At 39.1% G+C, this 109,681-nt stretch overlaps 9 protein-coding genes and 4 long non-coding RNA genes across 19 annotated transcripts in view; 8 read left to right on the top strand and 5 right to left on the bottom strand.

Moving 5' to 3' along the window:
- Positions 1-8,905: 8,905 nt before the first annotated feature.
- Positions 8,906-13,226, bottom strand: LOC112169257 (tubulin-folding cofactor B). Its single transcript, XM_024306270.2, has 7 exons — positions 12,457-13,226; positions 12,242-12,360; positions 11,961-12,022; positions 11,752-11,793; positions 11,206-11,339; positions 10,013-10,082; positions 8,906-9,298 (listed from the first exon to the last, which is right to left on the bottom strand). The coding sequence occupies exons 1-7, from the start codon at positions 12,711-12,713 to the stop codon at positions 9,251-9,253; spliced, it is 732 nt and encodes a 243-aa protein (XP_024162038.1). The 5' UTR covers positions 12,714-13,226; the 3' UTR covers positions 8,906-9,250.
- A 306-nt stretch (positions 13,227-13,532) lies between these two features.
- Positions 13,533-14,340, bottom strand: LOC112171393 (the record flags this gene model as incomplete). Its single annotated transcript, XM_024308585.2, has 1 exon — positions 13,533-14,340. A coding segment is annotated over one exon (447 nt), but the record flags the coding sequence as incomplete, so codon positions are not given.
- Positions 14,341-19,618: 5,278 nt separating this feature from the next.
- LOC112173457 lies at positions 19,619-22,156 on the bottom strand. Of its 3 annotated transcripts, none has more exons than XM_024311090.2 (7): positions 22,025-22,156; positions 21,850-21,930; positions 21,462-21,590; positions 21,225-21,287; positions 20,952-21,076; positions 20,297-20,522; positions 19,619-19,983 (listed from the first exon to the last, which is right to left on the bottom strand). In XM_024311090.2, exons 1-6 carry the CDS (start codon positions 22,118-22,120, stop codon positions 20,330-20,332), a joined length of 687 nt encoding a protein of 228 aa, XP_024166858.1. In that variant the 5' UTR covers positions 22,121-22,156; the 3' UTR covers positions 19,619-19,983; positions 20,297-20,329. The 3 variants fall into 3 exon arrangements, with proteins under 3 accessions (XP_024166858.1, XP_024166859.1, XP_024166857.1); XM_024311091.2 differs by lacking the exon at positions 19,619-19,983 and adding an exon at positions 20,009-20,167; XM_024311089.2 differs by lacking the exon at positions 19,619-19,983 and having other exon boundaries at positions 20,191-20,522.
- A 65-nt stretch (positions 22,157-22,221) lies between these two features.
- LOC112171392 (SEC1 family transport protein SLY1) lies at positions 22,222-23,305 on the top strand. Its single transcript, XM_024308584.1, is given in 8 exon segments — positions 22,222-22,248; positions 22,339-22,488; positions 22,650-22,727; positions 22,804-22,863; positions 22,866-22,886; positions 22,889-22,948; positions 22,950-23,228; positions 23,231-23,305. Coding segments are annotated over 8 exon segments (750 nt in total).
- A 1,327-nt stretch (positions 23,306-24,632) lies between these two features.
- LOC112172665 (isocitrate dehydrogenase [NAD] regulatory subunit 1, mitochondrial) lies at positions 24,633-27,623 on the top strand. Its single transcript, XM_024310100.2, has 4 exons — positions 24,633-25,266; positions 25,395-25,634; positions 26,817-26,895; positions 27,070-27,623. Exons 1-4 carry the CDS (start codon positions 24,739-24,741, stop codon positions 27,342-27,344), a joined length of 1,122 nt encoding a protein of 373 aa, XP_024165868.1. The 5' UTR covers positions 24,633-24,738; the 3' UTR covers positions 27,345-27,623.
- A 13,412-nt stretch (positions 27,624-41,035) lies between these two features.
- Positions 41,036-43,539, top strand: LOC112173768 (cucurbitadienol 11-hydroxylase). The gene is made up of 9 exons (XM_024311451.2): positions 41,036-41,320; positions 41,465-41,789; positions 41,887-42,036; positions 42,135-42,383; positions 42,477-42,566; positions 42,653-42,731; positions 42,825-42,931; positions 43,051-43,178; positions 43,269-43,539. Exons 1-9 carry the CDS (start codon positions 41,118-41,120, stop codon positions 43,360-43,362), a joined length of 1,425 nt encoding a protein of 474 aa, XP_024167219.1. The 5' UTR covers positions 41,036-41,117; the 3' UTR covers positions 43,363-43,539.
- A 9,298-nt stretch (positions 43,540-52,837) lies between these two features.
- LOC112168953 lies at positions 52,838-54,287 on the bottom strand. The gene is made up of 2 exons (XR_002924468.2): positions 53,846-54,287; positions 52,838-53,381 (listed from the first exon to the last, which is right to left on the bottom strand). It is a non-coding gene; the product is annotated as an uncharacterized LOC112168953 (long non-coding RNA).
- Positions 54,288-55,862: 1,575 nt separating this feature from the next.
- Positions 55,863-57,227, bottom strand: LOC121050166. The gene is made up of 3 exons (XR_005802217.1): positions 57,202-57,227; positions 56,642-56,696; positions 55,863-56,555 (listed from the first exon to the last, which is right to left on the bottom strand). It is a non-coding gene; the product is annotated as an uncharacterized LOC121050166 (long non-coding RNA).
- A 1,374-nt stretch (positions 57,228-58,601) lies between these two features.
- Positions 58,602-60,272, top strand: LOC112174313 (isocitrate dehydrogenase [NAD] regulatory subunit 3, mitochondrial). Its single transcript, XM_024312054.2, has 3 exons — positions 58,602-58,640; positions 59,604-59,682; positions 59,867-60,272. The coding sequence occupies exons 1-3, from the start codon at positions 58,602-58,604 to the stop codon at positions 60,139-60,141; spliced, it is 393 nt and encodes a 130-aa protein (XP_024167822.2). The 3' UTR covers positions 60,142-60,272.
- A 16,934-nt stretch (positions 60,273-77,206) lies between these two features.
- LOC112173771 (cucurbitadienol 11-hydroxylase) lies at positions 77,207-90,752 on the top strand. The gene is made up of 9 exons (XM_024311454.2): positions 77,207-77,409; positions 77,556-77,880; positions 77,978-78,127; positions 89,475-89,723; positions 89,818-89,907; positions 89,991-90,069; positions 90,163-90,269; positions 90,395-90,522; positions 90,617-90,752. The coding sequence occupies exons 1-9, from the start codon at positions 77,207-77,209 to the stop codon at positions 90,708-90,710; spliced, it is 1,425 nt and encodes a 474-aa protein (XP_024167222.2). The 3' UTR covers positions 90,711-90,752.
- Positions 90,753-93,375: 2,623 nt separating this feature from the next.
- LOC112173773 lies at positions 93,376-97,473 on the top strand. 3 transcript variants are annotated; one of them, XR_005801931.1, is made up of 5 exons: positions 93,376-93,816; positions 93,928-94,016; positions 95,242-95,481; positions 95,773-96,167; positions 97,024-97,473. It is a non-coding gene; the product is annotated as an uncharacterized LOC112173773 (long non-coding RNA). The 3 variants fall into 3 exon arrangements; XR_005801930.1 differs by lacking the exon at positions 97,024-97,473 and adding an exon at positions 96,742-96,964 and having other exon boundaries at positions 93,377-93,816; positions 95,250-95,481; XR_005801929.1 differs by lacking the exon at positions 97,024-97,473 and adding an exon at positions 96,742-96,964 and having other exon boundaries at positions 93,377-93,816.
- Positions 97,474-102,713: 5,240 nt separating this feature from the next.
- Positions 102,714-105,984, top strand: LOC112173772. Of its 3 annotated transcripts, XR_002925699.2 has the most exons (5): positions 102,714-102,903; positions 103,361-103,448; positions 104,083-104,172; positions 104,276-104,323; positions 104,396-105,984. It is a non-coding gene; the product is annotated as an uncharacterized LOC112173772 (long non-coding RNA). The 3 variants fall into 3 exon arrangements; XR_002925697.2 differs by having other exon boundaries at positions 102,716-102,903; positions 104,276-105,984; XR_002925696.2 differs by having other exon boundaries at positions 102,718-102,903; positions 104,083-105,984.
- A 1,082-nt stretch (positions 105,985-107,066) lies between these two features.
- Positions 107,067-109,681, top strand: part of LOC112173770 (cucurbitadienol 11-hydroxylase) — a 2,710-nt gene continuing 95 nt past the window's right edge. Inside the window, exons 1-9 of the mRNA XM_024311453.2 lie at positions 107,067-107,470; positions 107,650-107,980; positions 108,072-108,221; positions 108,324-108,572; positions 108,657-108,746; positions 108,834-108,912; positions 109,004-109,110; positions 109,210-109,337; positions 109,461-109,681. The exon at positions 109,461-109,681 is cut by the window's right edge and continues 95 nt beyond it. Of these exons, the coding sequence (XP_024167221.1) occupies positions 107,268-107,470; positions 107,650-107,980; positions 108,072-108,221; positions 108,324-108,572; positions 108,657-108,746; positions 108,834-108,912; positions 109,004-109,110; positions 109,210-109,337; positions 109,461-109,554 (1,431 nt within the window). The 5' untranslated portion in view covers positions 107,067-107,267 and the 3' untranslated portion in view covers positions 109,555-109,681. The remainder of the gene's footprint in view (positions 107,471-107,649; positions 107,981-108,071; positions 108,222-108,323; positions 108,573-108,656; positions 108,747-108,833; positions 108,913-109,003; positions 109,111-109,209; positions 109,338-109,460) is intronic.

The raw sequence follows: 109,681 nt of genomic DNA, 5'->3' as shown, positions 1-109,681 counted from the left end.
TTTGATAAGACTGATTTTAGTAAACCTCAGAGCAAAAATTGACAGTCCCATAGTGATTGCCCTCCTCGTCTTCGGTAGTATCTGCTTTCTGTGCGTTGTGATTAAGTCCTTCCAGTACTTTGAGGAGAAGCTGATCGTCATCAATGGCCGCTTGAAGGAAATGAGTGCAGTTGCAGCACTCCGTGAAAACAGAGACGTGACTTGGTGGGAAATAGCGGGAGCATCAAGTTTTTGAGTTTTGCAACTGGACCGAACCGACCTGGCCCAATCAAGCATAAGCGGCATGTTAGGACGAATCGGCCCACTTCCAAAATTGGGGGGGGGGGGGGGGGGAGGGGAACAAACCTTATTAGTGTCATTCTTTTTTTATCCCTTACCATACTCATCCGCCTACCTAGATAATTTATAGCTGTAGTACGTACGCTTATTAATAATACATAGATACAACAATTTTGGACATATAATCAAAGTATTATCTGTGATTGAGTTTGGAGCAGATTGCTTTCAAGTTTTGCAAGTGGGCTGGGCTGACCTGGACCAATCTGGCATAAACGGCCTGTTAGAACAAGTCAGTTAAATCGGCCCACTATTAAATTCCATGGCCCATGTTGTTGTTGCATATTGCATGAGGAGGTCACGTGCTACGATTGTGATCTTGTCTGTAGTCTTATTGCGGGCGGTCACACAGATGGTATAGGACCTTCCGACCTAGTGATCATAGATAGAAATAATAGAAATAGAAGGGGAGAAAGGCAACCAACTGTTAATCAGTTACTTAGTTGATAGTAGTAGAGTTTTGGTAGTGACTATTAAAGTATCAGCCTAGCCAGCCTCGACTTCATGAAAATCGGCTTAGGCTTTGCCCTCAATGAGGCATATATGAGAATCTCAAGTAGGTATGACAGTCTGGTAGTTGAGGGTGTACTAACCATGGGAGTTGTCTAGGAGCACGGATATCTCTTCGCATAGAAACCAAAATCCAAAACTTGCACAAACTGCTTAAACGAACTCGACCACTGAAACTCATCTGCTAAGCAATCATCTCTTTGATTTCTTCAGGTGTGTTGGGAATCGGTCAATATGTGAAGTCGAAAACCACAAATAAGCACAGGACACCAAGAGAAACAACCACAAAGATACGAGCACAAGAACACAGATTTAAGGTGGTTCAGCAAAAACTTTTGCCTACGTCCACCGGGCAGAAAAACGATATTCCACTATATTTATAATGGATATAACCAGAAAGAATAAGAAAACAAGGACTCTCTCTTCTCTTCCTATCTCTCCCTTCTTTGCCCTCTCTCACTCTCTAACTCCGAGAATGGAATACACTTTGCTCTCTGTCTTTGTGATCCAAAACTAAGAGCAGAACCCCTCCTTATATAACCATAAGGATATCAGCTTTCTTCACCGATTAGGAAACCTATTCCTCTTGGTGGTAGGCAATTATGCCTTTTCCTTCTCTGTAATCAACAAGGATTACAGGTAATCCTACATCAATAAGGATTTTCCTTCCTTATTGGAACTCCATTCATCAGTAGGAATCCAAAACCTACTGGGTAAACAATTCTCATACTCTAAGACAATTGTCTTAGGAAAGACTCATGGGCTGGAAACCCAACAATCTCCCCCTCCAGACCATGAGGGAGGAATACCAGCGTGACTCCATTACTGGGAGTCCGCCCGAGCTGACTTGATGCAGAACTTCATGTTTGGAGCATGTAGCTCCCCCTGATCGAATAACCCATCACCATGTCCCTCCTGGTGGAACAACTCTTGACCATCTTCTTCCTGGTCAGAAAACTCGTCATTGGAAAAGGAAATTAGGGACTTCTTTTCCAAATCACTTTTCTTCCTTATATGGCCTTCGTTGTGGCGCCATATGTGTGAAAAAGTATCACCCATTGCACTCAAGTCATCTCAGCATACCAAGCTATGTGTCTTGTACATGCTAGGACAAAGCTCTCCTTTAGCAACATCCAACGACCCGTTTGTAAGCATCCACTTTCCATCACGAATATATTTCTGCTGGTCTTTAATGTCGAAGAACTCGTTCTGGCGCTGAAGCTCCTTAAGGCGGCTGTAGAGATTAAAGTTCGGGTCGGTGAAGGCTGGGTCCGATCTGAGAGACAAAAATGATACCAGTGGCTCCATTGACACCGAATTGAGATTTGAATTTGAGAGAGAGAGAGAGAGAGAGAGAGAGAGAGAGAGAGAGAGAGAATATGCGTCAAAGATCGGGTCGGTGAGGGCTGGGTCCGATCTGAGAGACGATGGCGAGGCCAGTGGTCGCCGGAATCGGAATAGGAGACAAAGACGTGAAGATCTGTGATCGATTGGGGAGAGAGAGAGAGAGAGAGAGAGAGAGAGAGAGAGAGAGAGAGAGAGAGAGAGAGAGAGAGAGAGAGAGAGAGAGAGAGAGAGAGAGAGAGAGAGAGAGAGAGAGAGAGAGAGTGATCATAGATCGATGCAAGGCTGATGGATTTTGGGTTTATTAGGTAGAAGGGTAAAACTGGCAAGGATGAAATAATTTGTGAATGCAGGTGGCCTTATTTGTACAAGAAAATTTAGATGGCCTTATGACTAATATAATTATCAAAATGACACTTATATGTAATTTTCTATTAAAGTTACTGTCACAAACCGTCAAATTAAGGGCAATTTTGTCTAATCACTGTTTTTTATAAGAGAAAACAAAAAATTCTAAAATATCTGTCATCTTTGAATTTTTTTTTTCCCTAAGAAGAAAAATTCATATATGAATCATATGATTGATTTTCCTCTCTCCCATTGAATCTCGTAATCTCAATTTGCTTATCAATGAAACGTTTTTTTCTTTTCTTTTCTCTTTTCTTTGTGGCCTATCAATGAAATAAGATGGGTATTTTCAGATCTTTTTGATTGCTTTAATCTAGGAATGAATTTTGGTATTTTACTCGAGTTTCATCATGAGAGTTTCTATTGGGACCTCCAAATCTGCTCACTTGATTTCACTCTATTATGAATTATTAAATGACATATATAACCTATTATAAAATGACTATTAAAGACAATAATTATACCCAAAAAAATATTATATTTATTTTATGTAGACTTTCCAATTCAATAATATTATATTGTATTCCTTATTATTTTCCTTATCTATTTTTATTTTCCAATTTCACTACATACTCATTAAAGCATTCATATATATTTAATAAGAATTAAAAATTTGATTAAGATCATGTGACATAAAAATATATGATATATATGTTGAACACATATTGGTGAGGGAAAACAAAATAAATTCTCTTATGATTTATGACCTAAATCTAAAACAATCCATTATATTTGCCAAAAAAAAAGTATTTAAATAATTAATCATGTGGTACAAAAAATACAGAAAAAAAATAAACATTAAAAAACGAATGAATTTTTTTGTTTGAGAATAAAAAAATGATTTTTTTTTTTGCACAGCTAAAATAGAAAAAAAAAAAAAAACTAATAGTTCATGGCATTTTCTTATTGATTAGACATTAATTTTTGAAACTCAAGTTTGATTAAGAAATGTATATTTAGTTAAGATTTATAGAATGATTAAATCATTAAAATGACAAATTTTTTTATTTTAAAGATAATAATTTGTTTACAAATTATATGAATAAGGTTATTTGAGGAAGTTTAGTGAGGTTTAGTGAGTAAATTTAGTATTTGAAACCTCTAAATTTGCTCATTTAACCTCTATGCTTTCTACACCTCCTATCAAATTTTCAAATACTAAATTTACTCATTAAACCTCACTAAAGTTCCTCAAATAACCTCACTTATATAATTAATTTACAAACAAATTAAGATCTTTATAATAAAAAATTTAGTCATTTCAATGATTTAATTACTCTATAAATCTTAATTACATTTCCATTTCTTAATCAGACAACATAAATCTCTTATCCAATAAAAAAAAAATCAAACACAAGGTATTGAGTTTTAAAAATTAATAAAAATAAAATAACATGAACTATTATGTGATTTTTTTTATTTACTTTTTCTTTTTTGGATGTTCAAAAAAAAAAAAGATTAATCATTTTTTCTTAATGTTTGTCTATTTTCTGTACCTCATGATTAATTATTTAAATATTATTTATTTATTTTTATTTGCAAGTTCTTTTTTTTTTTCCTTCTTCTTTTTACAAATATAATGGATAGATTTAGATTTAGGGCATAATACAATTTATTTTGTTCTCCCTAACCAATATGCGTTTAATATACATATCATACATTTTTATCTTAATCATAGTTTTATTTCTTAATATATATATATATATATATATACAGATCCTATCCAGAGCGGAGCTCCGCTTTGAAATTAACTTGTGAAGTTCCAGTTTTCGGTCACTTTTCAGTCACATATCCACATCTTGACCGTTCAGTTTTTAGGTACTAATGTATAGATCATCTCTGCAAAGTTTCAGCCAAATTGATGATCGTTAAGATATCTAACTCGCTTAAACCAATGGAAGGACTGAATCTGTCAACCTGAACCGTACTAGCTTTAAATCAGTTATCAATGCCTTAACGATCATCATTTTGGCTGAAAATTTGCAGAGACGATCTATACACTAGTACCTAAAAACTGAACGGTCGAGATGTGGATATGCGACCGAAAAGTGACCCAAAACTCGAACTTCACAAGTTAATTTTCAAAGCGGAGCTCCGCTCTGGATAGGATCTGTATATATATATATATATATATATATATATATATATATATATATGAATGCTTTAATGAGTATGTAGTGAAATTAGAAAATGAAAATAAATAGGGAAAATAATAAAGAATGCAATCTAATATTATTGAATTGGAAAGTCTAGAGAAAATAAATATAACCATTTTTTTTTTGTATAATTATTGTCCTTAATAGTCATTTTATAGTAGGTTATATATGTCATTTAATAATTCATAATAGAGTGAGGTCAAGTGAGCAGATTTGGAGGTCCCAATAGAAACTCTCTTGTTGGAAATTTTGTTATAGCTATTACCATGGCAAATATATATATAAGGTTTTCATCCCTTCTCTCCACAAGCCCACCTCTTTCCAGACCTCTTCCTGTCTCTCCCAAGAAAAAGATAACGCAGATGAACAATTACAACCAAAATTCGAAATAACCCCAATCACCATCTCAGACATGCTCACTGAGACCAAGTCCCTCTTCAACCCGGCCTTCCAATTCTCACCGATTTTCTGCGCTGTTAGCGGATTTACAATATTGACAGTATGATTCGCTTACCAGATAACCATATTTATCAGATTGGCAGTATGATTCTTTTACCAGATTGGTTGAGTTTTGGATTATTGGGTGTATACTCCAGTGAATATTTAGATTCTTCTTCTTGATGCTATTTATCAGGATCTGATAATTTGATCTAATAATGATCATGCAAGGATTTCTGAAAATTTGGTCAATGGCTTGATGAACAGATCAGAGATGGACGGGGAGAGAAAGAAACATATCTGAAGCAGAAAAAGAAAAGAGAAAGAAAAAACAGGGAAAGTTTTATGTTTTAGTAATTTGACCAAAATATGCTTGAGATAACACATATTTATGAGATTTTAACAGATTAAATGGGTTTTTTTCACCGTGTTTCTTGTTTCCCCGCTATGCACTATGCAGTGATTAATGGCCGGTTACCCTCATCACTTCCGCCCCTCCAGTGGGGACTGGAACTGGGCACACCCACCTCCTCAGCTCTCCCACCCTAATTTTCCTCCCCAAAACCCCACCAATTTAAACATCTATCCCCCTCAACCTCCCGCCTTTCCACCTCCGCAACCTTAACCGCTGCAACCGTCAAACCCTAATTTCCCCCCTCCAACACCCTATAGATGTCAATATCTTTCCCGCCAACCACTATGGACACTCCTCATTTTCCAATTACAACCCAACCCCAAGCTCTAATTTCTCTCTGCAAAACCCTAACGGCACTCCCCACTCCACCCCACCCTTTTCCCCCTCAGAGCTTCTCCCGCAACCCGAACGAGGCGCCCGACCCGCCGAACCTCTCGAATTCGGCTAGGCATTTGCCTGAGGACCCGAGAGAGGTGCTCGAGCGGTGGAGAAGCTTCGCGACGAGCTTGTCGCCGCCGGAAAGAACGTCTCGGCCTGGAAGGTCTTACAGTCTGCTCTTCTGATGCTCAATGTTGATGCCGAGACTTGTTTGGGCCTCAAAATTGAGCAAGTGCCGTCCCTTCACCGCCTCATGGTCACTGAAGGAAGTTACCATTACGCTGCATCAATTTACTGCCTTTTTGTGTTTTTAATTACTCTAGGGTAATTCTTTGTTTGGTTGCTGAGAAACTCCTTGGTAATACTCTGAAAACAACTTTGGTTAAGAACATGATTATTGTTTATAACGGTAGCGGAAGCTTTAGATGAAAAAGGGGATTACAGTGATTGTTAGAGAAGTAAGTGACATAGGGGGCAATCAGTCTTGTTTTCAATAACTCGAATGCAATAGCTTTTTGGGGGTATTCAACTAAGGATTGAATTTTTTTAGATTGGACAGGAAGTTTTATGTCTGTAATCGTGAGCTCTTAGTTGTCTATGTCCACTGATTTGGTTAAAAAACTTGAAGCGGGCATGGGGAACATTCAATTTCATTTTTGTGGTTTTCTCAGCAACCAAATGAAGAGTGATATGTCTGTTGAAAACTCGTGTTTTTATGTATTAAATCCTGCCAATTTTTACTCATCTTTTGTTGGTACTTAGATAAATGCATTTATCCATTGCTTTGTCGGGGTTCGAACAATTACATCTTTGTATGATTTGGAAGTTGCAATCTGCAAGAATGAGGATATTGAGCAGTTTGACGAGCTTGAATTGGGTCCTTTGTTGCGACACCCACTAGTTTTGCAATATTTCTCAGTGGATTCTGAAACAACTGAAGTTACGGTTCCAAATCCCAGCCCTAGCATAAATCTTCTCAATGTTCTCTAAAGTTTGGCTAAAGGCAATTTTAAAAAAGAAACCAAAAAAAAAAAGAGAAAAACAGTGAAGAGATATATTGGATAACTATATCTAACAGCTCTCCATCCCAAATTGATAGTTGAGACCGCAAGTAATTATAGTCTCAATTTGATTCTTTAAGTCACAAGGAGGTAATCACAAAAAAGTCAAAATCTTGAAACTTGTATATTATGATTCCTAAGTCCTACATTTTATTTCTTATGGGGAAGCAACACTAGTATGAATTAGTTAACGACCATTTGTCATGGATAGATAACTCATTGCGGATTGGAAGATACTGTGTTGAAGTAGTTTGATGAATATTCCACAGTAAATATGCTAGAGCTCAAAATAGGGACTGCAAACCGGAATAGTTGTTGTACATCACTATCAGTTTGGGTTCTGAATTCAACATAAGCAAGCGGGACTATTGTGGAATCAACAAAAATTTCTCATGGGGAAGCTTCATGCCAACTCATAACACCAAATTCATGTCGAGAATCGAAAGGTTCACACTATAAATATCTTAAAGCGTGATGAAGAATCAACGGTAAATCTCACTCACATGCATTAACGATCACATATTAACTTGTCATCAGAACTTTTCTCACAAATTGAGGCCAAACCTTGATTGCCCGACGTACATCCATTGATTTCCAAGTCTTTACGACTTCACCTGCACAGAAATTTAGATTTTTAATTTGTGCCAATTTTCCACAATAGAAACGAAGACATCAACTTCTATATTTATTCGTGCCTACTATACACGTCAGGTGTCTCCTATATAAACACAAGATAGTATTTGCTTCTTTGATTTGTGTTTATTATTGCCCCATTCATCTTTTTGGGGACTTTGGCTGATCTCAAGCCACATCCCGACCATTATACGAAGCTTCCATTGCTGAAAAAAAGAGAGTAATGAATGGCAAAGCACAGCCGCCTTTAACCCGATAGTGCAGAGAAAGAACAGTGTTGCTACATCTGTTAGCAGAGGGAAGGAGCTCAGTGAGGAAGAAGAAGAAGATGAGGCTATTATTCTAAATGCTATCTTCTTCTTCTTCTTCCACACTGAGCTCTGATCCTTCCCTCTGCTAACAGATGTAGCAATGCTTTTCCTTCTCTGTACTATGGGGATGAAGGTGTCCATGCTTTGCGATCCATTAATGCTCATGAGTTCTTCCAGACTGAGCCATTAGTCTATGAGAGTCATCTTTCTTCATCATTTTCTCTCTAACTTCTTCATTTTCGTTTAGATTCATCAGCGTTAGACATAATTGTGGTTCAATCTTACTATCTCAAGATGGTATCAGAGCCGCAGATCTAAACCAGTGGCCTCTGTTCATCGTCCTCCTGCTGCGCTAGAAGTCGGTTTTGCTCGTGATTGATCATAGAACAATTTTGATGATTCTTGCCAATTTCGGTCATTAAACTCTTACGGTAGACGTCCAGGTCAATGCTCAGCGACAGATCAACGGCAGATTGCACCTCAGGAGGATAGCAGAAGTTCCAAAATTAGAAGGATAGCAATCAGGCATGCATTCTTGCGTCAGGTGAACATGCCATGCTTGACGTTGACATTTTTTAAGCACAAATGAAAAGCGCACACTGCCAAAAACAAATATAGTAGGAAGTACAGGATTGGATTTTCTGGTTTGATAGGCCACTAACGAACACGAATTAGATTTCGAGTGTAACGAGTAATTTTTTGAGTTTAATCATCACCAGTGGTTTACTTGATCGAATCAATCTACTGGTTTCTGTTTAGAAATTTACACCAGTGGTTTACTTGATCGAATCAATCTACTGGTTTCTGTTTAGAAATTTACTTTAGCCTAAACAATAACAAGTGTATGCATCAGATCTCATCTCTCATGGGAGAATGACAATTTACTGCAACTTAATAAGAAACGAGTTGAACATGTAAACCCAATAAGCACAAATTAAATTCAGTGTGATGCAAGCAAGAACGTTGTTTTTTAATTCACTTCATTTCCCCCTGACAAACTACAAAGCATGTAATGTACCAATAGGGGTAGCAAAGCTTCAAACTTAAAGTTCCACTTCGACCCCTGAAGCACCTTAAACAATTTTCAGTTCTTTGAACACTTTGGAAGGTTTCACTTGCTCGAACGTTACAACCTGAAGAAATGTAATAAAGAAAGAGAATTCGAGGTGATTGCCTAATAACAGTCCGCCAAGTAGAAACAGGAGGTAAATAAGTAATCTCCTTGTTTTTGGTCTAACAAGTACTCTCCTCAAGGTCTGCTTAAATTTCATCCTCCTCAAAGGGATATCGTTCTGGGTAGTCACCGACCTGAAATTTGATAACATTGCAGCATCGTTCAAATCCATATTGAAATCATGCAGTAAGTACAGACTACAGAGGCTGCTAACAATAAAGAAACAATACATCTGCTATGGTAAAAAGTTATTGTTTCAAACTAACATGTGAAGAAATGACATATCACGTGTTTAACCACTCCACCACTCCAGAGACCAACTACAGAATTTCATTGATTTATGTGGCCTTGTTGGCCTTGCTGCTTACACCTCCGCATTAGTTGTAAGATAGTAAAAGTGTAATATTCTGGTACCCCTCAGAAGCACAAATTTTCAACTTGATCAAGACATCATTGATGGAATAATTCCTAAGCTGACTCCACTTCTTTAACTGCTTCTTCTTCTTTTTCTACAGATCCCGTTGCCATTCATATGGAATTCAACATGAACAACGGGACATATCAAGAAGGGAAACACTAATTGCTAGCCTACCCAGGTTAACCCCAAACTAATCATTTTTTCATGAATGATTGGATGTCATAGAATATAGCACGTTTAGAGGCAGACCTAACAGGTCATATGAAAGTGAAAACTGACACATTCATGTTCCTTGTCAAACAACCAATCAAAATAAACTATAATATGCTTTATATAAAGGAAAATCTTTCCTTTGATAACCACCAAAAAAAAAAAGAACACAGAAAAACCGTATTACATTTCTTTTCTAGGTTTAAAGTTGTTTACATACCTTGACTTTGTCGGGTCGAACCACTGCGCCGTGAAGAGGGGGGCAATTGAAGTATCGAGTTCCTTTCACCCTGGGATATGAAAAGGAGGAATCTCAAGATTCTCAACCAATATGCAATACCAATTTAGAAGACGCAAATTCAAAATCTCTACTCATACTAGAGCAAAATGCAAACATTTCACCATGATTATTTGATAGCATACCAAAGATCTCCTACTAGTAACAGACACCGATTTCAAGAATATGAGGTGGTGAGGTGCAAGATCTGGAGTGAAGAATACTCCAGATTGATCAATGCCAGGAACACATTCAGTGACCTGAATGGCTACTGCCTGGCTATATCTTTCCTTCTGGCAAGTAACAGAGAGCCCTCAACACTCCAGCACATTTACAGAAGATTTAATATGAGAAAATTTTCCATTATCTAAACAAAACATGACAGTTTATCTCATTCTGCTAGTAGTAGACCAATTTCCCGTACTACTTTCGCCAGTAAACCAAGAGTCTATGAGTTATTTACCATTGCAGATAGGAACTTATCCTCTAGATAAATTCATGAGAATAAAACAGCCCTACACACACACTATCAAAATAGCGGGTACTTATATATTTATTTCATATTCTAGCTTATAGCTAAAAATTTCTCCGCTAATGCCAATCACAAGATAAGCAGTTGTAATTAACATCTGTTGTTATAATGTCTTCACTTCAGAGCACACAATATAAAAAATTCAAGCAGCTCATTTTTCACTAAAAACTAGTGGTGGCCACTAACTCCTCTATATTGAAAAAGATCAGTGGGAACAGTATTCAACTCCAGACCCAGAAATCTAGTCTTTGAGGATAGGAATAGACATGATTCATTTCAGATCCGGTACGAATCAAGAGCTAAATCTTTCTCATTCTTTTCTAATCAATGTCATTTTATGAATGTCATGTACATCACAGCATATAGGGTTCTTCAACTCATAAACGTAGAGGAAAAAAACTAACCATCAGTAATTTACATTCTCATTCTACCTAGTAGACTATCATTAGATACACTTAAGATGGTAAACAATATAAACTTTGTAATGACTTCTTTAATTGTAAGGAAATAAGACATTGGTGGGAGCTAGGGGGATGAAGAATAGAAAGTTGATACTGTTGGCCAATGAGAAGCCAAAATCATCTTATGAATCATGCTCACTTACATGCCATCGTGCTTTCCCAATGGTTCATCATACTGAACTCCAATCCAGAAACCAGGAGCCAAAGATTCTGCTCGGCCGACAAATTTAACAACACCTCTTTTGTCCCCTGGTTCAACTTGACATCTATCTCCTACCTACAATGTATTAAAAATTAACCAAAAAAAAAACTGTGTTAATAACAATAGGCAAGCTAAACACCTTTTTCAAATGAGAAAGATAACACTATTTGATGTATTCATACGCTGAAGAAAATGGCAACTAGATCTGGAAAATGACCCCACTAAACCACAATAATGCGTGAAAATAAAAAGGTTGAAAAGTAAACAATGTTTTCCATTCACCATCACTGAATAGTACAGCTTAAGGAAGTATTTATTCACAGAATTCCTGATTCTTTACATCCCTTTTTGTTTAGTCTTTCTCAAGTATCTCTATTCCTTTTAAAAAGTCACAGGTGTTCCAAGAACTTAATTTCTGTTGTGATATTTCAAAAACTACCCAGACCTACAAATGAAAAAAAAAAAAGCAAAAGAGAAGTTAACTGACCTTAATATTTACACAGAGGTCTTCCAAGTAGTTGTCTGGTATCTACAGAAAAGTTAAAAACAAATCAATAAACTTCACACGCAAGGCTGACTAAAAAGGAACTTCTATTGATATGATCCATGGTTAACAAAGGCAGATACCAGCAGTAGGGATTAAACTCATTGTACAGCTAATATGCATATTAAACAGATAAGACGGAAGAAGCTTACTTTATTATCAACAGCTGATGTATTCTGAGATGCCAATTTGTCCTTAAACTTTTTAAAAGTGCCTGAAAAACAGCATGAAGATGGAATTTCAAAACAATACACTCATAGTAACAGTCTCTTCGAAACAAAAGTTCATGATCTAGAGTGAACTAAGCACACACTTGTACACCATTTTGTTTTGCTCCTAAAATAACACATTATCTAAATATGAGGAGCAGGCAAAATTTATTCACAGAAGAAAGTAACAAAAATAAATGTAGTTTCTAATTTGAGAAGGTCACCATCGCGTTTCTCATAAGCTTCCTGGGAAATCGTGTACTTCTCCACCAATGACGTGTCCTCCAGCCACCCGCCGGAGGTCACCGACGACGGGTCCAGGTCTATAATATGTAGCCGGAACCTTTCAAAACACAGTTATCCACACAAATCAGAAATTCAATCACATCAAAATCAAATCAGAACTACACAGACAGAGCAAACAGAGTGAGTGACGGACCCGTCGAGAGGGGAATAGAAGCCGAGGGGTCTGGAATTGTCAGCGAGATCGGCGACTTTGGTGTTGGCATCGTCGTAGAGATGAAGAGACATGGAATTTACAGAAGTGCCGCATTTGCGCCATAGCTTGTCTTTCACGGCCTCCACGGTGCTCTGCAGGGAGAACCGGATTTCTGCGGAGAAGGTCTTGAGGTTGGAATGCGTCACTCGCAGTAGTAACGTTTCGTCCGTTTCGATCTTCTGCAGCCGAGACGCCATTTCTCTCTTTATCACTGTGAGACTGTGGCTGCGAGTGGCTCTCAGAATTGGCTTAGCTTGGCAATGCGACGGTGGCGGTTACTAGATCTGGATTAGGTACTCACCTAAGCACCGGAGCCTTCTGTCTCTGTCTCTCTTTTTCTTCTTCCTCTTCTTCTTCTTCCCTAGGCAACAGTGACAGTGATCAATAGCAGCTTGTGAGTCGCAGCTGGTCAGTTAGATTTCGGGTTTGGGTCCAAAAAAGGGTCGGGAATGCAGAGCTAGTTTTGGGTTAAATTTATTTTGGGGTTGAGGCTCAATTTAAGTAAAAGTACATGTGTCAATACATAATTGGCCAAATGAGGAGGGGAGCATATTTTACTATTTTAGAGTCATTCAAAAAGAAATAAATAGTTTTAGCTTTTAGCTTAATGAAGCAGTTTTTTTTCAACATCTATGAGCAAAAGCTTAGTTAAGGGTGTAAATGAGCCGAGCCAGAGTGAATACCAGGGTGATCATGTTCGGCTCATTTGTTTTTTATCAAGGTCGAGCCGGGCTAAAGCTTGAATTTTTTTTGGGCTAAATATTGTTTAGTACCTTGTGGTTTGGGTCCAAAATCAATTCAGTCTCTAGACTTTCAATTTCTACAAAAACACCCTCACACTATCATTTCTCATTCAATAGATCCCTCCGTTAGGATTCCGTCAAATGAAGCCGTTAAGTAGCTGATGTGGCATGCCAACTTGACACTGGTGGGGCCCACATGGCAGGCAAAATTTCAAAATTCTTAATTAAAATTTCAGAAAATTGAAATAACAAAATTGATTCTCTCTCTCTCTCTCTCTCTCCTCGGTTTCTCAGCAATCTCAGCAAATCTCATCGGCTCATCCTTAGAAAACCGACTATTGGATCCCTTTCAGGGGTTCCAGAAACCCATTCTAAGGCACCATCTTCACCATTTGTTGCGAAAAGACAGCATGATGCTAGTTGGAAATTGGAATGATATCACACCTATTTCGAAGTCTTCCCCTGCCTTTATCATCAGACCACCAGCTATAGGCCTTGGACCATTTGTTTAAAGTAAAACCTGGACTTCCAAATTCTCATGTTAATCTTGATGGTTTTGATGCGGCACTTAATATCAATGATTCTATCAATTCTTTTCTAAATTCCTCTGTGAATGTGGATCCCAACAATCCAGCTATGGACTCTTGCGGCGGCCCTCACAAGCAGGACTATCATTGAAGTTCTTAGAAGGGTACCTCGCCATCACCATCCCAACCTTAAACACCAAATTCTCGCCGCTGGACCTGATTCCGGTGACTGACCACCACTGGCAGAAGGCCTGGACATTGATGTCGTTGATTTCGGCGATCCGGCCTTGGTTGATTTTGCCGGAGACTTTCTTGGAATACGTGGCCAAGTAGTTGTCCGGCGGGAGCGTGATCTTGCACGCGTCGCCAAGGTCGATGACGAAGTCGGCGATAAGGGGGTTGACGGTGTAGTTTTTGACCGGAGAAGGAAGGAGCCCGATTGGGAAGCCGTAGCGGGTCAGCTCGGTGTGGGCCGGCGATGGGGTTCGGGTCGGCAGTTTGGGAGGAGAGAGAAACGTGGAGGATGAGAGCGAAGAAGAAGAGGAGATATTTCGTCATTTCACACACTGTGCAACAAGGTCGCGGAGAAGGTGGCCGACACTACTAGCAAAACAACAATTACCCACGGATTTTAATCTGTGGGTAATAAGACTATCTCACACTGATTTCAGTGTGTGATAGCTTTTACACACAGTGCACGCACAGATTGGTATTACCGTGCGGTTTGGAGGGGGGGTAATGCTCATCTGCCACGGATTATGTTGTCCGTGTGAAATACTTACGTGGGCCCCACTATAATTCCATAAATATAAATTACCGGAATTAGCTGCAATCCGTGTGAATAACTCTATTTCACACGGATTTCTGTGCCAAATACGTACCTATCTCACACGGATTTCTGTGTCAAATACATACCTATCTCACACGGATTATTTTGTCCGTGTAAATATTAGAAGTGGGCCCCACTATCTTTCCGTAAATATAGATCACCGTAATGGAATGCATCCGTGTGAACAACTCTATTTCACACGGATTTCTGTACCAAATACGTACCAATCTCACACGGATTTCTGTGTCAAATACATACCTATCTCACACGGATTATTTTGTCCGTGTGAATATTAGAAGTGGGCCCCACTATCTTTCCGTAAATATAGATCACCGTAATGGAATGTATCCGTGTGAACAACTCTATTTCACACGGATTTCTGTACCAAATACGTACCAATCTCACACGGATTTCTGTGTCAAATACACACCTATCTCACACGGATTTCTGTGTCAAATCCTTTTACCCTAACTCTCACTGATTTCTGTGTGTAAAAGTAACAGCATGTTAAAAAAAAATTTCTGCTAATTAATTTGCAACCTAAACATAATAATACTTTTATTTTTTATTCAAAAAAAAAATACTTTTATTTTTCTACAATTTAAATATATTACAAATATTTACAATAAAATGAACAAATCCACAACTCAATCGAAAATATTCAAACTTTACATTCATAGCAAGATATTTTTTTACATTTCATACCAATGCTAATTAGAATAAAAATTAGTACATGATCATCAACAATGCAAGTACTACTAATTTCATTGTCTGCCCAAGCTGCAACATTCCAAGTGAAATGTGAAAAGTTTGGATGAGAGCTTGACATAACCGAACTTTGTCTTCGATTACCGGTATTCGATTGATGGCAACCAAGACAATGTCATAGAGTAACACGTCTCAAGCAAATTGAAAATCAATATAGGTAGGTAGTTTCTGCAAGACCCACATTTGTGACAGTCCTACGATCATCATATCAAAATTACAAGTCTAACGGATGGTCCGATCTTCACATATCACAAATCGAACTATCAAAATCGATCGAAATTGTAAAATTCACAACTAAATCATACGATATCCAAAATTCACATGCTATATATCAAAATGATCGTATCGACATGTAGAATCTAAAAATGAGCAGAAACTGCTCTTGGGACCCCCGGAACTGGCCGAAAAAGGTCGCCGGAGTTAGGGGCAGAGCTGCCGCCGACCACCTCCAATGGTGTTGGGGCCGGGCTGCTCCGCTTCGTTTCATCATTTTGAGAAACATTTATAACTAGCACGAAGTCAGAAAAGGTGATGGCTGATATGAGAAGACCTCTTGATGGAATCTTGGCCGACTTTGAGAATTTAAGTTTGAAAGATACCAGCTCCAGGTGCATCTTAGCTATGTAAAAACAGAACAAAGTTCAGTTCTAAAGTTAAGGTTACTGGACTTGAAATTGTCTAGTGCAAAAGGTCCGATATGTGGACTTCGAAATTTTGAAGTGTAATTAAGCTATGGAATGTATATACTGAATATATGTGATTTAGAGTTGTGAGTACATTTCAGCCATTGTCCATTGTTTCATTTTGATTTTGTGGTTCATATAAAAGCACTGCGGTATATACTTCCACAGTTTCCATTCAAAATTTTTGAACACTTGGATTTTAAAATAAATGAATAAATTACATCACAAAATTTCCTACTGATAACTTGATTTTAAGAGCTATCAAATCCCCAGTGTTATAAAAAATAAAAAATAAAAAATTATAAAAACTATATGTACTATGTAACTTACATGTACTATCTAATTGAAAAGAAAGAACTACAAATACTTGCATAATTAAGGCCATTCCACCTCCCCTCCACCTCCAAAACGGCCAAAACTTGCATCTATCCACATTTAATACTAGCATATTGGGATAAATCACAAATATCCTAACTATGGATGATTCTACATTTTAGTCCCTGTTGACAATGAAAAAAAGAAGGTGAAAATTATATGCACATATCTATATATGTTTGTATATGTGAATCCTCCTAATGAAATGATGATAAGACCCAGCTATTGTGGTAAGAAGAAGAATTATGAGTGCACTTCAAGTGGTCTTCTTTCGATCATAATACTTCTAGTGGGTCTCATTTCAAAAATAAAGGACTCCAGCTTTGAGATTAACAAGGAGAAGTCAAACCCCGTTGAAAATTTAAGGTGCGTCAGTTACAAATCTTGCATTTGAAAGTAAGCCTGATCATCCAAATATTTAAGGTACATTCGGAGCAGAGGCGCTGTGGAGCTGCAGGGATGAAGAGCTGAAGAGCGATGAAAAGCTGCGGTCTATTTTGGCCTTTCGGGAATCGACATCTTGGCCTTCTGCCTCGACCGCCCAGCTCGCCCAACCCGCCCAGGCGCCCTCCTAAATCCTGACCGCCCAATACCTCCGATTACCCATTACTCGAGTCGGCTTGCTGCCGCCCAGCACCTAGGCGGCCGTTTTTTAGAACAGTGATCATAGGTATATGATTATAATTATCACTTGAAATTACTGAGCTTTCTCTTTCATGATGCAGACGTTACTAAGTGTCATCTTTAACGTCACCACATAATCTCATGCTGATGACTAAGGCAATTACCACATCAGCGACAACAGAGTCATCAAGCTAGCTGCTGCCCACAGTAGTCTCTCTGACACAAATCAAAGCCACAATGTGGTGGTGTCTTTCTTTCTTTCTTTCGGTGTCTATATGGCGGTGCATCCTGCGTATAGGCGGCGAAGGAAAAGTGAGCTAGACTAAATATGCTGGTGTCTTTCTTTCTTTCTTTCGGTGGCGCCGAAGGCAAAGTGAGCTAGACAAAGCATGGTGATTCATTTCTTTCGATGTCTATACGGCGATGCGTCCTGCATATAGGCGGCGAAAGCAAAGTGAATTAAACCTAATATGGTGGGTGGTGCCTCCCGCTCAAAGCACATGAAGCCCACGAGCAGCATGATCACCAACGAAGGCCAAGCATATGTAGCAATCAATAAAGCCGCAGCAACACATCGATCAATAAAGCCATAACTTGAATGTCTGCTAGAATGATGCCAAGTGTCGTATGTCGTCACAAAAAAATGGAGACTCAGTTGAACAAGATATCCATCAAATAGAAAGGTACATGGGTATTGGAACAACATTTGTTTTGAGCTCAATGACGAGATTGCATGCAAAAACATGTGTATAACACAAAATATAAAGTCAGGCATTGTCTAGCTTTTAATATGTTGGAAGAGTTGAAACTTTGAATGCTATACTGGCATGGGCACCGCAAGCAGAGAAAAAAAAATGATAAAAGCATTTTCTTGCCAACACCTAGAAGCCATTATGTCTAGCATGCATCAAGGATTGAACAAGTATAATCAATCCTAAATCCTAAGAAAGATATGCGAGACTACCTCCTAAAGCTACATGGGTCGACACTTCTCAAAATTGTACCAAATTTGTCCTTCTTGCTAGAGTGAACAAACCTTAAAATGCAAGCAGGATGCAGAAAATAATCAAAGGCAGATAATGGTGTTGAGCTCTCTCATAGTCCCATATGTACAGAGAGTTTAGAAGGTGTCCAAGTCAACTCTACACCTACTTCAAAGTTCCGGACTTAATCAAATTACATGTCGCAACTACAATCAAGCATATGCAAGGCCGACTTCACGTCTCAGAGCCAATTGCAAAGCTCGGTACGAGGAGTGCCTAAATCAAATAAGTGGACACTTTACCAAATTAAGTGTCCACCTAAAGAAAAAGTTTATTTGACGGATTCAAATTATATACATCTGTCGAACACAAAAGTCTGTACAAAACTGAAAACTCAATTCCTATGAACTACGGTCGGTTTGATCCCACAATGGGTACGTAGGCAATCTAACGACCCACTAGATGCAACCACAAGTCCAAATAAAATTTTTGACTCTACCAGTCAAATTCAGCCAATCCTAAATTGAATCACTGACTCCCATCAAATTTTCCCAACACTGGAAATACCAATTCCAATGAACTACAATGGTTTGATCCCTTCACAGAGTATGTAGACAGTCTAGCGACCCACTAGATGCAACAGCAACTCCAAACAGAATCCTTGACTCCACCAGTCAAATTCGGCCAGTCCCAAATGAATCACTGACTCCAGTCAAATTCTCCCAGCACCACAAAAATCAAATCCATTCCCAATCACACAAATAAAGTCCAAACCAAATTCAAGGGCTTTAAACCCTATCCCAAACACAAAATTCAAAATAAATGGGTCCTAACTACAAATGCCGGCACTACATGTGGTTTGATCCTGCAAAGGATATGTAGGCAATTTAGAACCAAATCTATCTAGATGCAACCGCGTCCTAAATACAAAATCAAATCCCTGGTCCTCTTCAACCAAATTCGTCCCAAACACTATTCTTATTCCAAAATCAAAACCCTCCAATGAGTCATCCACTCATTAAAATTCTTGAACTACGAGTGGCTTGATCCCTCTTCAAGGGTACGTAGGCAACCCATTCAAATATCTGGGTGCAGCCGCAAAAACAAACAAACGCACATCCACAATTGGTTTCTTCATAAATGGAATGAAATTGTGTTTCCCTGTAACAAGGGATTGTAATTAAGAGACGCATTCTGTCTTGAATGGGTTGAACCCAAAATAATTAAAACTTTATTCTTTTAATGAATACGAATGAAATTATGTTGGGTGCCATTTTCGCTCACTGTATGCAATTTTTACTTAACAGTACCTCAACTTTCATAACTAGTAAATTGGTATGTTAACTTTATATCTCGTCTATCATTTTGGTACCTCCCTCAAAACCTCTGTTAAAATCAAGAATATATCGGTCAAATCACATTTTTTCTGAAGTATATTTTCGTCAGAGCATGCATATTTACCCATTAGATTTCTCAATTGTAGTATTAGTTAGATTTCTCAATTGTAGTCTTAATATTCCAAAACTAAGCAATAAAGGACAAGAGCTACATACATCAACAAAGGAAATATTATAATTCCCCAAATTGTAGTATTAGTACAGTCGGGTACTATATTTTAATATAGTACTCTCTTGTCGATTTTGGCATGTAATGTCAACAAAGATTTAGAGGGGAATTGCATTTATATCTTGGGAGATGGAGTTCTGGACGTCTCCTATTTAGATGATGGAAAGGTGCTAACATATCTGGTACACCCTGAATTTGGAAAGGCTTGGTTCCTTCCAAGCTTATGGTGGAGATAGAGATGGAGACTTGCTTAAGAATTTTGCTCTTCAATTGAAAAGTTTCAAGAGGCACCGGTGCCTTTAGATTTGGGAGTGTCTATTTTGGATGCTCCAATGCTCCTCCTATTGCGACATACTCATGTTTGATGCCCTGGAATTATTGTTAATTCTGTGCAACATATTTTTTTGGTTTATCTAAATAACAGTACCATCTGTTTCTTTGCCAAAAAACTAGAATAGGTAGAGCACTCAAACAGAACCTAGAAATCCCGAGAGTAATGAAGGATACAAAATATAATTGAAGTCCAGAGCAGAATGGTAGAGGATGGAAGAGCCTAGCCAAGTGCAAGATATTTGATATTAAGATATTTGGATTGCATTATGACTCGTAATATAACAGTAATAACTAATAAGCGAACAAATAATAGCACCTATAAATTATAGGCGCTATTGTCATTACGAACCTTGATATGTATTTAGACCTGGACGTGTAACATTCATATAACTGCCCGAAGCTCTGCAGTAAGCAAGGAAAATTTCCGGTGCTCTGACAAGATGGAAGGGGTTCTTACTGTTTGCATTCTTGAAGTCAAGTCATCATAGGTGGATGCTGCATCAGGCTTAGCAGAATTCAATATTGTCTGCAAGATTTGTAGGGTATCGCCATGACTAACAACTAAGATTGTGCACCTACGTAATGAACATGAACATAACACATTAACATGCATTATTGTATCTATCAAGAATTACGATGGCTTTTTCATCTTTGGTTTTAAATTCAATGGAAAGTGAAAATAACTATAATGATTTTACCCAAGTACAGAGTTCATGTTTCAATGGAAAGTTTTTGGTAAGTAACATTTCGTGATCACTTAAAGAACTTTGTACATTTGATTTCATGTCTGCCAACGCCATTGTGACAAGATTAAATGCAATGTGAAACATTATTTAACTAATGAGGTTTTCTAACAGAACATGCAAATGTGCAATTTCATTACCAAAGATGCTCAGTTTTGTGACCAAAAAAAAAAGAAAAAGAGAAGAAAAACAAAAAGAGATGCTTGTACAGTTATTGCGAAAATGAATACCATGTAGGAATGCAATACAGATAAAAATTACCCTTGAAATAGTGATTCTATGTTTGCAATAGCCTCTACAAGTCTAGATGCAACATCATCGACACTTTCTCCTCCTTCTGGCTTCATGAGTGGATCTTTCTCATCAATAGCCCATACTTCGTGATACTGCCAGCAAAAATAAGAGAGAATTAAGATAGCCTCAGCAGAAGAAGATAATAAGTTAGCAGCTCCAGTTGATAATCAAGTGGAAGCTCTTCATCTACCACTTTAATCATTTGGAAAACTACACAAATACCTGTTAAAGGTAACTTACTTTATCATGTGACATGAGCTCATATGAAGGACCAAAGAAGCGTTCGCGGAGGTTTTCCATCACCTGCCAAGAAATATGCACTTCCTAATCAGTGGTTTGACAGCTAATTCCTGGAGTTTGTAATTACATTCATTATAGACTCAAACACGCTTACGTGAACAAGAAATTAATCCAGCTCTTTTCCAGTAGCCTTTCTAGCACATATACAAATTATACATTGGCACAGGACCATCTCACCTTACATTGAGCACCCTCAAACTGAATATTCAAGACAGATGCAACAACTTCAGCAGTCTGTCTTGTTCTCGAAAAGGGAGAATAGCAAATGCGAACATTTTCAATTGGCATGCTATTTTCCTCAAGTACCTGCACATGCTACCCAATTATTCACTAAACTTACTCATCAAATGCTTAAACTCAGTACATCAATGTAACTCTTACTAATCGTACCGATCACATGCTTAAATAACAACCAATATTAGCATCGTTTATCCTTTTCAGGCACTCAGTGGTCACTACATTCAAGCCAAGTTTATAGCTACATACTGACATTGGTGGTCTTTGTTTAAATCTAAGAGCTCAAAAACCCAGCTCAAAAAGTGAAATTTGATCCACAAAATCGCACCTTTCGGAACAACTCTCCAGCCCGTTTTGCTTGATCAACACCTTCCGGCGCCAATTGATACTCTGGGCGCGTCCCATTTTCCTGCGAGAGATTTCAGTATGTCAAAATAAAAAATAGTCGAAAAACAAAGGACCAAACAGCAAAATAGAAGCAAAAAGGATAAAGGAAGAAGTACCATGGAGGAGACGATTAGGCCTTTCTCATTCGGAATGCTCTTGCCGTGCCTCAGTACCCAGTATCTGTTCCTCGCAAACGACGTCGTCTCCGCCATTTGCAAAATTCCAACGACACCTCCGCCTTTCGCTCCCTTTTGTTTACGACTCGTAGAAGCTAGAGGTCGTCAACGAATGAAAAATTACAACTTTATTTAATATGACGTGGCACGTTTTAATTGGTCTTGTGAATAGTGTTTACTGAGGAATCTGCCGCAGAGGAGTAAAGTTCATAATTAATTTCCCAGACTCGACCCAAACAAAAATAAAATTGCAGAGCTCTTGTGAGCCAATCAAGTATAAGAAGGATGTTGATGAGGTAAATAGAAGGACCAGCGGGACTGATGGAACTGAGTTTGATGGGACAGATGTGATTGGAAACACAAAACATTTGATGAGTGCAGTGAACTCCTTACCTGAGTTGACTGCAAGCAGGTGATTGATCATAAGCACGGACACAAATATTGCAACTGTGTTATTGGGTGAGATCAAGGAGAGGTCGCTTGATGCTTTTGCCAACAAGGAGTATGACATGATGGCTAGAGGGGGCATTGATAAAAAAAGAACTTCTGGGTGCACTTACTGCAGGAAAAGGAACTAAGATGGATAAACTACGTACGATTTGCTATCATGTATCTCATTTCATCAGAAAGCATTAACCATGCAGCTGGGAGAAGTCGAATTAGTGGAAGCAGCGCTCAGGGAGTCTAAGGTTGATACCCGTGCATTTCAGTATGCGAAGAAGATCAAATCGCTGAATGTCTCATTGGCATCAGCAAATTCTGCTAGCAGATCGAAGCAATTAATGTAGTTGATTGGGGGCATAAGAGAAGCTCTATGGGCAGTCATTTAGTGCTGTGACAGCAGGTTTCAAAAATCTGTTATATATCTAGTGATAGGCAGCTGGCACTAACTAGGGCAGTGGAGGCTTTGATGGAGGGAAAGCCAAATCCAGAAGTTGATTCTTACCTTATGTTTGATCCTCGTGCTCCGGAGTCAAGCTCGGGAAGCAACCATTTAAAAGGACCTTTTAAGGAGGCTATAGTGCTCATGGTTGGTGGTGGTAATTATGTGGAGTACGGGAGCCTGCAAGAGCTTGTACAGCGTCAACAGCCTACGAGGCATGTTATCTATGGAACAACAGAAATACTCACAGGAGAGGAGTGTACTTTGTGGAGCAGCTTGCTATTTTGGGCCAGAAAATGGGATTGGGTGGTGCTCCTGTTGCTGCTCCAACTCTGTGATATTGGTCCTGCAATTTAGTGCTTATTTACACATGAAAGAAAATGATTATGAAGCTAAGAAACCGTGGGAGTGAAAATGTATCATTTTCTGCATAGTTTGGAAAAGTTAATTAGCAGGGAATGTGATGCTCTGTGGTGCTTTTTCTTAATTTTTTTTATGTTCTAAGTCGCCTGCATCGAGGTTTCATCTGAGACTTTGATCAACATTATCTTGGATCACGATGAAGAGATGATTGGAGTTAATATTTTGTTATAGCAAGTAGAAGTTTTTGTCAATCAGATAACTTTTATGGTTAGAGTTCCATTTTTATCGTGTTGATTTACTCGAAAGCTGAACATTCAAGCATATAACCTGTTAGTTTCTTCCAGAGTGATTTGATAATTACCAAAGATATGAAGGTATATTGGATTCATTTTCTAAGTCTTTTAGCTTGGTGGTGCGGTGAACTTATTGGCACTCATTTGTGGATCTTGTAGTTTATCCGTCAAGAAAATGGTTCACGATCTTCTTTCACTTGAGTCGATTTTGCTATAGGTCATGAGCATGGATATCGACATTAATGTAGACAAGTTGTCGTGCTTGATTGAGTCATGTGTTGGTCGTCAATTTATTGGTACTCAATTACACACAATTGTTGTTGGATTTAAATTCAATGTTGGAAAATAATGAGCATTCAAACTGCTTTATTATTTTTCATTCTTAAATTTAAAACCAATGACAGTTGAGCACGACTCACCACAAGATCAACTAACTACATTGTTATTTTGTAAATGAATTTTTGAGTCTTGTTAAATGAACCGAGCAATAATTTAAGTACCTAAAGCCAGTACAGAATAGTCATCTAAATGGCTAAATACCTTTTTTTATGACAATCATCATAATGGCTAAATTAGTCAAAGCTATCGAATGATTATCACTTTCTCTTCGACTTAATTTTTGCTATAAGAAAAGAGCATTCTTTTACTCCATCTCACTATCTCTCATACCAGTGAGTACTGTATCAGTTAGGCTAGCATTGGGAACTTACTTTTTTGCCATTTCTCAGCATTTACGGATTATGTTCAAGGCAACGAGTCAATGACTAATCTATGAAGTCAACGCAGTAAATTATTACTAACCATCGATGTTTGAGCACGAGAGAAGTTAGGAATACAATTTCACTGAAAAGAAGGAACGCGCGCATGTGGCTGACACAGAGAGGCGCAAAAGAAGAAATTAGGCCTTTGGAATTTTTGCAAACAAGTCCTCCAATTTCCCTACTTTTCCGATTCCCTCCCCAACTTCCATCACCCGCCGACCAATCAAGTCCAACTCTTTCTTCGTCTCCGCAAAGTTTTAGTTGGCAAAAAAAAAAAAAAAAGACCGACGACCCTTACTCTAAAACCCAGAGACGCCTCCCCGTCGGACTCGGAAAAATCAAAACCCTAGCCCGATGGCCCGTCGAGCCCTCCCCATCCTCAAGCAGCTCTCTCACCGCCCCACACTCGGATCCTTCCTCCCCAAACCCGACCCGAACACCCGATCGGTCACTTACATGCCGCGACCCGGCGACGGAACCCCGCGCTGCGTCACTCTCATCCCCGGCGACGGGATCGGGCCGCTCGTCACCAACGCCGTCGAGCAAGTCATGGAGGCGATGCACGCGCCGGTGTTCTTCGAGCGCTACGACGTCCACGGCGACATGAGCCGCGTGCCGCCGGAGGTGATGGACTCGATCCGGAAGAACAAGGTCTGCATAAAGGGCGGGCTTAAGACGCCGGTCGGCGGCGGTGTGAGCTCGCTCAATATGCAGCTGAGGAAGGAGCTTGATTTGTACGCGTCGCTGGTCAATTGCTTCAACCTTCCTGGACTCCCCACGCGCCACGAGAACGTGGACATTGTGGTGATCAGAGAGAACACCGAGGGTGAGTACGCCGGCCTCGAGCACGAAGTCGTTCCCGGAGTCGTGGAGAGCCTCAAGGTATGCTGATCAAGCTCCTTTGATTTTGTATATTTTTTACTGTCAAGTTGTTACTGAGCAAGGTTTTGATGGTGGTTTTTGTGGTGGAAGAGTGTGTTTGTATGGCTCTGATTGAGTGTTTTTGCTAGGTGATCACAAAGTTCTGCTCAGAACGCATAGCCAAGTATGCGTTTGAGTATGCATACTTGAATAACAGAAAGAAAGTGACTGCCGTGCACAAAGCCAACATCATGAAGCTTGCGGATGGTTTGTTCTTGGAGTCTTGCCGGGAGGTTGCGACAAAGTATCCCAGTATCAAGTATAATGAGATTATCGTGGACAATTGCTGTATGCAACTTGTTTCAAAGCCTGAACAGTTTGATGTGATGGTATGCGAGCGCAATTAGTTTTTGAATAATAGCGGTTGCATTTCTCCTTGTTTTCATGGTTTGTTTAAATGATTTGGCATGAGACATACCAATAATTTAAACTATCAAAACTGTTTCTAAGAATTTTTGTATATCTATTCGATGATTTCTAATATCCTTCTAATATGCTTGTACCCAAACTATGATATAGGACTGAAGTTTGATTGTACTAGGCAACATCTGAGCTCTAGCTGTTGAGAATCCTGCATACACTTGGGCCAACTGATGAATCTACATTTAGAGAATCTATATTTGTTCGTCTTGGTTTGAAGATTCTTTATGTTGAGTAGGCTGTTACTTATAGTTAAGGCTTGTCAAGATTCGTAGTGCGTAATAGATCGAGAATTTCTATCACTTGGCCACACGTTTAGCTTCTGAGCAGTTCTTCCAAGTGTTTTGCTGTTTTCAACTAGGTGATGACCTGTGAAAACTTAGGAGCATACTTAGAGAAATGTTTCAGAGTCTAATTCCATTGCCCAAGCATTGAATGAGATTTTAGAGTATGCTGCATATGATTAGTCTCTTCTTTGGGATAAAAGTAAACATAAAAAAAGGAAAGGTCAACTAAGGTCAATTGGGATGCAAAAAGCCAAGTGTCCATCTTTGCATGACTTCATATAAGAGGAACCAAGCTTGAGTTTACTAAAACTCTGTTCAGCTACCTTGTTTTCTAATATGCGATTCCATTTCAATTTTTGTTGTTTTAACTAGGATCAAAAGCTTCTGCTTCGTGCTCTTAAGTTGTCATTGGCTCTGAAGCTAGTTAGTTTTGTTTCATTTTAGATTGTGTATGTGCTTTGACTTAGGGAGGGGAGGTTAGAAACTTAGAATTGGATCTGGACTGTGTTGGGTATGACCCCTGCTTTATAGGTTTGAAACAGGAAACTGCCCCTACCTTGTAGTGTCAAGAGAGTATCATGCTTGGTTTGTCTTATCATCGGGCTTCCCTCTGTTTGATGTCTTATGCTTGTCCTTCATTTTACCAAGACTATTTGCCACACGTTTTGTTGAGTTGCTAATATAAACATGATACTTCATCAAAATAGAGATATATTTTTTTGCTGTTCAGTGAATTCAATGGTTGTTTAATACTTTGCTATTATCTGTCCCATCTCTTGATGCAGATTCTTTGATGTCTTGTAGGTCACTCCTAATCTTTATGGAAATCTAATAGCAAATACAGCAGCTGGTATTGCTGGAGGCACTGGTGTCATGCCAGGAGGTACAAATTACTATTAATAAAGTTATATTTTCCATTCCTTGTAACTTATATAAGTGCCATTCTAATTTTGATTTGTGATCAATTGCTTCAGGTGCTGATCACCGCTTAAAATCTAGTTCGTTCTTCTAGTCAGTCTCTTTTAGTGGTGTCTGATTAGATGTTTGGTGATTGCAGGAAATGTGGGTGCTGATCATGCTGTTTTTGAGCAAGGTGCTTCAGCAGGAAATGTAGGGAGTGAAAAGCTATGGGGGCAAAAGACTGCCAATCCAGTTGCATTGCTCCTGTCATCAGCCATGATGTTGAGGCATCTCCAGTTTCCCTCATTTGCTGATCGACTTGAAACCTCCGTGAAACGTGTAATTTCAGATGGCAAGTACCGTACCAAAGATCTTGGTGGAGTGAGCACTACTCAAGAGGTTGTTGATGCCGTTATTTCTAATCTGGACTGATTGACTGCTAACATGTCCTTTGTGTTTATCTTGGCTATATACTTCATGCAATTGTTTACCCAGTGTCACACATGGTTTCATTTATAATGGTTCTTTTACATCATCAGTAGGTTATCCTACATCTGTCAAAATGCAGTGTTATTATTTTTCCCTTTTTTGGGAATAATTGGAACGGATCCTTGTAGTCATGCAGTAATAAAGATTCAACCTTGCTTGCTTTCCTATCCCACGAGACGAATGTAACCCATTTCTGCTCTAATTTGCCTCTGTTTCCGTGTAGCCTGATTTTCAGATTGTTTGAGATTGAACTGGATGAAGTTCAGATTGGACCATATATGTTGTCTGAATTATTTGAGATTGGATTGTGTCTATTTTCTCTTAGTTAGGCCATCAATTTGTATTGTTTTATTTTTTTATTTTTAAGATTTTAGACTAATGGTAAGAGACAAAAGACAGGACAAGGATGTTAAACAAAATATCCCAACTGTCCATTTTTCTTCATTATCTATTCCATCATTTGCTGATTTGCATGTATTGTACTCAGATTTACTCCTTTTTTTTTTTTTTTTTAAATCAATATTTTCATCGGAGGTGTTTAAACCATCATAAATGTATATAATTTTGGGTTTTTGTCCATTTACTCCATTAAGTTTTTTAATTTCCTCTTATCTAAAACACTGTATACCCCATTAAGATTATTATTATTATTTTTTAAATTTTTTAATACTATTTTACCCTCACTCTTTTGTTACTCTGAGAGAGAGAGAGAGAGAGAGAGAGAGAGAGAGAGAGAGAGAATGGAAGAGAGAGAAACCATAAAGACTTCACCGGAGCTCGGTCACCGACCGCTGGAATCTTGTCACCGGTTGCTGGATTTTGACCAACTTCGCCGGATTCCCGTCACCAGTAGCTGCCCACTGGATTTTTAAGAAAACCTCACCGGAAAGGTTTATTGCCCCAATTGACATCTATTGCCTCCCTAATAGACGTCTATTGTCCCCTAATAGAACTTTCGGTTGTCAGAATATGAACAATCTCTCAAAATTTAGACAAATAAAACTTTAATTAAAGAAAAAAAACGAAGAGATTACATTAATTCAATAGACGTCTATTGGGGGGCAATAGACGACAATAGAACTTTTTATTTTTCCATTTTCCTTTCCCTTTGGGCCTTCTACCCCAATTTTACCACAAAAAAAAAAAAAACACGAACCAAAGAAATTGATCTGGGCACCTAATCGGATTTCAAGACCGTGAACTGAACGACGCCGCTATCGATCTTCTCACCACCTCAGAGCCTCCATCGTGAAGCTGATCGAAATTAGAGGCGTTGGGTTGCTGGGCCTTGTCGATCGGAATCAGACTCAGATCGGAATCGGAATCGGGGTTGGACCTTGTCAATCTATGTCGGAATCGGAATCGCAGTTGGGCCTTACAGTCGAGTGTCTTCGCTGCAATTGGAGAAAGCTCCGATCTCTTCCTCCAAGCCAGAGAGAGAGAGAGAGAGAGAGAGAGAGAGAGTGGCAATGTTATAGTTTAATAATTAGGCTTAGGGCAAAATGGTCATTTGATGTGAAATTGTGTAAGTGGGAATAAAAATTTGTAACGAGGGCAAGTAAGATATTTTTTGCTCATTTTGGTGCTTTGAGTCAACGACCCCATAATTTCAGTCATCCCAATTAGATTGGACTATTGGAGAAGTAATAGGGACAGGGAAATCTAGAATCAGACAATAAAACTAGGATTTGCATCATTATATGCAACATTTAACAAAAAAATCCCAAGTAACCCTTCTGAAATAGCTATTGTAAACTGTAATAATAAGTAACCATTTGAATCTAAATTGCATATTATTGACCTAGCTCTGCTAGGGTTTACTCGATGGCGACGGTCTTCGACAAAATTTCCAAATCTGACCTACAGCAGTGATCCTTCAACTCTGATGGCGGGGATGTCTTCCCTTCTTTTGTCTAGTTGGTTCATGGGCGGTGGTGGCGGGGGTATTCTCCGGCGTGCCCATCAGTTTTTTCCTTGCGGTTTATTCTTGGTCCATTGGCCATACTGGATACTGGTCATGGGCTGCTTTTGATGTCGTCTCGTAGGGGAGGCAATCTGGTGGTGGATGGTTTTGATTGCGGAACCGACGAGGTGGAACCGACGGGGGTCGTCGAGGCTAGAATGTTGGTAAGACCTGATCTCGGGTGTCGGAGGTGGCTCCGGAGCAAGGAGCGGTGATGACCAATTGTGCTGAGCCTCCGTCTTTAGTGCTTGCAGAGTTCTGGCGCTGGGCATGGGCTGCACTTGATAGAGGCACTGATGCCCGTGCTGGCTTTGGTGGTTAGAGATCTGAGATGAAAGAGATCGGCGATGGCGTCTTGGGCTGACTGGCCTGCCTTGTCCTCCTACTGGGCTGACTGTTGTTGGGCTTCTTGCTTTGGGCTCCCCGAGTTTGGACTTCATAGGGGTGGAGGTGAATGTGGGCCGGCATTTGACAGTCTGACAGGTTGGGCTATCTAGGATTCCAACTGGGCTGTGGGTTGCTCTTGGCTGGAATAGGGCTTTACTATTTAAATTTTGTTCGGGTTGCAAAAACCAGAGCCTTATGGCACGTTTACTTACTTGGAATGGAAAATAATCATGAATCGGAGACAAGTGGAATGGGAGAAGAAATGAATCGGTATTGATTCAGGAGGAATGATTCCTAAACCCATCTCCCCCATTCGTAATAGAATTCCTGAGTATTCAGGAATCAATTTCTGATAAATAGGTGGGACCTACACCAATTCCGATTCCTTCATGTGTTAGTAAACACATGAATTTTTTTACTTGGAATCATTCCGATTCCTTTATGTGTTAGTAAACACAGGAGTGTTTTTACTCCGTAATCATTCCATTACATTCCATTCCATTCCAAGTAAGTAAACGTGCCCTTAGTTTGTTCCATTTTACGTCTGCTTCGAGATTTCTTGATTTTTGTTGGAATAAAAGTGCATGGATTTTCTAAAAGGTGGTGTATTGGGGAGTTTTTGAGTTTTTATTCTTCTAGAATAAAGATTTCAGGAGGTTCTAAGGAACGATTCTTTCTGTTGATCCCATAGGGGTGTTTCATTTTTGTACTGCTTGTTGAACTTAATGAAAGGGCTGACCTATTTTGATAAAAAAAAGTAACCACTTGAATCTCAAGCTTTAATCGATTGTGATCACAAACCTCATGTACATACTCTATTGACCAAAACCATTTTCTTCATATAATACTTTCCTGGTCATTGCATGTGCGTATATGCTGGACCAAGTAAGAATAGTAATCCAAATATCTAGTGCAAGTTATGAACGAAATTGAACGATTAAGCTGCGAGGATGGCATTGAACAACTTGCAATTGTCAAATTGTTTTGAATCCTTCAACCAGAGTTCTTCACAATACAGAAGTAGGTCCCCGAAGACTGCCATCAAGGGCTCAGGAAGTTGTCTTCCCACAAATCTTGAGCAATATTCTAAAGTGGCGGCCATGTTTCTTTGCGAAGTTTTAATGCCGGCCATTAGTAGTTTAGTGCAATTCAAGTACTTTTCTTCACATTACAGCAGATAGCTGATGTAGTGACAGTGCAGTTTGAATATTTTGTAGATTCTAATATTTCTATATCCCAGTATTCTTGAATTTTGTCTACACTAACTATTCTATATTTGGTCACCTGTCTTGATCATTGCTGCTGTAGTACGTACTCGTACTTGAGAGTTGAAAGGGTATGCATTATTTTCGAGTTGTATAAATAGAATGGAACCCTTTATGTGTTTTGAAACAATTTCACGTACACTAGCTAACACACTTGCAGAAAGTGAAGTAGTTAGAATGTGGAATGTTGTGGGATTGAGTTTAGTAGCTCTGCTACTTGTTTTAGAATAAGAGATTTGAGAGAAGATTGTGGAGAGAAATTGTTGTGTTCATTCATTGATAATAGGAGTCCTATATATAGAGATTACAAAGTTCATAATATCTTCTAGTACAAGGACTCCTATTAAAACTTGAATTGGGAATTCTCTCCTATTATAACTATAAAACTAATTCTAGTTTGGCAAGGCACACTAAAGTCAACATTCTTCAACACTCCCCCTTGTGCCGCTCAAACTTGGAGATGACGCTTGGATCGTTGCCTCGTTAAAACCTTGCTCGAGTAATAAAAACCCTGTGGGACAAAAACAACCTCGAGGAGGAGAAAAAGAGTATAACATGTCCTTCACTCTTCGAGATCAAACATGTAGACATCGTGCCTCCCCCTGATGTCGACATCTCTTCCTAATTGCTAAATCATGGGAGTTCAGATAACTTTCTCAATCTGATGCTCTTCACATGTTTCTCGAAGGTCAATTTAGGTAACGACTTAGTGAATAAGTCATCTGATTGGATTTGATTCACTTCAATCTTTAGAAGTGATTGTTGTTGCTGATTATAAAAGAATTTAGGTGATATATGCTTGGTATTGTCGCCCTTGATGAAACCTAGCTTCATTTGTTCAATACAGGCTGCATTATACTCATAAATGCATGTAGGTTCATCTATGGTAGACTTCAGACCACAAGTTCCTCGAATATGTCTAACTATAGACCTTAGCCATATGCATTCACGCAAGGCTTCATGTAGAGCAACAATCTGCATGATTTGAGGAAGTAGCAACAAGAGGCTATTTTGTAGACCTCCAAGATATCGCAGTGTTTCCTATGGTAAAGACCCATCAAAACATTACTGTCGTTTTGATGGAGCGAAGGAGGAGGACGCCGGCCACCTTTGTGAGGGTTAGAGAGATACCATGTATCAACAAAACCCATCAAAACATTACTGTCGTTTTGATGGAGCGAAGGAGGAGGACGCCGGCCACCATGGACAACGGCGGCGGCGGCGGCGGCGGCGCTGGCTACTTGGCCGGTTATGTCTTTATGGAAGGCAGCCTCTTGCCTTCTGGGGTCTGATCCCAAACTTCCGTTATTCCTTTTCTCTCTGTAGGGATAAAACAAGCCCATAGCAATCGTACCTTTTAAGTAACGAAAGATTGTCTTTACACCAATTCAATGGCGGTGTGTTGGTGCAAAACTATGTCTAGCTAACAAGTTCACTACGAAAGAGATGTCCGATCTTGTGTATTGAGCTAAGTACAATAATGCACCTATTGCACTTAAATAGGGCACTTCGGCCTCTAATAACTCTTCGTCCTCATTCTTTGGACGAAATGGATTTTTTCCAAGCTTAAGACTATGGCCAATCATGAGAGTACTCACAGGCTTTGCTTTATCTTCATTAAAGTGCCTTAGAGTTTTCTAAGTATATGCAGACTGATGGATCAAAATCCCACCACTACAGTGCTCGAGTTCTAAACAGAGACAAAACCGTATTTTCCCAAGATCTTTCATCTCAAATTCGGATTTCAAATATTTAGCAGTTTCTTTTAACTCATCTAGAGTTCCAATTAGGTTCATGTCATCGACATAAACTACTACAATTGCAAATCCAGAACTTGTTCTTTTAATGAACACGCATGGGAATATTTCATTGTTAATATATCCCTACCCAATTAAGTAGTCACTTAGACGGTTATACCACATCTGTCCAGATTGTTTCAATCCATATAGTAAACATTTTAATCTAATAGAAAATGAGCTCCGTGGTTTAGAGTCACTTGATTTGGGTAATTGAAGTCCATCTGGAACCTTCCTGTATATCTATGAATCTAGATCCCAATAGAGATATGCAATAACCACATCCATAAGTTGCATGTCAAGTTTTTTGGAAACTACCAAACTGACAAGGTAGCGGAACGTTATGACGTCCATTACAGGATAATATGTCTCATCGTAATCGATTCCAGGGTGTTGTGAGAAACCTTGCGCCACAAGGCAGACTTTATATCTAACAACCTCATTTTTCTCATTACGCTTTCTAACAAAGACCCATTTATAGCCAACAAGCTTTGCATTTGGCGTTGTCTGCATTATAGGCCCAAATACCTGTCTCTTTGCAAGTGAATCTAATTCAGCCTGGATCGCATCTTTCCATTTAAGCCAATCTGCTCTTTGTTGACACTCTTCAATAGAGCGAGGGTCAATATCATTATACTCTATAATTCCTTTTGCAACATGATATGCAAAGGCATCATCAATAGAAATAGAGTTTTTATTCATCATCTGATCATATACACTAGTGTAATTCATGGAGATCTCCCTATTTGCTAGAATTGATTCTGACATTGGAGCGTCCCCCAATGATGTCTCCTGGACATAATCATAATCCGGAATATTCTCATGTGACGGATTATTTACATTGATGATTAATGGATTATTTTGTGCAAACTCGCTTTCTTTCTTGGGCGAGCATCCATCGAACCTTTAGGCCTCTCGCGCTTCCTGGTAGGAGCCGTGGGCCTAGCCACAATGTCACCATTAGAAGGGACGTTGGCGTCATGCTCAGGTTCTCTTGGGATGGCATCATGTCCTCTAATTTTAGGGACATCAATCCTTGCAGGCACGTTTGCAGGAGGTATGTGTTATCTCGTCACTTTAGCGATATCAGAAAACGCATCAGACATCGAATCTGCTACGTTATGAAGATCGAGAATTCTCTGCACTTTAATTTCTAACTGTGCGGTTTGGGGATCAAGATGACACAAAGTGGGGACAGACCATGACAATTCCTGTCATTCCTGTTGAACATTTATGTTCTTATCTCCCCCTAACGACAGGAAGATTGTCTCATCAAAGAGACAATCTGCAAATCTAGCGGTAAAGAGATCGTCTGTCAAGGGTTCTAAGTATCGGATAGTAGTTGGAGAGTTATATCCAATATAAATGCCTAATCGTCTTTGAAGACCCATTTTGGTGCGCTGTGGCAGCTCAATTGACACATAAATTGCACACCCAAATATGTGTAAGTGTGAGACATCAGGCTCATATCCAGTCACCATCTGGGGCGCAGAAAAGGGTTGAGTGGCAGTGGGCCTCAAACGAATTAGCACAACTGCATGCAATATTGCATATAGCCCCAAGTAGAAATAGGGAGATTGGTGCTCATAACCAATGCTCTAGCAACCATTTGCAGTCGTTTAATGGCAGCTTCTGCAAGACCATTTTGGGTGTGAACATGAGGAACTTGATGTTCAACTTCAATCCCAATTTACATGCAATAATCATCAAAAGTTTTTTATGTAAACTCCCCAGCATTGTCAAGTCATATGGACTTAATAGGATGATCAGGGTAGTGAGCCCTTAACTTAATAATTTGGGCTAGGAGTTTAGCAAATGTAGTGTTCCTTGTGGACAAAGGCATGACATGTGACCATCGTGTCGATGCATCAACCAACACTATTAAATATCTAAATGGTTCACAAGGTGGTTGAATAGGTTCACAAATATCACCTTGAATTATTTGCACAAATGGTATGTTTTGTTTAGTGTCGTAGGCATTGCAGAATGACTAATGGGCCTTAGAAGCAACCAATGAGGATTTTGGTTGAGCCATGAAGTCACAATTGACGTTAGAAGTAGAAATTGGAGTCGAATGAGCACAAGTGGCGTCAATGCCACTTTTGGGCCACAGGGGGATGGTGGTGTTGGCCTTTGATGGCTGGACTTGCAGGGGGATGGCGCCGTGAGGCGCAGGTGCTCTTCCTTGATCCAAATTTCTAGTTTTACTTCTTTTTGTTCTAAAGAATGGATGTCCGTGTGAAGTCTTTAATATACGGATCATCATATCACGACCTGGGTGTCCCAAATGGTCATGCCAAACCCTGTATGTGTCAGGATCCCATAAGACATCTCTCATGACATGGTTGGTGGTTGGATTCAATAATTCGAATAGTGGTTGCATACAACCCACTAGAACGACATATAAGTTTCTCTAAGACTCGTTTATGTCCGTGGTCATTAGAAGCCATGCAAAGGAACTCTTGTCAATTCTCACAATGTGTTTCCACATGAAAACCATTGGCTCTTATATCTTTGAAACTCAATAGGGTTTCAGCCCTAAGAGCATAAAGAGCTTAGGTGACATTAATATTCGAGCCAATTGGCAATATAAATTGGGCTGATCCTCTACCATGAATCAATTTAGATAATCCAGCCATTATAGTCATAGAAGATCGAGTAGGTGTCATCCATAGAAAGAGTTGCCTATTTTGAAGAATAGTATGTGTGGTTGCATTATTCACGAGGTATTCTTGTTCTCTGGGAAACATACTGAAAAATAATAAAGTTCAAAATTAAAATATGTCTAAGACATTCAATCAAAATAAATCGAGACTTTATTAATAATAGCCAATGATTACATCAAAGTTTCTTGACCAAAATCTAATCCAAAATAAAAATCAAACTTAGACAAATTATAGTCACTCAATTCGTTTGATAACTCCAATTTTATTGTGACTAGGTAAGGTAAGGCGAGATTTTGGTGGAGCTGTGCTCACTTTTAAAATCGTTCTCTCAGTTCAAACCTTTCCTAGACATCACAATTAATATTGGGTGAGCCTAGTGAGAAAGAGTTAATACAAAATGTCATTTTATTGATAGGCATATTTGCCATTACATAATTCTTAGAAAATAAAAGACTATACTAAATAAAATCCACGGCATTTTCATCGCTAGATTTCAGGTCTTCTTGAAATCAATGTCTTGATAAGGGGCTACCTTCTTAGGTACATTGCAAATTCAGGCCCATTGATTAGACGTTCCATATCAGAAATAGACACCATGAAGAGGATTCTCCCTTAATTAAGGCGCACTGGCGCAATGTGCATGGTCCCTAGGACCGGTGTGATGCGGCTGAAATAGCCTCACAATTTAAACCTGCAAAATGTAATTGTCAGTATAGGATAAGCAGAGATCGTTCAGTCTGGGGATTGTAGGGTACACCTACACAAAAAGGTCAATTAACAAATAAAAGAATAAAATAGGAGGTTTTGAAATTTGGTTCCTAATCTACTTAAAATAAAAACAAAACAAATAAAAGTATCTACAATGATCGACTTCCATAACCTAGACCACTACCACTCGGAAATTATTAAGTGTAAAAATAGAAAATTCATTTCAACATGCTACAAAAACGTGCCAATCTTAAATGCTCGATAAGAGCCCAAATGAAAAGCTGTCACGGTCCAATCCATTTATCTGATCCGTTCTTCAAATCAACTCACACGTGCAAATTAACCATTACACATAGCAATTAACACGTAATTTCCAGAATCGTTTAATCATTAAAGCATGATTTTTACCACTCTTTAAAAGTAATTACTACTTGTTTAACTCAGCATCTTAACAAATAATAATTACTCTTGGCAAATTAAGCAAACACACAAGAATACTCAGCGTGATTCTCTAGCATGCAAACTTATTAACCTAACTCTGAAAATTACCTAAACACGTAAAAGGGCACAAGATTGTGACATGCATCATCAAAGAATTCTCGAAATTAACTCAACAATAAACTGAAAATCTCAAAAATATTAATAAAAATATTTTGAAAATTTCATGTCTCCAATTACACAGCTCGCAAATCCAAACATACAAAACTGAAACAAAAATTATAAGTAGAGTCATAGTTACACTTTGAAGCTTTCCTTAGCGGCTTAGCAACAAGGTGATGAACTCATCTCTGCTATGGTGATGGAGCATCCTTGACTCAGCGCCAAAGAACTTCATAGATTGATGGAAGGATGATGGTCACGGTCTTGTAGGTGATGGAGGTTTAAGGAGTGAATTGGGCAGAGTTTCAAATTAGTTTTTGACTAGGAAGTGATACTCTTGGTGTTGAGAATGACTTCTATTTATAGAGGAATCCTCATCTCTTGTGATGCAATCATGGCCATTCATCTAGATGTGATTTCTCCTCCAAATTTCCTTGTTTTTCTCTTGATAGAGTCTTGAATTTTTTGATCTCTTTTCCCCTTAATGACTGATGGTATATTTCTTGGATATCTCTAGAGTTAATCATGCAATGCTCCTTCTCTTTCTCTTGAATAGTGACTAGATACATCACTTATTCCTCTCCTTTGAATTGCACTAATTTCTTCTTCCAAGAGTTGTGCACACAATGCACTCCTATAATCAAGAAAATCATAAATTAATTAGAGTCTATAATCAATATGAAATAAGATAATTAGGTTAAATATTGAATAAAAACTCCCCTATTTATCTCCACGAAACAAGAAGAATTTATGTGAATGATAACTCCTTGAATTCCTCCTGATTTATGCAAGTCTTCTTATCCTTTATGTTTCCTTGGTTTCATCACTCAAGAGTTTTCAATGGGATGGACTCTTTTTAAAACAAGAAAATCAGAAATAGGAAAGTTCAAAGAAAAAAAGTTCCCTAAAACAAAATAGGAAATATTTCTTAAAATGAAAATGAAAAGTTTCTAAAATGCTTTATCCTTCATTTACGCTTGTTTATGCTCTTTTTCACCTCTTTTCTCTATTTCCGACCTAAAAACAGAAACTATGTTATAGTTTGTAATTTTAAGAGAATAACTTAGCCAAAAGAGGGAAAATACATATTAAAAACATCATACTTTTCGGCGAGATTCCAAATAAAATTGCATGACTGTATCAAAGTCAGAGAAGCGGAGATCATTCCATTCTGCTTTTAAATTTGGAAGGATGGAGTCACGAACATTGCCATAACGTTCACGAAGCGCTTGCCATAGCTTTATAGCACTATCCTCATTCATGAACTCAAATTGGAGGTCCCTATCCATGTACACATCATCAGGGCAAGTGCCCTAGAATTGTTGATCTCAGACTGAGGGTCTGGAGCAGTTCCTTTAGAATAAAGATCTTGGATTATGTGCAATAAATTATGGGCAATAAGGTGGAGCTCAACGTCCTGAGGCCATATTAGGTATCTTTTGCCTGCATAATCCAATGGAACAAAATCGAGTTTGTTCGAGTTTTACGTCCTGAAAAGTTGAAACAAGAATGAATTAGGTTGGGAGTCAATGCTTCCACGAAAACTAAAAATAAGATTTCCGAGCTATACTACCAAGAAATCAATTTCCAAGAATATTTGGATGAGATCGAAACAATGATGTATATATGGTCATAAATCGATGCTTACGGATGCTCTTTATCCGAAGATCACGAATGCTCTTAGTTCGTATATAGCGTGAATCCCTATGATTCCGCTGTTCAAAGAATCGAATCCACGTTATAAGAAAAGTGGGATGTAGAAGAAGGGAGATTGCAAGTCCCTGAGAAAAAGAAGAAGAAAGTAAATTGCGGAAAGTGGGAACTTTAATCTTAAATACTTATTTGGTTAATCAGAGCTTGAAACCTTGAAAGCATGAAAGCTTGAACTTTGGAGACGATGTGGGTCGATGAGGTGCCTTGGTAGGCTTGGTGACACATGGTATGAAAGTGAGGAGGTGCGTGCGGCGTGAGGGCAGCGCAGAGAGGTGTGCGGCGCAGAGGAGGCCGAGGACAGCTCTAGGTAGGACAGAGGAGGCATATGACAGAAAACTAGCAAGGGCTGGCTGCTTTACAGAGATGTTGCAAGAGCAGCAGGCCCACGGGCACGGGAGGGTTGCGAAGGCAGCAGGTGCACGGGCGCGCAGGGGCTGCGGTGAGCGGTGTGGCTAGCTTGGGCTAGGGGCTTGCGGCAGCTCTTGGTGGGGGATTTTGTTTTTAGCGTTTTTGGTTTTTAGGGATAGGGTTAAGGCTCGTGCTGATAACGTGTTTTAGAATAAGAGATTTTAGAGAAGATTGTAGAGAGAAATTGTAGTGTTCATTCATTGATAATAGGAGCCCTATATATAGGGATTACAGAGTTCATAATTTTGTAGTACAAGGATTCTTATTCTAACTTGAATCGGGAGAGCTCTCCTATTACAACTATAGAACTAATTCTAATTTGACAAGGCACACTAAAGTCGACATTAATTCTTCAACACTACTGATATATATCACTCACTGGATAGTCAAATGGAGGAACCCAAAATGCAATAGGGTTCTGCCTCCTGGATCCATGGGCTTGCCTCTCATTGGAGAGATCTTAAGTTTAATCATTCCAAGCTACTCCCTAGATATTCATCCATCCATTAAGAAGAGACTTGAAAACTAAAATTCAATTTTTTGACTATCAATTTACAATGTTATCTTTTCCATTTGGTCATCTGTTTTATTTTAGAGTGCTTCTATTCATACCTCCTCATTTGACATTTGGACCTCCTCAGACTTTTGTATAACTTGAAACTCCATTTTACCCTTATGCATATATTAAAAAAATATAATTAAAATAAAAAACCCACCATCTGTGATCAGACCAGCAGCAGTGACCACAACTTCATATTGCTATCCCCTCCATAGCAAAGCAACATATTAAAAAAAAAAACTACTTTTTATTATACCCAATCGGAATCAACTCCCTTCTCAGTAAAGAGAGAGAACTACAGGGGGAGAGGAAGAGGTGGTAGTCTCATTTTAAAAATCTGAATTTGGGTACTTTAATAGTTTAATTGATAATCCATACAATCGGGGAAGAAACAAAACCAAAAGAAAAAATTCTTTAAATTCAAAGAATAATCTACCAGTAAAGGAAGAATATTCAATATGATATTCATCAGTTCATGATTAGACTGCAAAAGGAATCGTAACTTATTAACACGGTAGGAAACAAAGGTTTGAGGAGAAGATGAAACTCCATGTAAATCATCAAACCCAAAAGGAGAGTTGGAGGCCAAAAAATAAACATGGTACAGGACTCCAACTTTACTTGGCATTTATCTGAGCCCAAAACCATGAAGATTCATCGAACACCCAGTTGGGCAATTATCATTATGATGTTATCAGAATCCCTTTTTATTAACTATTCCAACATCAGTAGTCACCTTAGAAAGAATGGGAACATGGAAGTCCAACTTCAACTATACCCAGTAATTTCAAACTACTTGAAGAAGAACAAAATAATTAGTGTAGCCGATCAGGTAAGACTAAAAACCCACTCTCCGACCACACCAGCCTATGGGTTGTTGTTTTTATTTTTGTTAATAATAGTGGATGATAATTTGGAAAACAAAGAACATGTAATAGAGGGGGAAAAAGGGTAAAATAGGAAGTTTGCGGCAAAAACAGCCGTTGGAGGTCAAAATGTCGAATTAGGAGGTTTGAATAGAACCACTCTTATTTTATATTTGACCAAAACCATTTCTTCATATAATACTTTCCTGGTCATCGCATGTGCGTATATGCTGAACTAAGTAAGATTGGTAATCCAAATATCTAGTGCAAGTTAATTATGAACGAGATTGAATGATTGAGCTGCGAGGATGGCGCTGAACAACTTGCAATTGTCAACTTGTTTTGAATCCTTCAACCAGAGTTCTTCACAATAAAGAAGTAGGTCCCGGAAGACTGCCATCAAGGCCTCAGAAAGTTGTCTTCCCACGAATATTGAGCAGTATTCAACAGTGGCTGCCATGTTTCTCTGCGAAGTTTTAATGCCGGCCATTAGTAGTTTAGTGCAATTCAAGTACTTTTCTTCACATTACAGCAGATAGCTGATGTAGTAGCTGACGTAGTGTACGGTGCAGTTTGAATATTTTGCAGATTCTAATCTTTCTATATCCTAGTCTTCTTGAATTTTGTCGACACTAATTGATCATTGCTGCTACGGTACGTACTCGCACTTGAGAGTTGAAAGGGTATGCATTATTTTCGACTTGTATAAATAGAATGGAACCCTTTCTGTGTTCTGAAACAATTTCACATACACTAACACACTTGCAGAAAGTGAAGTAGTTAGAATGTGGAATGTTATGGGATTGAGTTTAGTAGCTCTGCTACTGATATATATCACTCACTGGATAGCCAAATGGAGGAACCCAAAATGCAATGGGGTTCTGCCTCCTGGTTCCATGGGCTTGCCTCTCATTGGAGAGACCTTAAGTTTGATCATTCCAAGCTACTCCCTAGATGTTCATCCGTTCATTAAGAAGAGACTTCAAAAGTAAAATTCAATTTTTTGACTATCAATTTACAATGTTATCTTTTCCATTGCGTCATCTGTTTTATTTTTTATCCTTAATTCTGATGATACTATGTTGCATGCCGAATCTAGTTTAACAGAGGTGTTGTTCTCTTTGCCTTGCAGATATGGGCCTATATTCCGGACTAGTTTGGCGGGTAGACCTGTCGTAATATCAGCTGATCCTGAGTTCAATAACTACATATTTCAGCAAGAAGGCAAGTCTGTTGAACTATGGTACATGGATACAATATCAAAAGTCTTTGTAGGCGATACCAAGGCAAATGCAACTGGCGTCATCCACAAGTACATAAGGAGCACATTCATGAAACACTTCGGTGCTGAGAACCTCAAGGAAAAGTTGCTCCCTCAAATGGAGGATTGCGTCAACAAAACTCTTCATTCGTGGTCTAGTAGGGCATCTGTTGAAGTGAAGTATGCTGCCTCAGTTGTAAGTTACAAGCCCACATAATCATTTCATTACAGTGTTTATCATGAATTCTTTTTACTGTCATAAGTAACGTACGTATCTTTCCTTGCCGGTGCAGATGGTTTTGAATTTTAGTGCAAAGCAGATGATCAGTTATGATGCTGAAAAATCAACTGAGAACCTGAGTGAGAAATTTGCTGAAGTCATTCAAGGTCTTATGTCCTTTCCTTTGAATATTCCTGGTACTGGATACTACAAGTGTTTGAAGGTAATATTTAACATCAACAATCATACAAGCTGCAGAACTTTCTCCTTTCAATTATTGAGATCAAATAGATTTAGAATATTATGTATTCATTCATTCAGGGCCAAAAGAAGGTAACAACCATGCTAAGGGATATGCTAAACGAGAGATGCAATTCACCCGAGACACACCGAGGAGATTTCATCGATCAATTATGCAATGACATGGAGAAAGAGAAGTTCTTGACAGAGGATTTTGGTGTCCTGTTGATATTTGGGGGCTTATTTGCTACCTTTGAGTCCATTTCAGCTGTGTTGACTTTAGCTTTTAGTCTGCTGGAACAACATCCCTCAGTCTTACAAGAGTTGACTGTAAGTAAAAAAAAAAAGGTTGATTTGAAACTCAATTTAGTGTTCTAACTCCTGTGATTAAGACATTAATAATTGATTATCTTTCATCATAAGGCTGAGCATGATGCAATTCTCAAAAATAGAGAGAATCCGAATTCTCCACTCACATGGGACGAATATAAATCCATGACTTTCACTCTTCAGGTAAGCTCTGCTATTAAAGCATGTTTTCGTTCACTTTGAAGAATAGTATTTCAGTCGTATGACTCACTGGTCTTTGGTAAACATAGGTTATCAACGAAACTCTCAGGCTGGGAAATGTTGCACCTGGCTTGTTACGCAGGGCTTTGAAAGATGTCACAATAAAAGGTATGCTCTTATCACTTTGCTTACACCCTTTGCTATCGACTTGAAGAAGTTTAGTTTGTCAATAAATTGTTTAATTAAGCAAATCCTTTGCAGGGTATACAATTCCGGAAGATTGGGCCATTATGGTTGTCCCCTCTGCTCTTTACTTGAGTCCCAAGTCATTCAAGGATCCCCTCGAGTTCAATCCATGGCGTTGGAAGGTGCGTGTTTTTGGTTGAGTCTCATTGCCTTCTCTCCAAATAACTTCACTTAATTTTCTTAGAGCGATAATGACAATTACAAAATTCAGTAGCAGATAATTTGATTTTGTATGTATTAGGACCTTGATTCACTTGCTACATCAAAGATCTTCATGCCTTTTGGTGGAGGATTGAGGCAATGTGCTGGAGCAGAGTATAGTAGAGTGTTCTTGGCCACATTTCTGCATGTATTTGTCACCAAGTTTAGGTAAATTTCATATGTCTCATCTTCAAGATAAAAGTTACAGCAAGGTTTTTGAATTCAGCTTAATCATCGAATTTATGTCAACTTTCACAGCTCGACAACAATCAAAGAAGCACGTGTTGCTCGGAATCCTATTTTAGCATTTGGCGATGGTATGCACATCAAGTTTTCAGGGAAGACAGTTTAAGATTAAGTATTTATGTTAAGTGATCGTTGTATGATTGAACCCAATAATAGAAAATAAAAGGCTGTAATCATGTTGTTGAAAATTACACAAACATGAAACATATAAGCATAATATCTAGCCAAAGAGAGAAGCAAAACACACATTTCTGGATCATGAATGATATTCCACATTTATATATGTTTGGTGCAAACACCACAGACTTCTTGTAAATAATATTGCACTTTTCTTCTTGTTCGATCGTCTTTTATTTATTTATTTTTATAATTCTAGAAGATGAAAAGCGATATCAAATCTAATACTCATGGGTGAGATATTACTAAGTATTGACGAGGGTGGACTTTTAAGAACCAAAAGCAGACAAACCGCATGAAACCAAATAAACTGGGCCTTGTTATAAAATGAAAGCAAAAGTGTTTCAGAAAAAGAGAGAGTTTGGACGCATGGAGATATGGTGTGTCGATTCATCTCACCATGAGGGGGTTTATATAGGAGTACATGATGTATACAAATGGGCAACGTTTAATAGCAACGTCAATTACTCCTATTCACAATTCTATCAATCACTAATCTATAGTGAAAGGCATAATGACTCTCCATCTATTTACATGATATTAGCCATAACTATTTACAACACTCCCCCTTGGATATTTCATGTCAATAGTGTTGCCTAGGCTGAGCGCTTCTAAGTTGCCTCGTCAAAAACCTTGCCAAGTAATAAAAACCCTGTGGGAGAAAAACAACCTTGGTCGAAGGAGAAAAAGAGCACAACGCACGTGAATGTGGAGTAGTCGTATCACAACAGAGATAGGTGAAGTCTTCTTATCAGCATCATAAGTAGATAGTATGTCTACGAGAGGTATGCATTAGAGTTGCTACACCAAAACCTTGCCTGGTAAACCCAGTGGGAGAAACCCGTGGTCGAAGGGAAAAGATGAGCAAATGCATGTATGTCAAATCAAAGCATCTTCAGGATGCAGTAAGTGGGGTGACCATGCCAGAGATGTGCCTCGTCAAAACCTTGCCAGGTAACAAAACCCAGTGGGACAAAAATAACCCTGGACGAAGGACGAAAAGAGTACACGATGGTCAAGTGGGTATGCTTCAAGATACTCCCCCTGATTTCGACTCCCCCTGAAAATTACATGCTAGGTAATTCAGATAGTTTACGTAGTCCAATACCTTGAACATGCTTCTGGAATGTAGACTTTGGTAGTGACTTGGTAAAGAGGTCTGCACGATTGCCTTCAGATCGAATCTGTTTGACTTCAATCTTCTGATGCTCTTGTTGCTGCTAATTGAAGAAGAACTTCGGTGCAATATGTTTGGTGTTGTCTCCTTTGATGAAACCCGTCTTCATTTGTTCAATACAAGCAGCATTATCTTCGTGGATAGTGGTTGGTTCATCAGTAGTGGAATACAGTCCACACGTGCTTCGAACATGCTTTGTGATGGCTCTCAACCATATACATTCACGTATTGCTTCGTGAAGAGCTAGAATCTCAGCATGATTCGAAGAGGTAGCAACAAGAGTCTGTTTTGTAGACCTCCAAGAAATTGCAGTATTCCCAATAGTAAAGACATAACCAGTTTGGGAACGCGCCTTGTGCGGGTCTGATAGATAGCCTGCATCAGCATATCCAACAAGGCGAGCATCATTCTGAGGATCAAGGGGGTTTGGTCCATTTCTTGATGCATAGGGATAGAATAAACCCATATCGGTCGTACCTCTAAGGTAGCGAAAAATGTCTTTTATGCCATTCCAGTGGCGGCGTGTTGGCGCAGAGCTATATCTAGCTAACAAGTTCACAGAGAATGAAATGTCTGGTCTAGTGCATTGAGCCAAGTACAATAATGCGCCTATTGCACTTAGATATGGGACTTCTGGTGCCAATATCTCTTCGTTATCATCTGCAGGACGAAACGGATCTCTCTTAGCATCTAGACTTCGAGCAACCATGGGAGTGCTTGAGGGCTTTACTTTATCCTCATTAAAACGTCTTAACATCTTCTGGATGTAGTTTGATTGATGAAGCAGAATGCCATCAGCACGGTGCTCGAGCTCCAGGCCAAGGCAGTAATTCGTTCTCCTAAGATCTTTCATCTCAAATTCAGACTTCAGGTGCTTTGCGGTTTCTTTGATCTCTTCAGGAGTACCAATCAGATTCATGTCATCGACATAGACCGCCACAATTACAAATCCAGAACTTGTTTTCTTAATAAACACGCATGGGCATAGTTCATTGTTTACATATCCCATCCCGATCAAATATTCACTTAGACGGTTATACCACATCCGTCCGGATTGTTTTAATCCATAAAGTGAACGCCTCAAACGAATGGAGAGCGTGTTCCGTGGTCTAGAACTATTTGCACCGGGTATCTTAAGTCCTTCAGGAACTTTCATATATATCTCTGTATCAAGATCCCCATAGAGATAAGCTGTGACCACATCCATTAGCTGCATACTCAGTTTTTCGGAAACTACCAAACTGATAAGGTAGCGGAACGTTATGACGTCCATTACGGGAGAATATGTCTCCTCGTAATCAATCCCAGAGCGTTGAGAAAATCCTTGCGCCACTAGACGAGCCTTGTATCTCACAATCTCGTTTTTCTCATTACGCTTCCTTACAAATACTCATTTAAATCCTACAGGTTTAACATGGGGAGGTGTGGGAACTACAGGCCCAAACACCTTTCTCTTTGTCAAGGAATCTAATTCGACCTGGATTGCTTCTTCCCATTTTGGCCAGTCATCTCTACGTTGACATTCATCAACGGAGCGAGGTTCGATGTCATCGCTATTTATAATTTCTGTAGCTACTGCGAATACAAATATATCATCGATGATAATCTCATTCTGATTCCAGATCTCACTTAAGCATGCATAATTTACCGAGATTTCTCTATTCTCGGGAGTGGGTTCAGACATTAGAGCGTCCCCCAACGTCATCTCTTCTAGGACGGACCCATAATCCGGAATTGTCTCATGAGATGGATCAGTTGAGATCGCGATGTCTAGTGGATTGGTTTGTGCCAGTTTTACCCTCTTTCGGGGATAAGAATCCTTCGAACCTAGTGGTCTACCTCGCTTCTGGGCAGGGACATATGACTGGTTAGCCACCATGGTCGTACCTCATCCATCTGGGGCGACGTGTCCTACAGGGACATCTATCCTTGCAGGCATATTTGCAGCAGGTATATGTGATCTCGTCACTTTAGCTAGATCAGAGAAAGCGTCTGGCATATTTTGGGCTACCCTTTGTAGATCTAGAATTCTCCACACTTCATTATCACATTGTACGGTTCAGGAATCAAGATGAGACATAGTGGGGACATTCCACGTCAATTCACGTCGTTCATCAGGAACGGTAACGTTCTTGTCTCCCCCTAACGGAGGGAAGACTGTCTCATCAAAATGACAATCCGCAAATCTAGCGGTAAAGAGATCGCCTGTCAAGGGCTCTAAAAAGCGTATAATGGATGGGGATTCATAACCAACATATATGCCCATCCTTCGTTGAGGACCCATTTTTGTACGTTGTGGTGGCACAATTGGCACGAAAACTGCACACCCAAATACGCGTAAGTGCGAAACATCAGGTTCGTACCCAGTAACCAATTGTAACGCGGAATAAGGTTGGGTGGCAATGGGCCTCAGTCGGACCAACATAGCTGCATGAAAAATTGCATAGCCCCACGCAGATACTGGAAGCTTGGTGCGCATTACCAAGGTCCGTGCGATCATTTGTAATCTTTTAATGAACGCTTCTGCGAGACCATTCTGGGTATGAACATAGGGAACTGGATGCTCAACATTAATCCCAAGGGACATGCAATAATCATCAAATGATTTTGATGTAAACTCTCCAGCATTATCAAGTCTTATAGACTTTATTGGATAATCCGGGTGGTGAGCCCTTAATTTAATAATCTGGGCAAGGAGTTTAGCAAACGCAGCATTTCTTGTGGACAATAACATAACATGTGACCACCTTGTCGATGCATCAACCAAAACCATGAAATATTTAAATGGTCCGCATGGTGGTTGGATAGGTCCACATATATCCCCTTGTATCCTTTGGAGGAAAAGGTTGGAGTCTTTTTCAGTCTTTGCATATGATGGTCTTACATTTAATTTTCCCAATGAGCATGCTTGGCATAATGTGTTACCATACACAAGATCCTTATTGGTAAGCGGATGCCCATGGGATGAATTTAGGATACGGCGCATCATACTTTGACCTGGGTGTCCCAAACGGTCATGCCAAAGTACGTAGTTGCTCGAATTGGTTAGCTTCTGGCTAGTTATGTGATTTGCCTCAATTGATCTTATGGTAGTCATGTAGAGACCACTCGAAAGGCATTTTAGCTTCTCCAATGTACGCTTCCGGCCGTACAAATAGGAGGTTATGCAAAGATATTCCACTCCTTTTTCCTCAGTGGTTTCAACATGATAACCGTTGGCTCGAATATCCTTAAAACTCAATAACGTTCTTCTGGAACGTGGAGAATATAAGGCCTCATTAATGGTAAATTCAGTACCATTGGACAACATAAAATGGGCTTTGCCATGGCCCTCTATTAGGTTGGATTGACCTGATATAGTTGTCACAGAGGTATGAGTAGGCAATAAGTTTGCAAAATACTTCATATCTCGGAGTATGGTGTGCGTAGTAGCACTATCAGCCAGACAACAAACTTCCCCACAAGACATGCCTATTCATAAATTTAATTCAATGGATCACATGTATGAAAATAAATAACTTTATTGAATTAAACATCCAAGCATAACCAACTTATAAAACCAATATCCCAAAAATCACCAAAGATAATCCAAAGGAAATATAAACTATTATTCATAACAATAATATAGATATGGCACAAGTGCCTATTATGTCCATGTTCTCTAGTTTTCAATCCTCGATGTACCCATTGGCTGCTTGGAAATCAGTAATCTCCAAGGTGGTATCCATAGGAACTGACCCTTCCACAAGGTTGGCCTCTCGAGTTCCGCATCTGGCGTGATACTCTCCTATCTCTTCATTTGTTGCACGGCAGGTGCGAGACCAATGGTCAATGCCTCCACATCTATAACATAGATTATGCTGATTCTGAGGGTGACGGGCCGGGCCAACATTCTCTCTAATTTGAGCTTGTTGGACCTAGGCATTTCTGTTTCCACCACGTAGGCCTTGTCCACGTCCTCCTCGACCCCTTGGGCGATTACCTTGGTGATCATGGTCATATGGGGCATTTTTGGGCCCATTTCTCCTTCCATGTCTCGGACGTTCAGGCCTCCTTCCCCTTCCACGACCCCGGTTTCTCCTTGCGCGATTATTTTCGCGATGGGCAATAGCATTTGCTTCAGCAAAGGAACTGCTCTGGTACCGGTAGGCCTTGCTTGATCATTCCTCAAAAGTAGGTCGTTGTTCTTTTCAGCGAGCAACAGGACGGTGACCAATTCTGAGAATCTAGCAAAGTTTCTCTCCCTGTATTGTTGCTGCAGGACCATACAGGAAGGAGGGAAGGTGGAGAAAGTTTTCTCCAATAGATCAGCTTCTGTGAGCTCTTCTCCACAGAATTTTAGGAGTGACCGAATCCTACAGATTTCAGAGTTATACTCATTGACAGTCTTGAAATCCTGGAAACGTATGTTCTGCCAGTCGTGCCTTGCTTCTGGCAAGTAGATAGTCCTCTGATGGTTGAATCGCTCTTCTAGAGTGACCCACAGGGACCGTGGTTCCTCTTCAGCTAAATATTCCACCTTGAGTGCTTCCTCCATATGTTTCTTGATGAAAATCATAGCCCTTGCCTTCATATCTTCAGGGGCGATGTTGTCAGCATTAATCGTTGATCTCATCTTATTTGCAGTCAAATGGAGCTTGACATCCTGGGTCTATTTGAGGTAGTTCCTTCCGGAAACTTCTAGAGCAACAAAGTCAAGCTTGTTGAGATTTGACATTCTCTACAAGGATTCAAAGGATAATTGTTAGTGCTATGGGTAATAATTTCCACAAGCAATCAATAAGAACTTCAGGTTCTATAACATGGTATGAAAATTAGGATTAAACATGTATGGTGAATTAATGAATGAAACTTTAAGTTCCTTATATGACATTATAGAAATTACAGATTCGATATTCATGAAATGTTATTTCTCAACCCTTTTGGTAACTCTAATTAAATACGATCAGGTAAGAGTATGAGGTTTGGGTGGAGCGAGGCTCTCTTAAGTACACAGTCTCATTGTATCTTGCCTAGACATCGCATCGAATTGGGTGCGCCTACTTGGAAAGATTCATAACCTTTCAATGTTATCGAAACTACGGGTTCAATACGTGTGAACTTCTGGTTCAATATTTATGTATGATCTTTTGGTTCAATATTTATGTGTGAACTTCTGGTTCATTAAGTACCTGCATTCTATTCATATATATTCTAGTGCAAGGAATTTTTTTTTAAGCCACTAAAATATTCATATAATTAATATGAGCAAATAGATAAGCAAGTAACACCACAAAATCATTATAGTAATAAACGCAATATACGTTATTAAAATGAATAATGAAATAAGAAAGAATAAATTATGAAGTGATTGTGGTAATGAGCATAAATTACTATAGTAATTGCTTTGGATAGAAATCAATCAAAATCAACGCACGGATTAATCAATCACCAATTAATTGGCCTCAAATCTGCTTCTGGCAGAATTAATACTAAATAATGTTAATACATACTAACTTTCTATAGTGGTATAGCGGACAACATGTTGAGTTGGTACCTATTTTTAGCTGGGTTCGAATCCCAGCAACTGCACAATATGTTTTTTATCTTGTTGAATTGATGTTACTGATATTGATTTGGTACTACTGGACCAAGTACTACAGATATATAGTTGCAGTCCATAAATTTTTCTCTTTTCTTTTCCAATCAAACAATCCCAAACACATGAACAAATATATAAAAATACGTATACCAAGTAAATAAATCATGTAGGATTTGCTAGGGTTCATGCATTTTGGTAATTTTTCATATTCAATCAATAGGCACAATAAGCAAGAAGAATGAATATAAAATTAGGTTTTGGAAAACATTACTTGATAACGGATGGATGAATCTTCAGCTTATGTGTGCAGAACTGAGAAGGTTGTCTTCTCAGCCAATCCAAGAGCTATTCGCCTCTTCTGAACAGTTCCCACTTCGAATGATGTACAGGTCTCAAAACAACTCCGGTAGAGCTGAAATTTAGAGGGAAAATAGAAAGAGGCAGAGACGAACAACTTTGATGAAGGAAAGATTTTGATCTGAGGTCTAGATCAAGAGGTTTCGGGGCGTGCAAACAGGCTGCAGCAGGGGGGGTTGTTTTTTTTCTTGGCTAGGGCTTGGGTTAGAGCTTTGTGCTGATGACGTGTTATAAAATGAAAGCAAAAGTGTTTCAGAAAAAGAGAGAGTTTGGACGCATGGAGATATGGTGTGTCTATTCATCTCACCATGAGGGGGTTTATATAGGAGTACATGATGTATACAAATGGGCAACGTTTAATAGCAACGTCAATTACTCCTATTCACAATTCTATCAATCACTAATCTATAGTGAAAGGCATATATGACTCTCCATCTATTTACATGATATTAGCCATAACTATTTACAACAGGCCTTGGAATTTCTGAACAAACCCATCCCGTGCCTAGGCCTAGATATTTTACTCGGAAGGGGGGAAAAGGTGATGTCAGCAATAAAATTCGCAGCATCATGAACACAGAATTTCTGGGCAAGGGCCAAAGTGTTGTTATTAGGAATCAAATTCAATGACAATTGTATTACACAGATGCAATCGTGTTTAAGGATATTGATTTATATGTGCAAAGTACGATTATTTGATTACTTTCTATTGTTGTAATAGGAGAGAATGTTCTAGATTCCTAGTTTTAATTAGAATATGATTTCTTGTACTCTAAGATTATGTACTTGTATCCTTTATATATAAAGACTCCTATTATCAACGAAAGTTACAACAATTTCTCTATACAATCTTCTCTCAAATTTCTTATTCTAAAACACGTTAGCCCTAACCCTGAATCAGAAACCAAAAACTCTTTTCTCTGATCTCTTCTTGCCGTAAAACCCTAGAACCCTACCCTGGGATCACCTCATGCGCACCACCATCTGTGCGCATGGTTTTGGAAAGAAAACCACAAGACTATAGGATAAGAAGAACAAGAAAATCAAGCATCAAGAAAGCACCATGTAAGTTTTAAATTAAAGTTCTTGCTTTCTGTCTTTAATATTCTTTCTTTTTCTTCGGGGACTTGCAACCTCCCTTCTTCTACATCCCACCTTTCTGTAACGTGAGTTCGATTCTATAAAAGCGGAATTATGGGGATTCACACTATTCGAACTAAGAGCGTCCGTAAGCATTGATTTATACGAACTAAGAGCGTTGGTAGACTTCGGACTAAGAGCGTCCATAAGTATTGATTTTGACCATACAAACATCATTGTTTCAGTCTAATCCAAATTTCGTGGAAATCAATTTCTTGGTATCATTAAGGCTCGGAAATCTTAATATTAGTTTTCCTGGAAGCATTGACTCCGAAACTAATCCGTTCTTATTTCTTTTTTTTTTTCAGGACGTCAAACCTGAACGAGCTCGATTTTACTCTTTGAAGTAAAATTCAAATTGCGGAGCTCTTTGAAGTAATTGTGAGCCAATCAAGTATAAGAAGGATGTTGATGAGGTAAATAAAAGGACTGCCCGGACTGATGGAACTGAGATTGATGGGACAGATGTGATTGGAAACACAAAACATTTGATGAGTGCAGTGAACTTCTTACCTAAGTTGACTGCAAGGAATAAGCAGGTGATTGATCATAAGCACACAAATATCGCAACTGTGTTATTGGGTGAGATCAAGAAGAGGTCGCTTGATGCTTTTGCCAACAAGGACGTTGCCATGATCGCTAGAGGGGGCATTGATTAAAGAGAACTTTTGGGTGCACTTAGAGGAAAAGGAACTAAGATGGATAAACTACGTACGATTTGCTATCGTGTATCTCATTTCATCAGAAAGCATTAACCAGGGAGAAGTCAAATTAGTGGAAGCAACCCTCAAGGAGTCTGAGGTTGATATCCACTACTAGAATTTTGTTCATATACATCAATCCAGAACCGATGTTGAACTAAAATTTGATCGATGTTTTAGTGGGTGTTGAGAAAGATCCAAAAAATCAGACATCGGTCGGCAACCGATGTGCACGACAACAATGAACATCGCTTTTGAAACACAATTCATTGTATAATCGTTATAATCATCATAATTTTGTATATTAACTACATTTAATTCTTCATATTTTCGCTTTTGAAACACAAATCGATGTATAATCGTTATAATCATCATAATTTTATATATTAACTACATTGAATTATTCATATTTTGACATTCTGTGCTCAATAAAGTATATGTCAGATAGTATCTAAATGGACATTTACATCGATTGTTATTTCAAAAATGATGTCTAATACTTTTCTACACATCAGTTTCTATAAACAATTGTTTGTTCTTTGTCCTCTTTGTGCATTTTGTCACTTCATTTTCCTAATAAAAATGTCCATGTAAGCCTCATCATGGGCCGAGCTAGGGCCAGCCCTACCCTAAATTTTAGGACTTAGGGTAGGGCCGGGCCGGGCCGGGCCGAGCTTTGACTTAGTCAACAGAATTAAGGCCCAGGCCGAGACCTCAAAATGCAAGCCCTTACCCGCCCTTAAGGCCCATTCCGAAAGGGCCAAAAGGGCCGGGCCGGGTTTTTGTACACATTAAACCAAATTTTGCTACCTAAAAAAGTAAAAATAAAATCCGAATATTTTGAGATTTCAGAACCTGAGTTAATTACAAATCCCACATAAACACAAATTCACATTCTCACTGATCAAGCCTTATAATTGAAATTGAAATTGGACTGAGGCACTAATATCAAGAGGAGCGATAGACTTTTTCATGGCAAGCAATCAAGGAACCTGCACAAAACCATATAAATAATTTAGGAACTGGACATATATTTCATTCCAGAACAGAATTCAATTTCCTATCAAGATCAAAATAAAGGGAGGTTTATGCTTGGCTCCTAGTTCGCATCTGGTCCCTAACAAAGGCATATATTAATTAACTACATTCATAAAATAACTATAAACTTCAGATAAGCTTTTTAATTTCCTATCAAGATAAAAATAAAAGGATGTTTATGCTTGGCTCCTAGTTAGCGCATCTGGTACCTAACGAAGGCATATATTAATTAACTCCTTTCATAAAATAACTATAAATTTCATACAAGCTTCAAGATCAAGATGTCAGCCATTCTAAGTATTAAAAAAACATTCTGAGTTTCAAGATGATAAAATCATGGAACTGCAAGTCTGCCGTATCTAAACTTTCTTAGCTAAAGCAATAACCATCTACATATCAGATCAAAGACAAAGCACACCTTCCTAGACTTTTTCGGCGAAAGTTTTTTCATTGAGACATAACCTTCTTCAGTTAGTTTTACAACTCTGCAAGAATATCATAAGCAGGATAAAATATGGTTAGAACCTTAGTAAAGAAAATGTGCAGGATGATCGAAATAAAGAGTGTGCAGATTGAATTTCTGGTTGCCCAGATGCGCTAACTAGGAGCTAAGCCTTGTGTCCAGATTACGACGTCGACGGTGATGGGCTTGCCGGGATTGAAGTAGCCAGGCTGAGGATCGGCACTGATGAGCTGCTCCTTGGCGCTAGTGATCGCTGTCTGAAGTCTTCTGGAAGGGTTGATGTAGAACTCAAACCGAAATCAATAACAACCTTGGATATTGGAGAAGAAGAGAGAGGCGGCTGCTAAGATTAGGAGTTTAGGACATTAGGTCGAAGACTCAGACGCGGCTGCTAAGTAAGGAGTCTTCAGTCTTGGACTTGGACTTGGAATAAGTTGGGCAAAAATGGGCCACTGGGCCTTAGACATTATATGGGTCAATCAAAGGCATAACCCATTTTCTAATATAACAATGACAGATACAGATTTTACATTTGCATTGCTATGTAATAGAAAATAATAAAAATAAAATATAAATTTTAGGGCCGGGCCGGGTAGGGCTTGACCCTTAAGGGCTCAATCGGGCCGGGTCGTAGGGTAGGGCCGGGTTTCATTTGTATGACCCTTACCCTACCATATTTGAGAAAGGGTAAGGCCGGCCCGCCCTAATACAAGGGCCGGGTCAGGCTTCGGCCCTACGAGCCAGGCGGGCCTAGGGCCAAAAGGCCATATGATGAGGCCCATGTCCAAGTCTTTAGAGTTCCTCGGTATTTTTTGTTTAAAATGATGTGTACTCTTCCACAAAATATCGTTTTCATTTATACAAATCGATGTTCACTGGTTTTATGTACATCGATCCTCTTTGCATAAACTGATTTCTTTTTTCATAGCATACATCGCCTCAATTTTCACAAACCGATGTGCATTAGTTAATGATAAATCAGTTTTCTTTTCTTTATAGAAAGTGATTTGTCAACGGACTATAGATGACGTTTTGGTTTTTACAAATCGATGTACATTAGTTTGGAGTACATCGATTATCTACACACATTTCGATGTATTCATATCCATAAGACATTAGAAATGATATATACAGAGCCCAAAATAATGTAAATGGCATCAACTTTGTATAGAAACAGAAATCGACAATCCCAGTTTCTTAATTCCAAGATCAAAATTCTTTAACATTACAGATTATCCGTAACAAAATTGGTAAGGAGAGGATCCAAAGATAAAGCTTACAAAAACTTGGTTCCCATTGAAGCATGGAGCTTTTCAAAAGTAGACATGAACAGCTTAGGATTGGCTGCAACCTACTCATATTTAGCTCTTTGCTCTTTGGCTGCAACCTCCTCATACGTAGCTCTTTGGCTGCAACCTCCTCATATTTAGCTCTTTCGCTGCAACTTGCAACCTGCTCATGGGAAATGGGCTCTTACTGTAACTTGCCATTGCCTAAACAGTCGTACCACATCCAAGTCTCCTCTGTCCTTCTCTATTTAACTATTAACCACTCCACTGTTTCACTTGTTCTTCACTGCAAAATAACCATAAATACAAGAGAATTTCAAAAAGGGTGATCGAAAATCAATGGCAGTGAGCCAATGAAACTGACTGCATGCAAATTATAGAAAATAAATCTGGAAAGCACACCATGAATATTGCAAAAAACACAAGTATCATGCAGTCTCTCAAAAGATGAGAAAACCCAAAAGCGCAGAAGATAAAGACAAACTTTAAACGATAAGTAAAAAAGCGAAATCTTTATTGAAAAGAAAGGGAACCCAGAAAATAAAATCACCATGCAGATTGCTACAGAGAAACTGGAATGACAATGAAGACAACTTTGACAAAGAGGCTCGGGCTTTTATGAAATGACTCCCAGAGGAGAAATTCAAAGCCAAAGTTAACCAAAAGGTATAGCATAGCTGTAACAGCCTTAATTCCTTCAGAGAATCGAGGATGTAACAGTGAGAACCCATCTCAGGCCTTTGAAACACACAAGCTAGAAGTATAAAGCCTTTCAGGCCTCCAACCCTTCACCTTTTCACTAATAAACTCCAGATTCACTAATAACACTATCAATCAAAATCCCACTCTTAGCCTTGCATTGTAAAAGAATTTCACTAGGCTCGATACCCTTAAAAGAAGCAACGACAAATTCTAACCAAATAAAGTAGGTAAGTAATAAGCACAGCAAGAAAAGAAAATGTAAATACTACGCACTCACCCCAAATTGGCCAATTCTTAAAATATAAGATTAAATCTGAAGAGATGAGAGGAAAAGGAATATGACATAAAATGAATGTCTGATATCGAAATGTGGTGCATGGATAACAAATATGACCAATCCAGAAATGCACATTACACAGCCCATTAATCCACTTCAAATGAAAAAAATAAAATGCATACTATATTGGCCAAGCACGTACAGAGGAACAAATGTGTAATGAAACCTTGATATCCAGGTGAAGAATATGATTCATATGCATAAGTCTAAGTTATATGTACTGTAAGATTAGGAAGGACTTACATTTAAGTTCATCGACCCAATTTATTCAAAAACAGTATACATAGACATGTGATGCCACTTACAACACTAAACTTATCTACCTTTGCTTCTGCACCTACACAATCCAAAAACGAGCACAACACAGTTAACTAAAAGTTCTCCTAGGAGAAAACAATGCCACAAACTACAAAATTAACATACCTTCCACCTCAAATGCTCAAGCTTTCAGCAACTCTATTGCCCTCATATAAAGTCCCTGTCAATAAGGTCATGGAAATAAACATTATTGTAGTAAGAAAATGGCAAGAGGCATTTCGACATATGGAAAAACAAGTGGATAACATGCAATTTGTAGTTCTACTAATGGATCTACAATGTGTATAGCACAAAAAGACACTTACAACAGAGTATGTTTAGCACTTTAGTGAAAGTGAAACTAAAATTAAGTGGAATAAGAAACAAACAATGGTTCGTATACACTTTATATTTCTCTTTTTATTTCAGTCTTAGCATAGCTAGTCACTTTCTTATAGGGTAAGCGCAAACTGCTTTTACAGTGTTCATCGTATTTGAAATGAATGACCAATAACAGACCTATAACTATAAGGCTATGGAATCTTGGGCTAGAGCATGCGTTGGTTTCTTCTACCTAGCAAACCTGAGAAGTGCCTTCACTTGGACAGGTATTAACACCCACATGTCAACTCGTCAACTTGAACAAGCAAAAATCTATAAAGGAAAGAGAGTAAGAGATAAATTACCAGCATCTTAGCCTCATCCCGAAATATGATACCAAGAGAATTAGAAAGAAAGGGGAAAAAGTAAAAGCAAGAAACATGCCGAGGAGATTAGAAGTGGTCCTTAAAATCATACAGCTCCCATGATACCACTACTGCCAAATCATATAGCAAATACATATAAACGCATCGATAGCATATCAATCAAATCTGAATCAGAAACATTCCCAAATCTTATGAATTCAAGAGGGAAGAGAAGAGCAGTTACTGCTCACTCCAACTAATATACGACATCAACAGATCTAGTATTCAGTCCAGCAGGAAGCCTGTCTGGATTATCCAAATGCCAGATTAAGAATTAATGATCATATCTACACAGTTAGCATCGAATTGAGAAAAGAAAACAGATATCACTTTCAGACATTGGTAGAATCATCCGTCCCTTCAGTGTATTTTACAAGGGTGTTATGTGATTACTTATCCATGTTCATAGTTTACAGATTATCATTGCCCCGAAAGAACTAAACTTGAATTTGACTACACCATTCTAAGCTTAACCTTGCATTGCTTACCAATGAAACTGGCAACAGAAGTGAAACAACGAAGCAACATAACCATCCAATCACTCTAACAATAAAATAACCAGAAAAATTCAAAATAATTTTAATTACATTATCAAATTCAAAGCTTCAAAGCAACAAAGAGAGTATCTTAAACGATCAGTCCGACTCCACTGCCTCCACCTTCACCTCCAGTTATCCATGACCCAGTGCCCTTTCCTATAGAGAACAGCCATGAATTGAAAAACTTTCAGTTCTAAAGGCATCATTCTTTTGACTAGCCCAACCTTCCACAGCAGCGGGCGGGGATAAAGATGAAGGAGGAAGGTTTGTGATGCTGACAAGGAGCTCGAGTTTGGGTATGGGTTACTTCAATTTCAGATCGAGATTGAGTTTCTGATGGACTTATACTTTCTTTACAAATTCACCGCTCTTGAAGCCACCCACAAACTCTAAACAAAAACAATCAGATCCTCAACAATTGAAAACATCGAAGAGCGAAAAAGAAAAAGAGGGGTTGCGTTTAGAAATTCATACACCGATCGGAGATGAGAAGCCAGTCGCGCCGAATCGTCGCCGCTCTCTTGCAGTTGCCGAGCTTCGATTCGAGAGAGTAAGATGCAATGGCGCCGTTTAGAACGGACTGGATGATGTCCTCGTCCTCCTCGGAGCACAATACTGCGCGGGGTCGGCATCGACGTTGTCGTCGGGGGAGGTCAGTAGCGGGACTCGATGAGGTTAGCAGCAGGAGCCGATGAGGTCGTCATCGTCGTCCCAGGCATCGGGAGTCATTAGATGAAGGACTGGACAAAATGGATGCCGAAGAAGCAGGAGAGGTAGATGAAGGAGGCGATGAGGGTAACAATGGCGGCGATTTCGAGTGAGCTCGAGACTGAGCTTAGGGTTTCTGTTTCAGTTTTGGGGTCTGGGCCTCTTTTTTTTTTTTTTTTTTGAAACCCTCTTCCTTCGATTCACTTAAACACTTAGCGCGTTTACGAAAATTGGGTTCCCGCAAATTTTAAAACCAAAATTTTAACACTGTTCATTTTAAGAACCGATGTTAATGATATAGGTTTAAATCGATATTTTTCTAAAACGATGTTAACTTACTTAAGTAAGTCTGACCGATTTAAATTAAGCGATGTCTATGAACAAAATTTAAGTAGTGCCGTGCATTTCAGTATGCGAAGAAGATCAAATTGCGGAGCTCTTTGAAGTAAACTTCAAATTCCGGAGCTCTTTGAACCAAGCTTGAGTTTACTAAAACTGTGTTCAGCTACCTTGTTTTCTAATATGCGATTCCATTTCAATTTTTGTTGTTTTAACTAGGTTCAAAAGCTTCTGCTTCGTGCTCTTAAGTTGTCATCGGCTTTGCTCTTGAGTTGTCATTGGCTCTGAAGCTAGTTAGTTTTGTTTCATTTTAGATTGTGTATGTGCATTGACTTAGGGAGGGGAGGTTAGAAACTTAGAATTGGATCTGGACTGTGTTGGTTATTACCCCTGCTGTATAGTTTTGAAACAGGAAACTGCCCCTTCTAGACCTTGTAGTGTCAAGAGAGTATCATGCTTGGTTTGTCGATCTTATCATCGGGCTTCCCTCTGTTTTATGTCTTATGCTTGTCCTTCATTTTACCAAGACTATTTGCCACACATTTTGTTGAGTTGTGGGCATGCTCTGAAATACAATAACTTGTATACCAAAAAACCTCTCCCTATTATCCAACTTAAAATAATGCAACTAATATAAACATGATACTTCATTAAAATAGAGATATACTTTTCTGCTGTTCAGTGAATTCAATGGTTGTTTAATACTTTGCTATTATCTGTCCCATCTCTTGATGCAATCTCTTTGATGCCTTGTAGGCCACTCCTAATCTTTATGGAAATCTAGTAGCAAATACAGCAGCTGGTATTGCTGGAGGCACTGGTGTCATGCCAGGAGGTACAAATTACTATTGATAAAGTTATATTCTGTGTTTTTTTCCATTCCTTGTAACTTATATAGGTACCATTCTAATTTTGATTTGTGATCAATTGCTTCAGGAGCTGATCACCGCTTAAAATCTAGTTTGTTCTTCCAGTCAGTCTCTTTTAGTGGTGTCTGATTAGATGTTTGGTGATTGCAGGAAATGTGGGTGCTGATCATGCTGTTTTTGAGCAAGGTGCTTCAGCAGCAAATGTAGGGAATGAAAAGCTATGGGAACAAAAGACTGCCAATCCAGCTGCATTGCTCCTGTCATCAGCCATGATGTTGAGGCATCTCCAGTTTCCCTCATTTGCTGATCGACTTGAAACAGCCGTGAAACGTGTAATTTCAGAAGGCAAGTACCGTAACAAAGATCTTGGTGGAGTGAGCACTACCCAAGAGGTCGTTGACGCCGTTATTTCTCATCTGGACTGATTGACTGCTAACATGTCCATTGTGTTTATCTTGGCTATATACTTCATGCAATTGTTTACCCAGTGTCACACATGGTTTCATTTATAATGGTTCTTTTACATCATTAGTAGGTTATCCTACATCTGTCAAAATGCAGTGTTATTATTTTTCCCTTTTTTGGGAATAATTGGAACGGATCCTTATAGTCATGCATGCAGTAAGAAAGATTCAACCTTGCTTTGCTTTCCTATCCCACGAGACGAATGTAACCCATTTCTACTCTAATTTGCCTCGGTTTCCATGTAGCCTGATTTTCAGATTGTTTGAGATTGAACTGGATGAAGTTCAGATTGGAGTCATTGGACCATATATGAATTATTTGAGATTGGATTTTGTCTATTGTCTCTTAGTTAGGCCATCAGTTTGTGCTGTTTTTATTTTTAAGATTTTAGACTAATGTTAAGAGACAATAGAAAGGACAAGGATGTTGAACAAAATATCCCAACTGTTCATTTTTCTTGATTATCTATACCATGATTTGCATGTCTTGCACCCGGATATACTTTTTTTAGTCTATATTTTCATTGGAGGTGTTTAAACCATCATTAATGATGAGTCCCAATTTATATCTACGGAAGAAAGAGAAGAAGATGCAACCGGAAATGTACAAGGAGAAGGAGAGCGTGCTGAATTGGAGGATCGTATTGAAGACGCTTTTGATTTGACATTGCAAGATAGATCCGGAGAAGGAGAGAGCCGCAATTAAGATGACTTTGAAGTCTTTGATTTAATTTTTAGTACATTAAATATGTATTTTATTTAACGAACCTATTTCAATCTTTGTAGCTACTATTATCATTGATACTATTTCATCACTTATTTGAAAATCAATTTCTGCAATTAAAATATTTAATTATGTTTACTAGCTTAGCCTAATCAACACATGTATCTATTAATTGATCTAAATATATTTCTCTAACAGTTGATCAAAGAATGAATCGAAAAATACAACTCTTAACGGATTTTAATGGATTTGAGAAATTTTTTTTTTATTTACATAAGTCTTAATTGGTTTTAGTTGTTTTGAAAAAAAGTTTTTTTTTTTTTTTTTTTTTTTTTAAATTTTATTTTTAAATATGCTTACGGGTCTGAGGGTTCCAATGGGTTTGAAAGGGAAAAAAAAAATTATGTTCACGGATCTTAACTGGTTCCAACGGATAACCCGCAAACCCACCGGGTTTAGCCCGCGAAACTCGTTAAGTTAACGGGTTCTTATCGGGTCGGCCCGTTAAAAACTCATACGGTACCCGCACTATATCCGCACGTTGTCAGGCCTAATTAATGTATATAATTTTAGTCATCCCAATTAGATTGGAATATTGGAGAAGCAATAGGGACAGGGAAATCTAGAATCAGACAATAAAACTGTGATTTGCATCATTATATGCAACATTTAACATAAAATCCAAAGTAACCCTTCTGAAATAGCTACTGTAAACTGTAATAATAAGTAACCATTTGAATCTCAAAAGCCTTAATAGATTGTGATCACAAACCTCATGTACATACAACCGTTTTCTTCATATATAATACTTTTCTGGTCATCGTATGTGCGTATATGCTGGACTAAGTAAGAATAGTAATCCAAATATCTAGTGCAAGTTATGAACGAGATTGAATGATTGAGCTATGAGGATGGCATCGAGCAACTTGCAATTGTCAACTTGTTTTGAATCCTTCAAACTAGAGTTCTTCACAATAAAGAAGTAGTAGAAAATAAGAATTCAATGTGTTTTGGAATGCTTCAATCATATTCACCTCCCAAGAATAGGGTTTATAAAGTGATACAAGAGTAATCCTAACCGGAAACGATCTCCTACAATTATACAGAGAGACGTAATCTATACGGACAAGGAAAGTAAATATCTATATAATATTCTACACTCCCCCTCAAGTTGGTGCATAGATGTCAATCATGCTCAACTTGTCAATCGAGTTGTCAAACACTTTCCTTGACACTCATTTCGTAAGATCATCTGCTAATTGATCTTCTGTATACACAAAAGGAAAACGAATAATTTTCCTGTCTAGATTTTCCTTAATGAAATGTCGATCTACTTCCACATGCTTAGTCTGGTCATGCTGAACAGGATTGTGAGCAATCTCAATAGCAGATGTGCTATCACAATGCAAGTCCATAGCTTTCTTGAGTTTAAAACCCAAATCTTTCAACACATTACGAATCCACAACATCTCACACACTCTATGTGCCATACCTCTAAACTCAGCTTCAACACTTGACCTAGCAACAACCTTCTGTTTCTTGCTGCGCTAAGTCACCAGATGTCCTCCAACAAATGTAAAATACCCAAACGTGGATCATCTGTTTATCTTAGTACCAGCCCAGTCTGCATTTGTGTACCCTACAACTTCCAACTCACCTTTTTTTTTCAAACAACAAACCTCTTCCAGGTCCCATCTTAAGGTATCTCAAAATACGATACACTGCATCCATATGCTCTTCACTAGGACAATGCATAAATTGACTAACCACACTCACAGCATAAGCAATATCAGGCCTAGCATAGGAAAGATAAATAAGCCTGCCTACTAGACGTTGGTACCTTCCTTTATTAATTGGAACTTGATCTGGATAGATGGCAAGGTTGTGGTTCATCTCGATCGGTGTCAATAGGATTGCAGTCAAGCATCCCGGTTTCAGCTAACAAGTCAAGTACATACTTACGTTGGGGCAACGAAATCCCCTTTTTAGACCTTGCAACTTCAATTCCAAGAAAGTACTTTAATTGCCCAAGATCCTTCATCTCGAACTCCTTAGAAAGATACTTCTGTAGAGTCTCCATCTCTTTTAAGTCATCCCCTGTGACAATCATATCATCAACATATACTATCAGAGCGGTGATCTTACCCTGACTACGTTTGATTAACAAAGTATGATCCGAGTTGCTTTGCCTATATCCAAACGTCCTCATGGCCTTGGAAAACCTACCAAACCAAGCTCTCGGAGACTACTTCAAACCATAAAGAGACTTTTTCAACTTACAAACCTTTCCAGTATCATAAGGCAAATTTTTGACTCCTGGCGGCGTGTCCATATACACTTCTTCCTCCAAGTTACCATTGAGGAAAGCATTCTTCACATAAAACTGACGTAGAGGCCAATCTTTAGTTGGTGCGAGTGAAATCAATATTCGAACGGTATTGATCTTTGCTACAGGAGCAAACGTATCTTCATAATCAATTCCATATCGTTGAGTGTAACCTTTGGCAACTAATCTGGCTTTGTACCTGTCAATGCTCCCATCAGCTTTAAGTTTTACTGTAAACACCCATCGACATCCAACAGTCTTCTTTCCAGCAGGCATAGTCACAATATCCCAAGTCGAGTTTTTCTGCAAAGCCTCCAGTTCTTCATTCATTGCTTGAGTCCACTTAGGATCTGCCAAAGCATCATGTATACTACTAGGAATAGATACAGTGGATAATTGATCAACAACAAGTGAATGTGACCCAGACAACCTATGGTTAGACATGTAATTAGCTATAGGATACTTAGCTTTGGTTTTGATGTATGGTTCATATTGTTTCTTAGGAATACCCTTGGTAGTCCTCTGTGATTTCCTAGGCTCAATGTTACCTACCCCATCTAATTTGTTCGAAATTAAAGGTACCTGAGAGAAGGAACACTCACAGCGGATTCTTCAGTTGACGATGTAGAGAGGGGGAAGAACTCTGATAGATAAGGGCTCTGAATTATATCATGTTCATTGCGTGCATCACCGCCAGGCTGGTCAATGAGTAATTCGTTGGTTTGTGATGTTCCATATTTTCCAGGATGCATTACTTCATCATTGTTACCCTCAAGGTATGTGTCAGTCTCCTGATGCGTGGGGTCTTGATTTGACAAGTCAAGGCCACTTTGGGGCTGCACTGTAGTAGGTTGGCGTGCTCCATCTGTCTTCTTTGACAAACCATAAGGTTGACTTGCAGCATCAGCACTCTTCAACTTATCAAGTTGGCGGCTGAAGCCACATGGCCGGCTGGAGCCAAGCCGTCGGCTGATGGAATCATGTCCAACTAAGGGCCCTACGGGTTCACCAATTTGTCCACCAATTTTTTCATTAATGTGTCCACCGATTTGTCCATCTCCCATAAGCCCACTGTCCTTACCTAAGGACCCTACGGGTCCACCTCCATCTTCTTTATCTCCCATCAGTCCACCTTCTTCTCCTGAGAACCCCACGGTCAGTTCACCACCTCCATCTTCTATTTTGTTGTCACCTGATATTGGAGAGTTCCCAACTCCAAATTTTGACTCCAAAGCTTCTAATTCTTTGAATTCTTCAAATGCAAATAAATCCCGAGGATTTCCTTCCCAATCTCTCTCCCCCTAAAGGGAAGACTCTGAAACTCCCCCTGAATAATAAGGCTCAGATTCGCGAAACGCAACATCAAGAGAAACATACATAGTGCCAGTAAGAGGATCATAACATCGATAACCCTTTTGGAGTTCCGCATAACCAACAAATATACACTTACGGGCATGGGGATCAAGCTTGCTACGTTGAGGCTTGGGAATATGAACATAAGCTACGCATCCAAACACGCGAGGTTCAAGGTTTGGTAGCGACGGAAGTGACAGAAGTTTCTGCTGAGGATTTTGAAATTCAATGACTCGAGAAGGAGTACGATTAATGAGGTAGGCGGTGGACTTCACAGCTTCTCCCCAATATTCATGTGGTACATGCATGCTAAAAGAGGCACGGACAACTTCAAGTAACTGTCGATTCTTCCTTTTTGCCAATCCATTATGTTGAGGAGTATATGAGTTGGAAGTCTGATGTCGAATTCCATGAGATTGCATAAACTCTTGCATAGGGCCATTAACATATTCACCACCATTGTCAGATTGGAAAACACGAATAGACTGTTGGTATTGTGTGGAAACCATTTTATGAAAATCTTAGAACATGGAACACATATCACTCTTGTTCTTTAATAGAGATACCCAAGTCATACGAGTGCAATCATCAATAAAAGTCACATAATACCGAGCTCCAGAGAGAGAAGGGATCTTGGTAGGACCCCAGACATCAGAATGAATCTTCATAAATGGAATGGGACTTTTATTAAGACTAGGTGAATACGAAATTCTATGACTCTTAGCCAAGTCACATACATCACAATGAAAATCTGAATCATTGACAACCGAAACAAATGAGGTTGTAGTTTCTTAAGATAACTAAAAGAGAGATGACCCAAACGATGATGCCATAGCCACACTGTTTCCTTAGCACTCTCTACCCCATTGACCTGATTCACTTGTCCTAACAACTGTTGTTCGCCACTCTGTCAGATCCAAGTAGTAGAGTTTCCCCCTTCTAACACCATAACCAAGAATCCACCGAGTCAGAATGTCCTGAAACACACAGAAAGAGGGATAAAAGGTCACAATACATGTTAGTGCTAGAATAATTTGGCCAACAGACATGAGATTATATGCCAATGAAGGAACAACCAACACAGAATCAAGGGTTAATGTATTAGATAGAACAATAGAACCTTCTCCAGTAACCAAAGTTGGAGTACCATTAGCCGTAGAAACAATATTTTGAGAGGAGGGTTTCAGCTTTTCTAAGAGACTAGGATCATTAGTCATATGGTCAGATGCACCTGTATCAATTATCCAAGAACTATTCATAGATACCTTACCCTTCATACATGACTGTGCTACATTAGCGAAGGAACTAGATGGCTGCGTTTCCTCTGTAGTAGCCACGGCAGCTTTTCCAAGGTTCTTTCACGGTTTCTTGGTGAAATCCCACCAATCAGGGTAGCCAATCACTTCATAACACCGTTACTTGCTATGACCCAGATCTCCACAAACCGGACATTTTGTATTTGCATATGGATTTGTTTTACCCGGAGGGTGACGTTGTGAGGATGTTGAGAAGCTTGAGGAGGGCCCCTGTTTGCGTTGGCAGCCATGGCAGAGGATTCAGAGGCGTGTCTCATTGCCTGCCTCTCAGAATGCACCTTTTGAACATATGCATAGCTTTGTTCCAAGTCGAATTTCGGATCTTTGCGCATAATCTCACCACGGACTTGATCATACTCTAAATCGAGTCCACTAAGAAACATGTGAACTTGCATTCGTGCCATGGCAGTGGTCTCTTGAACAACTGCAGCCACTGTGTTATTCTGAGAGGCTATACGCTGATCAATTTCCTGAAACATCCCCACCAATTCATTGTAGTAGGTAGGAAGAGTCTGACCATTCTGTTTTGCTCCAAATCACTTCTTGTTTAATTCAAAAAGCCTGGTTTCATCAGAATCATCATAAAAGGTCGTCTCAACAGCTTCTCACATATCTTTGGCTATTTGGGAGTCTGATATACCGATTCATGAGTGATGGTTCCATGGAATCAATTAACCAACTCTTCACTTTTTTGTTCTCTGTGGTCCAAACTTCAAATTCAGCTGTAGATACCTCTCACTATGCATGGAGGATTTGCTACATCACCAAGCATAAGTAACACCCTCTTTGGGACACCCACAAGCCATGGTGAGGCCCAACTGAGACATGCATACCGTAGCCCTATGTTCAAGCTACGCTACGGTATCCTGAAGTGGCAAATACGTCGCTGGGAAGCCACCTTCCCGGCCTTGCCAACACGCCCTCACAACTAGGCTTTCTAGACTAGAATAGTAATTTCTACATCCCACATCTAAGAAAATGTAAAGGAGATGGCTTCCTTCACCTATAAAAGGAATGCCTCCTCCCACTTAAACATCATCCCATTACACACTTTGTAATCCCATTGGGCCGCAAGGTCCAAACACACATAGTACAATATTCAAGTGGACGTAGTCTCCCGCTAAGGCGCAGACGAACCACTATACTTTGCTTGTGTCATTCTCTCTCTCTCTCTCTCTCTCTCTCTCTCTCTCTCTCTCTCTCTCTCTCTCTCTCTCTCTCTCTCTAAAGCTAACTAGAGACCCCTGCGGACTCTAATGTTAACATTGGCGCTAGAAGGACTCGACCTTCCTTGCCTTGTATTCTCAATCAAGCCTTGCATCCGCCGATACCCATCTTAGCGGTAAAACAAAAACCAAAATTTTTCATCAAGTGCAACTTGGGCTCATTGCTTAATTCCAAGTCATGGTGAGGTCCCCCACCAACTAAAGGCTGGTCAATGCCAACAACAAAAAAGTCAACGCTGGCCTTACTGACCCAAAATGGTCAACGACCATCTAAAAAAAATAAAAAAAAATTTTGGGTGCAAATCTTCTCTGGACACCCAGAGATTTGCTATGGACACCCACTTGCATATCAGTTTGCAGCATCAAATCAAAGCCTAGCTTCAGCAGTGAGTCTTTCGCCAGCTAGTTGCCACCAGCGGCTCCGCCTGCCATCCCAGCGGTAACCCAGCACCTCCGCTGACCATCATCGCTGCCGGCTATACTCTGCTGGCCAAGCTCCAACCAACGCCAAAGCATGCTTCTCAACTTCAATCACCGCCAGTGACACCACTAAGGAGTACCTCCGCCAGCGACAGCGCCGGAGTCTTCCGCCAAGCTCTGCCAGGTTGCAAGACCACAAGCAAAGCACCGCTGACCTCCATCTCCCTCTAAGCAAGACACTACCTCTAGGAGCCTCCGCTGCCATCCTCCGCTAGCAAGTTCCGCTGCCCTGCCAGGAGCCACCGTTGAACTTCACCACTGGCCTCCACAGCTGGCTAAAGCTACCGCAGCAAAGCTGCCTCCGCTAGCCACCACCGCCCAACATCCTCCGCTGAGCCTCTCTGGGCACCCATATTCAATCCTTCTCTTGGCACCCCAGACCTAATCTCTGCACCCTGCAGTTTCGATCAGAGTCAGCGCGACCGCAAAACAACTGCACAGTTCGCTCGTCTCCATTGCTTCACCGCCTGAGATTCACCTGCACTCATTCTCACTCTTCTTCGAATATAAATGAGTTTCCAACTCTTCTGACACAGCTGCACGTCCAAGCTCTTGGCTAAAGAACGAGAGGGTACCTCGATGACATGTTGATGTACATTATCGGAACACTTTGTCCGCCAAAGCAATGGAGCGTCATGCTTGGACAACTCCAACATGATTTGGGTACTTACATCAATTCCAACTCCAACTCGCTCCAAATCGGTATAAGATAAGTAACTATATCTTCCTTTCTTTACGCTCTTTCAATTTGAGCTAGTGCCATGTTTTTACTACCTCTAAGCATGCCTACAATATCTCACACTTGATATGCATTTACATGTCTTCATGATCCTTAGGCATGTTTACAACAATATCAAAAATTTTATTAGCAACTTCATTACGAATACATGCTATACACATATGCAATGTTTCTATTTAATTACAATTTAATTAAATAAACATGTGACAATCAAACAAGCTATGCCATGCTTATTTGTTGTTCATACAACCAAGCAATATTTACATGTACATTATGTAAGCATATTGTCCAGCCTCCGGGCACCATACCTTGTACAATTTTCCCAACGGGAAAAAGACCTAAATGGGTCTAGACTCCACGAGTCTATGGTCCACGACCAACCGCCAATGCTATAAGGCAATGCCTCATAATGACAATGACCGCTACGCGGCATTGCAGTCAAGCTTTTCTCCTTTGGGAAAGATCAAAGGGACCTGTTAACGTAGCCCACGGTAGCCATTGATCCGGCAGTTAACCCCTGACGCTTGGGTATCAAAGATTAGGTTCGCTACCTAACGCCCACTGCTTCTATGCAGCTCCCCTCATTAAACAATTTTTAGACCATACGGAAGTCTATAACCAGGAGTTGGGGACTCCTCGGAGGGCCTAGCAGGGGCCCACCCGAAAGGGCATAAGCGTTCGCTCCGACAAATTCTAGATGGACGACGCACTTGCACTAATTATGCTCGATATACGACACAAAGCTACGCTTTGGTATCAACCCGCAAGAACACCCTCCTTGATTGGGAACTTCGGGGACTTGTACATACAGCCCAACATAATTAGCAACGGTTACGCTCGTGCCTCAGCGGCAACCCCCGAGCCCTTACTCTTATGCCTTCCCGGCAACCATCGAGCTTTCCGCTCTTGCCTCAGCGGCAACCTCGAGCTTCCCGCTCACGAGCTTACCGCTCATGCCTTCGCTGCAACCACTAGCTTCCGCTCATGCCTTTGCAGCAACCCCGAGCTTCCCGCTCACGAGCTTCCGCTCAAACCTTCGCGGCAACCTCGAGCTTCCCGCTCACGAGCGTACCGCTCATGCCTTCGCGGAAACCATCGAGCTTCCGCTCATGCCTTTGCGGCAACCACAAGCTTTCCGCTCACGCCTTCCCAGCACACTTGAGCTTCCCGCTCATGTCTTCCCGGAAACCCACGAGCTTCCGCTCACGCCTTCGTGGCAACCACGAGCTTCCAGCTCATGCCTTCCCGGCAACCCCAAGCTTCCCGCTCACGAGCTTTCTGCTCATGCCTTCCTGGAAACCCACGAGCTTCCTGCTCACGCCTTCCCAGCACACTTGAGCTTCCCGCTCATGCCTTCCCGGCACCCCCGAGCTTTCCTCTCATGCCTTCCCGGCACCCCCGAGCTTCCTACTCATGCCTTCCCGGCACACTTGAGCTTCCCGCTCATGCCTTCCTGGCAACCCACGAGCTTCCGCTCAAGCCTTCGTGGTAACCACGAGCTTCCAACTCATGCCTTCCTGGCAACCCCAAGCTTCCCGCTCACGAGCTTTCTGCTCATGCCTTCCCGGAAACCCACGAGCTTCCTGCTCACGCCTTCCTGGCAACCCTTGAGCTTCCCGCTCATGCCTTCCCGACACCCCCGAGCTTTCACACTCTTACCTTCCGGCATTCCTAAGCTTTACACTCATGTCTCCTCGACACACTACACGTTAATGGAACATTGAATTTTTCTACCATTTGTCATTTACCGTTTGTGACAAATCGAATTCTTTTTGCGTTCCATTAATACGAGCGAAAACCAAACAAACACAAGCATTCACGTATTCATCGTTCACGAATTACAAACGCTTGCCTTCATGGCACTCATGCAACTTAAACCGAGTGTAACCTCGTTAACTCGACCTAGTTCATTTTTCTTTCGCGCATCACGCATTTAGCATATGTAATTCATATGTTCACACAACCATGTAACCTCGAGTTTATACGTCATAATCGATCATACTCGGCGCCATTTGCATGTATACATCAACATGTATCACGCACCTCATACATTCATATATGCCAATGCATATCAATGCAACTCACGTTTGTTGCCCAATGCAACGAGCATTCTACATATGCGTGTTTTTGTCTTTGTTGTGCAGAATAACGAGTCCTTTCTTGCTTACGGAGTTCGGGGACTTGTAAGGGCTCCGTGCCGCCCAGTTACTTATGCTTGATGACTTCATGATTATAACTCCCCAACCAAGAAGCTTCTCTTACTTGGGGACTTCGGGGACTTGTAGATACCTCTCACTATGCATGGAGGATTTTCTACATCACCAAGCATAAATAACACCCTCTTTGGGACACCCACAAGCCATGGTGAGGCCCAACTGAGACATGCATCCCGTAGCCCTATGTTCAAGCTACGCTACGGTATCCGGAAGTGGCAAATATGTCGCCGGGAAGCCACCTTCCCGGCCTTGCCAACATGCCCTCACAACTAGGCTTTCTAGACTAGAATAGTGATTTCTACATCCCACATCTAAGAAAATGTAAAGGAGATGGCTTCCTTCACCTATAAAAGGAATGTCTCCTCCCACTTAAACATCATCCCATTACACACTTTGTAATCCCCTTGGGCCGCAAGGCCCAAACACACATAGTACAATATTCAAGTGGACGTAGTCTCCCGCTAAGGCAGAGACGAACCACTATACTTTGCTTGTGTCATTCTTTCTCTCTCTCTCTCTCTCTCTTTAAAGCTAACTAGAGACTCCCGCGGACTCTAACGTTAACATCAGCAGAATCTACATTTGGTGCAGCTGTAGCTCCAGTGAGATAGCCAACTTTTCCTCGTGCTCCAATCCTCATCTTCATAAGGGGTGCCCATATGGTGTAGTTGGATTCATTCAAGGCAATGACAGTTGGAAACGTTGAGTTATCTTGAGCGGTGGTATGATAATGGTTAATAATTGGAGGCATGTTGTTGAGTGCAAGGGTGGCAGCGTCACCCTCCATCTAGCAAAAAAAGGGGCCTGTATAAAATTAATAATTGACCTGTAGGAACTGTAGCAGCCAATAATGCTTGTCCGCTAGGCTTGGCTCGTAGCAGAGCTTGGTTTGTCGGCTACAACAAGATTGTTGGTGGGGCAGGGAAGCTTGTCGGCTTGTCAGTTAGGCTTAAACAATTATATATGCAGGCTGTGGTGGTATAAAGTTGTCCCCACTTGATGTAGCTATGCTACGACTTTCAAGGCTATCCGTGGAAAATTCGAAATAGACTTGTGATGGTGGAAAAATAACTTTGATTGGTGGATTCGTAAAGTTCTTCGAGATTCGAGTTTTGGGTTTCAGAGGAATACGGTGCAGGAAAGCCTGCTCTGATACCAAGTAGAAAATAAGAATTCAATGTGTTTTGGAATGCTTCAATAATATTCACCTCCCAAGAATAAGGTTTATAAAGTGATACAAGAGTAATCCTAATAGGAAACGATCTCCTACAATTATACAGAGAGACGTAATCTATACGTACAAGGAAAATAAATATTTACAGCATATTCTACAGAAGTACGGTCCCGGAAGACTGTCATCAAGGGCTCAGGATGACAGGACCCGCCCCGGATTTCACCCCTGAAATCCGAAGTGGCCCTGCGGGACCCACCTTAGAAGAAATTCTACCAAAAATTTGGCTGAACTTCCCCCAAAATGGGTTACCCAAAACCTGTAGAAAGCATATACACTTCTAAATCAATTCATCCTTATGCTCCTGGAGCCACCCTGCTCCCCAAATCAACATCATCCTCCAATTCACAAAATACAAATCTCAACTTGAATAACATAAATCTCATCGATAATCAGAGCGATTCTAACGGAAAGGTATATAAGGAAAACCTAATTCAAGGATAGACGCGGAAGCCATGCTATTGACTATGCCTCAACTCCAATGTACGCCCGACCTCAACTAATTTCGCCTGCAAACTGGGCATTTGAAACCGAAGGGCCCAGGGGAAAGTATTGAAAACACGTTAGTGTGAGTGGACAAAAATAAACAATTTAAACAAAAGGGATTTTATACTTTCCCACATTTATTTCTTTAAAATTCCCGATGCATGCAATAATTAAGAAAACAAACCACAAGAAACTCCGCTCAAGAAAAACCGACTAGTCCCGCTAGTCACAAACAACGGAAATCGGACTAGGCCCCGCTAGTCAAGTAATGATAGGATATGGGGAAGAGATATCACCATACGGGTAATGGAGCCTCCCAGGCTCTACCTACCCTCGACTGCCACTCACACATAGATTGTGCGAGGAGGAGAACTAATAACCTCGACTTCCACTCACACATAGATTGTGTGAGGAGGAGAACATTACCTCGACTGCCACCCACGTGAGGAGGAGAATACGTCACCTCTACTGCCACTCACCAACACAAAGTAAGTGAGGAGGAGAATAAGCTACCTCAACTGCCACTCACCAACACAAAGTCGGTGAGGAGGAGACCTAATCACACAACCCGCGTATGGTGAGGAGAAACCATCGAAAACCAGTAAATCCGTAAATCCATAAGGCTTCTCCAAAATCTCTCAAGATAAAATCCATGTATTCAACGACGTGACCCCGCACGCCAAAATAGTCTTGAAATCATAAACAAATGGGCGAGAATTAATAAATCATTATAATTTCTTTAGGAAATCCCATTTCCGATAATATTCCAGAAAATCTCGAAATCATCATTAAGGCATTCCCAATGCCAAAACCGAAAGTCGATAAATAAATAAATATGAAGACTAACTCCATCGAAATCTCATTTCGAAAATCTCTTAAAAATCCCAAATCGACAAATATAAATATAATATAAATAAGATAATTCCGGAAATCACCTCTGAAATAATTCGTCGAAAATCAACATCAATTATAAATTCGAATCCGAGCATAACAAATTAATATCCGTAATTCACAACCGGTATAAATCATAAATACTTCATGAAAATCATTATTGAAAGCAAATCCACGAGATAAATCGAAATCAAATTCCGAAATCAATTCATATGCTCGGAAAGTAATATGTTAATTAAATAAAGCATTAATTCAAGAAAATAAATGCATGCATCATTATTTAAAACAAAAGTCCACTCACAGTACTATTCCGGTGATCACGCATATGAGTTCCTTCGTCGAGCAATCGCTCGGTACGTCACCCTGTACATAATATATTCCGTGAATAGTTATTCCACAAATTAATACAATTCCTCAAATCCATTCCTTATAATAACATCTCCACTTCTCCTCGGATGCAACCCAAATTATACTACTAATACCAATTCGTTAATTTAAAGGTTCCAAGGCAGAACTGAGAGATATCCGACGGCCGGATTCTCGTAATTCGATAATCGAAACCCTAAACTTCAAAAATTCATAATTAATTCCAAGCTTCTCCAAAATTCACCAAATTTCATATACAAGCTCTACAATATTTGTAGGATTTAATGGGCTAAAAATTGGAATTAAAACACAGCCCAACACGCCTCCACGCTCCACCCACAGTGGTGGCGCGTGGGACCCACACTCCGACGGCAACCACCTCCGATGACCACCAAATTCAGGCAGCACCACCTACTCATCTAGCCCAACGTTTCTCTCAACTACAACAAAGCCAGAATATGCCTAGAACTACCTCAACAATTAAGGTGAAGATTATAACCGAAATGTGAACAGTGTCACGAAATTCAAACCTTCGATTCTTCCTCCACGCTGCAAATCGTGGCTTGAGGCTAGGGGCAAAATGATCCTTGCCAAAAACCGAACCTTCGACGCCGGTTTGGTGGCCGGAGACGGCCGAAAACGGAAGATATCGGCGTTGACCACTTCTGCTACAGTGAAACTTCAAGGACTCGATGCGTCATTTTCCGGCCCAGTCGCTGTGAGTTACCGCCGTGGGGAGGTTGGGTAGGGGTAGAGGAGTCGACTGGTGCTGGTTGTTCGCTCCCAGGTGGCCGGAAGAGGGAGATGGCCGGAGTTGCAGAGAGAGCCGAGGAGAGGAAGAAAAACGCGGGAGAAAGAGAGAAAAGAGAAAAAAAAAAGAAAACTTACTGGCCATAGTAACTTTTTAAAATTTATACTACTTACCATGAACAGTAATTTTCACATTTTCGCTTATAACTTCCACATACGAGCTCCGATTTTTACGTACCACATATCCACGCGCTCGGTTTAACGTCCCCTACAACTTTCATGAAGAACATTTTCTCAAATTTTGACCCGAACAAAAAGTCAACTTTTAGGGCCACTAAAAGTACTAAACCGAAAGTAAAAGTGAAAGTAAAGATCATTTACCGTCCAAATGACTAGTAAACCGGTGAATTCAGGTTCGGGACGTTACACAGGAACTTGTCTTCCCACGAATCTTGAGCAGTATTCTAAAGTGGCGGCCATGTTTCTCTGCCAAGTTTTAATGTCGGCCATTAGTAGTTTAGTGAAATTCAAGTACTTTTGCTCACATTACAGCAGATAGCTGATGTAGTGTACGGGGCGATTTGAATATTTTGCAGATTCTAATCTTTCTATGTCCTAGTCTTCTTGAATTTTGTCTACACTAACTATTCTATATTTGGTCACCCGTCTTGGTCATTGCTGTTGTAGTACGTACTCGTACTTGAGAGTTGAAAGGGTATGCATTGTTTTCAAGGTGTATAAATAGAATGGAACCCTTTCTCTGTTTCTCTGCCAAATGCCAGGTTTTAATGTCGGCCATTAGTAGTCTAGTGCAATTCAAGTACTTTTCTTCACATTACAGCAGATAGTTGACGTAGTGTACGGGGCAGTTTGAATATTTTGCAGATTATAATCTTTCTATATCTTAGTCTTCTTGAATTTTGTCTACACTAACTATTCTATATTTGGTCACCCGTCTTGATCATTGCTGCTGTTGTACGTGTCAAAATCTGGTAATGTATTGTTGTATATTCAAGCACGCTCTTACTGACTTACAATTCTGCTCTTATGGAGTTGTTGCCATAACAATCCATATAGTTGGGAAGTGTACATATACAACTTTGTCAAAGCATTAATGTAGTATATATACAACTTTGTCAAAGCATTAATGTAGTATGGACAACAACTTTTTCAAGGTTGGTAGATATAGAGCTGCTGCTCTACGGCTGCACTTTGTCAAGGTTTACCGGGCAAGGTTTTGGTGCAGCAACTCTAGTGCATCCATCTCTTAGACATACTACTTACTTATGATGCTAATTAGAAGACTGTGCACCTATCTCTGAAGTTATGGTACGACTACTCCACACTCACGCTTGTTGTGCTCTTTTTCTCCTTCGACCAATGTTGTTTTTTCCCATAGGGTTTTTATTACTTGGCAAGGTTTTTGGCGAGGCAACTTAGAAGCGCGCGTTGTGATACGACTATCTCTGAAAACTGTGCACCTATCTCTAAAGTTATGATACGACTACTCCACTCTCACGCGCGTTGTGCTCTTTTTGACTTTCGACCAAGGTTGTTTTTTCCCACAAGATTTTTATTAATTTGCGAGGCAACTTAGAAGTGCACAACCCAGGTAACACTATTGACATGGACTATCCAAGGGGAAGTGTTGTAAATAATTGTGGATAATCATGTAAATAGATATTGAGTGATTTTTGCCAATCACTACTGATTAGTGATTGATAGGCTTATAATTGTAGGAGCGATTGAATTGTAATTAAGCGATACCTTTTGTGTGCACCATGTAAACCTAAATAAACCTCCTCATGGTGAGATGAATAAGATACACTCCATCTCTCTGCGTCCAAACTCTCTCTCTCTCTTTCGAATTCTTTTATGTTCGTTTTACAACATAATGTATTGTTGTATATTCAAGCACACTCTTACTGATTTACAATTATGCTCGTATAGAGCTGCTGCCATAACTATCCTCAGTTTGGAAGTGTACATATACATCTTTGTGAAAGTATTAATGTAGTATATGGACAACTTTGTCAAGATTGGTGGATATAGAGCAGCACTTTGTCAAGGTTTACCGGGCGAGGTTCTGGTGCAGCAACTCTAGTGCATCCCGCTCTTAGACATACTACCTATTTATGATGCTGATTAGAAGACTATACACCTATCTCTGAAGTTATGATACGACTACTCCACACTCACGCGCGTTGTGCTCTTTTTCTTCTTCCGCCAATGTTGTTTTTTCCCACAAAGTTTTTATTACATGGCAAGGTTTTTGGTGAGGGAACTTAGAAGCACACAGCCCAGGCAACACTATTGACATGGAATATCCAAGGGGGAGTGTTGTAAATAATTGCGGATAATCATGGAAATATATGTTGAGTGATCTTTGCCAATCACTACTGATTAGTGATTGATAGGCTTGTAATTGTTGGAATGATTGAATTGTAATTAAGCGATTCCTTTTGTGTGCACCATGTAGTCCTATATAAACCTCCTCATGGTGAGATGAATAAGATACACTCCATCTCTCTGCGTCCAAACTCTCTCCCTCTTTCAAATTCTTTTATGTTCGTTTTACAACATAATGTATTGCTGCATATTCAAGCACGCTCATACAGATTTACAATTATGCTCTTATAGAGCTGCTGCCATAACTATCCTCAGTTGGGAAGTGTACATATACATCTTTGTCAAAGCATTAATGTAGTATGGACAACTTTGTCAAGATTGGTGGATATTGAGTTGATATTGGGCTACACTTTGTCAAGATTTGTGTGCTGCAACTCACGTAACAATACGTACTCGTACTTGAGAGTTGAAAGGGTATGCATTGTTTTCGAGTTGTATAAATAGAATGGAACCCTTTCTATGTTCTGAAACAATTTCACATACACTAACACATTTGCAGAAAGTGTAGTTAGAATGTGGAATGTTGTGGGATTGAGTTTAGTAGCTCTGCTACTGATATATATCACTCACTGGATAGCCAAATGGAGGAACCCAAAATGCAATGGGGTTCTGCCTCCTGGTTCCATGGGCTTGCCTCTCATTGGAGAGACCTTAAGTTTGATCATTCCAAGCTACTCCCTAGATGTTCATCCATTCATTAAGAAGAGACTTCAAAAGTAAAATTCAATTTTTTGACCATCAAGTTACAATGTTATCTTTTTCATTGGGTCATCTGTTTTATTTTGTTTATCCTCAATTCTGATGATACTGTGTTGCATGCCAAATCTAGTTTAACAGAGGTGTTGTTCTCTTTGCCTTGCAGATATGGGCCTATATTCCGGACTAGTTTGGCGGGTAGACTTGTCGTAATATCAGCTGATCCTGAGTTCAATAACTACATATTTCAGCAAGAAGGCAAGTTTGTTGAACTATGGTACATGGATGCAATATCAAAAGTCTTTGTAGGCGATACCAAGGCAAATGCAACTGGCATCATCCACAAGTACATAAGGAGCACATTCATGAAACACTTCGGTGCTGAGAACCTCAAGGAAAAGTTGCTCCCTGAAATGGAGGATTGCGTCAACAAAACTCTTCATTCGTGGTCTAGTAGGGCATCTGTTGAAGTGAAGCATGCTGCCTCAGTTGTAAGTTACAAGCCCACATAATCACTTCATTACAGTGTTTATCATGAATTCTTTTTACTATCATAAGTAACGTACGTATCTTTCCTTGTCGGTGCAGATGGTTTTGAATTTTAGTGCAAAGCAGATGATCAGTTATGATGCTGAAAAATCAACTGAGAACCTGAGTGAGAAATTTGCTGAAGTCATTGAAGGTCTTATGTCCTTTCCTTTGAATATACCTGGTACTGGATACTACAAGTGTTTGAAGGTAATATTTAACATCAATAATTATAGAAGCTGCAGAACTTTCTCCTTTCAATTATTGAGATCAAATAGATTTAGAATAGAGGTATTTTAATCAAGGTCAAATTTGCTACATCAATTTTCATTGTAGTCCGACCACTTTTTTATTTTTAATTGCATTCCAGTCACTTTTTTCGTTGTCCATTTTGCCCTCAAGGAAAATAAAGGAAACAAACATCAAAATCTCATAATTTGGGGACTTTGTTTTCAGCTTAAATATTTAAATTTTAAATTTCAAATTTCTAAAATATACTTAAGGAAATTATAATAAATAAGGATTAAATATTAGTTAGTCCCTGAACTTTGAGGGTCTCTACATTTCAGTCTCTCGGTTTCTAATTTCATCAAAATACTCCCTGAACTCTCAATTCTCACCCAATAAATCCATTCCGTTACTCTCCATTCAAAAGCACCATTAATGTCTATTATACCCTCACTTATTTTTATTTTTATTTTTCTCTCTCTTTTTTTATTTTTTATGTTTATCACTTTATCTCTTCTTCTTTCAACTCTCTCTCCTTCTATTTCAATTCTCCGATTAAGGATACAAAGAGTCGTAGTCGTTCATAACATGAGTCTCATATGATCTAAAACTATGAAGTCTTAACCAAACAATTGGCCTGATACACAAATGAGCTTAGTGTTTGAGGCTTTGTGATCCGAAAATTGAGATCAGTGCTGGCGATGGGGTTGAGCTCTGCCTAGAAAGAAGAGGGGTGCAAAATGAAAAAAGAGAAGAAAAAAATAATTAAAAAATTAGAAGGGGATGGGATGGGTAAAATAGAAATTTTACTCTTAAAATGGGTCCCACCAAACTTTATTGGTGTGCCACGTCACGAGTGAACGGTGCTTTTAGACGGAGACTTGACGAATTGGACCTATTTGATGAGAATTGAGAGTTCAGAGAATATTTTGATGAAATTAAAAACCGAGGGACTGAAATGTAGAGACCCTTAAAGTACATGGAGTGAACAGTATTTAGTGCAATAAATAATATACATTTAAATCTATGTAAACATATCATGTATACCTACATGAAAGGTCAATAAATTCTCAAATAATATAGTGTATCTATATCATAGAGTCAAAAAAGAAAAAAGAAGACAAACTAAGTAGCGTCGTTGACACAACAATACTTAGAGATATAGTAATAGACTAGTCCATGGTCGAGTTTTAATATTATTCCTAATTAATAGGTAGAGAAAAAGAAATCAACACTACTCTACCTTTTTTTATGATATGCAAAATGGATCTCCATTTCTAGAATATTATCTTTGTAATAGGTATGAAAAGTGCAAATACACAAACACACACACATGTCTGTCTATCTATCTATGCACAAGGTAATGAAAAAAGAGTAAGGTAGTTTAAACATGGTTCCTAATAAAAGGGAAAAAAAAAGAATCAATGCAGCTTGCCTTCCCCCTTAAGAAATTATCTTTGTACTAGGTATCAAAATTGCAAACATATCTATGCACAAGGTAATGAAAAAAAAGCAACTTAGTTTAACATTGTTCCTAATAAAAAGGTAGGAAAAAAAAAATCAATGCAGCTTGCCTTTTCCCCTTCAGAAATTATCTTTGTACTAGGTATCAAAATTGCAAACATATCTATGCACAAGGTAATGAAAAAAGAGCAAATTAGTTTTAACATTGTTCCTAATCAAAAGATACGGAAAAAAAATAACCCTCGCAACTTGCCTTTCCCTTTAAATATGAAAAATGCATCTCCCTTTCCAGAATTTCTCTCCTTTGTACGATTTATCTTAAGATGCAAAGGTAAATACGCACAATGTAGAATATTACCTCTTTAGACAGATCAAAACTTTCTTATGAATACCCATCTGAAATATCTATTTGACTGTATAATGAAGTTGAACAACATGACAATTCTATAATGAAAGTGTGAAAACAAGAAGAAAGTGATGAGAATAAAGGAGAAGAAAAGAGACAAGATATAGGGTGTAGAAAAATAATGGTAAGATATGATCATTTTATTTAAGTTATAATTTTTTTTAATGACTATGCATCAATTAATGGTTTTGTTGTGTTGATGACATATTATAATTGGTGTGGTTTTTTTGAATACAAAATTAATTGAAAAACAACATTAACTCTCAATTAATTGACCCATGTTTAAGGAAAACTGAATTTGGGAGAGAATTGAGTCGTACTTTTATTGATAATAGGGGCCTCTTTATTAGGGTGGGTTCGGTTCCGAGCCTGAACCGATAATCGAACCGAATTTGGACTCGGTGCGGTTCGGTTTGGTTTTTGTGTTTTGAGAAGTTGACACTGAAAACCGAACCGACCCAAACAGTTCGGTTCGGTTCAGCCCAGTTTCGGTTTTTTTTTTTTTTTTTTTTGAAAAAAAAAACAGATTTTTACAGACTTCTACTTTCTTAAAATAAAAATAATTTAATAATTGTGTTTTTTTTTTCCTGGTCTTTTTTATAGTTCATTCTCTCCCTTTTTGCTAGCCTTTTAGGCCCTTCCTCACCAAAAAATAAAACTATGCATCAAACACATTGGTGTAGACTCGAGAGATTCAAGTCCATCTACTTACAAAAATTACTCCGGAAACTAGGAAATTAGGAATCAAGGCCATTGGAGCCTTTTCCATATAACAAATAAAATAAAAGAGCAACCCATTAACCAATAACCACCCACACAAGCAAAAGACATGAAAAACAAAAACAAAAAAGAGCATCCCTCTTCTGTCTCTAAACTGATGATTGTAATCTCTGCCAAACCTCCTGCATACATTTCAGATCAGACAAACTAAGTCAATCTCTAAATCCAAATCAATATAAAACGCCACAGTCAATCTTTGTCCTATGTTTCTGATAAATAAAAAATATAATAACTTTCTTTGCTTGAAATGGGAAGTGACATGAATTGGTGTTAATAGCTAGCTAGATATACGGCTTAAAAAGGAAGTCTCTATATAATCATCAAATTTATACACATCTATCAACTTATATATAAACTTATAGAGTAACAAACCTGCAAATGACTAGCTACGTTCTCCCTAGTCAAGCCAGGCACATTCATGAACTCAAGGATTCTCTTTGGCATAGCCTCTGTATGGAAAGCCAAAGGTAAACAATAGTTATTAGTAGACCAAAAACTAATCAGACAGCGAAATATATAATATAATTAAACTTACTATCCAAGCCTATATGTCTGATGTCCAAGCCTATTAATGTAAACATGGCACAGGCAGACTGAGGAATCAATACATATTCTACTATCAGATCATATCAATGGTCATATCAGATAGTATTATCTCAAATTACCCCTTACCTCCACCTTATGCCTCAAAATCAGTAAGACTTGGTAGTGAAAATAATCTCAATTATAGAATACATGCCCCAAATGAAAACAACACCAAAACGCAAAACTGATTCAATAATTTTGATATGTTAATCAGTTAATAAATGTCTTGTTAAACAGACCAGATTACATAGTAGTTATTCAATGTTAAATTGCTTGACATATGATTCCATCTTGCAAAGAAAGTTCAGAATAAACATGTTACCCAAGATTTTCTTTTAAGTTCAAGTATAACCTGCCTAGCGTAAGTAACTTCTATTGTGCTTTAGATCTGAAACAGGGAACAAAAAGGCAGACTAAGCACCGTTTATTTCTTTTCCTACTCAAAGCAAACCACTTGATTATTTATGTATCAAATACTTGGCTAACCCAGCAATTCTTTCTTGTACAGTTTATATATATTCAATTTTCATATGACTAAAGCCATTCAATCAAAACGCCTATTTTACATTTTCACGGTAATCTTCATAACTGACATACATAACCCCCAAAGTTCATAAATTTAGACCCGAAATTACATAACTCCCATTCCAAACCAATCGCACAACCAAAATTACAGATCTTATCATGAAAAGTGGGGAAGAATAATATATATGAAGTGCTTACCAACTGTAAAGCTCCATGCCTTCAAATCTTCAATTCTCCATATCACCAAGGAACAAACAACATGAGCTCCTCATTTGAGACTAGATTCAAGTTACTCCTTAATATAGTTGTCTAAATAGTATACATTGTCACCAACAAATAGAAATATCAGTCTGATGTGAAACACAGTTTAAATCGTTTGATAAATAGAAAAAGAGAGTACCTTTCTACGAAGATATTCATTGGGGACGCCGGACTCTTCAGATCTCGTCTGCCCTGTACCCGACCTAAGCTTCGGTTGAGAATGGTCTGGACCCAGAAGACGGTGTTGATGAACCCCTCACTTGTTGATAGCGCCGGTGATGACGACTTCCATATGGAACTGTTTGGTGTCTTGATCGGTGTCTGATCTGGTCATATTGGAGTTAGATCTATGTGCGATGTGCTTGTGTGAGAGTGTGATGGAGGAAGAGAGGCGGAAGAGAGAGAGAGAGAGAGAGAGAGAGAGAGAGAGAGAGAGAGAGAGAGAGAGAGAGAGAGAGGAACTAACGAAGGGAAAAGTGAGGCTATCAGAAACTATTTATATTGCGTTACTCATTAGGGTTTCTGACTTATAGCCAAAACGACGTCATTTTGGTATCTTCGGTTTTTTTTGGTTCGGTTCGGTTTTTGACACCCGAAAACCGAATCGGTTGGTTCAGTTCGGTTTTTTCATTTCGATGCGGTTTTTGCTCAATTCGGTGTTTTTTAGCTTCTGTTCCGCTTTCGGCTCGATTTTTTTTCGGTTTTCGGTTTCCTGAACCAACCCCTACTCTTTATATAGAGGATTACAAGACATAGAATCAGAGTTGTACAAGGAAAGATAATCGTACAATTAATTGGATATCTATGAATATCTCCGAAAATATCTCTAATTCAAAACCCTATTACAACTAGGTCAAGTAACCTAAAGTTTGGGCCTAACACATACTCTGGATTTACTTGAACACTCCCCCTTGTGTCGACCAAACGTGGTGCTCCTCTCGTTGCATCATTAAAAACCTTGCCGAGTAACAAAAACCATGTGGGACAAAAATAACTCGGTTGAAGGGGAAAAAGAGCACAACACACCCTTCACATTTCGAGACCATACATGTAGACATCTCCCCCTGATGTTTGCATCTCTCCCTGATGACCACGGTGATGGGAGTTGGGATAACTTCCGTACACGATGCTACTAACATGTTTCTCGAAAGTGGAATTTAGGCATTGACTTAGTGAGCAAGTCTGCCACACTGTCCTCAGATCGAACCTAGTTCACTTTAATCTTAAGGAGAGTCTGTTGTTGTTGATTATGCTTGGTGTTGTCGCTTTTGATGTAGCCTTGCTTCATTCGTTCAAAACAAGCAGCATTATCCTAAATGCTCGTAGGCTCATCTGTGGTAGACTTCAAATCACAATTGTTTGAACATGTGTAATTATGGATCCAATCCATATACATTCACTAACCACTTCGTGAAGAACAATAATATCTTCATTGTTCAAAGATATAGTGACTAGGGTCTGTTCTGTAGACCTCCAAGATATCACGGTCTTACCCATGGTGAACACTTAACTAGTTTAGGAATGACTTTTGTGTGGGTCATAGAGATACCCAATATCAGCAAAACCTTCCAAAACACATATCGTTTTGGGATATGAATAGAGGATGCAAACCAGTGTTAGCGGCGTTCCTGGTGTGTGATGGGTCCGAATCCATCGTCTCTCTATAGGGATAGAACAAGCCCATATCAATCGTACATCTCAAGTACCGAAAGATATCTTTTACACTAATCTAATGGCATCGTGTTGGCGCAAAGCTATACCTTAGCTAACAAGTTCACATGTATAGCTAACAAGTTCACTGCAAATGAGATGTCTGGTCTTGTGCATTGAGCTAAGTACAATAATGCGCCTATTGTACTTAAGCATGACACTTTTGCCTTTAGCATGTCTTCGTCATCATCATTTGGACTAAGAGGATCATTTTCAAGATCAAGACTACGAACGATCATGGGGGTGCTTGAAGGTTTGACCTTGTTAAAATGCCTAAGCATCTATCAACACGATGCTCAAATTCCAAATTGAGAAATAATTGTGTTCTCCTAAAATCCTTCATGTCAAAATCGGATTTCAAGTGTTCAGCGGTTTCCCTTAACTCTTTAAGGGCTTCTAATGAAGATCATGCCCAACATGAACCGCGAAGGAATCCGAAACTTGTTATGGAAACGCGTGGGCATATCCCTTCCCAATCAAGTAGTCACTTTAGTGAGCGTTTCAACCTTATTGTAAACGCGCTCCGTGGTCTAGAGCCACTTGACTTGGGTAAATGAAGTTCACCATGAACCTTCATGTATATTCCGTATCTAGATCCCTATAGAGATATGTAGTGACCACATTTGTAAGCTGCATGTTCAGTTATTCGGAAACAACCAAACTGACAGGGTAGTGGAGTGGAGTGCAATGACATCCATTACGAGAGAATATGTCCCATCGTAGTCGATTCCAGGGCGTTTTGTGAGAAGCCTTGCGCCATAAGGCAAGATTACTATCTCTTTTTCTTATCACGCTTTCTAACGAAGACCCATTAGTCAACAGGTTTTATGTCAGGAGGTGTTGACATCACTGGCTCAAAAACCTTCCTCTTCGTTAGAGAATCCAACTTAACCTGGATCGCATCTTTCCATTTAGGCCAAATTTCTCTACGTTGGCATTCATTCATCAACCGAGCATGGTTCGATATCATCAGACTTAACAAACTCATGCGCAATGAAATGCGTGATTACATCATCAATTATGATGGAGTTTCTATCCCACATCTCATGTACACTAGTGTAATTTTCAAAGAGCTCTATATTCTCAGGAATATGTTCTAATGTTGAGGCGTCCCCCAACGATAACCATAATCTGGAAGATTCTCATGAGACGGATTTTGAGTGTTGATGATCAAAAGATTGGAATGTGCCAAAGTATCCTTCGAACCCACGGGCTTCCCACGCATCCTAGCAGGGGCCATGGCCTATAATGCCAAAGTGCCACTCTTTTTGGCGTTAGCGCTATGCCTACCTCTGTGTAGGACACAGAGGTAGGCACTACATCTTCTCGTAGGGACGTCCTTCCTTGCAGGCATATTTGTAGCAGATATGTGTGATCTCATCACTTTAACAGGAATCGAGATGAGACATAATGGGGACAAACCACGATAATTCCTATCGTACCTACTGAACATTCGTGTTCTTATCTCCCCCTAACGACGGGAAGATTGTCTCATCAAAGTGACAATCCACAAGACATGCGGTAAAGAGATCGCCTAGCAAGGGCATTAAGTAGCGGACGATTGTTGGAATCTCAAATCCAACGTAGTTTCCCATTCGTTTGTAAGGACCCATCATAGTACGTTGTGGTGGCGCAATTGGCACATAAATGGCACACTCAAATATTCGTAAGTATGAATCTGGTACCCAGTCACTAGCTGTAACGCAGAGGTAGATTGAGTGGCGGTGAGTCGTAGACGAATTAGCATAGCTGCATGTGATATTGCACCACCCCAAGCGGATATAAGGAGATTGGTGCGCATTACCAATGTCCGAACTACCATCGTAGTCGTTTCTGTGAGACCATTTGGGTGTGTACATGGGAATATGATGTCCAACATCAGTCTCATTGCAATAACCATCGAAAGTCTTCGATGTAAACTCTCTAGCATTGTCAAGTCCAATTGACTGAATAGGATGATCCGGGGAGTGAGCCCGTTGTTATATGATATGTGCTAGGAGTGTATTATAAGCAGCATTTACAGGTGGACAATGGCACAGCACGTGACCAGCATGTTTGTGTGTCAACCAACATCATGAGATATTTAAACGTCCGCAAGTTGGTTGAATCAGTCCACAAAATCCCCATGGATTCTATGTAAGAACAGAATGAGTATTTTCATATCCTTTGCATAGGATGGTCTCAGTCTAATTTCCCTAAGGAACAGGCTTTGAAAAATGAGCGCGAGAGGCTGTAGAAGCAACCAATGAGGATTTTGGTTGGGCCTGAGCGTCTGAACTATTTGAAGCAAAGTTGGTGATTCCAGCATCACCTAAGGCGCCATCACCATGATGGACGCCATCCATGGTGTCATAGATAGGGACTGTGCCAGCCTTAGGTTGGTGGTGGAAGGCGACTGTCACACTTAGTTCAGGAATCAACTTTTGATTCATGCTTCATTTTGCTCTAGAGAATGGATATCCGTGTGCAGTCTTTAGTAGACGGATCATCATATCATGACCAGGATGACCTATCCTGTCGTGACAAAGCCAATATATGTCTAAATCCAAGATATCTTCTCTCATAACTTTATTGGATTTAATAGCTCAAATAGTGCCATAGAGTCCACTAGAGAGACACATAAACTTCTCTAAGATGCAATCATTAGAGGTATTGCAAAGAAACTCATTTTCGTTCTCTACATGCGTTTCTGCATGGAATCTGTTGGCTATTCATAGTTGCGATTTGCCCTAGGAGCGTAGAGAGTTTCTGTGATAGTAATCAAGGTGTCATTTGGCAAGGGGAACTTGGGCTATTCCATGTCCTTGAATTAATACTGATGGCCCAGCCATCATAGTCACAAAGAAATATGCTCAGAATAAAAATGGAATCATGAACAAGCCTCAAAATTTTATTCATAAGCCAACGGAGTATATCATTGTCTCTTAACCTTAAGAGAATCTAATCCAAATGCTAGCTAATGCAAAAAAAGGTAGTCGTTTGACTTCTTTCAATAACTCCAAAATAAATATGACCAGGTGAGTAGAGAGATGTCAGTGGAGCAAGACTCGCTTAAGTACCACTTATCTCAAAAACTTCCTAGACATCATACTCATTTTGGATGAGCCTATGTGAAGAAAACTAAACCAATACATTTACTACAAAGTATATGGCAATTGCCTATTACATCTCTTGGAAAAATAAAGACTTAAACAAAATTGGCGATCTATTGATCCCAGCCAGATTTGTAGTCTTTAACCCTTCACTCTAGATCATCTTCTTGATCTTCTTGTTCCACATATAGTGAGCTTCTCTTGCTTCACAATATGCTTTATAGGTGGTGACAATTTCTTCACGAGCTCTACAAATGTGTGCCCAATGACCGGATAATCCGCATCGAGAACATACATCTCTGTGCTCAAACTTGATTGATTGAGGAGCTTTAATATCGTCATTTGGATGACTCTTAGTATTGGTGGCGCCACCAACATGGCCAGAGGCGTTGCCTCCCTCTCTCTTTCCACGTTGACCTCTTCAGTTCCCTGTTCGCTTATTTTGGAGGTTACCTTCCACATTAGAGCGAGAATATGGACCAGAACGTCCATAATTGTCCCTAGATTTAGGGTTTCGCTCTTGGAGCCCTTCCTCAGGGGCGCGACTATAATTGGATTTCAGAATATGCTCTGTCCCACGGGTCTCGAATTATAGTTCTTCACAAGGATGTTGTCATGCTTTTTAGCGACATTCATAACTCTAATAAGCTCATGAAACCTTGTGATCCGTCCTGCAGTAATATCGATTTGATAGTTCTTTGCAACCATCAAAGCAGAGACGGGGAAAGTAGAGAGAGTCCTCTCAATCAACATCGCATCTGTGATATCTGTTCCACAGAATTCCATTAAGGATTTAATGCGAAGTACTTCCGAGTTGTAGTCAATAACTAACTTGAAATCACAAAAATGGAGGCTATGCCATCTTACTTCTAGTTTAGGAAGCAGGGAGTCACAGATGTTGCCAAATCTTTCCCCTTATTTGCCTCTAAGGTTGCTCTATTTGCTTCCAAATCTTGAGCTTGCTCAACAGTTAACACGTCCTAGCTAGGCTTGAGAATCGTATCCAGGATTCCATCGACCTTGAGATGCTGGCGGACATCACGAACCCACTTGTGATATCCAGAGCTAGTTGTTCCCAATGGAGCGAAGTCCAGTCTGTTTAGGTTACTCATCCTAAAAGAGAACAAGAAATTAGGGTTAGTTTCAGAGCGAAAAGGCTACCACAAAAACAATAAAAATTTCTAAGCTTAGTCGCTTCCAAGAAATTCGATTCCAAGAGGGGTTGGATTAGATCGAAACAATGATGTTTGTGGTCGATCGTTTCTTCTCAACAAACTCTAACTTTGGAGAACTCTATAAGTTTCAAGCTTGGAGTGAGCACGAAACCCCACAGTTCGGCTTAATTAGGTCTCCCCTATGATGAAGAAAGGGGGGTAGAAGAGGGGAGTTTGCAAGTCTCCGATAAAAAGAAGAGAAATTGAAAAAAAAAAAACCAAAAACGAGAACCTTTAGTAAAAAGTGACCTCGAAATAGGTCACCGGAAAGTGGGTGGAAAAGTTGTTGGCGGCCAGAAGTGGCCGGAGTTGGTTGACCGCAGAGTTGACCGGAGGAGGTAGACCTGTGGGCTGGGCTGCGTCATTGGGCTGCCTCCCTTTTTTTTTTTCCTTCTTTTGTAGTGGGCCACACCTTCTTCTGGGCTTGACGCGGCTTGGGCTACTGCTTGTCCTCCTTTTTTTTTTCTTCTGAGAATAGGATCAGCCGGTTCAAGAGGTGCAGTCGTTCCGATACCGGTCTAGTCAATTTTTGGCAGGTTCCGGAGGTTCTAGTTCAGGTTCCAGTATCCTGAGATCGAGACGCTACTGCTGGAAAAATTTAGTAGCAATTGGATGTCTGGAAGGTGGTGAACAGGTAGAATATTTGTTGCGGGTGGTTTAGAGCTTCCGGTGGCCGGTTCGTTAGGTTTTCGGCCTGTTCTAGTTGTTCTGCTGCTGGTTATGGACTTATGGTATCGATGGCTTCAAGGTGTGCGGCAGGGGCCGAAAGGGTTTCAAGGTTTTGTATTCGGATTTAGTGTTTTGGCTATTAGGTTTTAGGGTTAGGGCGTCGTGCTGATAACGTGTTTAAGGAAAACTGAATTTGGGAAAGAATTGAGTCGTACTTTTATTGATAATAGGGGCCTCTTTATATAGATGATTACAAGACGTACAATAAGAGTTATACAAGGAAAGATAATCGTACAATTAATCGGATATCTATGAATATCTCTGAGAATCTCTAATTTAAAACCATATTACAACTAGGTCAAGTAACCTAGAGTTTGAGCTAGACACATACTCTAGATTTACTTGAACAACTCATAAATTATTGATTGTTTTGAGTAATATTATTATGGATAAATTCGGTATGTGGAAAAATAGAATTTGACTCATCATACTAATATAGAAAAGCAAGCTGATGTGGATGCCTAGTCACTGGACCGCAATTAACAAAAACTTTGTCTGGATTACATTCAAAATAGTTCATGATTTTTGGACTTAAAACTAATATTATGTATTTATTCATTCAGGGCCAAAAGAAGGTAACAACCATGCTGAGGGATATGCTAAAGGAGAGATGCAATTCACCCGAGACACACCGAGGAGATTTCATTGATCAATTATGCAATGACATGGGGAAAGAGAAGTTCTTGACAGAAGATTTTGGGGTCCTGTTGATATTTGGGGGCTTATTTGCTACCTTTGAGTCCATTTCAGCTGTGTTGACTTTAGCTTTTAGTCTGCTGGAACAACATCCCTCAGTCTTACAAGAGTTGACTGTAAGTAAAAAAAAAAAAGGTTGATTTGAAACTCAATTTAGTGTTCTAACTCCTGTGATTAAGACATTAATAATTGATTATCTTTCATCATAAGGCTGAGCATGATGCAATTCTAAAAAATAGAGAGAATCCGAATTCTCCACTCACATGGGACGAATATAAATCCATGACTTTCACTCTTCAGGTAAGTTCTGCCATCAAAGCATGTTTTCGTTCACTTTGTACAATATTACAGTGTTATGACTCACTGGTCTTTGGTAAACATAGGTTATCAACGAAACACTCAGGCTGGGTAATGTTGCACCTGGCTTGTTACGCAGAGCTTTGAAAGATGTCACAATAAAAGGTATGCTCTTATCACTTTGCTTACACCCTTTGATATCGAATAGAAGAAGTTTAGTTTGTCAATAAATTATTTAATTAAGCAAATCCTTTGCAGGGTATACAATTCCAGAAGATTGGGCCATTATGGTTGTCCCCTCTGCTCTTTACTTGAGTCCCAAGTCATTCAAGGATCCCCTCGAGTTCAATCCATGGCGTTGGAAGGTGCGTGTTTTCGGTTGTGTCTCATTGCCTTCTCTCCAAATAACTTCACTTAATTTTCTTATAGCAATGGCAATCACAAAATTCGGTAGCAGATAATTTGATATGTTTGATTTTGTCTGTATTAGGACCTTGATTCAATTGCTACATCAAAGATCTTCATGCCTTTTGGTGGAGGATTGAGGCAATGTGCTGGAGCAGAGTATAGTAGAGTGTTCTTGGCCACTTTTCTTCATGTATTTGTCACCAAGTTTAGGTAAATTTCATATATATGTCTCATCTTCAAGATAAAAGTTACAACAAGGTTTTTGAATTCGGCTTAATCATCAAATTTATGTCAACTTTCACAGCTCCACAACAATCAAAGGAGCACGTGTTGCTCGAAATCCTATTTTAGCATTTGGCGATGGTATGCACATCAAGTTTTCAGAGAAGACAACTTAAGATGAAGTGTTTCTGTTAGGTGATCGTTGTATGGTTGAACCAATAATAGAAAATAAAAGCCTGTAATCATGTTGTTGAAAAATTACACAAACATGAAACATATAAGCATCATATCTGGATGTTCTTTACGAGAATTACTGTAATTGCTTCTCTGTAGCTCGGGGTTTAGGTGTTATGCCCCCCCCTCGATGCAAAATCATAATTATAATATAATAAATGGAACCGAACATGGAGCTGAGCCTCCTAACTAGACAGGGTTCCAAACTCCTTTCAAAAAAAAAAAAATCTCGCCAGAGGGAGAAGCTGAAACACACATTTCTGGATCATGAATGATATTTTACATAATTTGGAAACTAGTATATATGGGATATATATGTTTGGTGCAAACACCACAGACTTCTTGTAAATAATATTGCACATTTCTTCTTGTCGATAGTCTTTTATTTATTTATTTTTATAATTCTAGAAGATGAAAAGCGATATCAAATCTAATACTCATGGGTGAGATTTTATTAAGAGCAAATGCAGCAGGCAAATCGAAAGGTAGGCCCGATCACAAGCAGACGTCCGCACTTTCGCTAAAGTGCTGACATTGACACAGTAGGCGGTTCCAGGCGGCGACTGCGGCTTGGGGCTGGCCGGAGGCGTCCCAGACCTCTTCTGGGCAGCGATCGAGGTCGGAGGAGGTTAGGGTTGCCGGTTTCTGGGCAGCCACCTTACCTGCAACTGCAGGTTCTGTGCAGCGCTGTAGAACGGTCGCCGGCGACTCCACCCGACCGCAGACCGGCTTCGCAGACCCCTGGCGTCCATTCGGAAAGTCGTGCCATGCCGTCGACTCTCGATCGAGGCCAGAAGAGAGACGTCCGCACTTTTTCTGGGCTGCGGACGTCCGCTCTCGAATGGCTCCGAATCGAAAGAATCTCTTCTTTCAAACCTGAGACCGCATACTTGAACAATCCCACATAAAATATGCTCAAACATCGGACGAAGACTATACCAATCCCCAAAAAGATTCGGTCCGAAACATTAATTACTTTTAGTTTGTAGGATTATTTTGTTCAAAAATTTTGCTGGGATGTACTGTTTGTTGGAGAGGTCATCTTTAATTATTATAATTTTTTTACAAATTTTTTTAAATAGTACATGAACTTTCGGCCACTGATAATTAAGATTTCTCAATTTAGACAAATAACACATCGGTACCTGGACTAACAAACCCGACCCAATTATTCTATCTGCAGTTAATAACACCATTAACCTTATGTCATTATTCATTTTTCAAAAGGTAGTTTGGTATTTCCATTCTCTCTCTCTCTCTCTCTCTCTCTCTCTCTCTCTCTCTCTCTCTCTCTCTCTCTCTCTCTCTCTCTCTCTCTCTCTCTCTCTCTCTCTCTCTCTCCCAATTTCTAGTAAAGAAACCCAGAAAAAGAATATGTACCTTATGAACTATGAGTAAAATGAATTCATTTTAACTAGATTACTAGCTGATCAATCTGCATTTGCTCAAGCCAAGCATCCAAAACAGAATGATCAATGGATTCAATTTGAGATTTGGAATTCAAAACCTTCGGTTTCAAGTGTTGTCGCATCCGATGAGGTTTCGAATTCCAATTCTCAAATTGAATCCATTGATCATTCTGTTTGGATGCTTGGCTTGAGCAAATGATCTCAATTCCAAAATGTCAACTCACTGCCTCCACCATTTGTATCTCCATCTCCCCACCACCATGCATCCTCACCATCTCCGCCCCCACCGTCACCATCTCTGATTTTGGGAAAATGGAAGAGAGAGAACTGACTGTGTGTAGAAAGAAGAGAAGAGACAAATTCAACCTTCAAAATATGCCAGGTGGCATGCCAACTAATGGATAACGGTAGGTACCAAAAGTGTATCAGGTTTGTTAGTCCATGTACCAATGTGTTATTTGTCTAAATTCGGAAACCTTAATTATCAGTAGCCAAAAGTTCATATATTGTTTGAAAATTTTTCCCTTATTTTATTTTATTTTTTATTATGGGAAAAAAATGCTAAGAGTGTCCGCCCTTTGATCTATTAGTAACTTCAGTATCTCAAGTTTAAAAAATATCACATTACCAATGTTCATATCCCGGCCCAACATAAGTACCTGGAATTGTTAACTCCGTTACGGCATTAGACAGGTGGCATATATTGAAGGACAATTTTGTCTTTTCATGTTTTAATGCATTAATTTTTTTTTCTGCATTTTTTTCTCTCCCATTATTCTGCTCTGTTCTTGAGCCCTGATCTGTTTTTCCCATAAAGAGAAACATAGAAGCAAAAGAGAATTTTAATCCGAAATAGACCAATTGAAATTTAGTTCATGAATCAGATAAAAAGAACAACAAAAATTCTTAGCCACGTACATTCGGCAAACCCACAAGAAACTAGACTTTTGCGCCACTGCCAGTAAAGCACCCAATTCTGGGAATGGTGACCCAAACAACGATGGCAACAAACAAAAACCTATAGACCAACTCAACAAACTAGCAAAAGATACCTTGATAAAGTTTTCAAGATTTAATTGTATTTACTATATACTAAAGATGGGTTATTATTCCTAAGCACTGTTCCTTAGCGTTGTTGAAGTGACGCTTTTGCCCTTGGTTTTTTTTTTTTTTTTTTAATGTCAAATACGCTGTTGTGCATAGTTATTCGATGGCGGCTATTGTGAGGTTGCAATTGAAGGGAGCAGAGGAAGACGAGAGTACTACAAGTTTTGATCATGTCCCCCTATAGCTAGCCACTTCTCACTCTGAAATCTGCTCAACTCTTTCCCGACTGACCATGTCCGAAGCATACCCGTGGCCCTTTTGTTCAACCCTGAGCAAATCCCATTATCTCTCACCCAAAATTGTAACAACCCAAACGCTCAAAACACCCAATTCCTTTCTTCTGCCGAGTATGAGAAAGATCAGAGGTTTCAAGCTCGAAAAAGGACTTTGTCGGGTCACCCGTTGGTTCTTCCTCTGAAAACCCACGACCCGACACAGATAACCACCGGCTTTGCCCGCCTTCATCTCCGCCATGCAAGTACAAGTCGCTTCGCGCGAAGCTACTTACTTGAGGTCATCTGTTGTTTCTCAGGTTGCATTATTTGTATTTTATCTCTATCTGTGTTTACTTTAATGTGTGAGTTTAGATGGAAATGGTTGATATTGATACATGCATGCACACATTCATTTCTGTTTTCTACAGGGAATTGGTAGGCTATCTTTGGTTGCTGCATCTGCAGCTCAATCAGCTGCAACTGTAGTACAGGCTGGCACAAAAAGCTTACCTCTAAGGTACTTCACTATCAAATGCCTTGATTGTTTTGTTGTATTTCTATATCCATCTTAGAATCCATACAAATTCATTAGAAAAAGCTTAAAAACTCCTAAACCCATAACTGTACATGCAAAAAGAAAAACAAGTGGTTGTAAACAGTATTAGATTCATCCCCACATCAAAACTACTTGCAGAATTGGTTAACTTTATCAAGTGTAGGTCCTTTCAAAATAAAAGAATTTGGTTTGTAGTGGCGTCAAATCTTATCGAACATGATTTTGGATATAATAGGATTTCTATGAAGGTTCAATTTATATGCATAATGACTTTGTCTTTGGAAAGGAAAACTGAGAGCTAATAGCTTTGTATGAGTATTTTTTTTTTTTTTTTGCCAGCTTTATGGATCATTAAGCATTTCTTAACAAGTACAGGGTACAGAGATTTAGGAAAATTCTAGAGAATTTGTGGTGAAATACATAAAAAAGAAAGAGAGAATGAAAGAACTTATGCCATTTTTTTGATATGAGGAGTGAATGATTGTGTACTGGTCTTTATATGCATACAAAGCATTCCAACACTTCATTCAAAGTAAACCAAGATTTTGAATCAGCTCCCTTTTCCCACCAATGCCAAACAAAGATCTGAAAAGGTAACTTTCTCATTTACCCTGGATATTCAAAAGTTTCTGCCTAATATTTCAGCCTCAGAACTTTCTACAGTATCCTCTTAGTTTTGACATTAGCATCATATCTTGGAATATCCTTTGTCTTCTGAGATCACTTTGGTACTTTTAGATCACATTCTTCCAGTGATATTTGGCTATTACTCCTGTACTGTTTTGATTCTGTTATGCATTTCACCCAACACGTAGTAGTGAAACATAGACATAAGTGTTTGAATCTTCAAAGCTGAGGAAATGATTCCCAGGCAACAGAGGTTCGGAGGTTCTATTGATTCTAATGGATATGCAGGACTGTCTGATGTTGATGCTTTATTTGGTTGATTGGTTCTGAATTTCAGTGCGTTCCCCAACTGTAAATCTTAAATCTTTGTGTATCTGGGTGAATTGGGCATTTGGATTTGTGTTAGTTTGATTCTGGGTCTGTGGTAATGAGTGTCAAGTCTTATGAATTATGTTGGGGTTCTAAACTTCTAATTTAAATATCTTATTTTGTGATAATGATTGTAAATTTATGAATTGGGATTTTGTGGAACTGGTAAGTAATTGGATCCTTTGGTTAGCATTTCAGGAGGAGACACATGAATAGCTACTGAGTTTTGCTGAAGCTGAGCTACTGTTGTAGGACTAAAAAGGAGGGGATCCACCGATGAGTTCTTAGATTTTATCTTCAAAATGTTATGGCAGTTCCTTATATGTGGAATTTGTAACGTTTAAAGTGAAGCATATTGTTTGTCTTTTAGGTGTTTGGCGGGGTTGGAAAGGAGATAAATTTTTTGCAACTGCAAGGAATATAAGTGCAGGTACATGAGAAGAATCAAAGACAAAAAACAAATATATGGTACTCAAAAGTATCTATATTCTACATAATATGGAACTACTTTACTTGCATCTTTAAATGCATTTATATAACATACACCATGAATTATTGTTCATATAGTGATTCATCTTCTTCTTTGTCCACTTCGCTCATAGTCTCTGTATCGTTGTATATGAAAGGGGAATAGATATATGGAAAATTGGTAATTTAGAATGTTTGTCCATTAGTGTTAAAGTTTCATATAGGGACTGACATTGACAAAATTCTTCTGCAGATACAGATACACACCACCCTCACAAACCATAATCTCCATAAAGAAATTGTTATCGTTTCTAGAGGTATATGCTATTGATTTTGTTATTTACGACCTGACACGGATACCACCGGCTTTGCCCGCCTTCACTCTGCCATGCAAGTACAAGTCGATTCTCATGAAGCTACTCGCTTGGGGTTATCTGTTGTTTCTCAAGTTGCATTATTTGTATTTTATCTCAATCTATGTTTACTTTAATGTGTGAGTGTAGATGTAAATGGCTGATATTGATAAATGCATGCACACATTCATTTATGTTTTCTACAGGGAATTGGTAGGCTATCTTTGGTTGCTGCATCTGCAGCTCAATCAGCTGCAACTATAGTACAGGCTGGCACAAAAAGCTCACCTCTCAGGTACTTCACTATCAAATGCCTTGATGTTTTGCTGTATTTTTGTATGCATCTTAAAATGCATACAAATTCATTAGAAAAAGCTTAAGGCAGGTTATAAAAAATTTCAACTTTAAGAAAGGTATGGAATTAGAAGAACTGTCAAACTGATCAATCAAATCAGGAGACCAACTAAACACAAGCGGTGTTATATTATATTTGTCAAGGCAGTTGTGTAATTCATATTCTGGTTATTTTTAATGAGGGATGACAAAAATCCAGTTCCCTTTCCCTTCCTAGGTTTTTTGTTTTTTTGTGTGTGAATTTATTTTGCTGGATTTTTGTTTTGGTTTTGAACAGGGAGTAGTTTAGAATCTCATTTCCCAGATCTACATGCTCAATTCTTCTTGAGATGATTTTTTTTCATTGCTTTGCATAAATGTTAGTGTTGGTCCACAAATATGTCAAGTTGTTGGAAGATCCTATAATCATTGAGCTTGCATTAGAGTCTGTAACTTAGACATGAGACATGAATATTGTTCTTTAATACTTAACTGATCACTTGGAATCATGAATGAATTTATTTCACATTTGACAGGGACACATACGAGATAGTGCATTTGAACCATGATGTTGGGCTGCTGCAGGGACATATATGATACCAGCTTCTACCTAGGATTTCCAATTTTGTAATATGTAACTATACAAACCTGGTGAAAACACCAACTTTTGAAATATGTATATGTATAATGAATAAACTTATGAAGCACAAAAACCCGCAGCATCGCGCAGGAGTGATTAACTAGTTTTTTATGAAGAAAGATTACGCCTATGAAATCCTTAGGGTAGGCCATGACGGTTCACTTCTTCTTAACAACAGAATTGGTCACCTTGGCACCAGTTGGCTCCTTCTTCCTTTGGGTTTCGTCCCAATTCCGGTACTGTGCTCAGAATCACCACCTCATGGGCAGCAATGTCGAATCCGAAGGTTACCCATTTCACTACTCCCACCCAGAATCTCATTTCATCTAGGCATTTTATTGAACACCTGGTGTGCATTTGAGCTCAAATTGCATTTGTCACATGGGTTGGTAAATCTGGCCTTGCAGCAACGATGCCGAAGCCACACTAGCAACGACGCCCAGCTGCGCTGGTAATATCCCAAGCTCTCTGGTATCCACATCTTCAAATTCAGCTCCAAGTTCAAACTAAAACATAGTAGATTATATAAACAAAATAAAAAGTAACAATAGACATAAAAAGAAGAAATGTTACCGTTTGTCTTTGAAAGAATCAGGGGAATTAAAAATTCATGTTTCAACAGCCAATGTTTCATTTTTGCCCAAATTAGTGAAAGTGCGAGCAAAACTTTTGGTTATCTTCTTTTTTAATCCCAAAGTGATGGAGAAAGAGGAAAGCTTGGGGTGTTTAACTTACAAATACAAAAGAAAAAGAGGAATTTGAGGCCTCATGGAATCACGGGTTTGATTTCATTAGTCTCAATGTCATCTTCTACAGACTACAGTTGTGCATCTTTTTTCTTTTACTATCTTTTGTTTTTTTTTTAAACACACACACACACATATATATATATATTAAGATGGAGGCCGTCCCCAAACTGAGGCCCAAGGCCACTGCCTTGGTTGCCTTGGTCAAGGGACGGCTCTGGAGCTCAGCAGAGGAGACTCAGGAGAGTATAGAAGGCAGCAAAAGGAAAAAAAAAAAATTCAATTCAGCAAGCTTATAATTTAGAAAAAGAAAATAATGAATTACATATGAAAAGACTAAATTACGCTTCAATATATGCCACCTGTCTGACGCCGTATCGGAGTTAACGGTTTTAGGTACTTATGTTGGGTCGGGATAAGAACATCAGGTACCAATGTGATATTTTTCAAACTTCAGATACCGAAGTTACTAATGGGTCAAAGGTCGGACATTGTTTGCATTTTTTCCCTTTTATTATTTATAATTCAAGAATATGAAAAGCGATATCAAATCTAATACTTGTGGGAGAGATATTACAAGTATTGATGAGGGTGGACTTTTAAGAACTAAAAGCAGACAAACCGCATTAAACCAATTAAACCAAACGAACTGATACTTGCGGTGCTATTTTCCGTTAATACATACATACATACATATATATATTTATTTATTTATTTATTTAACAATGTGAGGCCAAAGACTTTCTAGACCCAAGGACTAATCTCTCAACGCATAAGAAATGCTCCAACTATGCATTGCAACACAATGCTTATGACAAACCAACAAACACTGAACCGAACCCATATTAAATAATAGTTAATATTTATATTTGTATTGTAGAGCTAAGAGAAAAAGCAATGCAGATTTGTCTGATATGCATAAAAATCTGGCAGGGCCCATTACAACATCATTATTCATGAAGAGAGGGTGGGAAAAAAGCTGGAGACCTGAAAAATCAGACCAGATCGGTCCGGACTGACAGATTCAATCTGGTTCTTCTAAAAACATTTGTCAAACCAGACCGGACCGGGTTCGAACCGCACCAGACCTGATTCAATCTCTTTTTTTAGGTGTTTAAAAAAAAAAATGATCGGCCCGGTTATATTAGTTATTATTATTTTTTCTACCTTTATTAGGTCATTTTTTTGTCTTTTTCCTCTTCCGAACTCTTTACCTTTAGACCTCGTTTGTTTACGGTAAGCTTCAACAAAGGAAACTTGATTCTTTCTTGCATTTGGAATGCAAAATGAAAGGAAAAACGTTCCTGAAGGAAGGAAAAATATGAGGGAAGTGGTTTCTTCCAAACCTCAAAGGAATCACTTTTCCCATTTATTTCCTTGCATTTATTCGTCACAATATATTATTTTATTGTATTAATTATAAACTTTTTAACAACTTTCCTTATAGCTTTCCGTATGTTACCAAACAACGGTATAGAAAGTTCTTGGAAAATTTCATTTCTATTTCCATGGGAAAGACAAACGAATTACTTTCTTTCCGCGAACCAAACGAGACCTTAGCTCATCGATCTGCTTATTAAAGAATCAATCGATTTTTAATCATTATCTATAATGATTGCATATCATATTCAACTTTAGTTTCAGCTATCTCATTCCAGCTATTACAATTTTATTATTATTTTGCCAATATGATTAACCCAAATGACTTGAAACAAGATGCATTTCTAATTATTGAACTACATTCTAGATCAACTTCTAAGTTTGCACCTACCAAAATCGAATCAAACCAATTAGTTTAAGCGTGAGCTACCACGTACTTAGTGGCGGACGTATGATTTTAATTTTGTGGAGATGAGAATTTTGATTAATATATATGTGTTGCACCCAACAAGTACAATGAAATATTGAAAGAATGTATAATTAATGTACAAAAGCTATAAGTCCTATAACTATAGGGGTCATCATTTGGCCCAAAGCCTGCCCGGCCCATAGGGCCGAAGCCCTACCCGGCCCGACCCTTTCTCAAATAGGGTGGGGTAAGGGCCATGCAATTGAAACCCGGCCCGGCCCTTCGGCCCTACCCATTTGATCCCGTTAGGGCCAAGCCCGGCCCGGCCCTCTAGGCTCGCCCGTTTAAACCCTAATATTTTCTATTTTAAAAATAAATTTCTCTTTTTTCTATAGCATACAACTTATCTCTTTTTTGGTAATTGATTTCCTAAGCTTTATTTTCTTTAATTCTTGTTTCCTTTGTTAAATAAAAATTAATTTAGAGATTTAGAGAGATAGTTAATTAAATATAACCTCATTAACTAATATTTATAAATGTTATAACTTATAAGTTAATCTCAATATATATATATATATATATATTAAATATGATCAACAAAAAACAATGAGTCTTATATTACCTATATGACCATGGAGCCACATTTTAAGGAAAAAAGAATAATGTATTTCTTTTTGTTAAACAAATTAAAGGCCTTTTAGGCCCATTTCGACCCTATTTGGAAGGCCGGCCAGACCCGGCCCATTTGACCCTAGTGACTTGGGCTTTTCGGTCGGGTAAGGGTTAACATATTTAAGCCTTGGCCTTACCCTATCCTACCCGGCCCTAAATTTTGTTGACTTTGACTAGGCCTGGCCCGGCCCTACCCTAAGCCCTAAAATTTAGGGTAGGGCCAGCCCTAACCCGGCCCATGATGACTCCTATATAACTATATGTTGAATTTCATTTTAAGTGGGGGCTACCCTTGATTTTTATTAATTTTTTTCATATCATATATGGTAAGTATGTTAATTTATAGGGTTTTTGTCCATTTACCACATTTTTAGAGATTTTTTTTCCCACTTACCCCATTAAGTATTTTTTAATTCTCTCTTACCCAAAATACTCTAAGGAGGTCTTCCCTAATACCCCATTGAGATTTTTTTTAAAAAAAAAAATTTTAATACCATTTTACCCTCACCCCTTTGAAACTTAGAGAGAGAGAGAGAGAGAGAGAGAGAGAGAGAGAGAAACCATAGGAGACTTCTCCGGAGCCCAGCCACCGGCTCCCAGAATCCCGGCAACTTTTTTCCGAATTTCGGTCACCGGTCCCCGGATTCCAGTCACCGGCCACCACCTACCGGAATTTGCTGAAAATCTCACCGGAAATGTTTTTTTTGCCCCCAATAGAGACTTCTATTGCCCCCGAATAGACGTCTATTGCCCTGATAGTTTATTTCCCCTCAATAGATGACTATTAGCCATGTATTACCCCCAATAGACAACTATCAGCCATGTATTGCCCCCCAATAGACTCATATTGCCCCCTAATAGGACTTTCAGTCGCTAGAATGAGAATTAATCTTCCTAAATTTAGACAAATAAGACTTTGATTACTAAAAAAAAAAAGGAGATTACATCAATTCGGAATATCTATTGCCCCCCAATAGACATTCAAAACTTTTTTTTTTCTTTCATTTTGTCCAGTTACTTCAAAAAAAAAAAACTGATTTGGGCACCCAGAAAATGATCTAGGCACCCATGTCCTCTTCTCCCATCTTTCCGACTGCGGACCCGGGACCGGAAGTAGTCTTTCGGCGAGGCAAAGGTCGTGGATGATGTTGCTGACGTCCTCTGGGAGCTCGAGCCCATAGCCTCCTCGAAACCCGATCTGATTCACTCATTTCCATGTTGCCGACGTCCTCTGTGGATAATGACCGTCTGCTTTGCCGCGACGGGATCGGCCTGGTCCCAGTTGGTTGATCGACACCAGAGCGAGGTTAAATTGCGACGAAGACGACACCACATGAAACCGGAAACGAAGCCGGTATATTCCTTCGATCTCCGAGTTGCTGCGTCGTCGCCAGAGCTGGAGGAGAGAGGGAGACGACATGGGTCGAACGTCAGAGCTAGAGGAGAGAGAAAGAGGGCCGTCTCGAGCCCCAGAGCCGGAGGAGAGAGAGGGCTGGGTCGATCACCGGAGCCAGAGGAGAGAGAGCCGGAGGTCAGTTGGGAGAGATGGGGGAGAGAGGAGAGAGAGATTGGATGAGAGAGAGAGTTAGAGAGATTGATGTTGAGTGGTGAAGTTGTAATTCATTAATTGTGTTTAGGGCAAAATAGTCATTTGTTGTTAAATTGTGTAGGTGGAAATAAAAAACTGTTGCTGGGGTAAGTGAGATAATTTTTTGTTATTTTGGTGCTTTTGGTCATGGTCCCTAATTTATACTAGTTTGCAAAATTTTTAGTGACAGCAACAGCCCCCCATTGGGCATGTGCTAGGTCCGCTAGTGCACGTACTCATGGGATGGCAAAGACCTGCAGCTCTCCAGGGGGCAATCAATCAAATAATTAAGGGAATTTTTATTCTTTGAAAAATTTATGTATCGCTCATATTTATTTATTCAATCATATATATTGTCATTATTAAGAGTGTTGTGGTACTGTGTCCTCTTAACTCTCTTTTCTCGTTCTAGTTCTCTTGAAACATAACAAAAGGGCATCAATTGCACAACTTCATGATGAAGGTTTGACTTGTGGAGTGAGAGAAACTTCAAATTTTCATTTGAATCCACATATTCAAGTAAAAATTTGCTTGTATTTACATTGTGACAGAAAAAATATGTGTACCAAGAAAACGATGCATAGTGTTATATAATGGGCGTATATGCTCAGTCCATATGCCAGTACAATACATTACATTACATATTATACCCAGACCAGTGGGCATCATAAAGTTGATTAGTTGTAATTCGTCTCTCAGTATCAATATATTTTATATTATCATTAGTCCAAAGTCTACTATATATACAAAAAAACATCGATTACCTACGTCTTTCTCTCTTCTTTTTTGGTAAACCAAGGTATCCCCCACCCGTAGGTAAGGACTAATCCCTCTCGAGCCGGGTCGGACCCCATTTAGGGGGGAAGCTCTCCCAATACAGGCTGCTCTACGTCTTTCTCTCTTCGTTATTTCAGCAAGTCGTACACGGAAAATTTACTATATACCAAAGATGAGTTCACTGTTCACTTGGTCACTGTTCAAAACAGTAAAGTGTCAGTTCTGCCCTCCTTTTTCTGTATATTGTTCACTCGGTTATTGTTTATAGGACAATAAATTGGCTGTTTTGCCCTCCTTCGATATTTTCTTTTGGTTCTGCTGTGCGTCGATCTTATCTTCTTTTCTCTTCTACAGTCGGCTGTTGCTGTGTATCAATTTTATCTTCTTCTCTACTCACCAATCCTCAAAAGAACAACAACCCGAAAACAAAAACAAACAGAGAGAAATACAGGAAGAGAGACGTGAAGGATTGATGACGAAAACAAGGTAACGTCGCCTTCGCCCTCCTTTTTTCTCTGTCATAGTGTGTTTGTTTGCTTTGTGCGAGGAGAAAGAGAGTTCGATTGTTGCTGGAATCACGTAATCAACATTGATCTCTATAGTAACTGGGTTAGCAGAATCTGCCATCTAACAAAAACTAGAGAATCCGGTTTTTGATTGAGGGTTTTGGTTACTGCAATCATGTAATCAACATCGATCTCATAGTAACTGGGTTTCCAGAATCTAGGATTTGCAGGGGAATTTTGGTCGAAGAGAGTTTTTTTTTTTTTAATGACAGATCTGATAAATGTTGGCCCTGTAATCTCAATTGAATTCCCCTCTGACTTGTTTGATTTCATGGATTTATTCTGTGATTTTTTAATAGATTAGTTGGTCTTGATTTGTCTCAGTTAATCTTATTTGATTGAATTATTAACGTATGTGATTTGGTTTGTGTTTGTAGCCTGGGTTTTAACCTTTCAATGATTCCAAGGTCCAGCTTTTTTGAAGATTCTGAAGTAAAAGGATTCGGTTAAAAAGAAATAAAACAGGTTTGGTTTTTAATCTGACTCATCTTTGATATCATTTAGTTAATTTTCACTGGTTTCCATGAGTGGAATATTTTCTTCTACTAATGACTGATAATGTTGTGATTTGCACAATCTAATTTGAATTCAACTAATTTGCTTACGTCTATGTTGAATCAATGACTTCAAATCAGTTTGTGGTTGGTGCATTGATGAAGTTAACTATTATGTGCTTGAGCTGATAAAATGTTTCCGTTCTTTACACAAACCTAAAGTAGTTGATTAATCGTTTTCTGAGGTGTATTGGTGGGATCATTAGAGATTGGCATAGACTAATTATCATTTTCCTATAATAAGGCAAATACCAGTAACTTTGGAGCACCTACCAAGTTGGTAGTGTTGATTTCAATAGATATTATAATACAATGAAATAGGTGAGTAAGTTTTTGAAACCTTGATTTCTTACATTGCTAAACATTATGTGTTGTATCTAAGGTATGATATTGTGATTGATTTTTGGTATGTTTATGTATTTTTGTTAATTGATTGTTGCATAGGAAAGTATGCATTATAAAGTACAAGTAATATCTGATAGAATTTTTCATATATGTCATTATTAGTTTCATAATCTCATTATCATTCTGTTTTTCTTTTGCAGATTATATGCAAAAAGGTTTGGTGTTAATTTTTTTGCTACCACTCCTTTATCTGTGCTTTGGTAGTATTGTGGTCTATTGTTTTTATTCAGGTAAATCAGCTAAGGCTTAGTTAGATGTTTTTTGTATTAAATTCACAATGTGTATACCTGTGGTAATGTTCAATTCTTTAACTGTTACTATTTGATTACTCAGATTCTGAAAACAGTGTGTTATTCAATTTCCCAACTGCATTGGGTTCAGGTATGGCTAGGTGATTCTGTTGACTTGGTGTTTGTTTTAAGTGTATTGATATACCATAATTTTTTAATACAGTGATGGCAGCAAAACCTGAAATTCATGGTAATTGCATTGATAAATGATGAAACTGATGAAGCATCAACCATCAGAAAGGGGAATACTTGATGTTGTCATAGAATGGTTTGATAGAATGTCATTGTAAACTGCAATAATGTAAACCAAACAATTTTAGACAGATGAAATTTTGACTCATTTTATCATTAACCCCGCAGCGCAGCAAAGCGCGGGCACTATTGCTAGTAAATATTATCTCCAAGACACCGACAGAGGCAATGAAAATGAAATTTTATTTTCTGGATCATTAGCCTGAAATCTCAGAAAACTTATAATTTTGGCTTCAGTATGAGGCATCGAAGTCAAAGAGAGAGCCAAGTTGGACTCTCTGTACAAAGAAACAGATTAACAATTAACAGGACAGGGGATATGTGCTCATTTCAATTAATGTAAGAAAGAATTACATGTTTATTTTGATTAGATTAGGGCTATCATATATGGATGTATGTGCTGTCTAGTCCTGGGTGTTGCTTTCTTTCTCAAGGACAGTTGTTCAACACATTTTTTTTTTTTAATATTCTGTAAAATAATGGATAAATAACTAACGTGTTCGTCTAGGGTATATCAATGTATTACTTCATCAAGTAGACTAATTTGATTTAGAAATATACCGACTCTATATATATGCGCCAACTATGTTAGGGGAATACTCGATCTTTGTATATAATTAGTCTATCTCTAATTCTCTATATCGAGTTAAATCTATTTGGCGTATTTGTACATTGATGTATTAGATCTTTTCGTAACTAGCAACGTCATCTCTCTCTTTCTCCCTCCCTCCCCCCCCTTTTCTTTTCTTCTTCTTCTTCTTCCTTACTTTCTCTCCTCCACAAAATTCCGAAACCCCTCAATCTCTCCAAATTCACACTCCTAAACCCATGATTCACCCCAGACCCAAATTACACTCTATCCTGCATCGCCTACAGCTACTCGCCATCCACTTTCTCGAGCTCTTGTCACGTCAACACATCTCCCGCCGCCAGTTCCTCAAGATCCTCGCCCTCAGTCCCATCTTCTGCTTCTCTTTCCTCTGCGAGATTTGCCCAATTGCTTCAGCAGAAGAAGAGCGGTGCCATTCTGGACAAAACTGATAGGAGTTGGTGCTTTTGTTGCCCACGAGTCGGATTTGATAGTGAGAGGTCGGAAAAGGTATCAGAAGAGATGGATAGTTTCTGGATTGTGACTGTGTCGCCACCAAGCTGTAGCCTTTCTAGGAATTTTGTGACTCGGGCCAATAAACCTGCAAAAACCAGCCTGAAATTTTGGTCTGGGTTTTACTGGTCTTGGCATTTCAACTACACAAACCCAGCTAAAAAAAAAACAAAAAAAAAAGGGGCCGGTCATTTTGGAATTTCTGAACAAACTCGGCCCGTGCCCAGGCCTAGATTTTCTCTCCGTGGGTCAAAAAAGGTGATGTTAGCAATGAAATTCGCAACATCATGAAGACAGAATTTCTGTGCAAGGGTCAAGATGTTGATGGCAGCAGTGAAATTTAATGACAATTGTATTATACAGATGCAACGACTATTTTTGATAAAACTTTTATCATACATTGTATGTACTACTAATACATCAAAATATTAAATAGATTAGTTTGATATAAAGTTAGACCGACTATATATATCAAGTAGACTAATTTAAATAAGTCTATCTTTTATATTAAATTAGTTTATCTTTTTATCAAACTAATTTACTTGATGTATCGATCCATTAGACAAGTTCACTTTCAAATATAAAGAACTGTAATGTTTTCAAATTACACAATCCTAAAATATTAGTCCAAAAATGAGCATGCACGTCTACAACACCAAAAAAATACAGTCATTTTGTATACAGGTCAAATGGACTCATATCATTATTTAGATTTATTATTGTCTACAATATGAGTTCCCGCTGTTAATGCTTTCAGAGTACCCTTTATCAGACACCTTGGACCCAAAAGGCATATAGCTGTCTCTCTCAGAGTTGATTTTACTTAAAATTAAAAAGCTTTTAAAAGATTTTCACCCACCAAACTCATGTATTTGAGTTCAAAAGTTGTCTATAATTTTTTGTTTGCATATATAATGGGGCATAAGTGAGAACCATAGAATAGTACTCCGATATTTCCTCAACAAAACCAACAAACAAAAACAAAAAATACAAGTAAAAGAGACGAGGGAGAGAGTCCGGGTCAAAAAGGCCTACCGACTAACATTAAACAGATTGCTCAAAACTAGCATACCACGTTAGTGATTAGTCCACAACACTTTGTCTCAAGTTAAGAAGAGTGACTAAACCTCTTCTCTGAATTCAGATATTTGACATTTATGCATGCAAGCCTTTAACCCTTTAACAATCTTTCTTCACGGTAATGATGCCTTTGGAGTTTGGACGCCATATATGACTTGCAACAATAGAAGAGAAAAGGATTGTCACCAATTCTGACGATAAAACTCCAGACACCAAGTCAACAGTGGTGGCTTTAATTTCTTCTTTTTGTTTTGATAGGTAACTTCTCCATAATATTGAAAAAGATAGTGTTTTGTGAAAATCATGCGACTTTTCAAAAGGAATTTTCCAGTTTTTCTATTATTTATTTTGAACTATTTTCCTTATATATTCTACCATTCTCATAAATACCTTACTTATCTAATTACAGCATCCCCTACAGTTTTCCTGATTATGGAGTAGCTGGGTACTATAAGTCACCTATGACCCGCCAAGTCCATATGCTTTTGTCCTTTGGCATTTCGATCAGCCACTCTATATAACCACTATATTTCTCATCATTCCTTGAATCTCATAACATACTGCACTGAATCTTCTTGTTCATTAGAGTAGGGCAATCACCATGTGGACGGAGGTGGGATTGTGTTTAGTAGCATTTCTGGTGATATACATCACCCACTGGATTATCAAATGGAGGAACCCAAAGTGCAATGGGGTTCTTCCTCCAGGTTCAATGGGTTTGCCTCTCATTGGTGAGACCCTCAGTTTGATCATTCCAAGCTACTCCCTAGATCTTCACCCTTTCATTAAGAAAAGACTTGAAAGGTAAACCCCCAAGCCTAGTAATTTACCTAGTTTCAGTTACTTTTCCAGCATAATTCTTTGTTTTTGAAGTACTAATTCTGCTTAAATCCTGAGGTGGTTCACCCAGCAATAATATTACTCTTTTTGATAACTACCTGCCTGAGTAGTTTACTGGAGATGTGTTTCTCTTTGCCTTGCAGATATGGACCTATATTTCGGACTAGTTTGGCGGGTAGGCCAGTTGTGATATCAGCTGATCCTGAATTCAATAACTTCCTTTTTCAGCAAGAAGGGAGGTCTGTTGAGTTGTGGTACTTGGATACATTTTCAAAGATCTTCGTGCATGAAGGTGAATCAAAAACAAATGCAGTTGGCATCGTTCACAAGTACGTAAGGAGCATTTTCTTGAATCACTTTGGTGCTGAGAGGCTTAAGGAAAAGTTGCTCCCTGAAATACAAGAATTCGTCAACAAAAGTCTATGTTCTTGGTCAAGTCAGGAATCTGTTGAAGTGAAACATGCTGGCTCAGTTGTAAATATCAATCCCAGTACTTATTCGCATATTAGTAATGCTTATGATCTCCTGATGTTCATGTTGCATATATCAATTCTCTCTGTTGCAGATGGTTCTTAATTTTAGCGCAAAGCAGATGATTAGTTATGATGCTGAAAAATCTGCTGATGACCTGAGTGAGAAATATACTAAAATCATAGATGGTCTTATGTCGTTTCCCTTGAATATCCCTGGGACTGCATACTATAATTGTACCAAGGTAAGACTGACAATGGTTTATTAAGACATGCACAAGTTGCCCTTTAACTTATTAATTAAGATATCACTCATATTCAAATTTTTGGTGTTTATATTCATACAGCACCAAAAGAAGGTAACGACCATGTTGAGAGATATGCTCAAGGAGAGACACGATTCACCTGAGACCCAACATGGAGATTTCCTTGATCAAATTGCAAATGACATGGATAAGGAGAAGTTTTTATCACAGGATTTTAGTGTTCAGTTGGTGTTCGGGGGCTTATTCGCTACCTTTGAATCTATTTCAGCAGTGTTGGCATTAGCCTTCAGTTTACTTGCAGAGCATCCTTCAGTCTTTCAAGAGTTGACTGTATGTAGACAGTTTGATCTTCAATTTTAATGATCATAAGTCCTCTATTCAAAACATTAATGATCAATATTATTCTAAAATCAGGCTGAGCATGAAGCTATTCTCAAAAACAGAGAAGATCCAAATACTTCACTCACATGGGATGAATATAAATCGATGACTTTTACTCTTCAGGTTTGTTCTAGAATCTCTACATGTTCCTTCTAATCTGCACAATAGTATTGCACTAGTCTTATAACTTGCTGGTCTTGGAGGACATAGGTTATCAACGAAACCCTTCGGTTGGGTAATGTTGCACCAGGCTTGTTGCGTAGAGCTTTGAGAGACATCCCAGTAAAGGGTAAGTGCTTAGTTACAGACATTTAGCTAAATCCTTAATTGATTTAAACCGAAAAAGGTCTTTCGCTGAAATTTAGAGTAAATGTTTGCAGGATTTACAATCCCAAAAGGTTGGACGATTATGGTTGTCACGTCTGCGCTTCAGTTAAATCCCAGCACATTCGAGGATCCCATTAAGTTCAATCCATGGCGTTGGAAGGTACGTGTGTGTGGTTCAGTTTCATTGTCATTTGTGCAAATAACTTCAAATTTGGGTAGGGAACTAATATTACTTTATACAAAATTGAATGAAAATTAGGACATTGACTCGCACTCTATATCCAAGAATTTCATGCCTTTTGGTGGAGGAATGAGACAATGTGCCGGGGCAGAGTATAGTAGAGTTTTCTTGTCTACATTTTTCCATGTCTTGGTCACCAAATATAGGTATGTTTCTTATTCTCCTTCTCTCTCTCTCTTTCTCAAGCGTGTATTCACTTGAACTGTACTGTGTTAAAACAACCAAAGCTTTACTCTAATCATCTTCTGAACTTCTCTTAATGTTCACAGGTGGACAACAATCAAAGGAGCACGGATTGCTCGAAATCCCATTTTAGGGTTTGGTGATGGCATTCACATTAAGTTCTCAGAGAAGAAAAAGTGATCTCCTGTTTGTGTAAGGTTATCCAACAGTTGTCCAGCCTCTTAAAATCCCAGCTAGTATTAAGAACTGGGCTTATGTATGAACTTTATTAGAAAAGTCTGCCGCAGCGAGATATGTTAAATTTAGT

Source organism: Rosa chinensis, chromosome 6 (genome assembly GCF_002994745.2).
Source record: "Rosa chinensis cultivar Old Blush chromosome 6, RchiOBHm-V2, whole genome shotgun sequence".
NCBI classification, from domain to species: domain Eukaryota; kingdom Viridiplantae; phylum Streptophyta; class Magnoliopsida; order Rosales; family Rosaceae; genus Rosa; species Rosa chinensis.
Note: the sequence above shows the minus strand (reverse complement) of the source record. Positions and strands in the feature narration are given on the sequence as shown.

Bases quoted from the DNA above. Each gene is read 5' to 3' on its own strand.
- LOC112172665 (XM_024310100.2), top strand. From the start codon at position 24,739: ATGGCCCGTCGAGCCCTCCCCATCCTCAAGCAGCTCTCTCACCGCCCC. The intron at 25,267-25,394 runs GTATGCTGATCA...TGTTTTTGCTAG, and splicing joins GAGTCGTGGAGAGCCTCAAG to GTGATCACAAAGTTCTGCTC. The intron at 25,635-26,816 runs GTATGCGAGCGC...GATGTCTTGTAG, and splicing joins CTGAACAGTTTGATGTGATG to GTCACTCCTAATCTTTATGG.
- LOC112174313 (XM_024312054.2), top strand. From the start codon at position 58,602: ATGGCGGCGATTTCGAGTGAGCTCGAGACTGAGCTTAGG. The intron at 58,641-59,603 runs GTTTCTGTTTCA...GATGCCTTGTAG, and splicing joins AGCTCGAGACTGAGCTTAGG to GCCACTCCTAATCTTTATGG. The intron at 59,683-59,866 runs GTACAAATTACT...TGGTGATTGCAG, and splicing joins CACTGGTGTCATGCCAGGAG to GAAATGTGGGTGCTGATCAT.
- LOC112173771 (XM_024311454.2), top strand. From the start codon at position 77,207: ATGTGGAATGTTGTGGGATTGAGTTTAGTAGCTCTGCTACTGATATAT. The intron at 77,410-77,555 runs GTAAAATTCAAT...TTTGCCTTGCAG, and splicing joins ATTAAGAAGAGACTTCAAAA to ATATGGGCCTATATTCCGGA. The intron at 78,128-89,474 runs GTAATATTTAAC...TTATTCATTCAG, and splicing joins GATACTACAAGTGTTTGAAG to GGCCAAAAGAAGGTAACAAC.
- LOC112169257 (XM_024306270.2), bottom strand. From the start codon at position 12,713: ATGGCGTCTCGGCTGCAGAAGATCGAAACGGACGAAACGTTACTACTG. The intron at 12,023-12,241 runs GTGACCTTCTCA...GCTGTTTTTCAG, and splicing joins AGCTTATGAGAAACGCGATG to GCACTTTTAAAAAGTTTAAG. The intron at 9,299-10,012 runs GTATGTAAACAA...ATCAAATTTCAG, and splicing joins TTCGACCCGACAAAGTCAAG to GTCGGTGACTACCCAGAACG.
- LOC112173457 (XM_024311090.2), bottom strand. From the start codon at position 22,120: ATGGCGGAGACGACGTCGTTTGCGAGGAACAGATACTGGGTACTGAGG. The intron at 21,591-21,849 runs GTGCGATTTTGT...TAGCATGTGCAG, and splicing joins CTGGAGAGTTGTTCCGAAAG to GTACTTGAGGAAAATAGCAT. The intron at 21,077-21,224 runs GTAAGTTACCTT...TTTTGCTGGCAG, and splicing joins AGCTCATGTCACATGATAAA to TATCACGAAGTATGGGCTAT.
- LOC112173768 (XM_024311451.2), top strand. From the start codon at position 41,118: ATGTGGAATGTTATGGGATTGAGTTTAGTAGCTCTGCTACTGATATAT. The intron at 42,037-42,134 runs GTAATATTTAAC...TCATTCATTCAG, and splicing joins GATACTACAAGTGTTTGAAG to GGCCAAAAGAAGGTAACAAC. The intron at 42,932-43,050 runs GTGCGTGTTTTT...TGTATGTATTAG, and splicing joins TCAATCCATGGCGTTGGAAG to GACCTTGATTCACTTGCTAC.